General features: G+C 44.9%; 6 protein-coding genes, 2 long non-coding RNA genes and 1 other non-coding gene across 22 annotated transcripts; 4 read left to right on the top strand and 5 right to left on the bottom strand.

Annotated features, from left to right (window-relative positions):
• Positions 1–9,221: 9,221 nt before the first annotated feature.
• LOC141511359 (uncharacterized) lies at positions 9,222–11,843 on the bottom strand. Its single transcript, XR_012475311.1, has 3 exons — positions 11,734–11,843; positions 10,419–10,560; positions 9,222–9,392 (listed from the first exon to the last, which is right to left on the bottom strand). It is a non-coding gene; the product is annotated as an uncharacterized LOC141511359 (long non-coding RNA).
• A 154-nt stretch (positions 11,844–11,997) lies between these two features.
• On the top strand, positions 11,998–28,712 carry MLLT6 (MLLT6, PHD finger containing). Of its 8 annotated transcripts, none has more exons than XM_074224090.1 (20): positions 11,998–12,325; positions 13,822–13,901; positions 14,673–14,727; positions 15,041–15,150; positions 16,151–16,254; positions 16,647–16,740; positions 17,326–17,457; positions 18,272–18,370; positions 20,962–21,172; positions 21,720–22,325; positions 22,683–22,864; positions 22,973–23,081; positions 23,639–23,705; positions 24,008–24,156; positions 24,244–24,444; positions 24,546–24,634; positions 24,958–25,310; positions 25,750–25,840; positions 26,541–26,852; positions 27,265–28,712. In XM_074224090.1, exons 1-20 carry the CDS (start codon positions 12,217–12,219, stop codon positions 27,304–27,306), a joined length of 3,195 nt encoding a protein of 1,064 aa, XP_074080191.1. In that variant the 5' UTR covers positions 11,998–12,216; the 3' UTR covers positions 27,307–28,712. The 8 variants fall into 8 exon arrangements, with proteins under 8 accessions (XP_074080191.1, XP_074080190.1, XP_074080187.1 ...); XM_074224089.1 differs by having other exon boundaries at positions 18,272–18,439; XM_074224086.1 differs by having other exon boundaries at positions 18,272–18,439; positions 25,747–25,840.
• A 10,354-nt stretch (positions 28,713–39,066) lies between these two features.
• CISD3 (CDGSH iron sulfur domain 3) lies at positions 39,067–46,032 on the top strand. 2 transcript variants are annotated; one of them, XM_074224083.1, is made up of 4 exons: positions 39,067–39,153; positions 40,166–40,213; positions 45,049–45,162; positions 45,607–46,032. In XM_074224083.1, exons 1-4 carry the CDS (start codon positions 39,106–39,108, stop codon positions 45,784–45,786), a joined length of 390 nt encoding a protein of 129 aa, XP_074080184.1. In that variant the 5' UTR covers positions 39,067–39,105; the 3' UTR covers positions 45,787–46,032. The 2 variants fall into 2 exon arrangements, with proteins under 2 accessions (XP_074080184.1, XP_074080183.1); XM_074224082.1 differs by having other exon boundaries at positions 40,151–40,213.
• On the bottom strand, positions 44,985–66,293 carry PCGF2 (polycomb group ring finger 2). 4 transcript variants are annotated; one of them, XM_074224081.1, is made up of 10 exons: positions 66,190–66,293; positions 54,588–54,730; positions 53,558–53,654; positions 52,933–52,988; positions 52,776–52,826; positions 52,208–52,316; positions 51,915–51,969; positions 51,639–51,737; positions 49,677–49,757; positions 44,985–49,361 (listed from the first exon to the last, which is right to left on the bottom strand). In XM_074224081.1, the coding sequence occupies exons 2-10, from the start codon at positions 54,697–54,699 to the stop codon at positions 48,990–48,992; spliced, it is 1,032 nt and encodes a 343-aa protein (XP_074080182.1). In that variant the 5' UTR covers positions 54,700–54,730; positions 66,190–66,293; the 3' UTR covers positions 44,985–48,989. The 4 variants fall into 4 exon arrangements, with proteins under 4 accessions (XP_074080182.1, XP_074080181.1, XP_074080179.1 ...); XM_074224080.1 differs by lacking the exon at positions 66,190–66,293 and adding an exon at positions 62,601–62,780; XM_074224078.1 differs by lacking the exon at positions 66,190–66,293 and adding an exon at positions 60,598–61,417.
• A 43-nt stretch (positions 66,294–66,336) lies between these two features.
• On the bottom strand, positions 66,337–66,410 carry TRNAN-GUU (transfer RNA asparagine (anticodon GUU)). Its single transcript has one exon. It is a non-coding gene; the product is annotated as a tRNA-Asn (tRNA).
• A 13,355-nt stretch (positions 66,411–79,765) lies between these two features.
• On the top strand, positions 79,766–84,795 carry PSMB3 (proteasome 20S subunit beta 3). Its single transcript, XM_074224077.1, has 6 exons — positions 79,766–79,865; positions 80,102–80,286; positions 81,890–81,997; positions 83,255–83,432; positions 83,878–83,972; positions 84,673–84,795. Exons 1-6 carry the CDS (start codon positions 79,863–79,865, stop codon positions 84,719–84,721), a joined length of 618 nt encoding a protein of 205 aa, XP_074080178.1. The 5' UTR covers positions 79,766–79,862; the 3' UTR covers positions 84,722–84,795.
• A 382-nt stretch (positions 84,796–85,177) lies between these two features.
• Positions 85,178–112,203, bottom strand: PIP4K2B (phosphatidylinositol-5-phosphate 4-kinase type 2 beta). Of its 3 annotated transcripts, none has more exons than XM_074224073.1 (10): positions 111,949–112,202; positions 100,845–100,942; positions 99,233–99,329; positions 94,376–94,528; positions 93,663–93,809; positions 92,919–92,957; positions 92,352–92,465; positions 90,982–91,240; positions 90,118–90,221; positions 85,178–89,183 (listed from the first exon to the last, which is right to left on the bottom strand). In XM_074224073.1, the coding sequence occupies exons 1-10, from the start codon at positions 112,105–112,107 to the stop codon at positions 89,103–89,105; spliced, it is 1,251 nt and encodes a 416-aa protein (XP_074080174.1). In that variant the 5' UTR covers positions 112,108–112,202; the 3' UTR covers positions 85,178–89,102. The 3 variants fall into 3 exon arrangements, with proteins under 3 accessions (XP_074080174.1, XP_074080176.1, XP_074080175.1); XM_074224075.1 differs by lacking the exon at positions 111,949–112,202 and adding an exon at positions 111,478–111,704; XM_074224074.1 differs by lacking the exon at positions 92,919–92,957 and having other exon boundaries at positions 111,949–112,203.
• On the top strand, positions 111,781–115,105 carry LOC141513857 (uncharacterized). Its single transcript, XR_012475895.1, has 2 exons — positions 111,781–113,454; positions 113,580–115,105. It is a non-coding gene; the product is annotated as an uncharacterized LOC141513857 (long non-coding RNA).
• On the bottom strand, positions 113,493–139,104 carry CWC25 (CWC25 spliceosome associated protein homolog). The gene is made up of 10 exons (XM_074224076.1): positions 138,956–139,104; positions 132,878–133,050; positions 125,297–125,533; positions 124,346–124,415; positions 121,211–121,338; positions 120,255–120,315; positions 119,620–119,801; positions 119,095–119,193; positions 115,456–115,617; positions 113,493–114,764 (listed from the first exon to the last, which is right to left on the bottom strand). The coding sequence occupies exons 1-10, from the start codon at positions 138,971–138,973 to the stop codon at positions 114,650–114,652; spliced, it is 1,245 nt and encodes a 414-aa protein (XP_074080177.1). The 5' UTR covers positions 138,974–139,104; the 3' UTR covers positions 113,493–114,649.
• Between the last annotated feature and the right edge of the window lie 1,690 nt (positions 139,105–140,794).

Here is a 140,794-nt window from a genome sequence, read left to right as displayed (position 1 = left end):
AGTGTCAAGAAGGAAAAAGAAAACTTTCTTAAAATTTCAAATGGAGGGGCGGCTAGGTGGCGTAGTGGATGGAGTACCAGCCCTGGAATCAGGAGTACCTGGGTTCAAATCTGGTCTCAGACACTTAATAATTATGTAGCTATGTGGCCTTGGGCAAGCCACTTAACCCCATTTGCCTTGCAAAAACCTTAAAAAAAAAAAAAAAAGAAAGAAAAGAAAATTCAAATGGAATCATGGATTTTCCCTCCTTAGAGTGCTTTAAACAGAAGGTAGTTGCCCACTTGTCAGACATGTTTTCATGGGAGAATCCTTTCCTGTATCACTTGGAATGGGTGGCCTCAAAAACTTCTCTTTTATCCTGTGATTAAGTGACCATGAATAATAATGTCAGGGAATTTTAGATCTAGGAGGTAACTTATATATCATCGAATCCAAGTCAATCATCTTATGGAGAAAGAAAGAGAGAGAATATTAATGGTTTAGAGCTGAAAGGCCTTCCAAAGGTTTTCTAGTCCCACCCTTTCATTCTACTTATGGAGAAGCTGAGACCCAGAGAAAATAAGTAAATTGCCCAAATTTGAAGTTCAGAGTTCTCTGACCCCAGGGAAAGGGTCCTTTCTACCATGCTATCTTAGGGACAGAGAAGTAACCTAACCACAGGGCTAAATCCAGATATCATGACTCCTAATTCATTACTCTTTCCATTAACCTTATACTGCCTCAAACCCTCTCAGGAAGTCCTTCCAATCAGAGGGCAAAAACAACCATTAAGCTGTAAAGGATTTTATTCTGCTCTCACCCATCAAGTGTAATGAAAAGAATAATAATGACAAAAATTTCTATAGATGACTAGGTGTTGAAAAGGAGAGAGTTAAAACTAGAGTCAGGAAGACCAGAATTAATCTGACTATGGGTATTTAATTAACTGTGTAAACTTGCACAATTCATTTTGCCTCCTTTTTTCCCCAACTATAAAATAAGGATCCTAGCATTGCTCTCCAGGATTATTGTGAGGATCAAATAATTGATAATATTTGTAAAGCACAGTGCCTGGCCCATCATAGGAGATATGTAAATGCTATTATTGTCATATAGCATTCTGCATAGGTTACCTCATTGGGTCCTCATGAGTCTAAGATTTTCATTTTATGGATGAGGAAATTGGGGTTGAAAGGTTCAGCAAATTTCCCAGGGCCCCATCACTGGTATATATCTGAGGCATAATTTGAACTCAGATCTTTCTGGATTTCAAGTCCAGCACTCTATCTACTTCACCACTCATCTACCTCAAAGAAAAGGAGATCCATTCTCCTGGCTCATCCCCTTTGCACAAAAATTGTTATTGTTTTGCTATTCATGACTCTTCATGACCCTTTTAGGCTTTTGCTGGCAGAGACTAGAGTGCTTTGCTATTTGCTTCTGCAGCTCATTTTACAAATGAGGAGACTAAGGCAGAGTTAAGTGACTTGTCCAAGAGTCTTCCAGACTCCAGTCCCGGCACTCTATCCACTGAACCACCTAATTGTTTGCACAGAAAGAGCAGTTTGCTTAGAAATCCAGAAATATGTGAAAAGGAAAAATAAGATGGGAAAGGTAGGGCATACATAGCCAGGTCTGGAAGGGCCTTAAATCCTCCACTAAAGAGATGTCATTTTATCCTTTGACAATGTTCAGTGATCAACAACTTCAAGTTACTATGGGACTATAGGATATTGAAGGGGATGTAAAGAGTAAGATAAGGACCTTAGGGAGCTCCTAGTTAAGGAAACAAAAAAGGCAATAGGTTCCAGTAAGTTGGATGACCCACCATCTGCACATCTGGATCCTGCTCCTTTCTCAGCTCAGCCTGCCAGAATCCTAGCTCAAGGCCTCTATTATTCTGTCAAGTCTTCCCTAATGCTTTGAGGTATCAGTGCCTCCTTCTCCTCAAATTACATTACAGGTACCTGTCTCCATCCACCTCTTCAATAGAAGTTCCTTGAAGGCAGGTATTTTAATGTTTTTGCATGGGATGGTGATGGGAAGCTCAGTGATGCTTGGATTCAGGAACAACAGACTTGGAGTCAGGAAGACCTCCTAAACTCAATTCCAACCTCTGCTACTTACTGTGTCCTTCCGGGCAAGTCTCTTAACTCTGTTTGCCTCAGTTTTCTCATCTCTCAGATGAGCTGGAGGAGAAAATGGCAAACCACTCCAGTATCTTTACCAAGAAACCTCAAATGGAGTCTGGAAGAATCAGACATAACTGAACATCAACTAGTGGATTCAGTGTTACCTTGACTTGGAAGTGAAGGAAGTCCTGGTTTTCCCTCTCAAATCCTGGAAGTGTGGCCCTCACCTAGAGTTTAAATTTATAGTGCCCTCAAGCAACTCTCCAAAGCTATAAATTGCAAAACAATACTGACTGGGGTGGGGGGGTGTTCCTACATCAGAGACAAAATTATTTATAACCTGTGACCCTACAGCTAGACAGAACTTCAAGGAGGTCTCTTATGGTAGTTCCTTCTGTAACAGCAGCCCTTTGATTGGGCAATGGCAGGACACAAATCAAATAGAACATTATTTTGCCTTATTGTCGTTAGTCCTTCATTCTTGAAGATGACCAATAGCTTTGTCATAAGAAACTATTGGGGGGCGGCTAGGTGGCGCAGTGGATAGAGCACCGGCCCTGGAGTCAGGAGTACCTGAGTTCAAATACAGCCTCAGACACTTAATAATTACCTAGCTGTGTGGCCTTGGGCAAGCCACTTAACCCCATTTGCCTTGCAAAATCCTAAAAAAAAAAAAAGAAACTATTGGAAGAACACAGAGAAGGATGGGAAGACTAAGTAAACTAATGGTGCAAAGTGAATTAAGAACTAGATATGAAATAGGGTGGCCCAGTAGATAGATCTTCCCAAATTCAAATCAGAACTCAGATACTTCAAAGCTATGTGAGCTTGGGCAAGTCACTTCATCCTGCTTGCCTCAGTTTCCTCATCTGTCAAATGAGCTGGAAAAGGAAATCTTCACCAGTATCTTTACTAGAAGAATCCAAAATGGGATCATTAAGAGTTGGGCACAACTGAAAAAATTCAACTACAACAAGGTTTACAACATACACAAAGGTCAGAGTGTAAATAATTATCACTTATTTTTATAGTATATTAATGTTACAACTATCAGATAGTCAACAAACATTTAGTAAGTGTATACTATATGAAAAGGAGTCCCTTCCCTCAAAGAGTTCACCATCTAATGGAGGAGACAAGCAAACAAATATGTACAAAGTAGCTATATTCAGTGAAAATAGGAAGACACTAGAATTTAAAAGGGGTGGGAAAGGTTTGGTATCTTAGTTAGGACTTAGTTAGGACCTCTCTAAGGGAGAGAGTTCCAGGCAGAAGGGACAGTCAGAGAAAATGCCCAGAAGGAGATGGGGTATGCTTGTTTGAGGAACAGCCAGGAGGCCAATGTCACTGGATCAGAAAATATGTGTCCAGGTATAAGAAGACTAGAGAGGTGGGGCCCAGGGGAATAGGTTTGGAAGTCCTTTGAACAATAGTGGATTTTGTGTTTGATCATGAAAGTGATAGAGAAAACCACTGGAATTTTTTGATTGGGAGACAGAAATGACATAGTCAGAACTGTGTTTTTAGAAAATCACTTGGGGGTCTGAATGGAGCATTGAATGCAGTAGGGAGAGACTTGAGGCAGGTGGACCAACCATCAGACTATGACAATTGTCTAGGCATGAGATGATCAGGGCCTGTGCTAGGGTGATGACCCATGTCAGAGGAGAGAAGGAGGTGTACATTCAAGGGAGCTTGGAGAGATGACAACTCTAGCCAACAGGGGTCAGGGTGAGAAATAGTGAGGAATTTCAGATGATACCTAGGTTGTCAGCCTGAGGGTTTAGGAGGATGGTTCTGCTCATAATAGTAATAGGGATGTAATAGTAATTAGAGAAAACATAAGTTCAGTTTTGAGTATATTGAGTTTAATGGGTTCCCTAGACATCCAGTTTGAGATGCCTAAAAAACAACAGGAAATTTGCACCTCACAAGAAGCCTGGAAGTTAGATGCTGTCATATTATCCCTATTTTATAGATGAAGAAACTAAGGCAAACAGGTATTAAGGGGCTTGCCTAAGCTTACACAGTCAGTAAAGGTCTGAGGTCAAATTTGAACTCAAATTTTCCTAATTCCAGGCCCAGAGTTTTAGCTCATTTAGTTCCATTTAGCTTTAAAAAAATGAGATCTAAGTATTATGTAATTATAACAACCAAACTTATTCTTGAAGAGACAAAAAAATGCATTTTTCTTCTTTGAAGATGTAGAGGACTATGGTTTATGGGAACAAGTTGCTATCGATTAGGCTTTCTTTCCTCTCAAGAAAAACATATGAGGGATAGTTATCTGTGTAATGGCAGAATGGGGGTGTATTTGGAAGTAAATATGATAAAAATATAAAAGATATTAATGATCTTTCCAAGGAATCACTGTTCAGCTTTTTCTCTCCATATATACATACATACACACACACACACACACACACACACACACTTATAATCAATCAATAAACATTTAACAAGCACCTACTATGCGCTACAAAATAAAGACATTATAATGAGTTAATTTATAAATCCACTGGGTTCCCTATATAATTTGATGTTTAAAGTTCGATAGATTGAAATGAATATCAGAAGAAGGGACAGAAGGTCACTGTGGCCTCAGATAGTTAAAGGCAGCCTTCTTCAAGTACATAAACTTCAACAACCCCTTAAAAGATTGGTTGAAAAAAAAAAAGGATTGGTTGAATTTAGTTAAAGAAAAATAAGAGTAGAAGGGATTCTGGGGTGGATAAATTGAAGGAGTGGAGAGGCATTTGCAGGGAAGAGGGGAGAAGGGAAGGAATGGATCAATTTAGGCTAAGTAAAACATTCCTAGGGGAGCAGTGAGAGAGATAAAGCCAAGAAAATAAAACTTGAAGCAGCCTGAAGGCCTTGAATGCCAGGCTATGCTTGGACAACAGTGAAATTAAAGGGAAGAAAGCAGTTGTGACAAGTTACAAGTCTAGAATAAATTTTCAGATCTTCTGCTTTCTCTGGCCCCAAACCTCCCCAGAAGAAAGGAACAGTCCAATTCAAAGGTCTTAGATCTAGAAGGGATTTCAGAGATCATCTAGCTCAGTGGTGTCAAACTTAAATAGAAATCATATGGAAAGATCCCTGCAGATACATATTGACCTGGAAAATGTCGCATTATTGTTATTGGTGTTCTATCACATTTTTTTTTTTATTTTGCTAAATGTTTCCAAATTAAGCTTTAATCTGGTGTGGCTGAGTGTTGAGCTTGGATGTATTTTACAGATGAGAAAAATGATTTTCATAAGATTATAGATTTCAAACTTAGAGGGACAGTGCCAAAAATTTAGGTGGTTTTGTAAATGGTTACTGAATATTCTAAGAAAAAGGTGGGGGGAGCCTTTAAGATCAGGAAATGGAGGCACAAAGAGTCCTGGGTTACAGAGCTAAAAAGAGTCTGAGGAAATCTTTCTGGTTTTCAGTCCAATATGACCCACCAAGCCTCCAAGTGGCTTGGCAGAGGTTACAAAGTTAATGTGTCAGAAACTCCTTTTGAATTCAGGTTATGAAATGAATACAATTTTTAAAACATAAAGCCCTTTTTATTCTTTCTTAAAATCTTTGTTATAATGGATAGGCTCTCTGGGGAGGGTGGAAGGGAAGGGAAGGGAAAGGAACCAGACCTACAATTTCATTGATATAAGCAATTTCTAGAAGAGAAAACTCTTCCTACTAACACAGAATAGCACCATCTCTGCAATTCAGCATCAGAGAGTTGTCTGGACAAATAAAAGATTAAATGACTCCAATGAGGCTTTTTTTTAAAGATTTTACAATTTTCCCCCTAATCTTACTCCCTCCCTCACCCCACCCCCACAGAAGGCAAACTGCCAGTCTTTGCATTGTTTTCATGGTATACATTGATCCAAATTGAATATGATGAGAGAGAAATCATGTCCTTAAGGAAGAAACATATAGTATAAGAGATAGCAAGATCAAACAATAAGATATCAGTCCAATGAGGCTTCTTAATAAAGAAAGCATTTGAGCCTACCTTGGGGACAAGGGCCTGCCCTATTTCTGCAACTCCACACTGATTTTTACAAGTCTGTAAGATGGAGGGCTCTATTCAGAAATGAATGTACACTAAAAATAAAAGACATCAATAAAAGTAAGTTTTTTTTTCTTAAAAAATATGTTCAGCCTGAAAAATACATAGCACTTATCCTCCAGGTCATGAAGTGTTCTGCATTTTAAAGCCTCTCATTCCCCTGATTTTTTCTTAATTCTACCCCCCATCCTTCATCTTAGTTTTTATCCACGGAGATTGAATGATATTTAGAATTCATTAGAAATAAGTTTAGACCAGGCCAATCTTTCCCTCCAACTATATGTACAATCCCAACACTTAACAGAAGGGCAGATCACACTAGAATACTAATAAGGATAAGGTAAATAAGATTCTCGAATTGGGGAAGAAGGTTGGAGGTCTTGTCAAGCTCACACCTCTATAAGTTTCTGATAGAGAGCTCAGATACTTTTTTTTCCATTAAAGTCTAGAATGTCCTGTTAAGTCCTTTCCAACCCAAGATTTATCTTGTTTCTAACTCAAGTCCGGGTCATTTTGTCTCCTTAAGGTCTGGACCAAATACTGTACGGGTCCTTTACTACTCAAAATTCGAGCTCCCATTCTGGCTCTGACACCCAGTCCCGTTCAACTTCGTTGTTCAGGTTAAGGTGCATTCTCTCCTAAAGTTTCTTTTTTTTGGGGGGGGGGGGGAATTGAGTTTTCACCAAAGACTAAAATTGGATCCCTATTTAGAGAAACGCTATTGATCTGTTTGGTGAAGTGAATGGATGCCTTCGTTTATGACTAACGCGGGCGCTTCTTGTGAATTTGACTAGGAAATCCCCGGCTGGCCGGCCCTGGTATCCTGGGCCTTACTTCCCCAGAGCCGGGCATCCACCCTCTACTTTTTCCCGGGTTCAACCCAAAATAAGACGGGGAGGAGAGGGTTGAGGGCGTGCGGGGTGGGGGGGCGTCCGGAGCCGGGGAGCGCCCCCCGGGGGGCGGAGCCTTCGCTTCCCGACGCGCCCCGGGCTGTGAAGGAGCCGCGGCTGAGCGCGGCTCGGCGTGGGCTAGGTCCCTGGCCGGGGCCGGGCCGGCCGGGCTCCGGAGGAAACGGGGCGGGGAGGCGGCGTCGCCGAGGGCGGGCCCACGGCTCCCCGGGACGCGCGGGGCCGGGCGGCGGAGACCAGCCCGAAACGGCCGCCTCCCCCGCTCCCTTCCTGGCCCCGGCGCCTGCGGCTTCGCGGAAGCTCTCGGGAGGAGCCGCCTGGCCCCCCGGGGCCGCCCCCGCCCCCGCCCCGGGGCCGAGCCCGGGGTGGAAGCGGGAGCCCCGCGGCCCGGGCGGGCGGGCCCAGCAGCGCAGAGAATGTGGAGTTTCCGCCTGGGCTTGGCGGCGGCGGCGGCGGCTCCTGCCCCACAATCCCCTTCTGGCTCCGGGGACGGGAGTAGAGAGGGGAGGAGGGGGAGAGCGGAGGGCGGGCTGAGCCGAGGAAATAATTTTTTGTTTGTCTGATCTGCCCCAGCCTCTTTGGAGCCGGGCCGCGAGAGACCAGAGGCGGAGGCAGGGCCGGCAAATGAGGGCTGGGACGGACGCGGGAGCCAGGGGCAAGGGGGAGAAGCAGCCTGCGGCCCGGCTAGGACCGCACACTTTGGGGGACGTCCGCGGGAGTGCCCACGACTAACCACGGCGGGTTAAATGGGGAACTGTCGGCCGCCCCGAAACCTTCCCTGCCCCCAAGTTCAACATCACCCAGATTCACCTAATGCTGGGTGTGAATCAAGGCAGGGGACCCCCCCCCCCCGCCCCATACTCCCGCGACGGCCTCAAAGCACTGTGACTCCCCCTTGTAACTGAAAAAAGGCGGACTCTATCCTTTTCCAGTTTGGAATTCGAGCTACTCTTCCCACCTTCTTCCGTCTACTCAGCTTCTGCCGAACCAGGGAGGAGAGGGTCTCAACCCTCTCAGGAAGAGATTGGCTTCACCCCCTTCTGCACTCCCTCATTTCGATGTAGAGTGTACCCCTCTTAAGACCCAGAACAAAATACCACCTCCTCTGAAAAGTGATTCGTAACCTGTTCTGAACCTTTCATTGTAGTGTGCGTGTGCGTGTTAAGTTAGAAAGTCCTTCAAGATCGTGAGAGATAAAAATCTCCATTTATAGATATGAAAACTCAAAAGTGTTAAGATGTCTGTCTATAGGGGCGGCTAGGTGGCACAGTGGATAGAGCACCGGCCCTGGACTCAGGAGGACCTGAGTTCAAATTTGGCCTTAGACACTTACTAATTACCTAGCTGTGTGGCCTTGGGCAAGCCACTTAACTCCATTGCCTTGCAAAAAAATAAAAAAGATGTTTGTCTAAGGCCACACAGCTAGCATGAGGAGGGAAAATTTTGTAAATGATCAAAAGTATTTTCTCTCCTCACCTCCCCTTATTAAAAAAAATATCTTCACAATTTGCATAACCAAGCTAACTAAACAAATTCCCACATTATATCCCCACCCCCAAATCCATCATCCCTGAAGAAAGGGAGTGAATTTGAACCTGGGGTCTCTCGACGCCCCAGTTCATCTCAACTGTTTTGTGCCTTCTTTCTCTTACACATTGGTCCTACTCTGGTGGTTATTTGTGTCCTGTCCTCTCTGCCCTACTTGAGAGATGGATGATTGCGGCTGGTTCCCGGTCCCTTCGGGGTCTAACGGCACTTTGCACATAGTGGGCCCTAAATAGACGTCTAGCTGTGGAATAGGACCCCCTGATTGGGTAGAGAGAAAATAAAAGTGTTTATAGAAGATAAGCTCCCCCCTTCAACCAACAAACAGCACAGACGCAAAAGCATCACACACATCTCGGTTAATCACAAGCACTCTTTAATGCACCCACTATGGACTGCCTTGGGGAACGAGCAGAATGGACGAATAGAAATTCCTCCCAGCACTTCTTAGTTCACACCACCCCCCAGTCCCATCCTTGGTTCACACCCTCCCCTGCCCCCCCCCCCCCAGTCCCATCCTTGGTTCACACCCTCCCCTGCCCCCCCAGTCCCATCCTTGGTTCACACCCTCCCCTGCCCCCCAGTCCCATCCTTGGTTCAGTCCCGGCAGCGCTGGACTCGGGATCCGGCTGGCCCTCAGGAGCCGCATGACCTCGGGCCAGGCAGCGTCACCTGCCTCAGTTTCTTCATCTGTAAAAGTGGGACCACAATGACACCCGCTATTAGCGCTGTTCCTTTGTGTGCCTGAGCCCTCCCGGGGATCTGAAGGAAGAGAAGAAAGTTTGGGGCGCCGGCTCCGGAGCCCCTCACGCCCCGCTGCCAGGGCCCTGCCGCGGCCTGCGCCCCCTGGCCTCCCCCAGAGAGGACTCTGGGACCGGGAGGGAGACGGGGCCACGTGCCAGTGCAGGGGGGCGCGGGGGGTGCCAGGCCTCGGGGGCGGAGGCTCCCGGAATCCTCCCCCCTCGGATGGATTAGAGAAAGTAAATCCCCCAACTCCGGATTCCAGGTCAAGGACAAGTTCTCTTCCCCCCCCCCCACCCGCGGCGGAACCAATGAGAGGCGGAGGGGGGGCGGGGAGAAGGGAACGAGGGAGGCGACGCCCCCTCTCTCAGTCTGTCGCCCCCCCCCCCCAAGGCAGCGATCCGGAGCGGAGGGGGAGAGCGCGATGGGGTGGGGGTGGGGGGTTTCTCAGCCCCTTGATGTTCCGGTCGAACAGGTGCAGGAGAAAAGGGGGCGGGAGGTGGCGGAAATGTCCGCCTGGGGAGGGGGGAAGAAAAGGCGGAGGGAGAGTCTCCACTCTTGCCCATCAAGCCCCTCTCCCCGTCTGTCCTCCGCCCCCATCTTCCCCTCCTCCTTCCCCCCCGTCCCAGCTCCCCACGCCAGCCCCTCCCCCGCAGGAAGCGCGCCCGGCAACAGGGTCTTTGAAGTATTGCCAGGCAGCCCCCAGTGCCGGGCTCCTCCCCTCCCCCACTCGCTCACTCCGACTGGGTGACCTCTGACCCTGCAGTTATTTAGTCGTCCCTTTGGGAGGGGGTGCTGATCACAATTACATGCATACCCCATATACCATACCCACCCTGCACACACCCCCGGGCTTTGGGGGGTAGACATCTTCGTTTCCCCTTTCAGGCTCAATCATCAGCCCACCAGGGCTATTTATATGTCTATATAAAATCTGAGAGTTTCTCTGGGTCTATATGTGTCTGAGAATCTGAGAGTGCAAGTGTCTTCCCTGAGCCCTTAGTCCTGTAGACAACTATCTCAGGATCAGACTATGAGTGAGTCTACCTGTGAGTGTGCTTTTGTGTCCGAGAAGGGTGCACGTGCCTCCTGCCTGCCTGTGTCTAGGAGCGGGTCCGTCCGACTTTGCATCTGCGCCTCACCTTTCACGAGCCCGTCTGTGGCTGGATCTGGGTCCATGGATGTCCACCTGTTTGCGTTGTCCCCATGTTTCTGTCTCGAACACACTTCCAGCTTGGCCTGGATCTGTGTCTGAGTGTGCCCATTTGTTTGTGACTGTCTGTGTCTGTGTCTGTGCTGATATCCATGTTTGTGATTATATTTCCATCGATGCAAACATCCATTCTGGAATTGTGTCTGTGATCGGACCTAGGAGTCCGAGCCTCTGAGTAGGTACTGCCTTTCCCCTATTGATTCCCTACAATTTGAGATCTACACATTTTTATCTCCCTGTTGTATTAGAGATCTCTATATGAAAATTTAAAAATAAGAGATATTACACATCTGTGTTATATATTAGAGAAAAAAATCTTGTTTGCACACAGATATTTTCATGTTATCCTCAGACTTTAGTCTGTGAGCTCACCGAGGGCAGGAAGTGCCTTTCATATTTGTTTAATTTTGCACACAGTAGGTGCTTTACAAATCTTTACTATGTATGATTATTGTAGCAGGCGCTCAATAAATGCTTATGGACGGGATGTGGTACTAAGAGTGAGTCTCATGTCTGCGATTCTACTCACATGCCTGTGTGACTGAGTCCAGAAGAGGTGTGATGTGTGTGTGTGTGTGTGTGGTGTGTGTCTCTGTGTATGTGACTGGTGTGTGTGTATGTGTGGTGTGTCTCCGTGTGTGTGCTGTGTGTGTCTATGTATGTTTGTGTGTGCCTGAGTGTGGTGTGTGTGTCTGTGTGGAGCATGTGTCTCTGTGTGTGTGTTGTGTATGTGTGTGGTGTGTGTGTGTGTGTGGTGTGTGCGCGCCTGCGCGCGCGCGCCGGGGAGGCGGGGGGCAGGGAAGGGTCCGCAGCCTCCTTGCCCCCCGAGAGGGGTCCCGCGGGGCCCGGCCCCTGGGCCCCCCCCCAGGGGTCCACCCCGGGTCGCCCCGGGAGGCTGGGAGAGGTCGGCGCGCACACGGGCCGCGCGGCCGGGGCCGAGGGGGCCCCGGGCCAGCCGGGCCGAGGAGCCCCCGAAGCGGCGGCGGGGCCGGGCCGGGCCGGGCCGGGCCGGGCGGGCCGGGCAGGCCGGGCAGTGAGGCGGCGCGGGGCCAGGGGCCGGGCCGCGAATTTAAAAAAAGAAAAAAAAAAAAGGAAGACAGAAACCCTCCCGACCAAGCGAGGCTTTGTTCTCTGAACCTAAGACTTTACCAGCTCCGCGGCCATGACTGCTGAGACGGGGCGGGGAGGGGGAGCCGGGGGGGCGGGGTGAGGGGGGGCCGTGTGCGCCCGGGGGGGGGGGCGGCGGCGGCGGCGGGAGGGAGGGAGCTGTGCCACTCTCAGCCACCCCGGCCTGGCCGGGCCGCCGCTGCTAGGGGCCTTGTTCGGCGCGGGGCGGGGGGGCCCGGGGGGCGCGGGGCACAGCCAGCTTCTCGTTGGGGTGGGGGGCGCCCGCCGGGGCATGAGGGCGCGAGCGCGGCGGCGGGGGCGGCCAGAGGGCGAGAGAGCGGAAGAAAAAGAAGAAGAAGAAGAAGAAGAGAAAGAAAAGAAGAGGAGGAGGAGGCGGAGGGGGAGGAGGAGGAGGAGGAGGGGGAGAGGAGCCGAGGAGCCCCCCCTCCCTCCCTCCCTCCCTCCCTGACCCCCTCGGCGGACCCCCAGCGCCCCCGCCCCACCCCCCCGGGAGCTCATGGAAGTATGAAGGAGATGGTAGGAGGTTGTTGCGTGTGTTCGGACGAGCGGGGCTGGGCGGAGAATCCGTTAGTCTACTGCGATGGACACGCGTGTAGCGTCGCTGTCCATCAAGGTAAGAGGGGGAGGGGGAGGGCGAGACCCCCCCCCCCGAGGAGGGGGCCGAGGGAGGGGGCGGGGGTCTGCGCCCCCACCGCCGGGCCGGCGGAGACCGGCGTCCACTCCTGGGACCGCCCCGAGTCCGGGGGGACCTGCCCCGATCCCACGCACACACACACCTGAAGGGGAGGGGGGGAGGGGGAACCCCCCCACCCTCACCCCCGTCTCCGGAGGAGGAGGGGGCGGCCAGGCTTTGTTTTCTCGCCTATTGTTCCGATCATATTGTTTCCCCCCCCACCCCCCCAAGTTGAATGAGTTTAGGGGGAGTCCAGGGAAGAGGGGGATTGATGTGTACTTCACCCCGCCCCCACCCCGCCTGCCCCTTCCCGAGTTTGGGGTTACCAGAATAAAACTCTTCTTTTTCCACGCCTCCTCCTCAACCCCATTTGGTGGATTTGGTTCTTGCTCCGTGGTGAGAAGGGAGGTCAGAGAGAGTCAACCCTCCCCCCCCCCAAGCTTCCGGATTAGAGAAGGAGGGGGGCCTGAGGGAGTTCAGAGAAGGGACTCAGGGCTCTAGAGGTTGAGGGGAGGCCCAGACTTCCAGGGGTCTTGAGAAGAGGGGAGACTCGGGAGATGTTTGTAAGGGAAAGGTGTAGGACGCTGGGTAGCGGGTTTGGGAGTTTCCGAAGCAGCACATGACTAGGTGGTTCACCCCCGGAGGAATTGAGGGGCGGGGGAGGCAGAAGACACCTGGATCGGGCATCCTCTTCAGCCTAATTCTGGGTGCCCCCCCCTTTACTCCGGTTCATCGTGTTGCCCAGGAGCCCAGTTGCTGTGGGTGATGGCAGCTCCTCCCCAGAGTTAGTTTTCTGGCACCTGCCCTTGTAGGTGACTTCTGACCTGTGTTGACCCCATAGCCAGAATGAAGGAGATAGAGGATCCCTTTTTTCTGCTTTTACTATTTATTTCCCTTCTCCAAAAATAACATACACACAGCAAACCTCAACAAGACTGGTTCGTAGAGTGTAAATAAATATTCCTTTTTTTGATGTAGTTTCTGATGACGGGGAAGAGGGAAGGCTAGGAGGAAATTGTGTGTGTGAGGGAGGTCATCTAAAGGTCTAAGGCAAGGACCCAGACTTCCCACCTCCCAGGGCCTTACTACTGATTTTAGGAAATGGGGTTGTCTAATGTGTGGTTGTGTGATCGTCATGTTATGATGTTGTGTGGTCATGTAGTTGTGTGGTTGTATGTTAACCCCCTCGAAGAATTTCCCAAGGAATTGGTGGAGAAAAAGATATGGGAGCCAAGGAGGTTGGTTTATCCCTATGAAGTTGCACCCTCTCTACTCCCTAGGTATCCCCATCCCACTCACAATTCCTATGGGAGTTATTGAGAAAATTGCTTCAAGCCAGCTCTCAAGAGCCCCCTCCCCTTCCCCCCCATTCTGGGGCCCTTGTCCTTAAGGGGACTCTGGGCACTGACTTGACCCTTCCTACCCCACCCCCCAAGCTTGCTATGGCATCGTCCAGGTGCCCACCGGACCCTGGTTCTGCCGGAAATGTGAGTCACAGGAGCGAGCCGCCAGGGTGGTGAGTATGCTCCCCTCACATCTGCTCCCCTGGACCCTCCACCAATTTCCCTGGCAACAAGGCTGAGGCTGAGGCTGGAGAGTCTTAAGTTTAGGTCAAGCCTGGGTTCCTGAGTGCCCATTCCCCAACCCTATTACTTAGACACCCCAATCCTGAGTGTTTGGTTTCCCCCATCAAAACCTAGAAATTTGACAATGAACCCTCCCATCCTTTTCACAGACCCCCATTTCTGATGCTGACTGTCCTGTTCCTCACACAGAACCCTCCCATCCTTTACTTGGATCCCCATCTCTGACACTTGACTCCTCTATCTCTGACACTGAACCTTCAGGTCCTTTATACACATCCCCATCTCTGACATTGACTCCCCCATCTCTGACACTCAACCCTCAGGTCCTTTACACAGGCCCCCATCTCTGACACTGACTCCCCCATTCCTGAGGACCTACATCCCCACCACTCAGTCCCCAACACTGACCCCTGACTGAGTTCCCCACACCCAACATCCACGACACTGACCATGCCTCCTCATAGCAATAGCAGACACTGAGCCATCACTTCACTTGACCCTCCCTCTCTCACGTGAGTCTCCCCTCCCTCCTACTTCTGACAGCACTTAGTCCCTCTCCCCCCACAGCTGGGGGCCTTTTAACCTCACTTTGAGTGGAGCCAGGGAGGGCTCAGCAGACTTCCTCCCAGGCCCTCCCTTCTCCCTAGCCAGATTTTAAATGCCCTCTCTGATCCCTCATGTATATCCTATATTTTTTATAGAGGTGTGAGCTGTGCCCACACAAAGATGGGGCCTTGAAGAGGACGGACAATGGAGGTAAGCCAGGGTGCCCCTCCTACTGCAGCCAGAGGATTAACCCTTCCAAGCAGATCTATGCTTTGGGTGCTCCCCTGAATGGGTCAGACTTCCTGATACTCAACTTGGCCTGGAGGTTTCTAACCTGGGAAGAAGGGTTGGGGAGGGACTGGCAATTTTTGGTGATACCATGAATTAAGTGATGTTAAAGAGGTATAAAATGAATGCAGTTGGGAGTGGAGAAGCCAGGATGGAGAAGAAGGGTCCTGCTTGAGACCGAGTGAATGCCTATCGGTCAGGGCTGGTCCTTGAAGCTGGTCTCTTTGCCTCACAGGCTGGGCCCATGTGGTGTGTGCCCTCTACATCCCCGAGGTACAGTTTGCCAATGTGCTCACCATGGAACCCATTGTCCTACAATATGTCCCCCATGACCGATTCAACAAGGTCAGTCCTTTTTCTAAGCCTTTCAACTCCCTCTTCACTTACCCTTCTCCATGTCTATCCCTCTGTCTTCCCTTCATCCAGTCCTCTGTCAGATCTCTCCACCTCCCACCATTCAGCCATCAATCTCTGTGTCCATCTCACTGTCCACTCTTAACATCTTTCTTCCCATCTCATTCAATTCAGTTCAATCAGCATGTTCTTTTGCTGTGCTTCCCCAGAGCAAGGATGGGCATTGCTGGAAGATCCGCAGCACCCTTCCTCTCTGCCTCCTCTCATTCTTCTCCGCTACATAGCTGTTTGTCTCTAAGACCCAAGCTAGAGAAAATGGGTTCTGGTGGAATTGTGGGGCATATTTTGATAGGTCAAATAGCACAGGAATCCAAATCAGAAGAAGTAGGGTTAGAATCCTGGTTCTGACTTGTACTGACTGACTGACCTTGGGAAAGTCATTTAAAAACCAGTTTTCTCATCTGTATAACATAGATAATAATCCTTGAGCTGCCTATTTGACAGTCTAGTTGTAGAAATAAAGCTTTATAGACCTTAAGTCTTCCTTAGGAAAGACTGGGGTTATACCTCAGGAATCCTCAATATTGTAGGACCAAAGAGAGATTGAAGAATTAGGGACTAGGAGCCCTGGTAAGAAAAAAGGAAAAGGGCAATGGACTGGAAAGGGACAGGAGGCTTAGATGGAGCTCAGTATCCAAAAAGAAGGAAGTGGGATGGGTGAGAGGGAAGACTGCAGAAGAGCATTAGGAGGAAAGAAGATAACTAATAATAGCCCAAATGATTTTTTTTTTGTGATACCTCATTTGATCCCCACAACAATCCTGTGAAGCAGGTGACTATTTTTGTCCTCATTTTACAAGTGAGGAAACTGAGTCTCAGAAAGATTAAGTGATTTACCCAGTGTCACATAATAAGCATCTGAGATTCGATTCAAAAGCAGGCCTTCAAGACCCCATCCCCTGAGACACCATAATTCTGTTGCTTCCTCTAGACTTGTTACATCTGTGAGGAGCAGGGCCGGGAGAGCAAAGCTGCCTCAGGAGCCTGCATGACCTGTAACCGACACGGCTGTCGGCAAGCCTTCCATGTCACCTGGTGAGCCCTTCCCCTTACCTTATGGTGCCCCTGCCCTCAGTTGCCCTCCCAGAGCTACGTGATGACCCAAAAATTCAGGGGGTGGGACTTTAGCCTGTTTGCACATCTATAAAATGAGGTGGTTGCCCAAAATCTGTGGTCTTTTCATCCTAAAATAAATTCTTAAGTTTTTCATAAAAGTTCATAAAAGGCATAGCTGGTTTGTTTGTTCCAGGTTCGATATATATTTATAACATAATCAGAATCCAGACATCCCAGGAATGGTACAGAAGGCAGAAAAATTAGAAGAGGGTGTGGAGGATGATCTGGCTGGGTGGGAAAGAAAGTTGTTGACGGTCTGAAACCGGAGCCCTCCATCCTAACTTTGCCTGGGGTTGGGTTGGGGGGCTTAGTGCCCAGATGGCTGGTCTGCTATGTGAGGAAGAGGTCTTAGAAGTGGACAACGTCAAATACTGTGGCTACTGCAAATACCACTTCAGCAAGATGGTGAGTTGGGATGATCTTCTCCCTTCTCTGCCCATCCCTCTCAGCTCCAACCCAGCATTCCCAAGAGGATATTAGCTGTAGACTTTTTCCAATAGCCAAGCCATTGATTGAAATTCAGTCTAGTGGCGAGAGCACTGGATTAAAGTCAGCGGACCCTGGTTCAAATCTCTCCTTCTTGTACTCATAGGACCTTGGACAAGCTCCCTAACCACTCTGAGCCTCACTTTCCTTCCCCATAAAATGAAAAAGCTAGACTAGATGGTCTCTAATGTCTTTCCAGTTCTAAATTCTGTGATCCGACCCAAAGGAAGATTTCTTGACTTAACTGGGAAGGGTGAGAGACCAGGGAATTTTTTTTTTTATGTGGGAGAGAGGTTAGAGGCTAGTTAGAAAGAATGGTAGAGTTGGGAAGAGAAAATATCCTTAGACACCATAAAGATCTTTTGACATGTAGGGAAGGAATACCCCAAGCAGAGACAGGGTATAGATGACTTGACCTTAATGATCCCTTCCATGGGCTGGTGAGAAGAGGGTTTGACTAGAATCCCTTAAATAGTCAACATATTCCCCTCCCCCCTCTGCCAGAAGCCATCGAGGCACGCCAGTGGGGGATCAGGGGGAGGCAACAGTGGCTTCATCGCTGGCCGGAGAAGCCAATCAGCCTCACCATGCTCTCAGGAAAAGCATGGCTCCCACCATGAAAGAGGCCCAAAGAAGGTATGTGACTGGCATGCGTACCAGGTGGGAGCATCACACCCCGGGGAAGAAAAGGAGGATGTGGCATAGTGCCACTGGGGAAGAAGCAAGGGGCAATGACCACCCACTCCTCCCCTCCACAATGGCTGGGGTGGCAGGGTTGGGAGACAGACTGTCTGTCAGAATCCTGGCTCCACTGTGTGACCTTGGGCAAATCACTTAAACTGAAGCAAGATCTTCCTGGACCTCAGTATTCTCATCCTCAGAAGGAAGAGTTTAGAGGAGGGGGTTCTGACAGCTCTGATTCCTGGGCTCCCATTCCTGGGGAGGGTCCTGTTCCCTGCCCTTGTGCCTGGCTCTGTCCTTGTCCCTGGGTCATTCTTCACTCCACCCCTGCCCCCATTCCCCCTCCATGCATGGTTTCTAGGCGAGGATGGTTGAAGGGGCCCTCATGTTGGTGGGTCTTCCCAGTCCTCATTTGGTGCTGCCCTGCCTCTCTCCCGTGCCCCAGTGGGTATGTCCTTGCTGGATTGTATGTCGAGCTGGGTCGCTGGCATGATAATGGAGCCAGCTATTTTTAGTAGGCGGCAGAGAGAAGGGGGAGGGGCTGGGAATCACTGAGGAACCTGTCTGTGCCTCCCCATCCCCGAGAAATCCCAACCCTGCCCCCAGTCTAGTTTCAGGAGGGAAAACATTGGAGGGGAAAAGCCTGTCTCTCCAGGGCTCCTCCCTCAGACTGCCTCTCCCAGAGAAGGTCAACACATTAGCCTGGTACCTGGCTCTGGGCCTCCTAAGTCTTCCTCTACCTCAACTTGCCCCACGTTTGTCTCTGCAGAGTCGTAAGGACAAGGATCGACTCAAACAGAAGCACAAGAAGAGGCCTGAGTCTCCCCCCAGAATCCTCACTCCCCCTGTGCCCCCCATCACTGACAAGGTACCAGCTGCTGATATCCTTCCACACCCTGGGGAAGGGGAAAGAGAGCAAAGGATGGAAGTGAGGAAGGTGAGGGGGACAGGGAAAACCATGGGACCCAGGTACCCACCCCAACCCCACTGGCCCTCTCAAGTTAGACTCCCAAAAGGGCACAAGACCACAGGGGTAGTCATGAAAAGAGCCCCTGTTAGAAGGCAGGCATCCTGGGCTGGTGACCCTGACTGGTCATTAACTAGGTCTTGGGGCATTCTGCTTTACCTCTCTGGGACTCAGTTTCTCTGTCTGTAAAATGAAAGGATTGAATAAGATGACCCCTGACAGTCCCTCATTTTGTGAGCACTTGCCATGGCTGCCAGCTGATCATGTGTCTGTGCCTCTGTCTGAGAGAAGATAGAAGGGGGCACCAGAAATGTCTTATTTTCTCCCCACCTTGTGGACCTCAGAGTTATCAACATCAGTTGTGGAGCCACATCACCCGAAATGATCTGAGTGCTAACTCTCTCATTTTACAGATGTGGAAACTGAGGCCCCAAAGTCAGAATCAGGCATGGAAGAGTGTTAGAAACTGTTAGAAACTGTTACCTTCTTTTCTTTCCTAGAGGAAAATAGCCTGTGAAGTAATTATAAGGCCTTCCTCCTGATGGGATAAAGCCAAATTTTTGAAATCAGCCCCCCCACCAATCCCATTCCCTTGAGTGACTGTTCACTTGCCTCCAGGCAAGGGAAAGGATCTCAAGATGAGTGATTTTGACCACTCATCCTGCCCTCCCCCTCCCATAAATAACCTCCCTCTTGCCCCTAGCCTTGGCCCTCTTCCTAACCCATGCAACACCTTAGTTAGCCCCTCTTCCCAGTGCTTGCCCCCTCCAGCTATGCATGGGTGGGACCCTGGCAGGTCAGACCCGCCACATCCAGAGATGGAACATCTGGCAAACAGAACTGGCTCCTCTCTTCTCTCTGGGGAATTTCTAATCCTAAAGAGAGGGGCACTCAGAGCCTTGCCCATCCCCAACCCCCACTCCAGCCCACCCCATTCCATCTCCAGGAAGAAACCAACCAAGGGGCCCAGGGGTCTGAGAGGCCCCTTCTTCATCTCTGCCCCTCCCTGACAGGAGGCTGGCAGCGCCCAGGGCAGTTTGGCACAGGGATCGGGTATCAGGTTGCCCCAGTGATGTTGCCATAGTGACTGCCCAAGTTGCCCAGGCATAGTAGCCGTCTCCCTCTCCCCCTTCTTTGCTTGGGGGGGTGGGGTGGGGAGGGAAACTTGGCCAGAGACTTCCTCTCCCTCCCTCCTGAGGCTGAGCCCACTTGGCCCAGAGAAGCCCAGGGGGATTCTAGATTGGGAGTCTGACATCCCTGCCTCTGTGAAGAGGCCTTAGCTCAGGAGAGGAGAGGAGGCGGGGCTGGGCAGAGCCAGGGACGTCCCTGGCTGCCTGGTTGGCAGACGTGAGCATGCACAGAGGTATCGGTGTGAGCTTGCATGAGGGCAAACATCTTTATGCCCACACACATGTGATGTGTCTGCTTGCCTTTCTGTACATTCGTTTGTGCTTCTCTGGAAGCATATGTCTGTAGATGCCTATATTCCAAATGGCCAGCTGTCCCGCTGTCCCCTCAACCCTCCCTCCCCCAGAACTCCTTCCCTTCTCTCAGATTAGAGCCACATCTGGCTCGCCTCCGAATTCCAGCTGTTGGATAGCATAAAGAGAGAAGATTGTGCCTCTGTCTGGGGAGAGAGAGAGAGTAGGGGGGTGTCTTCTTTTTCCCACCATTATTCTTCTCCCCCATTTTCATATTTGGGTGGCTGGCAACTTGCCAGCTTCTGCATTCTCTGGTTTCCAGTACCCCGTAACTCAGCTGGCCCTCCCCGCATCTGGAACTTGTAAGGTTCCATCCCATTCTGACATCCTCTGCTCTTCTGAACCTCAGGAGCGATATCCCCATCATCAGGCTGCTTCTGCACTGGACGCCATCTTAGTCTCAGTCCATTTTGTTCCATTGATTTCAAGAGCCAGTGGCACCTTACAAGATCCCTTCTCGGGGCCCTCGTTCCCTAACTCTCCAGGCATCTCCCCAGAGCCTTGGAGGAGAGGCCAGAGGAGGGGAGGGGAGGCAAAGCTTGATGTGGCCATTCTTGTGGCTGGGTCAGATTGTTAGGGGGAAAGGTTGGAATCATGCCAAGGGGGGTCAGCACGACAGGACAGTCTGGGGAATTTGATCTGTGCCTCTACTGGGATGGGGTAGGAGAGTTGGACTCAGAGTCAGGAAGACCTGCCTTCAAATTCTGCCACAGACCCTTAGTAACTGACTAACCCTGGCCATGTCATGTAAATTCTCTGGGCCTCAGTTTCCTCATTCCTAGAATGAGGGGCTTAGACTTGGCTCTGGGTCCCCTCCAGCTCTGTATCTATGATCCTGTGATTCTGAGGACATGCCCAGGACCCTGAGGAGCTTTCCTCTCAGACTTTGGGGCAATGAAGAAATTCCCTTACTACTTCTCATCTGTGGATGGGGGCGGGGAGGGGAACGGGACAAGATCCACTGGGATGTACCTCATTCTCAGCCCCACCTCTCTCTTCTTCCTTCCTCAGGGCTCTTCTTCCTCTTCTTCTTCCTCTCATCATGAGAGCAGTGCCCGGGAACCCCCTGAAGGTAGCAGGGATGCCAAAGGAAAAAAGTCTTCCAGCCACAGCCTCAGCCACAAGGGCAAGAAGTTGAGCAGTGGGAAAAGTGTGGCCAGCTTCACCTCTGCCTCCTCCTCTTCCTCTTCCTCTTCTTCTGGAGGACCCTTCCAGCCCACTGGTAAGTGTGGGAGCTGAGGGGGATCCTAAGGGACTGGAGCCCAGGCTGGTATTCAGCCCAGAACTGCCTTTTAAAAGAAAAAGCATATGAGTGTTCTGGTGGCCAAAGAGCCAGGAAGACCCGAGTTCAAGTCCTACTTCTGCAATCTTGGGCAAATCTCTTAACCTCTTGATACTCTAGAGTAGACAGCCAAGCACAGAAAAGTGCTACCCTGAACTAATGGAGTTCTGCCCTCTGGGAGTGTCCTTTAGAGTGAAATCACAGGTTCCCTCCCAATCCCAGTCTTATTGATTTATATGGCATTTTCATTGTGATATTGAAGAAAGAAAAACAGAGACTACCCCTTCCTGCCCTCTCTCTCCCTTCGAGTTCTCCAGCTCCTTTGTACTTCCAAATGAGTGACCATCACCCTAGTCCTCCCTGCTCCCCCCAGGCTATACCTCCGTGTGGCCTCCCAAGGCCACCTTCCACACCCCCATACCCCTCCCTACACACATAGGTATCTTGTATCCTAGCCCTGTTGTAAACCTCCTCTATTTGTCTACAGTCTCCTCCCTCCAAAGCTCCCCAGATTTCTCATCCTTCCCCAAACTGGAGCAGCCCGAGGAGGAGAAATATCCCAAGACAACGCCCCCTGGGCCGACAGCCCCCGTCTCACCCCCTGCCTCCGAGCCCCCCAAGTCGGATGTCTTTGAGCAGAAGGTGGTGTTTTCTGGCTTCGGCTCCATCATGCGCTTCTCTACATCTGCTGGAGGCGCAGCTCGGGCCCGAGTGCCATCTCCAGGAGAGTACAAGGCCCCCCATATCCCTGGGGGAGGTACTGGGACTGGCAGCCACAAGAGGATGCCCTCACTGAGTGCTGCCTCTGAGGAAGTGGTTGAAGGACTGAAGGAGAAGAAACACAAAGGAAGCAAGAAGAATCGACATGGGCCGGGGAGACCCAAGGGGAGTAGGAACAAGGAGGGTGTGGGAGGGCCCTTGGCACCATCTCTCCCTGGGGCTCAGCTGGCTGGCTTCACTGCCACAGCAGCCTCACCCTTCTCAGGGGGATCACTGGTCAGTTCCGGCGTGAACAGTGCCTCTGCTTCCCGGGCCTTTGGACACCAAGCAGCCCTGCCCAGCCTTAGCCTTGAGTCCCCACTGCTTGGGGCAGGTAAGAGTCTTCTGCTGTCTCCCCTGGGGGGAGATGGAGGGCAATAGCATGCAGTGAGAGTGGGGAGGAGTCTGTCTGTCTGTGCCATGACCTAGTGACAGATAGTGAAATGACCCTGTCAGGAGGACTTGGGAGGTAGAAGGGGCAGAGCAGGTCAGAGTCTGCCCCATCCTTGTTTCCATCTCTGCCTTCTAGGGACAGCATTCCTGGAAGGGGATTTGTGAGGGTGGCCAGGCAGGGTGACTAGATTTCCATTAAAGAGATGTGTCCAAGTGAGAGGAGACACTTTGAGCCTAGGGTGCGGTGGGGTTGCTTGGAGCCAATACTTCAGCCGCGTCTGACCCCCCTTCCCCATAGGGATCTACACCAGTAACAAGGACCCCATCTCGCACGGTGGTGGGGTCCTTCGGGCCGTGTGCAGCACGCCCCTCTCCTCCAGCCTCCTGGGCCCCACCGGCACCTCATCTCTGCCCCAGCTCAGCCGCTCCCCCTTCGCCAGCACCCTCCCGGCCTCCTCCGCCTCCATCTCCACCACCCAGGTAGGACAGGTTGGCGTGCTCCTGGGCGGGCCATGCCTCCTGGGGAACCAGCCTCTGCCCCTTCCCTCTCCTTCCAGGGCCGGGAAACCGCTGTTTTTCTCCCCGCAGGTGTTTTCTCTGGCGGGCTCCACCTTCAGCCTTCCTTCTTCCCACATCTTCGGCACCCCCATGGGCTCCGTCAACCCGCTCCTCGCCCAGGCAGAGACCGGCCGGACAGGTATGTGTGGAGGGTGCCTGGCCCCGCCCCCGCCCCCAAGCGCTGGTGGCCCCCAGGAGGAAGCTGAGGCTTAGAGACAGGAGGACTAGATCAGGATTCGCACCTCGGCCCTTCTGGCCTCCAGCAGGCCTGGCCGACGGGGTCCGTCACCGAGCTCTGCCCGCGTGGCCCCTCCTGTGAGGAGGCGCGGCCCCGGCCCCGGCCCCGGCCCCGGCCCCGGCCCCGGCCCCCGCACCGCCTTCTGTCTCTGAACAAATGGTCTCCGGCTTTCCCCGCTGCAGCTCCGCCTCTGGCCCCCTAGGGGGAGCTCCGACCCGGAGGGGCTGCCCTCTGATTGGAGGGGAGGCACCACCTGTCCCCCCCGGAGGCGGAGCTTTCCCACCTGGGTCCATCCCAAGGCCCCGAGTCCACTTCCTGCTGGAAACTAGTCTGGGAGGCTTCGTGCCGCCTAGTTAGGAAGGGGCCCTGGGGGGCCGAGAGGGGCCGGCCGGTGCGGGAGCGGCGCAGGGCCGGGGGGGCGCCGGGCACCTTGCCTACCGCCCTCTCTCCTTCCCAAGAGCCCAGCCTGGAGGACTGCAGCTTCGGCTGCCGGGGACCCTCTCCCCAGGAGAGCCTGTCATCCATGTGAGTCTGGGGCGGGGCTTGTGCGGGGCGGGGCCTGGGCGGTGGGGGGCGGGCTTTGCGGGGGGCGGGGCTGGGCGGCGGGGTGGGGGCCTGGGGGCGGGGGCGGGGCCTGGCGGGGCGGGGCCTGTGAGGCGAGGGCGGGGCCTGTGAGGCGAGGGCGGGGCCCGGGCTGGCGGGGCCTAGGTGGTGGGGGCCGGGCTTTTGCAGGGGCGGGGCCTGTTCGGGGGCGGGGCCTGTGAGGCGGGGGCGGGGCCCGGGCTGGCGGGGCGGGGCCGGGGCCAGCTCCCTGTGTCTGCCCGCAGGTCCCCCATCAGCAGCCTCCCCACGCTCTTCGACCAGACGGCCGCCCCGACCCCCTGTGCCAGCGGCCAGCCGGACCCCGCAGCCCAGGGCACGGCCAACATGGAGCAGCTGCTGGAGAAGCAGGGCAACGGCGAAGCCGGCGTCAACAGTGAGGGGCCTGACCCGGGGGGGCGGGGGGCTCCGTGGGGGCCCCGGCCCCGCCCACCCTGACCCCCTTTTCTCTTCCCGGCTCCAGTCGTGGAGATGCTGAAAGCCCTGCACTCGCTGCAGAAGGAGAACCAGAGGCTCCAGGAGCAGATCATGAGCCTGACAGCCAAGAAGGAACGGCTCCAGATCCTCAACGTGCAGCTGGCAGTGCCCTTCCCCGTGGTGCCCGCTGGGGTGCCCTCTGCCAATGGGCCCATCCCCCAGGGGCCCTACTGCCTGCCGCCCAACGGTGAGTGGGGAGGACCGGCCCCCGGGGGGAGATTGAGGGGTTGGGGCCGGCGGGCCATGTGCCCTCCTGGTGCCAACGTCCCTCGTCACTGATCTCCCCAGCCGGCAGCAGCGACTCCTTAAGCACCAGCAAAAGCCCCCCCGGCAAGAACAGCTTTGGCCTGGAAAATTCCCTCTCCATGTCTTCGGAGGTATGAGCCGGGATTGCCTGGGCCAGGAGGGGATTCGTGGGGCAGATCCCCTGGCATGGGGAGGGCATCAGGTAGCTCTCTTATTTCTGATGCCTGATACCCTTTCAGGGGCCCCTGGAAGGTTCCCACGTTCTACTTGGCCTCCATCACTGTGGAGAGCCACCAGTTCCCCCTCCCTTCCCCAATCCTCTGGGGAGACAGATGACTTCGTGGAGCCCATGGTAGTGGGGTCTTCCTTGAGGCTGTTGCTTGGGAGGGAAACAGGTGGCAGGAAGGAAGAGCAGCATGGGCTCAGGTTCTGACTTTCATCTCTTCTCTTCCAGGACCCTCACTCGGGTTGTCCAAGCCGAAGCAGCTCCTCATTGTCCTTCCACAGCACACCTCCACCTCTGCCCCTCCTGCAGCAGAGTCCAGCCGCCTTGCCCCTGGCCCTGCCTGGCCCCCCAGCCCCTCAGCAACCACAGACGCAAAATGGGCTGGGTCGGGGGGCTGGAGCAGTGGGTTTAGGGTCCGTGTCCATGGCCGATGGGCTTCTCGGAGGCCTGGCAGGGGGAGGGACGCTGCCCCTCAATGGACTTTTGGGCGGGCTTAATGGGGCAGTGGCCCCCCCAACACCCACCGGCCTAAACCAGGGCAGCGGGACCCCAACAATGCAGCTGCCAGGGGGCCTCAGCAGGTGAGAGGATGGGGAGTGTAACCCAGTTTTAGACAGCTAATTGAGGGAAAGAGAGAACATGTCCAAACCATATTGGTACCCCCTTCATACTGCCCCCCCCCCCAGAGAAGTGCCCTCTACAGAGCTATCTGATTCATGGGTCCACCTTTAGAGACTATGTTGCTCTCCTCCTCTTCCAGCCCAGGCTATTGTGTCTGCCCACTCTGAGACACCCCTTCTGCTGGTTCCTCTGACCCTGGGGGACCTCTCTCCTGACATAACTTGCATGGTTCCCCCTTTCCTCTAACTTATTCCAAGGACTGACCAGGGGCCTGCCGTCCCTCCCCATCAGTGACTTCCCCATTTTCTGGTCCTGAGGGAACCCCTCACTTCCTTGGGCAGGGAGGGAGTGTGCCCTGATCTCTTTCTCTCCCCCTGCCCCCCCACCACTGACCAGCAGCTTGACGGAACAGCAGAGACACTTCCTCCAGCAGCAGGAGCAGCAGCTTCAGCAGCTCCAGCAGCTTCTGACCTCGCCCCAGCTGACCCCGGTAACTCAAGCCCAGTCACCCCCAACCCCTAAGAATTCCCAGGAAGATTCCTAGGGAATCCACCAATACCTCAGGGACTCCCTTTCCCTCCCTCTCCCCTCCCACCGGAGGCATTACCTGGCAGTGCCCCCAGTGGGCAGAGCTGACACCTTGGGGCCTCCTGGGTGATCAATTTTCTTCTCCAGCCTCAGTCTCTTCCACTGTAAAATAAGAGATTTCCCCCATGACCTTTCAGGACTCTTACTGCTCTGAATGGATGGTTCTGTGACCTTTCAGGTCCTCCCTCCCACCCCCTGAGTTCTAGATGCTTGTCCTGCAATTACTGGGTGTGAGAATGTGGAAGGGAAGGAAGAGGGAAGAGACTCCTGTAGAAAGGGAAACAGGGATTGTTAGGAGATCTTAGGGAACTCTGGGACTGCAGAAAGAGGAGAGAGAAGAAGAACCAAGAGCATCTTAAACTTGAAAATGGTCCATTTATTAACTCTAAATGACTTCATTGTGTGAATAAGAAGTGGACAGAGAGTTTAGATACTCTCATGGAATATACATTAAGCCTAGTGGAGAGAAAGAGAGAGAGAGAGAGAGAGAGAGAGAGAGAGAGAGAGAGAGAGAGAGAGAGAGAGAGAGCGAGCTTCGGGGAAGGGAAGGAAAGCTCTAGAACCAGCCCAACCCCACCTACCCTGTATCTCCCCACCTCCAGGACCACCAGACCGTCGTGTACCAGATGATCCAGCAGATTCAGCAGAAGCGGGAGCTGCAGCGTCTGCAGATGTCTGGAAGCTCTCAGCTCCCCATGGCCAGCCTGCTGGCAGGCGGCACTGCCCCTCTGCTGCCCTCAGGCACCCCTGGTCTCCTGCCCTCAGCAGCTGCCCCACCCCTGCTGCCCGCGGGCTCCCTGGGCACTGGCACCACCCTCATGGCGGCAGCGGCAGGCGGGCCCCCTGTCCTCACCGCCCAGACCAACCCCTTCCTCAGCCTCCCCGGGGCGGACAACAGCGGGCAGAAAGGAGGGGTGGGTACCATGCCCTCTGGGGTCCCCTCTCATCCTTTTCCCCCTGGCACTCTGGAGGGTCGAGTTGTAGCCACAGCAGAAGGAAGCAGGAAGAAAAAACCAGCAGGGTAGAGAGGTGCCAGCCCAGTGGTCACCAGTCTAGGCCTGGCCCAGGTGGGCTCTGAGGTTGGAGCTTCTCCTCCCTCTCTTCACAGCTCACATTTGGGGTCACAGTCTTCCTTGCTCCTGCTCCAGAGGAGATATTGGGTGGTTCTCTGTGGAGTCACAGATCAGCCCGGCTTTCTCTGACTAGAGGCTGGGTGGTTAAAGGGTATCCACGGGACTGTGGCAGGAAAGGGGACCAGGGTGCAAGAGGAGGTGAATGTCACCTCCTGCTAATGCCCCAGTCTTGTCTCCTCTCCTCTCCTTCCAGAGCGGTGACAAAGGATCCTCATGCAACCAGGAAAAAGGCTAAACCAACCCCTCCCCCTTCCTGCCCCAGGGGGGGCTTCAGGGGAAGCCTGGCCCCAGAGGGGGCCCAGCTGTGAGCAGGCGCCTGTGCTCAGACACTGGAAAGCCCTGGCATAAAGGAGGTGGAAATGGGTCTCACCCATCCCATGCTGAGATCCTGCCACCAGCCTGGCCAAAGGACTAAGCAGGGTTTTTATCAGGGGGGAGGGGAGCCCAGAGAGAGATGGGGCAGAGAGATGAGTCTGTCGCTCCTTCCTCAGACAGGAGGTTCAGCTCCAACTTATCCGTATCCTTTGCAATTTTAATATTTTGAGGCCAGCCCCTTCTTTTCCCTTCTCCCCATCATCCCTCTCCATCCCTCCACATCCCACTTGCCCCTTGGCTGGGATCTAGGAGAGGATAGTCAACTCTGACCCCTGTCGAGGGATATGCCCTCCCTACCCCTGGGCTGGCAAGGGGAAAGGAGTGACAGAGTGGTTGCCCGGCGAGAGGATCAAGGTGGGCAGGTGGGGATAATGACTGTGCTGCTTCCAGCAAACACGATAGGATGGCACTTGAGTGGTGTTAGCAGTAGTGGTGTTGGGGGGGGGGTTGGATGCTGCTTCCTCCCCTCCGCCTGCCTGCCCTGTCTGACCTCCGGCCTGAAGGAGGCTGCAGCTCTGTTAGTGGCAGGGAATCCACGGCCCCACTGTTCCTAGGCACCAGGGGGAAGGGAGGTCCATCTTAATAACGGCAAACGTAACCCAGCTAACTCCCTTCCACTCAGCCACACCTACTGGGGGGTTTCTCTGGGGGGATGGATGGGAGGGGCTGTGTGTGTGTGTCCTGGCCCCATCTATCCATCCCACCCACCCCACACTTCTTTGCACTATTAGAACCTATCAGTGGGGGGTGTGCTGTGACAGTGCTGGAGGGCTGGTTCTGTGAGTGAGTATCTGTGTCTGTACGTGTGTTTGGGTGTGTACATCACTGGACCCTGGGTAGGTGGGCAAGAGGAGAGTGGGCACTGGCCCAGACAGGGAGGGAAATGTGACAACACGGTTAAGGAGACCTTGACCCCTAGGCTCCATCACCCTCTAGCCAGCCTTGGCACTTGGGGGCAAGGGAGATGTTAATAATCAAAAAACACTCCGATTTGGAAAGTGACAAGAGGCTAGAGGCTTCAAATCAGGGTAACTGCTGTCTTTCTGTGAGCACCTCACCCCTACCCCAGGACCTCAGCCCTCCCTCTCTTTCTGAAAACCCTTTCCCCTACGATGCTCAGGCTCAGAGCATCTCCCCCTGCTCCAGCCCTCCCCCTTCTCTCTCTCACTCACTCTCTCTCTCTCTCTCTCTCTCTCTCTCTCTCTCTCTCTCTCTCTCTCTCTCTCTCTCACACACACACACACACACACAAACACACACATACTATTAGCACATATGCACATATTAGCGCATACACACATACACGCACATACCTGAGGTGGTGGGAGGCTAGGATCAGCTACAATCCGCTCATTCTGTCTAGCTCATCTTAGCCTCTTTGCCCTTTCCTTAGGCCTAGGGAAGCCCCCCCCAGGAATCAGGGCTGGGGGGATGCCTCCTTCCTTCACTATACTAACAAACCTGCCCTCCCCTTAGAAGGAAGCTAATACAAACCTTCTGCCCCTCTACCTACCAGCTGTTCCTCTTGGGTGGGTGTCCAGGAGGCTCTCCCCCTGACCTTCCCAGAAAGCCAAGGACAGGATGAGTTTGGGGGTGTTTTGTGGGGGAGATGGAAATTGAATGTTTTAGTTGCACTGGGGTATGGGGAGGGTGGATCATGGGGGTAACATCGCAAAGGGGAGAGAGTCTGGGAGAGAGCCTTTCACACCCATCTAGATTACGTGTGCTTTGTCGTCTCTTTTTTGCATGTGTGGTTTCTGTGTTTCTGTTTTGGGGTTGTTTTTTTGTTTTGCTTTGTTTTTTAAATAAAGAAGAGGAGATGTATATATTTTTGGCAACGACAGAAGACGTAGCGCAGATATATTTTTGCCCACGCTGCTCAATCCGTTCTTTTCCGATAATGAAAATAATATTAATCCTGTTGATAAGACACAGGGAGCCTGAGGAGGGAGGGGGGGAACATCCCCCCAGGCAGTCTCTGAGGTTCACCAAGAGCTCAGGGGGCAATGTCAGAAATAATCACTTTTTATTAATGCTCTAAAGCAGTTAGGAAGAAATGATTAAAAAAAATTATCCTCTTGTCCTTAATCTAGCTAAACTTTTAAACACTTTCACCCTTTCCATTCCACCCCTTAAAAATAGCATCCAGAAGATCTCCTGAATGTATACTGAATGTCACCTTGGAAGGGTTCCCTGGCCCTAGCTGGTACATTCCAGTTGAAATTAAGGTATTTAGGACAATAAGGGAAGTAAATGTATTTCTGAGCTGGGGTAGTAAAGGAGATTGAGTGAAGGGATCAAACTAAGGACTAGGGATGAGGCTTCCCTTCTCAAGAACAGGGCTAGTCTTACTTGACCATTCAGTCATTGGAGACCCCCTGAGAATTCTTGAGTGTGCTTAAAGGGAATGAGAATGAACTGAAGGCCTGACCCTGAGTCACTAGAATCTAGCACTGGAGAACAAGGTTAGATTTGAGGAAGAGACTCCCTAGCATAAACTTGGCTTGATTCTAAGCATGGGGAAGGAGACCGGGGAAGGGTCGGAGCTGGAAGGAGCTGGGGAAACCTGACATGGAGAGAGGAGGAAGGATGAGACCCCACTTCTAAGGATCCCAGCTGTAATCTGCTCTCCTCTCCCTCCCAGGCTTTCAGAGCAAGTAGATTTATTGAGAACAAACTTAGACTGGGTTGGGTGGGTGGGTGGGAGAGAGACATAGGCTGGGGGGTGGGGGGGTGAGAGATTTGTTTAAAGGTAGATATCTCTGTGTCTAGGGGAGGGAAAGGATGTGGTTAGTGGGGAGGAAGCTGAGTTCGGAGATTCGTGAGAGTGGAAAGGATATGTGTTATCCCTCCCAGCATTTCATCTGAGCTGGGGATGGGGGAAGGGGGTAGGGAGGGAGGGAGGACGGACAAAGTGGACTTTGGGGTCAGACTGTGTCCAGAAAAGGAGGGCAGGCAGGGAAGGGTATGGTGTGTGTCTAGAAAACTGGTCTGGGGTCCTGGGTGTGTCTGTCTTGGTTTGTGAGCATCTATGTGTGTGTATATGTAAGTACTGTGAGGGTGAGTGGGAGTGGATGTCTGTGTGTGTGTGTGTTCTGTGGGGGTGGCCATGGGTGGCTGTGCCTGTGAGAGTTTATATGTACCTGTGTCTCTGGGCTGGGGGCTGGGGGGAGGAGGGGGGGTCATACGTAGCACTTACTCTTGCTTTTTTGATCAGAGCCGTCTCCAGTCTGTCACATAAAGAATTATCCTTTAAAACTTTCCCTTCTTCACTCTGCTCCCACCCCTCCCCAGTATCATTTTATTCCATGTGTTTCTTTTAGGAAGGGAAGTGATATTTTCCCTTTGGCTTCCTAATATACAACTCCCCTCTCCACGCACACACATCCATACATTCACACACATACACACACATACTAGTACCATGTCCTCACTTTGAGGTAATGAGGGAGCCCCAAAGACTTCTAGGTCTCCCCACTCAAAGGAGGCTGGAAAGAGTTCTGGGAAGAACCCCCAGGGCTTGTCCAGAAGCAAGGGCACAGGGAAGGAAGGGGACTTTGAAAGATGGGATGGTCTTCTTCATCCTGAGCACCTTTTTTCCCAACCCTGAAAACTCCAGTAATTGGGCATCTGTCACCTCACACTTCCTTCCCTTACTCTTTCCAGCCTAGCTGTCCAGAATCTTTTTTTCAGGGCAAGAGGGGGACCATAGAGCAAATGAAGGAAGGTGCTTCCCCAGTGCCCCAAGACTAAGAGTTAGAAGGGAGTGGGAGGTGACTCCTAAAAGTGATAACTTCTTTGGGAAATGAAGGTGGAGGTGAAAGGGGATCAGGGTAAGGTACACTTGGGAACCTCCCTTCCCTGATAAAGCTTTCTTCCACCTTTGCTCCTTCTTCGTTTATTGAAAGGACTGAATGGGAAGTGGGTGGGGTGGGATGGCTAACCACTAGCCTTCTGTCTCGTTCTGTTCCCCTCACTGCCCCAAGAAACCTGGGAGGGGCCCCAAAAGAGACCTACGTCACCTTTTCTCAGGCTGGTGACTAAGTCCATCTCAATCCCATCCTGATCTTTTTCCACCCCTTCCCCCAGATATTCAGGGGAATAGGGGTGAAGGGGACGGTAGTTTGCAAAATCCATTGGTGTTTTTTTTGCCCATTTCTGAATCCCCTTTCTTCCCCTAACCCAAGAGATAGTGCTTCCCATCACCCCCTTCCTCACCCCATGGTGTGTATAACTCAGATCTTGTATCTTTGTATAACTGATGTTATTTGTACAAAGGGCAGTTCGTAAACAGCACTTGTTCTTTTAATAAAAGAATGTTTTACAAAAAAAGTGTCCACAACTGACAACATCTTGTCAAATGATAATGATGTGTAATAGAAAGGACAATGACCTGGGAACATGTAGAACTTAGGTTTGAATCTACGTTTTTGACACTAACTGGGTGGTCTTGAGCAAGAAATTTCATGGTGTAGAAGGAGTGCCGGTTTTGGAGTCTCAGGAATGGGGTTCACATCCTGGCCCTGCTGTTTAAATGAGACATTGGAGTACATGATCTCTATAAGTTTCAACGATTCTGAAATGGAGCAGAGAGCCCCCAAGGTCCCTTCCAGCTCTAAAGCTGATCTGATGATTTCTCCTGGCCTCTTATTTCTTCATCTGCAATTTGAGTACAAAGGTTGGTGTCAATGTCATGAAATTGCCCAAGGCTATACATGTTTACATGTTAAATTAATTGTATTGTTAAGGGAGTGTAAGATAAAATGGACCCACAATCCTTCCCCCAAGCATTTGGGAAAGGAAAGGACAGTTGACTCTGGTCACCAGAGAGCCCTATCCAGTTGTCCAGATAGCGGAAAGGGTGCTGAGTAGGTGGAGGGGTGGGGTTCATGCACTGCAGTAGGAGCCCACCATAGCAGGATCTCAATTGGTGTACCCCCACCAAGTTCCTGGGCCAGACCTACCCACCTGACTATTTTTCACCCAATTCAACAAATGTTTATTATTTGGTATCTAGGGTGGGCAAGGTGTTTGCCAGGTTCTGGAATAGAGGCAGGATGGTATCTATATTGTCTGTGGCATCAGGGTTTGCCATCTTGGCTCTAGCATTTTTTAGCTATGTGGCCACAGGTGAGTTCTCTGAATTTCTGTTTCTTCATCTTTAAAAAGAGAACAATACTTGTACTTCAATGGATTATTGAATAAGGGAAAGGACAAACTTGAAACTCTTTAAATCTAAGTTGTTACATATAGGATCATGCAGGCACCTGTTTTCTGTTTTGTTTTTGGAGAGGATTTCTTTTTCTTTGGAACCCTACTGTTTAGAGTACAGTGCCTCAAATATGGGAAATGCTAAATAAATGCTTGGCTTGATTTAGAGCTAGAATAAATGGTTGAAAATTGCATTAAGCACTATGTAGGTTCAATTCCAGCTCAATGTTTATTTATTAAGCACCTAAGACGTCAGAAATTATTAAGCCCTAAGAATAAAAAAATAAAATAAAAAATAAAAAAGCCAAAGACAGTCCCTGACCTCAGAGAGCTTATAATCTATTGGGGGAAGAAGGGGGAGAGAGAACATGCAAGCATGCAAAGCAAGTTATGTGGTCCATGGAGTCAGGAAATGAACAATAACAAAATATTAAATAGGAATTTAACAGAGGGAAGGCACTGGAACTGAAAGATTAAGAGAAGATTTCCTATACAAAGTAGGATTTTAAAAGGAATGTTTAGAGGTCAGTACTGAATTGAATAGAGCCCTCCACGATAAAAGAGAGGTGAGGAAGAAGGGAATGTTTGGCAGAAAAGATGATATATTTTGGACATGTTGAGTTTGAGATGCAAAGGGGACATCTAGTCCAAAGCAAAAGTAGAGGTCAGAAGAGAGGTTAGGGTCAGACATATAGATCCAAGAATCAGTTGCTCTAGGGAGCAGATAAGATCCTCAAGATAGCACAGAGGGAGAAAAGAAGATGGAAATTTGGGAGAGCACTCATGACTAGTGGGATTTTGCTGGATGAAGCAAAGGAGACCAAGAAAAAGTCAGGTAGAATCAAGATAGTAATGTCACAAAACCCTAGAGATAATAAATTATCCAGGAAAAGAGGGTGATCCACAGTTCAGAATGTTGTATAGAGGTCTAAAAGGATAGAAGGAAAGAGAAAGAAACTAGGGCAGCTAGGTGGTTCAGTGTATAATTTATTTATTTGACTTTTTTTAGTCACTCATCTTCCTAAATTCAAATCCAGCCTCAGACACTTACTAGCTGGGTGACCCTAGAAAAGTTGCTTCACTCCCTTTTACCTCAGTTCCCTCATCTGTAAAATGAACTGGAGAAGGAAACAGCAAATTACTCCAGTATCTTTGTCAAGAAAACTCAACAAGACTGAGCAACAACAAAAGTATGAAGTAGATTATCACTTTTGAGGGTAGGGCAGGAGGTCCCAAGTGTATTCTAGATATGGGTCTACTAGAAGCAAAGACTGGAGATGGAGGAAGAGTGGATGACTCCTCAGCTTGGTTTTAAAGCCAGGTTGTTGCAACATGATCAGAACTTATTTTTATCAAAATAACTTTAACTTCCCTCACAAACCACCTTCTACATCAAATCTTTCCTCTTTCTGCCTTCCAGCCCTTAATTGCTGGGACTCTCCCTCTCTTAATTGCTGGGACTCTCCCTCCCTAACTACCTAACTTTTAATTTATATTTACTCTGTACCTATTTACATAGTATACTTTGTCTTCCCTGTTAGAATGTAAGCACCTTGAGGGCAGGTAGTAATTTTTTTCATAGACCTAATAGGCAATAGCTCAAATTACTGACAAGAAGAGGGTGACATGGGCCATGTGAGTTTCTCCCTTGTTAAACAAGATAATTGAACTAGAGATTCTCTGCAGCTCCTTCTAGCCCTGACTTTGAGATTATATGATACATCATTTTCATAGACTCAAAAGTTTCTCTAGGACATTTCCCATGGTCTTTCACTTCTTTTAATATCTCCCACCCAGGAGTAGATGTGTCCCAGTAAAGTTAATTCCTATAAAAATGCTCTTTTCCTTTTTGTTCATGTAAAAATATTAGTAAAGTTCTCAGCCCTAAACACATATAATTTTCTTTTTGTAAGGCAAACAAGGTTAAGTGGCTTGCCCAAGGCCACACACACAGCTAGGTAATTATGAAGTGTCTGAGGTCGGATTTGAACCCAGGTACTCCTGATTCCAGAGCTGGTGCTTTACCCACTGCGCCACCTAGCCACCCCTAAACACATATAATTTTATAGAAGGAGTTAAGTACCACATTGGATAAATTGTGGGACCTAAAGTTAGAAAAACTGGAGTTGAAATCCTATCTGATCCTGGCAAGTTAAGTTCTGTTACCTCAATTTCCTCAATTGTAAAATAAGGTTAATAATAGCACTTCCCTGGTTGTTGTGAAGATCAGATGATCTTCACACAGTGGGAGCTTAATGTGGAAACACTTCTTTCTTTCCTCCTTCCTTTTCCCAAGGACATATAGCTGATTAAAGGAATCAAAATCTATTCACCAGTAGTTCTTGCTGTTTCTGAGAAATTGGGGGACATGAAGAAGGTTATTGGATAAATCAAAGACTGTCTTGACAAGAAAGGATGTAAAGCAGGGTTGGCTAGGTGGTGCAGTAGATAGAGCACCTGGAGTCAGGAGTACCTGAGTTCAAATCCAACCTCAGACACTTAATAATTACCTAGCTGTGTGGCCTTGGGCAAGCCACTTAACCCCATTACCTTGCCAAAAAAAAAAAAAAGGATGTAAAGTAGAAGAAATAACACTAAATTAAACTAGAGTTTAATCTCACCTTTGCTACTTAATACTTTTGTGATATTGGTCAAGTCATTTCCCCTAACTGGACCTCATTTTCCTCCTCAGTAAATCTGAAGTTGGATTATATAATTTCTAAACTCTCTTCCAGCTCTGGATCCTCTTATCATATGGGATGATGGTCTTATGGAATCTTTTGTTGCCCACTGAGTCTATAATGCTGTAACCCCTACTGAGCAGTTCAGTTTCTATTTGCAATGATTTTCTGGTTTTGTAAGTTATCTCCTTTCCAGGATTTCCTTTTTCTAAAGGCAGTCATTTCTTTGCTCTCAAATCATAACAATTTCTCCCATGCTTGATGTTCGGTTTCATTTGGGACTCTCAGAACTTTTCTTCTTTTTCTTTCAGGCCAGAAAAAGATGAGAATTTAGGACTTATTTATCGATTGATGCCTCTATACTTAATCAAAGTTTACTGGTTGTCAACTTGGCTTGGGAGAAGAATTGAGAATGAGTATCTCTTTCCCCTCTGTGCAAAGATGGGGAACTACAGGTATGGAGTATTGCATTTACTGTCAGACATAACTGACATATCCTGTGGTTTGGTCAAGCTAGTAATAAGCATTTATTATGCACCTGCTACATACTATATGCTGAGCTAAACCCTAGAGATACAAAGATGGGTAAAAGCAATCGCTATTCCCAAATTGCTCAGTCTAATGAACTTTGTGGGAATGACTTTCTGGGAAGGGGAGGAAGGTGCAACAAATTGAACATGATATAAAAACAAAATACAGTAAGATTTAAAAAAAATAGAATAGTTGATCATTAGATGTCTCCTGGACACTCAAACATCTGTGACTGGGGATGCAGCAGCAAATTCACATGCCCTGCCACACTCATATTTGACCCTTCCTTAGGGCTGGCCTCTCATGTAATATAAGGGGTCTGGTCAGCAACAACTGGATGCCCTACTAGGCAAAGAAGACCAATACTCAGATGAGAGGAAAGAACTCTGGACTTGAAAATCAGGGAGACCTGGGTTTGTTGAAATTCTGCCTCTATTACCTGGAGCCTTCACCTGCTCATCAGTAACAGCATGAATCTGATGACAGACAACCTGAGATCATATTTCTACCTACCTAGTAGGTATTTAATAAATGTTTATTGATTGGTCAAGTCATTGTCCCTATATGGGGCCTTGATTTCCTTATCTGTAAAGTGGAAGGGGTGGGGCACTGGAGGACCTCTAAAGGGCTTTTCAACTTTAATTTTCTCACTAAAATGCTTCTTCCTTCCTCCATTTAAGTCTCTCTGTCTCTGTCTCTGTCTCTGTCTCTCCTCTCTCTCTCTCTCTCTCTCTCTCTCTCTCTCTCTCTCTCTCTCTCTCAACACTTTTCTTTCTCAATATATCTTTCCCATTAACCTTTATAACAACAACAAAAAAAAAAACCTAGTCACACTAAGCCACAGATCGACTAGGTCTAACATTGGATGGATTGCTGTGGGGAAAGTGTTTAATAAAACTTAAGAATGTTTTATATAGAGGGCAGCAGGACCACTACCACCACCACCACCACCACCACCACCACTACCACCACTTTGGATAGAGCCTTTGACCTGGAGTTAGGAGGACTCAACTTCCTGATTTCAAATCTGATCTCAGACACTAACTCACTGTGTAACCCTGGGCAAGTCACTTAACCGTATTTGCTTCCATTTCCTCATCTGTAAAATGAGCTGGAGAAGGAAATGGCTTTATTATCTTTGCCAGGAAGACTCCAAATGGAGTCTTGAAGAGTGGGGAAACAACTGAATATTATTATTATTTACAGTTGGCCCTTGTTTAGCAAGTATATATTCTGTGCCTTCCAACAGCCCTTTTGCCCTTGTTTACAAAATAGCCTAAGTTTTTTCTACCCTATATAGGAGGCAGAAAATCAAATTTGGAAAGCATTGATTAAATGCAGATTTAGAGTACTTCAGGTTAGAGTACTTCGGGATAGAGTGATAAAATACCTTGAATAGCTTCTTAGTGACTTTCAGGTCAGAACCTTTTACTGGCAGTACCTTACTTTTCTGCCCTGAGGAGGTCTTAGCCTTCTCCAAATCAGAGAATTAGTAACAGGAGAGTAGGCAAATTCAAAGGCCTTAGGCTATGTGGAAATAACCTCAGCTCTAGATCCGAGCCTTGGGTCTGGTGTCAAGAATCTGGGTCCTAAAGCTGGCTTTCACCTTTTACTTACTTGTGTGGCCTCAGAGAAATCACTTGAACTGTTTGGTTCTTGCTTTCCTCACCTGTAAGAGGACCTTCTAACAAGATCTTTCCCACCTCTGAGACCAAAGACGGTAAGAGGCAAGAGGTAAGGCTGGATTGGGAGGTTGGAACCACAATGTAGGTGGCCTTAAATTTAAGTCAGGATTTTAAGCTTTAATGTAAAGGCAATGGGAAACCACTGAAGGATTTTTGAATGAATGAAATATTGATCAAGTGCTTATGATGTGCAAAACACTGGGGAGCTCACATTCTAATGGAGGCAACCCATATGGAAGGTTTCAGCTGCAATCCAAATGGAAAAATCCCATCATCCTTAGAGTGCAGTGGTAGGGATAATGCCGTGGCTTTTAAGTCTTTTCCTCTGATAAAATCAGATCAGTTTCTGATGTTGGATTATTTGATAGTGCCAAAGGCTTCCTTAGGTGGCAAAGTATCTTCGAATATAGTAATATCAATAACCTGGTAAGGGGAGATATGTGTTTCATACATATGTCTACAAATATGTGCATCTGAGTAGCTTATGAGTGTTCACGTGAGTATTGTAGGCAACGAGGTGGCAGAGCAGCTAAAGCTCTGGGCCCAGTCAGGAAGACCCGAGTTCGGGTTTGGTCTCAACACTTACTAGCTGTGTGACCTTGGGCAAGTCACTTCACCCTGTTTCCCTCAGTTCCTCATCTAAGGGACAGAAACAGCCAACCACTCCAGTAGCTTTGCCAAGAAAACTCCACCCGTGGTCAAAGAGAGTCCATTGAAAAGTGATTGAACAACTCTGTGTCTTCTCTGTCTCTTCTTTGATCCTCACAACCGCCTGGGAGGTAGGTACTGCCATTAACTTCATTTTACAGATGAGGAAACTGAGGCAGGCGGGTGAGGGGAGGGTCACCGAGTTAGTTGTCTGGGGCAGGATTGGAACTGCCCGAGCCCCGCTCTGGTCACTACTAGTAGACTGAGTGACCTGGCCTTAGGGCACCTGGCCCACCCCCCGGACCCCCCAAAGGCCGGGGAAGCTCTCCAGGAACTAAAGGGTGAGGAGGATGTTCAATTCTTTTATTCATGCATTTGGTTTAGATTTTTCAAGGCAACGAGGCCCAGCGACTCGCCCAAGGCCACCCGGCCGGCGTGAGGCCGGCCTGACTGCGGCTGCCCGGCCTGGGGGGCCTGGGGGGCCTGGGGGGCCTGGGGGGCCTGGGGGGCCTGGGGGCCTGGGGGGCCTGGGGGGCCTGGGGGCCTGGGGGCCTGGGGGCCTGGGGGCCTGGGGGGCCTGGGGGCCTGGGGGCCTGGGGGCCTGGGGGGCCTGGGGGGCCTGGGGGGCCTGGGGGGCCTGGGGGCCTGGGGGGCCTGGGGGCCTGGGGAGCCCAGGGCCGTCCCAGCTTGGCCCTGGGTGGCCGCGGCGGCGCCCGGCGGCGGGATCCCGGGGGCCCGGGGGCCCGGGGGCCCGGGGGCCCGGGGGCCCGGGGGCCCGGGGGCTCGGGGGCAGCCTCGCCCTCCCAGATTTAGGGCGGGGCGGAAGCCGCCCGGGAAAACGGCGGTGCGGGGCCGGCTGGGGCAGGCGGGGGCAGGCCGGGCGGGGCGGGGCGTCGGGCAGCCATGGCGGGCGCGCTGGCGCGGCTCCGCGGCCTGGGCAGCGGGACCCGGGTGAGAGGCGCCGGCCCCGCAGCCCGCGGGCCCCCGAGCCCCGAGGGCCCCCGCACCCCGCCGGCCCCGCAGCCCGCGGGCCCCCGCACCCCGAGGGCCCCCGCACCCCGCCGGCCCCGCACCCCGCCGGCCCCCGAGCCCCGCCGGCCCCGCACCCCGAGGGCCCCCGAGCCCCGAGGGCCCCCGCACCCCGCCGGCCCCGCACCCCGCCGGCCCCCGAGCCCCGCCGGCCCCGCACCCCGAGGGCCCCCGAGCCCCGCCGGCCCCGCACCCCGCCGGCCCCGCACCCCGAGGGCCCCCGCGCCCCGCCGGCCCCCGCAGCCCTTCTCCTTCTCCCCGGGCCCTGGCCTCCGCCGGAGCCCCCCAGGCTCTGCTCCCCCCGGCTCTGCCACCCCCCCAGGCTCTGCCCCCCCGCAACGCCCCGCCCCTCCCCTTTGCCCCAGTGCCCTCCTCTGTAAAAGGGAGCTGCCCGGGGGCCTCAGAGGGCCCTTCACCTCCTTCGCCTCCCTGAAACCCCCGACCCTTCATCTTCCCCCGGAATCGGGGGCCCCTGCTCTGGGCCTCCCTGACCTCACCTGCAAAGTGTCCTGGCCTTGGGGTCCTGGCCCTCCCCCGCCCTCCCTGGCCATTCTCTGCCCCTTCATTCCCCGTCTCTAGGCTCTGAGGTCACACTGGAACTCAGTCCGGACTCCAGCCCCCCCATCCACTCCACCACCCAGCTTCCCGGGGTCTTCTCCAGCATTCTCAGACTTCGCTTCTCCTTATCTCGTCCTTTTATTTACCCTCTTCTTGTCTTTCCTCTTACCTCAACTTCTTTCTTTTCCCTTTTCCTCTTCCTCCCTTTTCTCAGTCCTGGATCATTAAAATGGATTAAAATATGTAAGATAAAGAAAGATTCCCTTTCTACTTCCTTAAAGCCTCAGAATCAACTTTTTTTTTCAGAATCAACTTTTTAAATCTTATTTCCCCCCCCCTTTTTTCTTTTCCACTGTTCCGGTCCCCCTCCCTCCAGAATTTAGAGCTGAGGTGGAACCAGACCAGACTGTTCTCCTCTTGGCTGGTAAGTAAGCACTCTCGTCCCCTTTTATTTCTCCATTGGGGACCCAGAGAAATGATGTGATTTTGGCGAAGGGCATATAGCATTTGACAAAGGCACTACCAACCCATTTCTTCATTTCCCATCAGAAAGAGGACAGATTCAACTCAGTTTTTAAGATCCCTTCTAGAGTTAGCACTTGAAATTCTATGCCCAGTCTGCTTTGATCTATCTCCCAAGGCATTCCTCAAGACAGACAGAGAGAGAGAGAGAGAGAGAGAGAGAGAGAGAGAGAGAGAAATGATAGGTGGATAGATAGATAAACAAACTTAGAAAAATGGGTGAGGGGTTGCTAGTAGTGCAGTGGACAAAGCACCAGCCTTGGAGTCAGGAGTAACTGGGTTCAAATCCAGTCTCAAACACTTAATAATTACCTAGCTGTGTGGCCTTTGGCAAGCCACTTAACCCCATTGCCTTGCAAAAAAAAACAAAACAAAACCTAAAAAAAAAAAGAAAGAAAGAAAAATGGGTGGATAAGTTAGAGAAATTCTATTCCCAACCTGCTTTGATCTAGCCTCCTAAGATGTTCCTCAAGACCCAAAGATACATAGGTAGATAGAGACTTAGGAAGCTATGTTAGAGAAATTTAATAGTAGCATGCTTTGATCTACCCCCCCTATGTTCCTCAAGACTCAAAAATAGAGAGATAGGTAGATTATAAATTAGATCACTCTCTCTACATATGGTTATACATATAATGTATATGATTAAACAAACATATATATCCATATATAGATATACATATATACACATATCTCATATATCTGAGAATAGCTACAGTATTGTACAGATCATCATATAATATTGTTGATACTGTGTATAATGTTTTCCTGGTTCTGCTCACTTCACTTTGCATAAATTCATATGTCTTCCCAGGTTTTTCTTTTTCTTTTGTTTTGTTTAATGAAATTTTATTTTATTTTTCCAACATTCATCCATTTCCAAGTTGATGAATTCCACATTCCCCCTAGCCCCACCATAGCAGCAAACAATCTGGTAAAAGTTGAACATGTACAATTTTGTTTAACATTTCCATGTTAGTCATGTTGTGAAAGAGGAATTAGAACTAAGGGAAAAGAAAAAAAAACATGAGAAAGAAAGAAAATACATAAAAGAAGGTGAACATAGTATTGCTTTACTCTGCATTCAGACTCCATAGTTTTTTCCTCTGGATGTAGGTGGCATTGTCCCATAGCAGGTCTCTCAGGATTATCCTAGCTCTCTGAACTGCTATGAGAAACTGAATCCATCATAGCTGATCATCTCACAATATTGTTGTTAATGTGGACAATGTTCTCTTGGTTCTGTTCCCTTCATTCAGCATCAGTTCATGCAAGTCTTTCCATGCTTTTCTAAAGTCTGCCTACTTATGATTTCTTATAAAACAAGAGTACTTCATAACATTCATACACCCAAAGTTACATTCCCCAAGTGATGGGCATTCCCCCAATTTCCTATTTTTTAGTCACTACAAAAAGAGGTGCTATAAATATTTTTGAACATGTGTAACCTTTCCTATTTTTTATGATCTCTTTGGGAGAAAGACCTAATATTGGTATTACTGGATCAGAAGGTTTGTACAGTTTTGTTGCCCTTTTCCCCAGGTTTTTCTGAAACCATTCTGCTTGTCATTTCTTACAGCATAATAGTATTCCATCACAATCACAAACCACACTTGTTCAACTATTCCCCGATTGATAGGCATCTCCTCAGCGATATTCAGGGAAAGTAGAGAATGTATATTGGCAGGAAGAAACTGAACCCCTAGGGAAAGTTGGCAAAGAAAGGATCTCAAACCTCTCCTAGGTTTTGAGAATGAGTCACTAGATCAGGTGATGAAATTAGAACCAGTTGCCCAGAACCAAAAAACAGGAAATCTGGTGACCTTGGGGATTTTTGAATCTCAGCATCTCCATCTGCATTGTGGTGTCACAGAGAGAATTATTGCTCTATGTCCTGAGATTCATCACTGATCTTTTCTGGACCCCATTGGCCCATTTTATATCATTGTAGGGGAAGGATCTCTGCCTCCCAAGGATATTGGATCAGACACATATACAGGGGAAAGATGACAGGATTATGGAATTTGTCCTTATAATAGGAACTAGGATCTTCAATTTAGAATCAGAAAAACCTGGGATGAAGTTTCTATCTCAAATACAGTTTCCTCATCTGTAAAATGTGTGTGTGTTTGTGTGTGTGTGTGTGTGTATACGTACGTACCTAGGTTATTAGATATATTATATATGCATATATATATAGAAAGCATATCATAACACTCTGAATCAAAGGTACTTCTCTTTTTTGTAGGTGTCTTGGATCCCTTTGGCAGAATGGTGAAGCCTAGGGACTCCTCAGAATAATGCTTTTAAATGTATTAAATACATAAGCATACAAAGGAAGCTAATTATATTAAAGAAGCTATCAAACTATTTAGAAAACAAGTTCATTATGCCCCAAAGTCTATAAAATTGTGCCATACCCTTTGATCAAAGAGAGCAAAACAAAAAAGAAAAGAAAGGACCCATATACACAAAAATTTTTATAGCAACTCTTTTTGTGGTGTCATAGAATTAGAAATGGCGGGAATACCTATCAATTGGGGAATAGCTAAACAAATGGTGATTTATGAATGTGCTGGAGTACTAGTTCTGTAAAAAATCATGAACAGACTTCAGAAAAACCTGGAAAGATTTTCATGAACTGATGTTTAGTGAAGTGAGCAGAAACAGAATATTGTACCCATTAAAAGCATCATTGTGTGATAATCAACTACAATAGACTTAGCTCTCCTTAGCTGTAGAATCAAAGAAAAATTTTTAAAAGACTTGTGAAAATGCTATTCACACCCAAAGAACTATGAAGTCTGAATATAGACCAAAGCATGTCATTTTCATGCTTTAAAATTTGTTTTATGTTTTTTCCCCCTCTTGTGGGTTTTCCCCTTTTGTTCTGATTTTTCTTTCACAACATGACTAATGTGGAAATGTTTAACATAGTTGTACATGATTAGTATGTTATCTATATCTATACTTGATATCAAAGAAGGGAAAGGAAAGGGAGAAAAATTTAGAACTCAAAATCTTACAAAAAGTAAATGTTGAAAACTATTTTTACATTTAATTGGAAAAATATGTAAAGAAACAAAGGAAAAAGGAAGAAGAAAATTTGGAAATCAAAATTTAAAAATATTTAAAAATTGTTTTTACATGTATTTAGAAAAATAAATGAAAGAATAGAAAGAATAGAAAAATATAAATTTAAAAATTAAAACAAGTTCATGAACCCTCTGCAAATTATACAATAACCACCATCATAAATGAACAATTTATTTTTTCAAGCAGTTACCATTCTTTTTTTTTTAGGTTGTTTTTTTGTTTTTGTTTTTGTTTTGCAAAGCAAATGGGGTTAAGTGGCTTCCCTAAGGCCATACAGCTAGGTAATTATTAAGTGTTTGAGATTGGATTTGAACCCAGGTACTCCTGACTCCAGGGCCGGTGCTTTATCCACTGCGCCACCTAGCGGCCCCTATTTTTTTTAAGAAAGATTTTATTTCTTTTGAGTTTTACAGTTTTTCCCTCATTCTTGTTTCCCTCCCCCCCACCCCACCAGAAGGCATTCTATTAAGTCTTTACATTGTTTCCATGGTATACATTGGTCTCAGTTGAATGTGATGAGAGAGAAATCATATCCTTAAGGAAGAAAAATAAAATATGAGATAGTAAAATTACAAATAATATAATGTTTTGGTTTTTTTTTTCTGATTTGAAGGTAATAGTCTTTGGTTTTTATTCAAAGTCCACAATTCTTTCTCTGGATACAGATGGCACTCTTCTTTGCAGACAGCTCAAAATTGTCCCTGTTTGTTGCACTGATGGAATGAGCAAGTCTATCAAGGTTGAACATCACCCCCATGTTGCTGTTAGGGTGTACAGTGTTTTTCTGGTTCTGCTCATCTCGCTCAGCATCAGTTCATGCAAATTCTTCCAGGCTTCCCTGAATTCCCATCCCTCCTGGTTTCTAAAAGAACAATAGTGTTCCATCACATACATATACAATTCCCCAATTGAAGGACATTCACTTAATTTCCAATTCTTTGCCACCACAAACAGGGCTGCTATGAATATTTTTGTACAAGTGATATTTTTACCCTTTTTCATAATCTCTTCAAGGTATAGACCCAGTAGTGGTATTGCTGAATCAAAGGATATGCACATTCTTGTTGCCCTTTGGACATAATTCAAAATTTCTCTCCAGAAAGGTTGGATGAGTTCACAGCTCCACCAACAAAGTATTAGTATCCCAGATTCCCTGCATCCCTTCCAACATTGCTCATTGTCCTTTCTGGTCATATTGGCCAGTCTGAGAGGTATGAGGTGGTATCTCAGAGATGCTTTAATTTGCATTTCTCTAATAAGTAATGATTTGGAGCAATTTTTCATGTGATTGTGCATTGCTTTGATTTCCTCAATTGTAAATTGCCTTTGCATGTCCTTTGACCATTTGTCAATTGGGGAATAGCTAAACAAACAATTTAGAAAGACTTAAGAACTCTAGATAGATGCAATGACTAACCCTAATTGAAAAGGATCAATGTTGAAACATGCTACCTACCTTAGAATGAGAAACACATCTTTGGACATGGCCGATATGGGAATTTGTTTTACTTCATTATGCATATTTATTATAAGACTTTTGTTCCCCATAAGTTTAAAAAATTCAATAAATTGAAAGAATAGAAAAAAAAATCCTACTTTGTATAAAGATTATTAAGCTTATCCCTTCTTCTTTACTCCTAGGAAAAATGGTTTCCAAGAAAGAAGCCTCTTATTGCTCAGAAAAAACCCATCAAAGTATCCCTGAAGGCAGGAAAAACATATAAGTGGTGTATATGTGGCCGAAGTAAGAACCAGGTAGGACTCTGGAATAGTGAGTACCTATCCCCCAGGCAAGGTTATCTCTAGCTGCCCTTTCTTCCATGGGGGCTCTTAAAAGACTCTTCCATCCTCCCTATTCCAGGAAAACCTGGGGTGGGGCAGGGAGAGGAAGGTAGGTATGGCTTGTAAATCACACCACACTTAATTGGGACCTTAACCTTCCTAATCTTCCTCCTTTCTATTAATTCACTTAACTCTCTACCTTTGAAAACATGATTCAGGATTTCCAAGAAGCTAACCCCAAGCAACTTCCCCAGATTTGACTTGTCCTGCTCCTGTATTGTCCCCCTCATCTGACTAGGGGCTCCTGAAGGCAGGTTTCCATCCTGCCCTGGGTCTCCCTCCCCAGCCCTGCTCAGCATAGGGATCAGAAAGACATGGGCTTGAGTAATTGTGTCAATGGCCTTCTTTCCTCCTTAGCCCTACTGTGATGGCTCCCACCTCTTCCAAGGAACAGGCCTGTTCCCCCTCAGGTTCAAAGTTAAAGAAGACTGTTCAGCAGTTCTCTGCACCTGCAAAGCAACCCTAAACCCTCCATACTGTGATGGCACTCATAAGAGTGAACGAATACAGAAGGCTCAAGAGGGTTCTCCACTCTGATGGGCATGCCCCTGACAGCCATCCCACCAGGCCATCTTCCCATGACCCTTCAGTTCCTCCACACCTGGGTCCAGAGCCTACCTGTGTCTCCTCTGTGGGAGGCTTTTGATGTCATTCCCTGGCTTTGTTCACTTGCCCAGTTAGTCAAGAGTGTAAAAGGCTCCTTGGTTCCCTCCCTGCCAGTCTAGAACCCAGGAGATCATGTACTCATCCCCATCTGTCACCATTAAATATATCTAATAATGAGTTTTTGTTTTGATTTTTTTTTTAATTTTCCTTTTCATTAATGTGAGTAGGAGGGAAGATCCAGTTCTAGGATTGGTGGCCTGGCACATTGTCCTCTCCCCTAAGTTAGTTGTCATCACTCACCCATCTCCCTCATTTTGACACTTGAGGAAACTGAGACTTTCACTAAAATGTGTTTTCCTGGGGGGCCCTTTTTTTGTATCACCAACAATTATCACAGGAACCAGCTTGTTGACTAAGGCTCAGGCTTCTCTTTACCACCCTCCCTGGCAAATCTGGTTCAGTTTCAAGGGGAGTAGGGGTAGGGGTATGCTAGTTCCAATATCATTTTTCGAAACCCATCCACATCCATCTCCCCCTGCCTCTTCCCTTCTCCCCTTGGCTTGCAAGTTACATGTACACTCCTTATGAAAAGAGAATTTTTTCTTTATTCAAATTATATTACTAACATCTCATATATCACCTGCCACATAGCAGGCATTTAATAATTGCTTATTGATTAAGCTGCAAAAACGCATTTGGTTGATCAAATGGGCTAACACATGTAAAATGCTTTGCAAATTTAAAGTACTATAAAAATAATAGCAGTGATATACTAATAATTTTAATAACAGCTTTGTAATGGCTTCAAGGTTCTTCAGCCCTGTCCCCTTTTCTTGCCTGTCAAAGATTCCTTCCCCCAACATCCTATGGCTTAGGAAACATCTTTATAGAAAGGAAAAATGCCGATTCTATAACTAAAATCCTAAATTCTGTACCTAGGGAATTCATAAAATTCTAAACAGTAGACATTCAGTGGGACCGTGGTGTGGTCAAATGGACAGACAGAAGCTTAGAGTGACAATGAATTTAACTTTTTTAAAAGAATTGCAAAGTGTCCCAGAAGTCTTTGAGCACTGAGACTTTGGGGGACATTCTCTATTAGCTGTATGACTTCAGTCATTTGATCACTCTAGGCTTCAGTATCCTCCTCTAAAATGGGAGTGGCAATACCCGTAGTGCCTGCCTCAAAGGGCAATTATGGGGCTAGGTGATAATAATCAGCCTAGAGTACTAGGGAGTCAGGAAGATCTAGCTTCCCAGCCTTCTTAGCTGGATGATCCATTGGTCTCTCTGGCTTTCAGTTACCTCACCTGTGAAAATGTGAGACCAGATGAACTTTGAGGACCCTTCCAGGTCTCTATCTATGAGCACAGAATGCCTCAGTGCTTCCAAAAGGGAATGGGAATACTGGTCCTGATTTATTTCTTGACTTCTGGGGGGAGTGGTGTTAGACCAAGGTCATGAAGTAGGCTGAGGATTAAAGGACCCTTCTTAACAAGGGCCTACCCATCATTAAGTCATTCCCCCCTGACCTTCCTCAAAAAAAAACCAGGCACAAACCCAAGGAGAATCTGCAGCATTTATTACAAAGCTGATTAGTCGTACAAACGCCAAGGCAAGGGGCAGGGAGAGAGGGAACACACACAGATCACAGGACCCGCAACAAGGACAGGATGCACACAGACAAAGCCATTTGGTTGATTGTACCCCTACAGAAGAGTCAGAGATTGGTCCCCTGCCTCCTTAGCCCATCCCACCTTCTCACTATTTACACTATAGAAGTGACAGGGCCAAGCTGGACTTGCTTGAAGAGCCCAACTCAGTCCTTTATCTAAGTAGTTCAGCCTTCTAGATGGGGCTGCCCCCACCCCACCCCAAACCAGGGAGTCTGTTCAGTCTACAGGCAGTAGTCCTCGGGAAAGAGGGACCCTGGTAAGCCTACCTTCATCTTGTGCTTTGAGATCCCCCTTTACATATGTCCTGAACTTGGGCTCCCTGGGTGGGGAAGGGGGTGGGGGGCTGCTGACCCTCCCAGGGACTTTTCCCAAGTCTGGGATCAGTGTGCTTGTATGACGTTCAAATGCCCTCACCCCAGAGTCCCAAACGTGGACTTCACTTGCAGCCTCAGTTTAACCCCTGGCAAAAGGGGAATGGGAGTGGGGGTGGGGGCAGGAAAAGGGTCCACATTGGGAAAGTTTCCAATGGGTTCAGGAGCTTCAAATGCCTCCTTTCCCCCTACCCCCACAAGTTCTCTCCTTCGGCAAGATTAATGCCAAAAAGGGCCCGAACAAAAGGAAAAAGAATCTAATCTATCCACAGAAGCTACAAGGCTAGGGGGGAAGAGGGGAAGGGGAAAGGTTGGGGCCTATTGCCGCCCACCCCTCCAGGATCTCCCCCTCAGAACCGAAGGACAAACTGCATTTGCAAAAGGCACTGTCTGAGAAATGCTCCCTACACTACGCATGGGGGTGGCTGGGAGCAGTGAAGGACAGATGAGCGGAGACACTTGGGCTCTCCTCCCCACCTTCCTCCCCACCCCCTCCTCCCCATCTCCAGACCCAGGGCAGCTTCTGCTTCCCAGAGGTGCTGACCTTGCAGACCTGGGGCTACCTATAGTTTTGGGGTCTAGGAGGAGGGGGACCCCAATGCAACAAAGGAAATGGGATCCTTGCCTCTACCTGCTGTTCCTCGAGAAGAGGGGAGAGCAGGAAGAGACTGTGGACCCAACCCCAAAGACTCTACTTCCCTTCCCCTTCTCACTGAAATGTTTAATCAAAAAGGGGAAGGAGTCAAAGTAAGTCATGCAGTTCCCTTAAAAATGAATGAAGAAAACCCAAACACGCATAATCCACACCCATACCTGCACATCCATACTAGTAAGGTCTCTGTTTCCTGCAGCTTTTAAATTAATCTGGCTAGTCCATAGAAAATAAGTATGTATATTTGGTTTTCCTATGTACATATATATATATATAGAGATAGATTTATTTATAAAACCCAAACCAACCCCCTCTCTACCCCCTCAGGGTGGGATAGAGGGAGCTTGGGTCAAAGGGGAAGAGGGGAAGTCAAGAAAAAAGGGGGAGGGGTATAGAAGTCAGGCTGCACAAATAGGAGAGAGGAAAGCCTGGTCCTCAGGTTAAGGGGGGCACTGGGGTACCATTGACAGTCATCTTGCGCCCCCTGCTGGTAGATGGTGGTGTCTGCAGGCAGTTCGAGGTGCCGCCATTGGCCGTGGTGCCCACTGGTGCAGATGTGGGGTTGGGGGAAGCTGGGTGGGTAGTGGTAGGCCCATGGGAGCTGGGGGAGCCATGGGAGGGAGTTGCAGGGCTGGGCAGGGAGGAAGAGGTGGCGGGCAGGGTGGCAGGGCTGGGGGCCTTGTCGCTGACCGACTCGCACTCAGATGCCCCGCTAGTGTTGGTGCCTTCTGAAGGAGCGGGTACAGAGGGCAGCGGGAGTCGCTTACAGGCTGGTTGGACTCGGTACTTGAGGGGGAGAGGGCCATTCTGCAGGGGGGAAGGGAGAGAAGCAAGGAAGAAAAGGGAGGGTCAGGGACAAAAGGCCCTCCTGCCCAACATACCTCACCCCAAAAACATCAACATCAAGAAAAAAACAGAAGGATGAGGACAGAGAGAAAAAAGGAAACCAGCAAAAAAAAAAATCAAAGATAGAAACAGACATCGAGACATCAAGATAATTAAAAGAAAAAAAGGAATGAGGGTAAAAGAAAGAATTTAGCTCTGGGTGGATGAATCTCCCCAGCTTTGCCTGCCTCCACCCCCAAGTCCCCCCACTCCTTTCCAGCTCTCCCTGATGCTCACCCGTCTCCAAGGGTAAATGTAGGCAATGTCCATGAGTGTATAGTATTCCTTCAGAGGTTCATCCTCATACAACACCTCCACCTGGGGAAACAATATCCATCCCAGGAGAAGAGGGAGGGATGAAAAACAAAAACAAGAGGAGAAGATATCACGACCTGCCCAAGGAGACGGAGCTTTTCTCTTTGAGATTCTTCCTAAGCTTCCCAATCAGAAGCACCTCAGAATTTTCATCACTGAGCTTGAAGGGACCTCAGTGGTCATCTAGTCAAAACTATATCTATATAAGAATCCTCTCTACATTTCTAACAAATGGTCCTCTTGCCCCCTGATGGAGCACTCATTCTGTTTTAAGAATTTCTAATTGTTAGTAAGGCACAAGTGTTTTTTTTTGTATGAAAAGGCATTTAAATTTTTGTTAAATAAAAAATTTCCCCAATTACATGTTAAAATAATTTTTAACTTTTTTTAAGTTTTGAGTTCTGAATTCTATTCTTCATTTCTTCCCTAAAATGTTAAAGTAATGCAATGCAGGTGACACAGCACATGTGATTTTTAATATTTCTTAAATGGAACCAAAATTTGGCCTCTTTCTCATCATTCCTAATTGTGCTGTCTAGGGGCACAAAAAGAACAAATATAATCCCTCTTCCACAAGGACAGTCCTTTAAATACTTGGAAACAGCTATAAATGACCTCACCTCCCTAGGCATCCATATCTTCTCTAGATTAAATAACATTACTATTTGTCAATGTTGATTCTCTTCATGAGAATGTGAGCTCAAGTACAAAGCTCAGCTTACTTTTTTCTCTCTGTGTCACTCAGTACTTAGCATGTAGTTAAGTACTTAATCTTTCATTCATTCACCATTGAAGTACCATTGTCTAAATAGCCCTTGGCTTGTCATTTCCTTCCCAGACTGTAAAGCCCAGAACAAGGCAGAGGGACATTTATTTTTCTTGCTTTGGACATTAGTTCTACAAGTGATTAAAAATCATCATCATCATCATCATCATCATCATCATCATTATTATCATTATTTTGGCTTTTGCAAGGCAATGTAGTTCAGTGACTTGCCCAAGGTCACTCATTGTCTGAGGCCACATTTGAACTCAGGTTCACCTGACTCCAGTGCTCTATCTACTGCACCATCTAGCTGCCCCAGTACATAATGATTATTTAATGATTCTATTTAATTAAATTAAAATCAGAATGGCCTAAAAAAGAATTCATGGGTTCATACTGAATTTGCAGTTCATTGAAGAACCCCACAGGCCTTTGTCATTTTAAGTCTATCCAAACAGGTTTCTCTGATCCCATACTGTACAATTGAGTTTTTAACTCTACTGTAGGCCTTTGTGGTTATTCTTATTGAATTTTATCTTTTTTTTCAGTTTAAACAATTCCCTTTTAAAAACATTTGCATTTGTTTTCTCCCCTAAATTAAAAAAACTCTCATAATATGCTTATTCAAGCAAAAAGTAAATTTCCATATTAAATTTCATCTTATTAGATCTGATCATTTTATTCCATCAATATCTTTTCAGGTCCTGATTCATCACCAATTGTATTAGTGATAACAAAAGAAAAAAGCTAAAGACCGAGTCTTATGGCATTCCCTGCAGGCTATAATCTACTAATTGTACCATCATCTAGCTCATATGTCTCTACCATGTTACAAGGATATTGTGAGAGGCCTTGTCAGATATCTTGCTGAAATTAAAATTGATTTTACTGATTTCAAGTCCAGGTCAGAGTCAGGAAACACCAAGAAGATCCCACACTGAGTAAGCCCATCATGCTTTCCCTTTGGTCAGCCACCCCTTATAATGCTCCAGGAATGAGCTTAGGCCAAGGTTATCAAACTCAGTGACATTAGGAAGAACAGAGGGACCAGGAAAAGCCAACACACATGGACCTGCACAGACCCAGCATCACCAGGGGCTCCTGTGGCCCTGACTCACTTTATACTTGCTGGGCACATCCATCTTGTTACGGAGGAACTTGGCAAGATGCATGACCGTCATGGCTGCTGGGCATCGAAGGAACCGTACCCCTGTCTTCTGGGGGAAAGGGAGGGTATAGAGGGGTTCAAGGCAGGAGGAGGGAAGGAACAACACTGCAGTCTACTCCATTGACTGCCCACCACCTACCTGAATCCCTCTTCTCCCCCCCCATGGCTTTTTCCCCACTCCCACCCCTGCCCACTCCCACAATTCCCTTCTGCCTCTATCACTCACTTTCTCCTTGTCCCCGTCCCCATTCTCCAGGGCGCCCTTCTTCTCTTCCCTGTCCCTGTTGGGGGAAGGAATGAAGCCAGGAAATCCCAGGAGAGGGAGGGGGGTTCCCCTCCAGGGAGAGACTAATTATCAGAAACATTCCCACCCTGAGCAGAAAGCCCCACTGATGTGGGGGGACAATGAAGAAACTCCATATAAGGAGCGGGGGGAAGCCCCCATGGCCCAAGCAGGCCTCCTGATCTAGTCCAACTTCCAGGTCCCCCAGACCAGAGCAGGGGCTTCAAGGGACTTGCCTGACACCCTCGTAAAATTCAATGGAGAGGCTGACGATTTCATCATCGCTCAGGGCCCCCTTCTCCTGTTCTAGGACCTCACCTCGATCTTCATTGGAGCCATTGGGGACTATGGGGGAAAGAACTGGAGTCAGAGGCAGGATAGTTGGGGAGGCAGGATCCTCAGCCTTAGGGTGGGGTAGGAAGGGGGCCCACACTTGCCACTCCTCCCCACTTTCCCAAACTCATTTGAATTCACCAAATATGCAAGCACCAACTCTGCCAGACACAGGGTTAGGCACTGGGGAGATGGAGACAAAAATAAGAACAGTCCCTGCCCTCAAAGAGCTTACATTCTGATGGAGCACCCAGGGCTCTGGACTTGCATACTCAACAGGTTTCCTTTCTTGGCAGGCATACTCACTCAGCCCAGTGTGGGGAAGGACCAAACCCAAGTCATGCCGTGGTGGGGACAGGGTCTTGGTGGGGAATTAGGGAGAGAGAGAGAGTCTGACACATACACACGTGTGCTTCGGCTTCCCCACCCTTCCCCAACCTAATCAGCCCAGGACCGAGGGGAAACATTCACCTTCAGTGAGAGGGTAGGCCGCATAGAAGTCTCGCCTACGTTTCATCTCATCTAGAAGAGAAAAGAAGTTTGCCGTGAACAAGGTTGCAGGGCCCCAAGGATGTAAAAAAGGGGAGACTGGGAATTGAGGGAGAAGGGAAACAAGGACAGCCTGTACCTTTAAAAAGTCCAGGAACTAGTTTATATACGATGTCTTGAAGGGTTTTGTCTGACCTGGAAAAGATGCCACAAATGGATTCAAGGACCTCACCATGGAGAGCATACCAAGAGAAGTAGAGGCCTTCCCCATCTCCTAGGGGTCCCTAGAACCCTTCTTTGATCCACTCATCTTCTGTGATCATCAGACACATGTATTTTGTGTCTTGAATTAACAATTTCAACCTCAAGAATTCATTCCTCCTTAATTCCCCTAGTGATTTCTTTTTTATTTTTAGGGTTTGTTTGTTTTTTTGCAAGGCAATGGGGTTAAGTGGCTTGCCCAAGGCCACAAAGCTAGGTAATTAAGTGTCTGAGGCCAGATTTGAACTCAGGTACTCCTGACTCCAGGGCCAGTACTCTATTCACTGTGCCATACAGGCGCTCCCACCCCTAGTGATTTCTTAAACTCTTTCCTGACTCCCCCCTCCCCCCCAATTCGGGATCCCCCTAGGCAGGGAAGGAAAGAAACCAGGTGAGGGTTGAAGGAGGGTGGGCAGAGCAAACAAAAACCAGAAGAAAGAAGCCTGGGCAGGAAGCTGGAAGGGAAGGGGATATCAGCCCCCTCTCCTGTCTCTGGGACTCACCTGATGCTCAGCAGTGGACGTGTTTTATGAACCTGTACGTCACACATGGGACAATACTTGTTGGTTTCCAGGTATCGGACAATGCAGGTTTTGCAGACTGGGAAAAGAAAGGAGTGGGGAGATTAGGAAAACCCTGCACAGAAATGGCTTCAATACAGGACTGACCCAACAGCCAACCTTTTTTTGCTGTTGTTTTTGCAAGGTAACGGGGTTAAGTGGCTTGCCCAAGGCCACACAGCTAGGTAATGATTAAATGTCTGAGGCCAAATTTGAACTCAGGTCCTCCTGACTCCAGGGCCGGTGCTCTATCACTGTATCACCTAGCTGCCCCTGACAACATTTCTTCTATGCCCACTGGATTAACTTTATCTTCTCACATAAGGGATAGAATGGGGCTGGGGGAAAAGGGTCTTAGCCAAGATATTCTTCTTCCCTCCTAAGGTCAAATGGATCTAAAATGTGGTCCAAGACCCCAGAGGGAGTAACTAGACAAGGCCATCCACTTCAGAAAGCCTTCCTTAATTACCCCCTTTCCTTAATCACCTTCCTTCAACCATGTTGTTGAATGTTATTTTAGAGACTTTGTTCCCATCTGTAGTTTGCACCCTATTCCTTAGTATCTCTGCTTCTATCTTGGCAGTCTGGGGCTCTGACGCATCACATGAAAAATTCTCTCAGGCCAAATTCAGTCTTTCCCATTATCCTAAAAGCACCTTAGAGGCCATCCAGTCCAAACTTCAATTTACAGATGAGGAAACTGAGGCACAAAGAGGGGAAGAGACTTGCCCAGGAGGTAACTAGCAGACCTGTGTTCCTCTGAATCTACTAAGCCTCTGGCTTCTTTCCACCATACCACATCATATCTCAATTAAAGCTAGATCTCCCCAAGGGGTGGGTCTTTCCCATCAGGCTGAAGGCAGAAACTAAATCTCTTCATTAGCCCAGGACCTCCCCATTACCTACTCCCTGGGAAAGATGGCCTTCCATCAAAAGAAAGGATGCACCACCCTCAGCCCCTTCCCTCACTTACAAGAATGCAGACATTCCACAATAGTGGTGGCATCAATGAAGTATCCCCCACAGAGGGCACACATGAGATGGGGGTTCAGTTCCGTAATCTTAATCCGAGTTGTCCGATGCATGATGCTAGAGTAAAGGAGAGGAAACACCGTCCTGGAAAGAAGACAGGAACAACTTGAACAATGAGCCAGAAGTTCAAAGTCAGGAAGATGGAATCCTAGCCCTTCCTACTTTCCTCTCCCCACTGTTATCTGCAGAGCCCACCCTAGGTACTGGATATCTGGATGTCCCAGGAAGAGGACGGAAATAGGCAGGCTTAAGGTCCACTTGTGCTGAGGACCAAAGATGGACAGATTTGGATTAGATGACAGAAAGAGCTCTCCGCTTGCAGGGGGGATTGAAGGTGGACTAAGAGATCAGGAAGGTCTTTTCAACTCTTTCCTGAAGTTCAGCATTCAGAACAATCTGTTTCTCTCTGTTTAAACAAGTACAGTTTCTTCTGACCGATGTGACTAGGGTTCAGTCTGGTATTCATCAACAGAAGAACATACATGCATATATGCATTGGGTATGCACATGTATACATATATAGGCAGCTAAGTGGTACAATGGCTAGAGCACTGGGCTTGGAGATAGGAAGACTCATCTTCCTGAGCTCAAATCCAGACCCAGACACTGTGTGACCCTGGACAAGACACTTAACTCTGTTTGCTTCAGTTTCCTCATCTGTAAAATGGGCCAGAGAAGAAAACGGCAAACCACTCCAGTATCTTTCCCAAGAAACCCCAAATGGGTCATAACTGATACAACCAAATAACAACAACTATATGACTGTGTATATATGTATATACATTATATATGTATAAATATATTTATATATATATTTATAAACATACATTTATCTGGAAGGAAACTTGGAGATAATAGATCTCAAGTTTAAAGAAACTTCAGAGGCCACCTAATTCAACTCTCCTTTTACAGATAAGGAAACTGAGGTCTAGAAAAGTGAATGATTTATAGAATCAAAATGAAAACCCAAATGAACTGATGTCAAATCTAGTGTGCCTTTCATTATGCCACAAAGATATGTCACATAATATCAGATTCACTAAACTGAGTTTAGCAATTACTCCACAACTTGAGGTTCTCCACATTGTTCAGCGCCTCCCCTCCCAACTTGCATCTTTGCACCAAACCTCTTTCTCCAGACAACACCTTTCTCAAAGGCCCTGTCCCTTTTCCTTTTTTTCCCAGTCCTTCTAGATTTCCTTTCTCTAAGTTTTTTCCCAATTCCTTTTATCCTGTCTCTGATCTTCTGCCCTGATGGCCACAATTTATTCATTTGTACCTATCTTCCTATCTGTATCCTGAATAAATAGCCTCCCTCCCTTCCTGAGTGCCCCCCCCATTCCTAAAGTCAAACATAGGACACTGAAGGTAAAAGGGGGAAATGACACCAAGACAGGCAGCAGATGGACAAAAACTACAACCACCATAACCACCTGTGTGCTCCAAGTTTCCCACTATATGGATAAGTGAGGGTTTCAAACCAATTTGTGTCACTATCCTCCTAGATGTCTCCAGACAAATACCCCAGCACCAATTGGTGACCCCTCTACCCAGGACTGGTAGGGGCAGCAACAGTAAACAGGAAACATCCCTGGGTTCTAATCTTGTCTGTTCAACTAGAGGCACATAGAAATAGAATCAATATAGGCTACTTAATAAGTAATCGATAAATGGAATTAAGATAACAGAGCTGAATTCAAAGATACCCTAAGGTCCTTTCCAAGTCTAAGGTTTTAGAATTCTCTAAGAATTTCTGAGAAAAGATCGTCTGTCCCAAAGGTGAGCTCAGTCTAGGAATTATTGGTGGGAAGGATGTCAAAGTCCCAAACTCAATTTCTTGTTTTCTTTTCTCTTTAGAAATCATATCCCAATTTTGAGAAAGTCACCCAATCTCTCTACCCCAGGAAAACTCCAGTGTGTAAAGTCAGAGTAGACTGTGTGTATCTCTTCAAGTTCTCATCACCTCTACATCCCTTCTTCCCTGCTCTATCCCAAATCAAGTAAGATTTCTAAAACTATAGCATTTGTGGTTTTTTAAGAGCAAGACATATGCAGCCAGGATCTGGAGTTTCTATAAAGACTCTAGAGATGAGGTAGGCTAGAACCCAAAGAACTCAAAAAGAGACCAGGAGAGGAAAAGTGCAGACAAAGAGGACTAGAGACAAAGAGACAGAGAGATGAAAACGCAGAAGATAAGAGAAACACTGAGCCATGAGCTGAGAGATATGCCCAACAGACACAATCTCAATCTCATTATCTCTCTCTCTCAGACAGACAGACACACACACACACATACACAAACACAAACACAGTACACAGGTAAAGACAGTCCATTCACTGAGACAGACATATACAAGTATGAAGAGATGCTCAGATGGACAGAGATAAACATGGTACTATTAATTCAGAGGGGAAAATATGCACAGAGATGGGATAGGTTAAAGAAACAGGACACAAGATTTTCCCAGGTCCCAGGCACAGATGTCAGTCTTTCCTTCTTCCCTAGGCCACAGGAAACTGTTATAGATTAAAAGCCAGGAGGGAGGGGCAGCTAGGTGGTGCAGTGGATAAAGCACCAGCCCTGGAGTCACGAGTACCTGGGTTCAAATCCAGTTTCAGACAATTAATAATTACCTAGCTGTGTGGCCTTGGACAAGCCACTTTTAACCCCATTTTGCCTTGCAAAAAAACCTAAAAAAAAAAAAAAAAGCCAGAAGGGACCTTAAAGCGATTTCAGTTGTTTGATGATTCCTACAGTAACTCCATTCCTGGCAAGATAGCTACATATTAATTTCTAAGATCACAAGATTAAAGATTTAGAGCTAGAAGGAACACTTCAGAGAATCCTTCTCATCAAACTATTTCTTAACTTTTGTTGTTGCTGTTGTTATGAACCCCTTTGGCAATCTGTTAAATCCTATGGACCCCTTTCCAGAATGATGTTTTTCTTAAAATTCATAATTGAAGGAAATGCTCAGTTTAAAGCTACCAAAAATATAAAGATATCATTTCCTTCCCATTCCAGTTTGTAAATTTGAAATCTATAGAACAGATAGCCCCACACTAGATCTGTAGACTCCAGGCTAAGAACCCCTATTCTAGTCTAACCCTTTAGTTTTATAAATGAAGAAACTGAGGCCCTTTGAGATGAAGAGATCTACCCTGTGTGGGGGCAGAACTGAAATCTGAAACTGGGTCCCCTGACTTCAAATATATTACCTTTTACATGGCCCCATGCTGTCTCATTCCAGCCTTCAGAGAGAGAAAACAAACTCTCCGTGTCTACCTATATGTCTGTGCTGATCCTTGCCCCTATGTCAGGGGAGAAGGGGGCAGGGTGTTACATAAAGAAGCTGAGGCCTGGCATCCCTATGGAGTAGGAGCGGCTGTCATTATCTTACTCATGTTCCAACTTCTACAGGTTTCCCCTTCCCTTACCCAGACTCCTCACACCAACGCAGCCACCTCATTCACACACTTAGTATGTTTCCAAAACAACAGATTCTTGCTTTAAATGTATAAATCAAGGTAGTTTCAGTTAAGGCAGACACAGTCACATCCAGACTAGAGGATTCATGGGCTCAGAAGTAACTGGGAGACTCGGTGGTGTCAACCAGACCTCTCCTCCAAAGCAAGAGATCCCTATTTTCCCCCTGGAAGCTTTGCATGAATACAATTGCTATGGTCTATTCTCCTCCTCAGACCTTAGAAGATCCCATCACATTCCCAGTCCCTTCCATTTAGAAGGGCCTCAGACTTACCTATGGGGAAGAGGCATTAAGGGATGCTAATTGGTTCCCTTACCTGATTTCCATGGTTACCTGCAGAGCCCTGCAGGCAGGATGCCAAGAGGTACAGTAAACAGGAGCCTTTATAAGTATTAGGGCCTTGTGGCTCTGCCTTCTCCCCACTTCTGGGCCTCAGGGCCCCTTTACATCTGAGACCTAATCTCTTCCCTGATGCTGCTAGGATGGGACTATGGGGAAGGAGAGAGAGTAGGGGCCAGAATGGAAGAGAAGAGAGAGGGGTACCACAGCTAAAACTGCCAAAGAGAAGAAACTGAAGTAATGACATGGAGAGAGAGCAGAAAACGAAAGGCAAGGATTCACAGGAAGCCTTCTAAGTAAAACCTAAAAATGGGATGTTAATGGAGAACTGTTATTCTTTTGAATTCCTCTTCTCCCAGAGGAAAAGGGGCTTGCTCTGTCCCTTTCCCCAAACAGATCATCTTCTCCAAGGACCTGGGCTTCCAAATAGTTCTCCCCCCACCACCAGGTGACTTGAAAATTCACAAGACTAGAAAGCTCTCCAGCTCCTCAAGTCTCTTTTTTAGATCTTTCCTAAGAGACTTTGGGCATCAACATCCTCAGAATGATCATTCAGGTGTTTGAGGATAGTTACATTCTCCCTCCCTTTCACTACTACTTCTTTTCTCCAATGAAAATAATCCCAATTTCCTGACCCAGAGATAATATAGGTCTCAGAAGAGATCATCAAGGTCATATAAATTGTCGAACAAGGTAATGACTGGAAGGGACCTAAAAGGTGCACAGACTGCCCCAAGGGCTGCATGGATACTTCTTGGGGTAGCTATGATCTCTATTGGGAAAACAAAACAAAACAATTACATCTTTATTTTCACTAACTTTTTCTTTGTAATCCTATCTATTTTTTTTTTTTAGGTTTTTTTTTGGCAAGGCAAATGGGGTTAAGTGGCTTGCCCAAAGCCACACACCTAGGTAATCATTAAGTGTCTGAGACTGGATCTGAATCCTACTCCTGACTCCAAGGCCAGCACTTCATCCACTACGCCACCCAGCCGCCCCCAATCCTATCTATTTTGATACACTGAAAAAAGTAACTCTGAAAAAGGATCCCTGGGCTTTAACAAGCTGTCAAAGAGCAAGTTTCAGAATCCATGATCTCCTCCACCTCACAAAGGAAGAGGCCAGGACCAAGAACAGGGATTGAATTAGATCGTGCAATTTAATAGCAGGAGCACAGGAAGCACAGCCAGGTGTTCTGGCTCCAAAAAGGCTCTCAAACAGCCGGCAGTCCCCTCTCCTCCCACCCCAATCTCTTATTTCCTGGGTACATAGAATGGGAGATGGACAGCACTACCTACAAGTAAGGGGATGAGAGAGATAATAACCTTTCTGACATTCCTGTGGATGAAATCCCTTAAGTCCATTAAGGTACCAAGACAGTTAGTTACATAGGAGAGTTTATACACTGCTTTAACGTTTGCAAAACACCTTCTTTGCATGTAGTTATCTCATCTGATCCTCACCTATGAAGTAGGTACTTTTTTTTTTACAGAAGAGGAAACTGAGGCTGAAAGAGATTAAGGACTTGCCCAAGATTATATACAGCTACAACGTGTCTATTATAAAGTACACCAAACCTAGTTGCCTTTTAAAAAAACTTATGATGTCTAGGGCTAAGGAAGAAAGGATCAAGTTCAAGCCCCAGTTTCTTCTCTCCTCTCTCCCCAAGTACCCATGTTAGAAATATAGAAGAATGAACCAGAGAAAGTCATTCTCAAGGTCATGTGCCAAAGAAGAGGGCATAATCAACACCTGACTAAAACCCCAACATCTGCATCATGACATGCCTCTTTTGCCAAGCTAAGATAGTTCTTTACTTATCTGTCCTAAAATGGGGTTACTTAAGCATTCTATTTCCTATTCTGTTAATCTGGGCAAATTATATGATTTGTGAATGTTCATGCATTTCATTTAGATTATCACTTTTATTGGCAAATAGTTGTCTGTCTAGTCTGCCAAGAAGTCTGTCTTTGAGAGATGATCTGGTCTTGATCAGTTCCCCTGGGATACTGGGCTGCTTCTCCAGGTAGTATGGAAAAGAAATCCCTTCCCTCAAATTACCTGGCCATCACTACCTGTTGTAAAGGAGGAAGAAGTCTCTTGGCTCTCCCCTAATTCCCTTACCCCTCTCCACCCCTTGGCTGCTGGGCAGACGGTCCTTGACTGTTGTCCTGGCTCCCAGTCCTTTCAATTTTCAGTGCTAGCTGTCTGTTGGCTGTGGTGTCAGCAGACATCCAGGGAACCCCCTAGAAAGGTGCCAAACCCAAGAGACACAACAGAGGGTGGCACCAGACAAAGACCCAACACAGAGACAAGAATCAGACCATAGCCAAACCCACACAAAAACACATAGCCAGACACACTCGATCACATTCCCTCTCTTTTTCTCTTGCATGCACATGGAGACTGGTCAGATATACACTTGGCCAGACACACAAGGAACCAGACACACCCGGCCAGGGACAGACTGAGCCAGAAACAGTAAGACCTGCCAGATGAATTCAGTGCTCATGCACACACTCCCTCCTCAGTGAGGGTCTATACTCACAGACTGACATAATACACTGTGACCAGAAATGTGCACACCGACCTTGTGTACACTTCTCCCCCAAATCCAAGACAAGTTTCAACACAAATCTCTTTCCTCAACAAACATGACCCCATGCCCATTCCCCAGGAAACAGACCCCTAGGAAGGAGGGAGCGCCTGTCCAGAAGCCCCTCTCTGTCTGATCACACCAACAGAGTGACCCTTCTATGCTCAGTTTCCTCCTGTTTTCATAAGGATAGCTCAGTTATCCCAGATCTGTCCCCACCTTACATACTTAGCCCCCTCAGCCCAAGGAAGGGAGCTTCACTCTTCTTTCTAGTACAGGCACACATGCCAACACACCTAGCTCTCCCTGATGCACAAATGAGCCCTACCTCACTCTCTTCTTCAGTCTTTCCCTCCTTCCTCCCCATCCCCCCAAACTGGCCTTAAGCCCACCCCCACAAGTCCGAAGGGCCCCAGAGAGGGAAAGTTCCACCAATGTCAGTTTTTGTTCCCTCCTGAAATAATAACAATTTGGAATGGGGCCGTGGGGAACCCGGGAAAGAGTGAGGCCCAGGAGGGCCTTCTGAGACCCCTGGGAGGTGGGGGCAGCACAGGACACATATCTACACTGCCTGTAAGAGACGGCCAGAGACACGGAGTCTGAGGAGAAGACAAAGAGAGTGAGAGAGAGGCAGGAGGAAGGCAGAGCCCCAACACTTGGTGTAATCTTTCCGGCTCCCTTCCACACCACCCTACTCTCCTACGCCCCCTGCCCCCCAACCACAGGGGTCCCAAGCTCAAGGGGCAGGTGGGTCGGGGGCATTTTTGGATAAGGCGTAAGGGGGGAGGTGGGGGAGTGTAGAGGGAGCTGGACCCCTACTGGGGGGGGGAGATTGGGGCGTAGTGGGGGCCGGGAGGAGGCACCAGCTCTGGAGTGGGGGAGGGGACAGGCCTCCAGACCCCTCCCCTGTGCCTCAATATCGCGATAAGTGGCCCTGGTGTGGGGCCTCCGTTTTGGGGTGATCCTCCCCACCTCCCTGGAGTGAAACTTTCTGCGGAGCCCGCGGAGGGGGGCGGGCACCGGCCCCTTCTGTTCGGGGGGCGCCCTGTGGGTGCAGGAGCGCATTGGCACCCCCACCCTCGCCCCCGGCCCCATCATAACGGGACTCCCCCACTGTCCCCGCGGCCCGCGGGGGGCGGCCTGTGCGCCCCTCCCCCAGGGACGGAGCTCCGGGGCGCTGGGAGCCGGGGGGCTGGGAGCCCGGGCGCTGGGAGGCCGGGGGGCTGGGAGCCGGGGGGCTGGGAGCCGGGGGGCTGGGAGCCGGGGGGCTGGGAGCCGGAGCCTGGGCCAGTGCAAAGGTCCGGAGCCCGCAGCCCCCGCCCCCGGCCCCCGGCCCCGGGCCCCTCCCTCCGCTCGTCTCGGGGGCGCTGCGGGCTCCGGTGGAGGTGGTCGAGGAGGAGGGGGGAGGCGGCGAGGCGCTGGGGGGATCCGCTTCGGCCATCTTGGAAGCGGAGGAGAGGAAACAGAAGAGCGGAGGAAGAAAGGCGGCCGGGCGGCGGGCCGGGGCGGGCCCGGGCCGCCGCGCGCTTACCTGGGCCGGGGCCGGGGGGTCGCGGGCGGGGGGCGGGGAGGCCCCACCGAGGCTCCCGCTCGGGCGGCGGGAGGGAGAAGCCTGGCGCGAGGCAGGAGTTGGAGAGCGCGGGGCGGCGGGCGGGCGCGAGGGAGGGAGGGGGCGGCGGGGGGCGGCGGGCGGGGGGCGGCGGGGCACCAAAATGGCTTTTTTTCCTTCAGACGGAGGTGGCCCCGCCCCCTGCCGGCCCACGTGACCCCGTTCCTTCAGGGTGTTTGTGGAGAGGGAAGAGGGGGGCTCGGGGAGGCCCCGCACATGCCGCCCCGCGAGGACACGCCCCCTCCCTCCCCTCCCCCGCTCGGGGCTCTTCTCCCCCACAGCCCCGTACCCCGGAACGTCGGTCCGCCCCCACCCCGCCTCCCCGGGAGGGGCCGCCCGAGGCCGGGGGTCGGGGCCCCAAGCCCCCGAGGGGGGGCCTCGATGCGCTCTCGCTGAGGCCGGGGGCGCCCCCCTGGCCCTGGCCGCCCGGCCTCGGCGCGCCCCATCCTGGCTCTAAGGGGCTTGGCCCCACCGGGGCCGGGTCCTCCCCGGCGGCCGCTGCGCGTGCAGACCGGGGCCGGGGGCCGGGGCCGGGGGCCGGGGCCGGGGGCCGGGGCCGGGGGCCGGGGCCGGGGGCCGGGGGCCGGGGGCCGGGGGCCGGGGCCGGGGGCCGCTGCTCGTGCAGACCGGGGCCGGGGCCGGGGGCCGCTGCGCGTGCAGACCGGGGCCGGGGCCGGGGCCGGGGCCGGGGGCCGCTGCGCGTGCAGACCGGGGCCGGGGCCGGGGCCGGGGCCGGGGCCGCGTTGGCTCGGCGCCAGCCCGCCTGATCCCGCCGGCCCGGGGCAGGGGAGGGCAGGGGACCGCGTGCCAGGCCCCGCGGAGAGGGAGGCGCCGGCCGGGTGCGAGGCCGGGAGCCTGTGTCTGAGTGTGCGTGAGTGTGTGCGTGGCCTGTGGTGAGTGTGAGTGTACCGTGTGTGTGTGCCGGCACGCTCAAAGGAAGACCAGGGAAGAAAACAGGAAAGGGGACAATGAAGGAAAGGCCCAGGAAGGCATGGGAATAAATGGAAACCAAAACCATGACCAATAGCCGGGGCAAGCCAGGGCGCAGGTCTCCCACCCAGCCTGCCCTCTGCAGACCTCCTTTCTCTCTCCCCATCTCCACTTTCTAGTTCATCTCTCCAACAGGGTCAGGAGGGTCTTGTGGTAAGGGGTGTCGACCTAGCATGACAGAAAATACCTCAGGGGGCCAAGGAGATGATGCTTCAGGCCGAGCCCCTTTCCCCAAGGTTCAGGACATCCTTTCCTGGGGGAAGAGGGACTCACTGGAAGACGGTGGTGAAGGGATGAACAAGGCTCAAAGAAGTCTTCCCTAGAGTCAGCCTAGAACCCTGGCTTGCTGCAGCAGCAAATCGTTACTTTGTGATGGTGACGGAAGTGGCTTTTCACTTTTCTAGAGGTATTGGAGGGATGGAGAGAACAGGCTCCTCTCAGGACTCGATTATCTGATTAGAAGTGCAATAGGCACGTGGATGGATGCTTGGGTTATGAATTTTAAAGAAAGTCACTGATGATAAGCCTGGCTCCCTGCCTTCCTTGGTCGGCCCCTGACCAGTGGAGAAGCTTAATTCTCACCGATGATTTACTCTGGGTGCAGTTTCCATGCTAGCTAAATTGAATCTGTGACTCTGTGAACCTTCCCCATCCACATGGCTTGGTGTGGCCGATGGAAAAAAAAGAGATGAAAAGGATGGACAGGAGAAAGAAAAAAGTAGGACATAGAAATGAAATTTAACTCATCTAGAAATTTGCCTCAGTACGTGGCTTGGCTCTCACCTTTGCACCTTGTATACTTGTCCTACTCCTCCTTTAAGGCAGAACCTGGGTTGGATCTCTGCTTCTCCCGTAGGAAGCATTTAATTTGCATTGAATTGAATTGGAAGAGGAGGAATAGAAAGAGAAGAAAGAGTTGGAGAAAAAAACGAAGGGGCAGGAAGAAGACAAAAGAGAGGATATGCAAATCAGAGCAAGAGAAATGAAAAAAAGAATTTCAAGGGAAAGAATGAAGGAGTAGGAAGGAAAAACTACATTGAAGAGGAAGAGGAGGAAGGGGAGAAGGAAAAAGAAAAGGAGCAAGAGAGGGAGAAGAAAGGATAGAAGATCCACATTTTTGAGGGATCTGAAGACTTGAGAATGCTAGAAGAATCTAAGCGATTTATTTCCCTTCCCTAAGAACCATCTCCATGGTACAATAGAAAGGTTGTGAGAATTAAGGGCCTGTATAGAGGCCCAGAGGGGTAGAGGGTCTCAAGGGTCAGCACATTCTTGAGTTTTGTGAGCCAAGCCGTCCTCCCCTCAACTCTCCCTTCCCCCTCACTACTCCAATTTGGATAAATTCAAAAGTCTCCCTGGGTGAATTCAAATAGCTATCAGAGATTCCCTTTCTTCTGTTCTTTCTATATTCCTTCTCTAAACAAAATTTCAATCAAATTATCAATAATTCAAGGCCGATTGTCACTGTACATAGGAGCTGGTTGTGTTTGTAGAGAGTACATGATATTTGACTCAGCAAACTGCCAGCTAATCTGGGAGGACAGCCTGGAGGAAATAGAAAGGTGAGCTGAGAAGCTAAATGGATAGACCCCTTAAGGCCAGGGTCCTCGAGTTGCAACTCATTCTAAACCCACTTCACAAACCTCCCTTGGAGCATTCAGGGTAGTCTTCCATGCTGAATGGAAGGCAAATTTTTGCTGAACTTTGTTATTTATCCTCTCTAGGTCTGTTTTCTCCTCTGCAAAATTAGGGGGCTGGACTGGATGACCTCTGAGGTCCCTTCCCATCTTAAATCTATGCTCCTATGAAATCTGAAGTTTATTTCATCCTCTCCCTACTAAAATAGAGGTTTTCCTCCTGCCAAGACTCCTTTCCCTCAATTCCCCACTCGGCAACATCCTTTTCTCCCTGCAACTCTACTTCCTTCCATTGACTTTGAACTGATTTTAATACTTTACAATCTCATTCTGTTCTGGCTCCAAGATTTTATTCCGACATTGGAGTCAGTCTGTCTGTCTTTGAGCATAAGCTTTCAATGGCCTAGGGCTGGGTCACTGCAGTTCCTTTTGCTCAGACAGACCCCAGCACATTACTTAGAATAAATAGGAGCTTCATAACTTTTTTCTGGTGATGTTAATGATGCTGGAAAGGAAGCTCTCTCCGCCACTTTCCGTTTCTTGTCTTCCTCTCCGTTTTTCATGGCTATCTATCTCAGCCCCTTCTGTTTCCCTAAATGTTGTTTGTGCCCTTCTCTTTGTTTCCTTTATGTTGCCTGTTTTCTCTCTTCAGTGTCTCCTCGGCGAGTCCCTCACCTCTCTCTCTCTCTCTGCCCCCCCCACTTCCCACACAAAGAGAACCCCCGTGACCGGGGCCCCGCAGGATGCCCCACGCGGACTGCTAGGGGCCGTGGAAGACGATTCAAGCTTCTGGGCAAATATCTCCCCAATTCTCCAAAAAGACAAGCGATACCTTTGGCCCCTCCCCGAACGCCGCAGCCCCCTCCGCCGGGGGCGCCACTCACCCAGCTCCTGACGCCGGTAGTGGGGGGGGCGCCTCCTCCGCACCTCGGGTCGCACGTCACGCGGCGTGGTTAGTATTTCACACGCGAGTCCGGGAACGCGGGTTGCAGATCTCCACAGGCTGCTTCTCCCGGCGGCAAAAAGCCTCGCGTCCCTGGGTGGGCTCGAACCACCAACCTTTCGGTTAACAGCCGAACGCGCTAACCGATTGCGCCACAGAGACGGCGCTGGAGAAGAGCGCCCGGCGTCCTGAGTCAATGGAAGGGAGCCCACTGGCGGCGAGCGAGCGGAGACAGCAGGCCGCGAGGGAACACATGTGGGCGGGGAGCTGAGGCCCGGCCCGGGAGGCAGCCCGCAAAGCGGGGACGCGTCCGGTGGAGGGACGGGGGCTCGGGAGCTGGGGCGGGGATGCACAGTGGGGATCATGCATTCCACCAGTGGCCGTGACGGGTTTCACGAAGGGGCGCAGGGGAAGAAGCAGTTTCCAAAGGGTACATCGTGTTCCCGCTAATGAAAAAAGGAAACGATGGCGGGGGAAAGCCTCAGGTTCTGAAAAAAAATCTAAAATTTCTATTTGACTTTGGAACACACTGAAGGTGTCGAGTTCTTTTTTTGGAGGGGGGGATATAGAGAGGAATAGTATTTCCCTTATTTTTCTTAACCCTTTAAAAATGGTAGTTGTTTTCTGTTACAAGCATTCAGTCTCTCTTCTCACCACCTCTGCCTTTCCATTGTTAAAACTAAAACTGCTAGCAAATAAACACAGTCAAGCAAAACGAATTTCCACACTGACCAAGTCCAAAACTAAACCTAAAAAACCTGTAGGGTGTATGCAAATTAGCATAGTTCAGCACTGATTCTTGGAATAGGGCTAGTCATTTCAAAAGTGGTTAGCAGACTCCTTTAATGAGACGTGGTAGCTAATAGTGAGAGATGAATGGATGGATGCATGCATGGAAGGATGGATGGATGATAGACGAATGATAGAAATACGGATAAATGATAGATACATGCATGAATGGATAGATGATAGACAAATGATGGATGGATGAATAGCTGACGGGTGCATAAATGGAGAAATGATAAAGGGATAGATAAATGATGGATAAGTGGTTAAAGAGATTGATACATGAATGGATAGGTAGACAAATGATAAATAGGTGAATGGATAGACAGATAAATGATAGAGAGATGAATAGATGATAGATAAATGATAGGTGCTTGGATGGATGGATCGATGGATGGATCGATGGATCAGTGGATGATAGAAAAATGACTGGATATATATGCATAGATAATGATGGATTAATGAATAGATAGATGCATGATCGATTCATAGGGATGGATAGATGATAAATGATGAGTAAATGGATGGATAGATAAGTGATAGATATACAAATGGATGGATAGATGATAGATAAAAGATGGATGGATGGGTGAATAAATGATGTAACTCAAGCAATCATTAAGCACTCACTATCATTATGTATCTAGATCTGAAGTCAGAAAAGCTGACTTTGAATTTTACTTGGTCACTTAAATGAATCATTTAATTTCTCTAGGACTTAGTTTTCCTCATCTGAATGATGACCAAGATCTATTTTCTAGCTTCAAATACTACTATTCTATATGAAATTAAACACATTCCAATTCTTACACTTGCTGGAAGAAATCAGCCCTGTTTTGTTTTTAAGGTTGAATGTGAGCTAGGGATTTTATTTTTTAATTACTAGCAGTTAACAATACTATCCAGGAACATCTTATTATAGGGTTAAGTTTAAATCTAACCTCTAACTGTCTGACTCTTTGACCCTAGACAGGTCACCAAACCTCTCAATTCACTAGGTAATTCTCTAAAACTAGAAGATACAGTAAAAGTGCCATCAGTTAGTATAAAAGAAAGTTTCATCTGGAACTGTCTAAATGAAATCACAGGAATATGTTTCAGAGTTTACAGAGGAATTTCTTCCCAGCTACACTGTGATCTGCTAATGAAAATATTGCTCTATTTTGTAGGTGGAAACTAAAGGTCAGAAAGATTTCAGGTTACAAGTAAATCTGGAACTTCAGATAATTTGACTTCAGATCCTAGTTTTTTGACATCTTTTTTTTTTGTAAGGAAAAGGGGGTTAAGTGGCTTGCCCAAGGCCACACAGCTAGGTAATTATTAAGTGTCTGAGACCCAGGTACTCCTGACTCCAGGGCTGGGGCTTTATCCACTATGCCACCTAGCCGCCCTGAGATCCTAGTTTTTTGGAAATCCCTAACTCCCTCAATAGCCAGTGCAGGTACAACTTCCAAGTCCCCTTACTTTGTATTTACTATTCTGTCTAAATGCTGTTTCTTCCCAAGAGGATGAAAGTTCCTTAAAGGCATGAAGTTTTCACCTTCAGCCATTTTTCCTAGATAAAGAATTTATTAATTGCTAACTATGCCTCAGGTAGGTGCCTGAGGCTGGATTTGAACACAGGTCCTCCTGTACTTTTTGCACCATCTAGTTGGCCCCCATCCAAAAAAAAAAATATCTAAGCTCAGACACTTACAAGTAGTGTGACTTTGGGAAGTCACTTAACTCTGATTGCCTGATTGCCTTACATTTAGGGCCATCTCCAGTCTCCTGATTCATATCTGGCCCCTGGACCCAGTTGACTCTGGAGGAGAAAGTGAGGTTGGTGACTTTGCACAAGCCCCCCTTACTCAAATCTAATTCAGGTGCTTGTCATAGCATCACCTCCCTAATGTCCTGGGCTTCTTTGAAAAACAAAGGCCAAGGGGTAGCTAGGTAATATAATTGATAGAGCACTGGCCCTGGCAACAAGAGGACCAGAGTTCAAATCTGAACCCAGATTCCCTAGATGTGTGACCTTGGGCAAGTCACTTAACCCCATTACCTAAAATAAATTGAAAAATTTTTAAAAGCTTAAATAATGAGAAAATAAAGGCCAAATATCATCACTACGTGCCAAGTACTATGTGAAGCCATGAGGATAAAGGCAAGCAAAATAGTCTCTTTCCTCAAAGTAGCTTATATTCTTTTAAAATATTATTTATTGTCACAGTAGTGGGAGGGTTTCCTGAGTTACACCCTAGGGAGCACCAGGTACAACCTGGGGGAACAGCAAGGGACCTCTGCCAGAGAGAGCATGTGAAGCCCAGCCCTCAGGGCACACAGCTAGCAACGTGGTCTTGCAGCAGCCCAGATCCAGGAAACAGAAGCAGGCAGAGCCGGTAAGCAGGAGCTCCTAGGGCATGAGCCCATTGAACCTAGGGAGGGCAATGAAGAGAGACTGCAGAGCTCTGTCCCTGGAACAGGACTCTGGGGTTCTGAACACATTCAGATCCTGATCGAAGTCTAGGCCACCCCCCATAGAACAGCAGGCCCCCCCCCCAACCTCAGCCCCATGGCAGGAGGGGCACTTATGGTCATTCACAGACCAGGAGGGAGGACAGAGCCTCACACACTGAGGTCCTTGTGGGAGTGTCCCAAAACCTCAGGAAGCACCCCCAAAACAGGCTTAGGCTGGGAAAATGAGCAAGCACAGAAACAAGAGGAACACCATTGAGAAATATTTTGCCTGTGAGCCCAAGAAGGATCAAAACACTCAGTCTGAAGAAGAGGAAGCATAAGCTCCTGCATCTAAAGACTCCAAGAAAAACAGAAATTGGGCTCAGGCTATGACAGAGCTCAAAAAAGACTTTGAAAAGCAAATGAGGGAGATAGAAGAAAAACTGGGAAAAGTAATGAGATGCAGGAAAAACAAGAAAATGAAGTCAGCAGCTTAGTCAAGGAAATCCAAAAAAATGCTGAAGAAAATAGCATACTAAAAACCAGCTTAGGTCAAATGGATAAAACAGTTCAAAAAGTTATTGAGGAGAAGAATGCTTTAAAAAAGCATAATTGGCCAGATGGAAAAAGAGATAAGAAAGCTCTCTGAGGAAAACAAACCCTTCAGACAAAGAATAGAACACAGGGAGATTGATGAATTTATGAGAAATCAGGACTCAATACTTCAAAACCAAAAGAATGAAAAATTAGAAGAAAATGTGAAACATCTCATTTTAAAAACTGATATGGAAAACAGATTTAGGAAAGATAATTTAAAAATTATTGGAATACCTGAAAGTCATGATCAGGAAAAGAGCCTTGACATCATTTTCAAAGAATTACTACAGGAAAATTGCCCTGATATCCTAGAAGCAGAGGGCAAAATAGAAATGGAGAGAATCCACCAATCTCCCCAAGAAAGAGGAAATAAAAAATAACCAAAAACCAACCCCCAGGAATATTATAGCCAAGTTCTAGAATTCCCAAGTCAAAGAGAAAATATTACAAGCAGCCAGAAGGACACAATTCAAATACTGTCGAGCTGCAGTCAGGATCACACAGGACTCAGCAGCAACTACATTAAAAGCTCGTAGGGCTTGGAATATAATATACTGGAAGACAAAAGAGCTTAGAATGCAACCGAGAATCAACTACCCAGCAAAACTGAATGTCCTCTTCCAGGGAAAAAGATGGACTTTCAATGAACCAGGGGAATTTCAAATGTTCCTGTTGGAATGGCCAGAAGCTGAGCAGAAGGTTTGATCTTCAAATACAGGAGTCAGGTGAAGCATAGAGATTAGAGAAGGGGAAAATATGAGGGACTTGATGATGATGAACTGCATGTATTCCTGTATAGAAAGATGACACTGATAATACTCATATGAACCTTCTCAACAAAGCAGGTAGAAGGAGCTTTTATAGATGAAGCACAGGAGAAAACTGAATCTGAAGATATATTGTGGTGTAAAAATGGAGTCAATAGATAAAAGGGAAATGTAATGGGAGAAAGAAAAATGAGAGGAGGAATAGGCTAAAATATTTCATATAATAAGATTTTTCTTTATTACAATGAACTATTGCAATGATATGGAAGGGGGAAGGCAAGGGGTAATGAGGGAATCTTCACTCTCATCAGAGGTGGCTAAGAGAGGAAACAGCATATATACTCAATGGGGTATAGACATGTGGAGTAAGAAGAAGAGAAAGGGGACAAGGTGAAGGGGTGGGGATGTGAATGATGGAGGAGAGGATGAACTATGTGGGGAGAGTGGTCAGATATAACACATTTTCTTTTTTACTTCTTACAAGGGGCTGGGATTGGATGGCCTGTCTGGGACCATTAGGACCAGGTAGATGCTGGGCCTAAGGGGTAGTATGGGGGCTCAGGGCCTCTTGGCCCCAGGACCAGGGATCTGTTTGCTGGCCACTCAGCTACCCTACAGCAGAGTCAGTGAAAGGAGAGAGAAAATATAATACATGGTAGTGGAGAAATACGAAAGGAGGGAGTTGCGATCAGCAATGGCAACGGTGGAAAAATATGGAAGTAACTTTTGTGATGGACTTATCATAAAGAATGTGATCCACCCGCGACAGAGTTGGTGGTTTTGGAACACAGACTGAAGCACATTTTTTATTATTATTATTTTTTGGGGGGTGCAGGGTAAATGGGGCTGGGTGACCTGCCTGGGGCCACATAGCAGGGTGACCATTGTGTGTCTGAGGCCAGATTTGGACCCAGGTGCTCTGGGCTCAAGGGCCAGTGCTCTGTCTGCCACCCAACTGCCCCTACTATTATTACTATTTTATTTTATTTTGGGTCTTTTTTTTCTTCTTTTGGTTTTTGTAGGGCACTGGGGTTGGGGTGGCTTGCATGTCACACAGCTGTGTGATTGTCGGGTGTACGGGGCTGGATGTGGGCTTGGGTGCTCCTGGCTCCAGGGCCAGTGCTCCGTCCACTGCGCCACCTGGCCATACCTACAATTATTACTATTATTTTTTAATTTTAATTTTAATTTTTTTCTCTCCCCTTTATTTTATTGCTCAAGCAAGTCTATATATTTTGGGAGATGGGGTATTTTATTTACTCTTAAACAAGAATATTTTATTAATGTATAAAAACATTATTTGTACAAAATGAGAATAAATATTAAATTAAAAAAAATAAAGAAATCTCTTTACCCAAAGTGAAAAAAAAAAGAATATTATTTATTGGGCGGCTAGGTGGCACAGTGTATAGAGCATCCACCCTGGAGTCAGGAGTACCTAAGTTCAAATCTGGCCTCCATCACTTAATAATTACCTAGCTGTGTGGCCTTGGGAAAGCCATACTTAAACCCATTGCCTTGCAAAAAAAAAAAAAAAGACAAAAACTAAAAACTATTTATCAGGAAAAAAATCTACATTATTTTACATGCATTTCTATTCATCCTACCATCTCTCCTCCCTTCTATTGAACAACAACAAATTATCGTAAATATTCATAGTAAACCAAAATAAATGCCCACATTGATTATGCCCCCCAAATATGTCTCTGCATTTTTAATCCATCATTTCTCTTGCTGAAAGTCAGAGTTCTGTTACATCTTTAGTCTTTTGCACTCATAGTTTATCATAGTAGGGACTAAAGTTCTAAAATCTTTTAAATCTGCTTTTCTCTTCTAAGTGGCTATCATCATATAAACTGCTCAACTGTTCTGCTCCCTTTTCTCTATATCAGTTCATAGAGGTCCTCCCAGGTTCTGAAGTTGTTCATTTAATCATTCCTTACATAAAATGGGATAATAATAATGGGATATGATTGTACTCATATGTTACTTTTTATATTCATATACCATAATTTGTTTATCCTTACCAAGAGGACAGTCCCTTACTTTCCAACTTAGAGCTAATAAGAAGCAGCTTTGTACATATGGGTCCTTTTCTTATTTCCTAGATCAGAATTCTAATGGAAAAGACAATACATAAAGGCAAACTAGTAAGAACATGATGCCTGCATGGTATGGTGTGTTATAGGTAGCAGTAATATGGAAGCCTGATCTTGGCAAAATAAGACTGATAGGAGAATAATTGGGGGGGGTGCTCAGAATAGGACTGGGAAGAGGAAAGTCTAGGTTATCTGGGAGACAGAAATGGAGGTGATGAAATAGGGGAAGCATATACAGAGAATACACTAGCTTTAAGCATAATATTCATCAATTAATCACATCTTTACCACTTTATAAAAGGGATTATAAAGTCCCTTTGGGCTTCTAACTTGTTCTTTAGGAAAAGCATTTAACAGAACCAATGATGGTTGGTTGGTTCTTGCCCTTCGTAAGAAGACCAAACTGATATCACTATGTTTTGAGACAAATTACAGTGTGTCCAACTGTGGCTGATCAGACTAATACTAGCTTGGAATGCTCTACCAAAGGTTGGGCACAAATAGTACATGTGAACACCTGGGGTGGGTACTCTAAACTTATGGATGTCATGTTTCCTTTGAGCTTCAATTCTGCCTTCCTTATAGAGTACAGCACCCTCACTGAGGAGGGCATGGCATGCTGGATAGTCCTGTGCCAGTGTCTCTAATGCTGTACAATCAATTCTTTTTATTTATTTATTATTTATTTATTATTACTATTATTACAGTAATTTTGTTATAAGTAAGCATAACGCCCCCCAAGAAGATGAGAAAGCTCAAGAATAGTGAGAGAGAATAAAAAATGTACTACAGTCTGTGTTCAGATTCCAATGGCTCTGTATCTGGGGTGAGTTGCTTTCTTTATCATAAGTCCACCAGAGAAGTTGCTCCAGTATTTTTCTCACAGTTACTATTGCTAGTTGTACCTCCACTCTATTCCTCCCCACTCTCATTTTCTCTATTCTCTCTCTCTCCTTTCATCCTGACCCTGTCCAAAAGTGTGTTGTATCTGAGTACCTTCTCCCTTGATTTTCCCTCTTTTCTATCACCTATTCCCCCCTTCCCTCCCCCCTCCCCCCTTATCCCATCCCTTTCTTCTCATTTTTCTCTAGGGTAAGATAGATTTCCTCACCCCATTAAGTGTGCATGTTATTTCCTCTCTGAGTCATTTCTGATGAGAATGAAGGCTCACTCAGTCCCCCTTGCTTCCCCCTTTCCACTCCATTGAAAAAGCTTTTTTTTGACTCTTATGTGAAATTTCTTAGCTTCTTCTTCCTTTTCCTTCCTCCCAGTACTTTCCTTTATCACCCATTGACTCCATCTTTTTACTATATTATATCATTATATTCCACTCTATCCTGTGTCCTGTCTATATATATGCTCCTTCTAACAGCTTATTTTTAGAGTTTTTTTTTTTTTTGCAAGGCAAATGGGGTTAAAGTGGCTTGCCCAAGGCCACACAGCTAGGTAATTATTAAGTGTCTGAGACCAGATTTGAACCCAGGTACTCCTGACTTCAGGGCCAGTGCTTTATCCACTGTGTCACCTAGCCGCCCCAAAACAGCTTTTATAAATGAGAAAGTTCATGAGTTATCAATAGTTTCTTCCCATGTAGGAATACAAACAGTTCAATATTATTACATTCCTCATAGTTAGTCCTTCTCTTCCACTCCCTCTATGGTTCACCAGAGTCATATACTTGGAGATCAAACTTTCTGTTCAGCTCTGATTGTTTCAGTAGGAAAGTTTGAAAGTCCCCTGTTTCATTGAAAGTCCAGCTTTCCCCCTGAAAGAGAATGTTCAGTTTTGCTGGATAGTCGATTCTCAATTGTAAACCAAGATCTTTTGCCTTCTGGAATATCATATTCTAATCCCTACAAGTCCTTAATGTAGATGCTGCCAGATCCTGTGTAATCCTGACTATGGAGCCTGGGTAGTTGAATTGTTTGTTTCTGGCAGCTTTTAGAATTTTCTCTTTGATTTGGGAGTTTGGGGATTTGGCTATAATATTCCTGGAAGTTTTTCTTTTGGGATCTCTTTCAGGAGGTGATTAGTGAATTTCCTCAATTTCTATTTTACCCTCTACTTCTCAGATCTCAGGGAAATTTTGCTGTATTTCTTGAAAAATGAAGTCTAAACTCTTTTCCTGATTGTGGCTTTCAGATAGCCCAATAATTTTAAAATTATTTCTTCTGGATATGTTTTCAAGGTCAGTTGTTTTTCCAATGAGATATTTCACATTTTCTTCTAATTTTTGGCTTTTTTGGAAGAGTTTTATTTTTTTCCTGATTTCTTGCAAAGTCATCAGCTTCCTTTAGCTCCATTCTGCATTTGAAGGAATTATTTTCTTCAGAGGACTTTTTTATCTCCTTTTCCAACTGGTCAGTTCTGCATTTTAAGACATTCTTCTCCTCATTTGCCTTTTGATTTGCTTTTTCCAATAGACCTAAATTGTTGGGGGGGGGTTAGAATTTTGCAAGGCAAATGGGGTTAAGTAGCTTGCCCAAAGCCACACAGCTAGGTAATTATTAAGTGTCTGAGGCCAGATTTGAACTCAGGTACCTCTGACTCCAGGGACAGTGCTCTATCCACTGCACCACCTAGTCACCCCTCCTAAAGTCTTTTTTTGAGCTCATCCATAGTCTGAGTCCATTTCCTATTTCTTCTGGAGGTTTTGGATATAGAAGCTTTGATTTTGTCATCATCTGAGTATGTGTTTTGATCTTCCATGGGACTAAAGTAATTCTCTATGGTCAGATTCTTCTTTTTTCTGTTGTTTACTCATTTCCTCAGACAAAGACCAATTTACAGCACTTCCAAGGCTTTGTTTTTTTTGGAGGGGACACCCCACTGGGACCTTTATTCCTCCAAGGTCTTGTGCTCTCTTGCCTGTGCTTTGAGTGCTTTGATATGTAGATGACCACCTCACTTCCCTCTGCCCTGGAGCTGTAAGGAAGGGTCCTGCTTGGCTATCTTTATGGAAGTCCAAACTGTAACCTGGATCTGAGTGTAGGCAAACAGCAGAGTCCTACCCTGAGGGAGAGCAGAGAAATTTCTGCAGTCTTCCCTGACCCCCTAAGCATCTGTGGGCTGTGCCCTGGGGGTGCAGGTTGCTTTCTCCAGATTCTTTTTTTTTTAGGGTTTTTTTTTGCAAGGCAAATGGGGTTAAGTGACTTGCCCAAGGCCACACAGCTAGGTAATTATTAAGTGCATAAGATTGGATTTGAACCCAGATACTCCTGACTCCAAGGCCGGTGCTTTATCCACTATGCCACCTAGCTGCCCCTTTCTCCAGATTCTTGCTGCAGGTTCTGCTGCTGGTGCTCCCTAACTCCACACTTATTCTGGTGTAGCAGAATTCTCTTACCACCCCTTCAAACTGTTCCAGGATGTGCTGTAACTGGGGCTTTTTCCAACTCCCAGTCCTGGTGAAACACACCTTTCCTGCAGAATTTCTAAGTTATCTTAGACTGGGAAAATGTATCGTGCAGTCTTTCTGTGGGTTCTGCCCCTCTAAATTTTGTCTAGAGTCGTAATTTGTTGGCTTTTGGAGTTTTGGGGGGAAGGAGTTCCTGAGAAATGCTGCCTTCATGCTGTCATCTTGGCTCCACCCCTGTACAATCAATTCTAATGTTCTTCAATGAAACCTTCAAGTTTTCTCAATATCACTTCTTCTGATTCCCTTGTGAGCACTTGCCCTGTGTTAGTTTTCCATAAAATAGTTTTTTTTGGCAAGTGTACATCTGGCATTCTAACATGTCCAGCCCATCATGTCTGCACTCTCCGTGGTAAGGTTGGAATGCTAGGTACTTTAGCTCAAGAAAGGACTTCAGTGTCTTTTATCTCTTTTTTTTTTTTGCCAGGTGATCTTCAGAATCTTTCTAAGACAATTTAAATGGAAGTGGTTCATTTTCCTGACTTGGTGCTGGTGGACTGTCCAATTTTCACAGGCATATAGCAATGAGGTAAGCACAACGGCTCTGTAAACCTTCAATTTGATAGCCAGTCTAATATCTCTTTTCTCCATACTTTCTTTCAGAGCCTCCCAAATATTGAGCTAGTTCTGACAATGCAAGTGTCAACCTCATTGTCAATGTGTACTTCCTTGGAAAAGATACTGCCAAGGTAAATGAACTCCTCCACAGTATTCAAAACTTCTCCATTTGCTGTAATCCATGGATCCACATATGAATGGTGTGGTGGCACCTAGGTTTTGGCCGACGGAGCAACTGGGTTTTCTTAGTGTTAATTGTAGACCAAAATTAGCACAGGCAGCAGAGAATCAATCCCAAATTTGTTGTATCTCAGCTTCAGAGGCTACATTGAGTGCCTAATTATCTGTAAACAGAAGATCATGCAGCAACACTCTATCCACTTTGGTCTTCACTTTTAGTGTTTTCATCTTCATTGAAGGCATTTGATAACATGGCTGAAAACATCATGCTAAAAAGTATGGGAGTGAGGACATATCAGAACCAATGATAATTGATAGATGGACATATGGCATACATCCCTATTTGCTCATAAAATGGTTGGTGGGTTCTTGCCCTTATTGAAGATCAAAATAACATTACTATGTTAGAGACGAACTATAGTGTATTGGACTGTGGTTTATTAGACCAGATTTGAGCTTGGTATGCTCTATTACAGGTCAGGCACAAATAGTTCATGTGAACGCCTGTGATAGTTACATTATACTTAAATATCTCACATTTCCTTTCATTTGCTTCTATTCTAATCTATCTCGGAGAGCACAGCACCCTCTAAGATGAGGGCAAGCTATGCTGGGTAGTCCTGTGCCAGGTCTCCCATGTCACACAATCAAATCCAGAGTTCTTAGGAGATTTTCAGGGTATCCTTGAAAACAAACTTTAGGGGAAACATAAGGCAGAATACTTGCCAAAAGTAGTTTGCCACTATGATGGTGAAAACAACATAGATTTCAGATCAAAGCGGCATTCTCTGTGGATGGTGAGATCTAGAAATAATATATTTTTAAAAATTAATGCTACAGATATATTTTTGGTCACCATGAAGTCTTTTTTTTGTCAGAGACCTCCCTAGGATATATGAAATATATATTATAATAATTACATTCATATAATTATTATATTTATATAATTACATATAATTTTTTATAATAAATACTATATATAAATTTGTATAATTATATATAATTTATATATTATATAATAATATAATCTTGTAATAGTCAACTGGTATTGTTGTACAACAGTACTCCCTCCAAGCATAACTAAAAATGCTTTGCATAAAGGGCAAGAGAAATGGGTGGGTGGTGGTTGCCTCTGTTTTCCTACTTTTGGCAAGTATTCCGTCTTATGTTTCTCCTAAAGTTTATTTTCTTAGCAATACAGGAAAATCTACCCAGTGGAGAGCTGGGAACAACGTAAAATCAATGAAGAGACCCCAAAGAAAAACAATATTAAGAGAGCCTCAAGTACTTGTTTAAAATAAATAAAAGATGAGATGGTCACCTGACAAAAAGCAGGAATGACCAGGGAATAGTTAAGAGTGCTCTACTGTACTTTCCCAGTGTTAAGAACATAGGATCATTTATCACCTAGAACCTCTTCATTTTACAACTGAAAATAATGGAGTTCAGGGAGGTTTTGATTTACTTGGCCCAGGACAAGGGGAGAAAGGTCTCTAACTTATCAGAGGAATTCCTTTTGGTGAATTTTTGGGAGATAAGAGCAAGCATCTCCCAGAATAGATAGATTGGTGATGTGATTTGCATCATCGGAAGGAATTCCCAAACTGATGAGATCCTGGATTCAATATTTTATACAGTGCCTAGTGTGTGGGAGTAGGACTAGGAACTGCTTGAGATTTCATTAATCAGGTATTTTCTGAATGAGGAAACTTCCTCTAGCCATATACATATCTCTACAATCTGTGGTCTCAAGTTTCCCATAGTAGATATATAATAAATGCTAGTTGAATTCCAACGGAATTATTGGCAATTTGCAGCTGGTGGTGAGGGCACAGATGATAGACTGGTGGTGGGGAGGACTAGAAGGTTGAGGGGAGGGGGGTTAGAATACATGCTGTGACAACTAATGATGAGCCAGCATCTAGGGGTCACCTTAAGGTGACAAAGCTCCTTTGTGTCATTTTATCCCCACAATCCACAAGTAGCTGCAATCATCATCCCAGATGAATAACCCGAGGCTGAGTGATTCCTCCAGGTCCACCCGGCTGGAAGCTTCTGGGGATGGATTTGAATCAGGTCTCCAGCACTCTAACTAACGGAAGCATCACCTAGTAAACACAAGGTTGTTTTTTTCCCCTAAACATTGTAGGCCTGTCCAAAGCATCGTCATGGCACCCCTTCTGGGAAAGGAGGAAGGCCGCGCGGCCGGGGTTTTCTTCAAGCAGGGCTGGGTGGAGGGACGGCCCCAAAGGCCTCCGCGCGGTGCGGCTCACCGGCCTGGAACATCACTGGTTAGGGTTTGGAAAGCTGTCATGGTGGGGCCCGCAGTGTCTTGGGGGCGGCGGCTCGCGGACTAGAGGGTCCCACAGAGCGGCCAGGCTTGAAGACACCGCTTCAGAACCTAAGGAGGCCTCCCGACTCGGCGCATGCGCACCGGCCAAGCGAGCAAGCCGCGGAGTCCTCCGCGATCCCAGCATGCCTCCAAGCGTGTAAACGATTGCTTCCGGACCGTGACTTTTCACTTTCGATTCACCCCCGCTCCCCCATCCGCGCCCACTTCTGATAGGTCCACCTCCGACTCACTCCGACCCGCGTGACTGGGCCCTAGACGAGGAGACCAATCAACGATCTGAATGGGACGGGCCATTGGGGGGGGTCAGCGAGAGGAAAGGGCGGGACCGGCAGCGAGCGCGCCTGCGCGTTGTGAGGGCCGGAGGCGGAGGAGTCGGGGATTCGCGACGGAACCCTCGGGGACCTCTCCAACGCCGGCACCATGGTGAGTGTGTGGCCGCGGCTTGGACCGGGACTCAGGAGGGCTGAGAAGGAAGAGAGCTCGGGGAAGACGGAGAGGGGAGAGGCCCGAGGGAGGGGAGCGGGCCCAGGGGAGGTCCCGGGGGCTGGGGAGGGGGTAGCAGCCCGAGGGAGGGCCTTCCTGGCCGGAGCGGGCCGGCCCGAGGGGCTGCGGCTGCGCCCGCCGCTCAGGCCCACCTCTCTCGCCCCCGTCCCCCTCAGTCTATCATGTCCTATAACGGAGGGGCCGTCATGGCCATGAAGGGGAAGAACTGTGTGGCCATTGCGGCGGACAGGCGCTTTGGCATCCAGGCCCAGATGGTAACCACCGACTTCCAGAAGATCTTCCCCATGGGGGACCGCCTATATATCGGCCTGGCGGGACTCGCCACCGACGTACAGACCGTGTAAGTAGGAGCTCTCCGCCCTCCGAGCCGAGGGGCCCCTGATAGATTTTGAAGGATTCCATGAATTTGGGGGCGGGGATGACATTTCTTTGCACTCTTCTCTAACTAGAACTTTTTAGAAACACTCCTGAGAGATAGTCCTTAGGCTTCATCAGACTGCCGTGACCCGACACAAAAGACCTTCTGGTCTCTTGGACGCCTCTCCCTGGAAGGGGCTTTGTTCGCCCTACTGCCCTCACTGGACCCGGATTTTGTACCGTTATGTTTATTAAGACGCCACCCCCATTTCAGATTGGGGGAGAGGAGGGAAGGATACAAATATAGATAAGGCATCTTGAATTCAGGAGTCAAGCTTGAAGTATCAGGGAAGGGGAAGACGGGATACACTTCTTTAAAAGAACGCTGACGGTATTGGGCCACAACTGATAAGCATCGAGATAGTTGTGTAGGAGTGAAAATCAAAAAGAGATCTGTTCTGAGCAGGATTGATTGGGGTAGGCTTGAAAACATAGAATTAATAGAATCTTAGAGCTGGGAGAGCCTATAGGAAGAAGCTTGTCCAATCCTTTCATATTGCATATAAGGGAGGCCCAGGGTAGGTAAATAACTTATCCTGAATCAAACATCTAAATAGAAATGTTTGAATAAGAACCCTGGTCTTCTGGCTTCTTGTCCATTGCATTTTCTATCATTATCTCACCATCTTCCAACCAAAAATTAGGGAAGTCCTAGGGAATTAATTATTTGAGACTTGAGTAAATGTGAGTTATTTGAACTTGTCTGCATCTTTCTGACTCCAAGACCATTCCGTATACTTTAACCCTACTACAACAAAATTTGACATGAACCTTTGATGGATTGATTGAAAGGAAGGAGAAGGGGGAACTCTGAATTAAGCTGTGGAGATAGTAAATTAAATTATAGGAGGGAGTAACAGGGAAGTAAATCTTAAAATGTGGGTTTGAAGTTAGAACATGAAAGGATTAATATCCTTTCTCCTTTAGGCAGTGGGTAGCCGTCAAAAATTTCTGAGTAATGAGATAATATATTTTATAATAATCTGGTGGTACCAGGCATAATGAATTGGAGAGACTTCAGAATAAATGTGAATTCAGATACAAGCTTAGAATATGGGAATGGGACAAAGGATTGGATCATTCAAGTCATTGTATAGGAAGAACTGACAGTACTTGGTGACTGACTGGATGTGGGTGAATAGGTAGAAGGAGTTAAAGAGCACTTACAATCTTCTCCTTTTCCTAACTCTGTTAAGGTCCAAACAAAAAATAAAATAAAATGGAAAAAAGTCAAAAAAGTTACAGAGCAATGGAGTAGTCTTACCCCTCACTTCATCTTTCTATTGGTACAGTTAAGACAGCAAGTAGAGCTATTAAAAGAAATATTTATAAAGCTACATATTCTCAAGTTCTGATTGGCAAAAACAGATATGCGGTTGAAACAGGTGGAGTTATTCGGTGAAGACTTCTTGAAAGGCAAGTTTAGTCTTGGTTGGTAATATTGACTTGGTTTCTTGCCTCCTGTATGGCAACAGGAAGGTGACAAGCCAGTATTGACATGGTTGACTCTTGGTTTCTTTCCTTAGAGCTCAGCGCCTTAAATTTCGACTGAATTTGTATGAATTGAAGGAGGGTCGACAGATCAAGCCTTATACACTCATGAGCATGGTAGCCAACCTCCTCTATGAGAAACGGTGAGCAAGTCCTGGGGTTAAAGGTCTGGGAGGGCTTTCAAAAACTGGCCTCCAGGATTAACTGCTTGGGAGTAAAGCAGGAGCTCTGGAACACAGTGCTGATGCTAAAAGATGGTATTTGTGTGTTTGTGTGTGTGTGTGTGCGCGCGCACGCGCACTATTGGTGGAAGAGTTCAACTTTGGGGAAACCTTGTTTCCAAAGAGACTTTTTTTGAGGGAAGCAATATGGTAGTGTATAGTTCGGCATTGGAAGTCAGAAAAGATCTAGATTAGAATCTGTCCTCTGACATTTACTAGCTGGGTGAGCAGTCAAAATCATTTAACCTCCCTATGCCTCAACTGTAAAGTCATAATACCTTTGGGGATCAAATTTAATTCTATAATGGTTTACAAACGCTTTCTTTGTTAAGAGGTTATGAGGTGACCCACCCTTGATCATACAGCATAAATGTCAGAGATGGAGTCTGAGCCCAAATCTAACGTTCTTCATTACCATCTATTTCCTAATTCATAGTTACTGCCCTGCGAAATAAGCCACCACTCCCTTCCCTTTTCCCCAGTCCAACTCATACAAAACTCAAATGTAACCTACCATGGCAGTGTGTGAGTGAGGGGTAAGAACCTATATAAGCTTTTAAGCTATAGCTAGACTTCCATTTGTATGGATACTACCTCTACTGATATAAATGGCAACTTATCTATACCTTCCCCTGAAGTAGTGAATGTATGACACTTTGAAAACCTGAAAGCATAGAACTTAACTCTTGTTGTATTAAGTCTTATCCCTGTTAGGCCCAGAGAGGAAGTTAGACTTCAAAATGCTATAAGTTTGCAGCCAATTCTCTAGGATCAGGGAGAGAAAACTCTCTTGATGTGGTGATGAGTAGAGAAGGACCTTTAGGATGGAGTGGACTTAGAAGAGTGTAAGAATAGTGACAGAATGGAGAGGGGAACCATTTGGATGGGAGGGAACAGAGTCAAGGGAATTCTAAAAAGAAAAGAAAATACCTGAGGCAGCTATAAAAGGGAAGATTGAGAAAAGTACAGGAAAAAGGAAGGGGTAAGAGTTCCTCAGTCTCACCTGATGCCGAAAAGGGAATGAAAAACTTAAGAATCAAATCAATGCAAGGAAACAAGCTGATGGCATACTGATTGGTGGGGTGTTTCCTGCCCTGACTTCAACCTGGGAGAAGTGTGGGAGTGGGGAGGTACTTACTGAATTCTTCTGACCACCCCTTTCTACCCTACCACTGCCAGGTTTGGCCCCTACTACACTGAGCCAGTCATTGCTGGCTTGCACCCTAAGACCTTTGAGCCCTTTATTTGTTCCTTGGACCTCATCGGCTGCCCCATGGTGACTGATGATTTTGTGGTCAGTGGCACCTGCTCGGAGCAGATGTATGGGATGTGTGAATCCCTCTGGGAACCTGATATGGTGAGTGGAGCTGAGGGTGTTGGGAGATCCCAAACCCTGGGGGCAGCTGCCTGGGCATTCTACACCCTTGTCAACAAATAGTGAGTTTGCATGAAAAATTCTAAATGTTGAACTTACAGCCAGAGAATCTTCTGGCTAGAGTTGGAGCCAGAGTTTGCTTATAAATGCTCACTTCTTTGATTTTCACTTCTCTGGCTCTAGAATCATCCCCTAGACCTGATATTGAATTGTAGGACTACCACTTTTTAAAGACCTATTTCAAAGGCTTAGTTTTCTTGTTCATTTACACCACAGACTGGAAATTAGAAAGGGGCTGGGATGAGACCCTGGGCTAAGTCTGAAGAGCTTAGTTGAGAAGTGCTGTTAGTGAATAAGGGGGTTCCATCAGGGGCTGGATCAGGTCTTAGGTTCCAGAGTTGATAGGCTTTTTTTTTTTTTTTGGTAGGAACCTGAGCACCTCTTTGAAACCATCTCTCAAGCCATGTTGAATGCTGTTGATCGGGATGCTGTTTCAGGAATGGGGGTGATTGTCCATATCATGTGAGTATAGACTAGTGTAAATCCCTATTGTACTAGGTGGACCCTGGGAGAGGAAATCAATTTTTTTGGTAGTCATTCATATTCTTCTTAGAGCTAAATGCCTAGAAGATAGTTTCAAACAGACCATTTGTCTTTAACAGTAGACCAGATATCATAAAAGAGTGTAGAGATAATTTATTTTCCTTCTGTGCTGCAGATTTTTGGGAGGAGGGGTAGCAAGTTTCTGCTCTTTTCTCCTTTCCCCAGTATGATTTTCAACACTGTAAACTAAATGTAAATATAGTTTAGCAAAATTAAAAGGCATGTGAACTTCTTTCCATTTTAGGGGAACTCCAGGTTATCCATTAGTACTCCTTTGTTACAGCAGTTGTATTTAATTTGGGTGGTGGGAATCTTTTTTTGCCCCAGTTACCTTGCATTTTTTTCTCTATCTTCCCCCTCCCATGAAAAAAGAACTAAAAATTAGTAACAAATAGACATAGTGAAGGAAAACAAATCCTCATATGGTTACATACCAAAATTGGGTGTAAGGCCAACTATTAGTGCAACTGTATTATAGGATATGAGCACTGAATAAGAAGCCAATGAATAAGTGTTACATTTATTTTAGACTTCTATTATAGAAGTATCTGAGTTGGTATGGTAACGTGGATATGACGTTAAACCTTCAATTACAATCTTCTCTTGATCCCCCCTTTAGTGAGAAAGACAAGATCACCACCCGGACACTGAAGGCACGGATGGACTAACCTCTCACCCATCTTCCTCTCCCAGACTCATTCATCTTTTTCTTAAAAAAATAAAAGTAATAGGATACCTTTTCTTTCTTGCTTTCTGAACAACTTCCATAGATGTTTCAGGGATTTACTCTACTCCTTTCATTCTTTTTCTGACCTGTTGAAAATCTTGGGTACTATTATTTGACCCATGTACAACTGGTAGGATTGAGGAATTTTTGGGGGTGGTATTTATCCAGATCTTGTTGAAGACTGGGGGGTGGGGGGGTGGGGAGAAGTAATAGGAGACAATGATGAGGCACTCACTGCACTGCCCTTTTAGGCAAGTCTTAATAAAATAAATGCCATACCTTCCCAAATTGAGACACTTTGGTGAGTGCTAAAGTTGGCTTTTAAACTGGTAGTTGGTGAAATGCTACTTTAAACTTTACCCTGAGGTGGGCAAAAAACCATAGTGAAGAAAAGATGTACACAAAATTTGGAGTTTTATTTTTTTCCTCAGTCAGAGATTCATTTTGTAACATGCATGCATTTCAAAACAGTAATAGGGTCTCAAACTTCTCCGAGCAAACAGACAAGCACAGAGGACTGAAAATTCCTATTTAAAAAATGGAAACAGGTCATCTATATGTCATGATTGGTGGGTTTCCCTTTCCCCAAAAGAGTTGAACCTAAAACTTTATTCACATTTTGTTTCAATTGCAATGATCCAATTGTGCTAGAGTATGATGCCAGTTAAGGATCAATCTGGGATTTATTCCTTTGGAGGCATCGCTTTTAATCTCTTTTACAAAAGTAACTATGAGCTGGGGGAGGGTGGGGAAGTCCTTTCTTAAATTGGCTCCCCCTTAAGATTTGCTTCCCCCAAGCTTCCTGGGAGATAGAGACATGACATCAAAAGATGGTAAGAAAAGAAAAGGGAAAAAAACCAAAGTTACTGGTGTGATCTTGCAAGAGTTGCCATATTTCAGAAACAGGGAACTGGTCTTTTTGAAATGCACCATCCATTGGCCTTCAAAGTATTTGTTGCAATGCAATTTTTTCCCTTTGCTCTCTGCGCTTAAAAGATTGAACCTCTCCAAGTTCTTTTAGTTCATGTGAGAAGAGTTTACAATTTTGTTCTCCTTGATATATACTTATGAAGAGGGCTGCTTTACAAAAGAATGAGTCAAACAATACTCTTTGCTCCATTCTAAATTTTCAATAGTAGATTTTTCTCCTTCCTAGGGTAAGGACCAAGAGGAATACCCTCTTCCACTTGGCATAAATGTGTGTCAGGGGCACAGCTGGGGAGGCCTTCCTCAAATATAACAGGAGAGTAGTTTAGTGAGGTTAGCCTCTTTACCTAGGTATACTACTAACTTTGACACCATAGATTAGTGGGACAAGAGAAAGGCTATATAGGTTGCCAAGCTTTTTCACAGAATAACCTGAAGGATCTAGGCATGCTCCAGCCTGGTTTGGGGGGTTAATAACTCGCTGGAATATCTTCTAATCCACTGAACAAAGGGGTGGGGAAAAAAAAGGGGGGTGTGTGTTAAGTATAGTAGTGGGACATGAATACATAAAAATATTTTAGTGGTCATTGAGTTTAAAGAGGCCTGGGCCTTCAGGTAGTGGTCTTTATTGTGGAGGTATAAGAGTAATTCTTCACTGTGACAAGGTGCCTACTGGATTCTCATTTGCAGCCTTTCAAATAGATCTGACGAGGATACATATTCTCCTAAAGGAGAAAAGAGGAGATAGACCCCCTAAATTCCATTTCACCCTGCCTTTCCTGTTTAAGCCTTTAATCTCGGACTCCAGAACTGCTCTAAAATGCATTGACTGTAACAGCTTCTCATTTCTTCTTAGAGCTATCTTCTGTGCAAAATCATAACACAAAAATGGGATGGGGATAGGGGAGGGTTAGACTACCCATCCATAGGATGTGGGGGAGACAGCCTTTGAATATCACCAGTTCCCTTTTTTCTACATTTTTTAAACCATTAAAAAAATGAGAAAACGAATAAACAAAATGAAGAGCTTTCAAATATTCTAATTTTAAAGGGCCAAACCTAAGGTTTTGGAAAACAACAGAAAATAGGGTGAATAAAGGCTTATAACCCTTTAAAAAAAAACAACTCAAATGCTGGTAACTCTTACCTTTCGGCTGGGAGACAACCAAAAATACTGACTAGAAAAGAAATGAGCATTTGAAACAGAATGCTACTCTCAAAAAATGTAAACAATATACCAAAAGCAAAATTAAAAACCATAATGTTAAACAAGTTGGATACCTGGATAGTATATCTTTAAATATAAAATCACATCAGCACTTTCTATTACACATTATGGCAACATGATCAACAGATAATGAGCAATGAGAATGGTGGAAGCACGTTAGGACATAATCTTCCAAACTTCAGACAAAAGGTCTAGAATCAGATCCAATTTTGCATTCTTGATTTGGGGATAGGATCAAGTCAAAAGAATATTCCTACATAATTCCTAAGTCTGACTGGCATTCACCAGGTCATTTGGTTCCAAGTTTTGCCTCATGTCACCTTGGAAGTTTTAATGCAAATAGCTGATCCAAACTGCCCTCTACCATCCCTTCGAGTTTCATCCAAGAAGCAATGGACAAAGATGAATCTAATCTGTCCATCTCTAACCATTCCTATGATGAATCCAGACCAAAAGGGTAGATGACAAAAGCTTCCCATTCCTGCCTCAGAAGTTGAGCCCCTATGGTATTGCAAACCATACTGTCTTTCATAATATGATTTACAAGCCTCACCATTACATGCCCTGGCTGCCCCTACATAAAGAGAAGATGTAAGAATGTCACTCATTCCCCTCCACCCTCCCAACCTCCCAAATCAGTATCCTTACTTGGCTGGATCTGTTGTGGCTGAGCTTACTCTCTCTGAAAAGGTTTGTGAAACTCCCTGACCTCATGGAGACCTAAGTCAGGCTCATTTCTGAAATAAAAGTAAATTATTAGGGCCCCTGAGGTAGAAGAGAGCCCCCCAAAAAAAGCCTGTTACTTCTAAATGTGAATACCAAAGGATGATAAACTCGCTGTATATGAGGAAAAAATAAGGTCATCTCAGATGGTGCTGGATCTTGGTCACATATTACTAAACATTAATCTTAACTTCCTGGAAATGTTTCCTCAAATGACTCCTGGGTCATTGGGAGGAGGGTAAAGATAGAAAAGGGGCACTCCCTTCTCATTAGCCTCAAGGGCTTCTGAAAGCTGCACCAGGGTTGAAGAATAAGATATTTACATGACAGCACTTGCACTTGGAAAGATCTCATGGGAGAAGACACTCTGGAAGGAACACTTTAACTTTCCCCAGGCTAAGAACATGGACACACACATGTCCAGAATAAAATAAGGCTTGCTGGGATGGGGGTGGGGGGAGCACGCAGAGATTTTCTCGAAAGGGAAGAAGTATACAAGATTCTGCGTGATTTTCACACTTCAATTCCTTGGGGTTTTTAGAAGGGAAAAATAACTGAATACATGATGATAACATCCACAGGCACACTTTCTACTTCTGGGATCCACTGGGAGGCAGGCTTTGAGAAGGAGACATCTGCCATAATTCCATGGGTATGTGCAGTTTCTTTTAAAACAAATGGCTCCAAAAGTCACCACCAACCACCACTCGGTGGTTGGGCTCCACCAAACTCTGACATCTTTGGCCATCAGTCACCCATGGCCTGTGTTGAGCCATGTGGGGGGCAGGGGGCGCTAGGGGAAGGGAACAAGTGTAGATGGAAGAACAATTTCATTTTTAATTTCTATGCATGGTAGGCAGTGGGGAGAGCTGCACTCGATACCCTATTAAAAAAAATAATCCATCTACCCAAACCCCCTAAGAAGTTTGGAAGTTACTGGCATTCTCCTTTCTGATGTCATAGTGCTTGGCTCTAAAAGGCCCCCATGCAGGGAGGGCTACTGGGGCTTTTCTATTAAAAGGAAGTTGGAGTAGGGGAGAACAGGATGACTTGCACACAACATTATAAATAGCAATGTTGAAGCAATGCGATTTAAAAAACAAAACCCAAATAAACACAACAGAGCCCTGCCCAGCCTCTGGGTGTCTCAGTATTAAAGAGAGAGCCACTTTTCCACCAGGGTCAAGTGGTGGGAATCAAGGGTGCACAGAAGATGAAGATTCCCATAAAGTTATCACCACACACACACACACACACACACACACACACACACACACCTCTCTCTTACACACGCTGCTACAGTGTCTTGTACAGTGTTGCAGGCTCTTAGTCTCTCCTTTGAAGTTCACCCCTCTTCCCACACCTCAACTTTCCACCTATTTTTCCTTCTTTCCTTCCCAGATCCCACCCCAGCACTCTGGTTCTGGCTGCAGGCAGAAGATGACTATGTCAGGATATTGGACATGAATTCATTGAAGCGCTTCGAGTACTGCTCAGGATTCACTGTTGAAATTTCTGCCCCAGCCTGCAATGCATAAAGGACATGTTAAAGAATGGTAAGTCACACCCTGCTGAATTAGGAAGGGCCTTAGGTATCAACATGTGGTCTGCATACAACTTGGATGCACAGATATTCGAAAGCAATTTTTTAGTGTTAACTTATTTTCTATGCTGGACCTGGTTTTCGTGTGTGTGTGTGTGTGTATGTGTTTTTCCTATTCTTCTCAATGAAGGTCTCATTTAAGCTCAGATTCCCTTCTCCTCAGGTCTGTAAGAGAGCCTGGGAAGTAAGAATCTGAGGAGGTGATGGTGAAGGTCCCAGATCTTTCTAATGTTTTATTTTGCAGAACAATGAATTTAAATCTAGAGGAAAAGAGGCCTTTGGGGAGCAGCATAAACACAAAAACAAAGTTATTACAAGCTGCCAAGTGAGATACACAACATCTAAAGGGACCCAGTGGGAAAAGAAGCAGGTGGGATCATTCCCCAAGGGCAAAAGAAACAAGACTGAGGCAAGCCCACCTGCCTAGAGGGTTGGAGAGCAAACAGAAACAACAGCTTTTCCAGGAGCCCGGTAGGGAGGGAGCTGCAGGACTCAGACCACCCACCTCTCAGTGCCAGGTCTGGAGAAGATGACTATTAGTTGATCAAATTAAGGACATTTTTCCTACCAAAGAGAAAACTTAGGAGAGAAATGACAGCTGTCTTCACACACTGAGGGACTGCCAGCTATAATCTGCTTGTCTGAAGGGCAGCAATGGATGGAAGGTACAGAGAGGCAGACTTAGGTTTGAAGTGAGGAAAAACTTATTAACCATTTGAGAGACTGAGAAAGAAACTGGCTGCTTTGGTAGGGAGGTGGCAGAGGGGATTCTCTTTCAGACACAAGGGGCCTCTTAAGACCCCTGCCTCAAGATCTCCCCCTGGTTGGTGCCTGAATTGGAACAGGGCAGACTCACCCCATGTTTCACTGTTTTGGCAGCATGTGCAGCTTTTTTCTTGGCGTCATAGGGTGTGAGGATGTCAATGATAGCCATAAAATACACCTCTTTCTTGGGGGCATCTGGTAGGAAAATGGAGAGCAGGAAACAGCAGTGTCAGACACAAGACATTTACCTAGACATCAAAACTAAGAGGTACTAGAATCCTCCCTCGACATCTTCTTAAAGTGCCTTCTCAATGACTGTTTTACTGTATCCTCACAAGCTGTGATGTGAGGTAGAAAGGTCAGGCAAGCTGGTCCAGTCCACTCCTGGAGTGTTTTCAAGTCTTTGCTTTTGAGTAACTCAGAAGCCCTTTCAAACCACCTAGCCACAAGTCAGGAGGCACCTGAAATGTTATCCTCCTGGAACCCTAGCTCTCCACCTTCCAGAACAATATCACAATGCTGTAACAAAGGCTGATAAAAGTGATTCTATTTTTAAGCACCTTCCCTTCTCCCACCCTGAGGAGATTCCACAAAGCTGAGAAAGGAACCCCTAGAAAAAGCAAGTTACTAGATGGAGTGTAGGCTAACACAGGGAGTTTGAAGGGAATGAAACAATTCTCGTAACCAGTGGCCATCATCAGTTTTCATGGAGATGGCAGAAGCCAAACCTAAAGTTAAGTGCTGAAAGAAAACTTTAAGGTAACCCAGCCCAAAATGACTTGTTTAAGATCACCAGGGAAGAAGGCTGCAGAATTCAGGTCTGGTGAGGATTCCCAAACCAGGGCTCCGGCTGCTGGACTTGTAGCTGCCATGAGCAACAGCTCTCACAGGTGATAAGGTTCTCTGGTCACAGGACTAGAGAAAGTATGGGTGGAAAGAGCGTGCTCCCACTTACTTTCATGGCTCTTCATGGCATAAACATCCACAGATGGGTCAAATTCCCCAGGGCCAAAGAATCGGGGGAAGTTGAGGAGGTTACCAGGACTGTCAGGGGGTGTCCCGTAGGAGCAGAGCAGGTTGCCGCCCACCCCATCATTCTCACATTCCTCATCCTCTGCCCGATCCTCCACCTCCATCTCCTCCTGCTCTGCCCGGTCCACATCATGGATGCCCACCAGAAGGCTATAATCCATGATTTTAAGCTGGGCCAGGAACTAAGGGAGTAAAGAGAAGGAAGGGATTATATGGAAAGTTCCAATTGGTTCTGTAAAAGGAAAAGGGTGGACAAGATGGAAAGTTAAATGGGGAAGGAGGCCAGGAGAGGGGAGGAATGCATCAAAAGTGAGAGAAAGTTTTACCCTATGAGGGGAAAGTCACAGACTTATACCAACAATTCCCATCCCTTCCCTCAATTCTTAGCTCCCCTAAGTGTAGACCAAGAGCCCTAGGAAACAGAAATATACTCTGTGATCAGTTTGTCATCAAGCATTTTACTAATGTGTCCAGAACTCAGGGCTCCAGTTAATTGGCAAAAGCTACAAAGGATCCTTCCCTTCCCTCTAGGCTGTTATCCAGAGGTGACACACTGATTACAAACAAGGACAAAGAAGGCATCTGGGCCCATGAAGATCTATTTCAACTACTGGACAACAAGCTACAGTCAGGTTTATATCTCTGTATATGAAGGTTAGTATACCATTCTGCATCCATACTTTAGCTTTAATAATAAATGACATCTATAAAATATTTTGAGATTTTAAAAAATGCATTATGCATCTCATTTGGGTTCTACAACAACACTGTGAGGAAGAGATTTCCTTGTTTCCATTTTACATATGGGGAAAGTGAGGTTCCCATTTATCAAGTGACTTGACTGAACACACTAGTAATTAATTTATATAGGGAAAAACAAGAGCTGCCACTAGGTGGTGCCATAGCATAAAGACCTGAGTTCAAGTTTCGCCTTTGACATATTCTAGTCAGTGCAAATCATGAAGTAGGGAAAATAACCCAGTGACTGGCTCTCAGGATTGTTGTGTGGATCAAAGCAGAGCCTGTACACAACAGATGCTTGTTCTTAAAAAACAGAAAAGAGAAGACAGCATGGTCCTTCTCTAGAAGTTTGTAATTTCTTTGTGGAGGTAAAAGCAGACACAAAATCTCTTACTCAGTATTAAAATGTAAACATAACATCTATACTGTGGCAGTGGGACAGGGATGACAAGAACATAGGCTAATGGAGTTAATCAGGGAGTGGAGGGAGGGCTAACCCTGAAGGGTGATACTTCCTGAATCACCTCCCACCCTCTCCATGTGCATCTTTACCTCCACATCCCGTTTTAATTTTTCCAAGAAATTCTTTTTACTCTCCTCTCCTACATGCAACTTCTGTCCTTCATTGAGGAAATCGTTGTCTTTGAAGGTGGGCAAATCCTTAGCCTGTGGGAGGGAGAGGGCAGTGTCAGGCAACAGGGCAGCCTTGGGGAGGGGCATGGGGGCTAAGAATGTTGGAGACACAGATGCTCAGTCTATGTGGTCACCAGCCCCTGGCAGCTTCTCCAGGGCCATGAAGAATCTAGGGAGGGTCTGGAGATGACCCATAAGAAAAAAGGTGGAGACAAGGGCCTGGAAAGACAGCAGGAAAGTGTTAGATTTCTTATACAGAAGAATTTCCTGCTAAGATTGAGGAGTATTGTGGGGATCTTGTTCTTTAAAAATAACAGATCTCTCCTCTCCCCCAAAACCACCTGGGCTAGGCTAGACTCAAGTCTAGAACTAAGGGATAAACAGTATGGTCCCTGAAGTACAATGTCAACAGAAAGAATGTTTAATTCATTTCCACTGAACACACTCTAGACCTTTGGGCTGTGGCTACCAAGTGCCCTAGCCTACCTTTTCTTTGTCACTTGCTTCTCTGGAGACAGTGGAGCCCTGAAAAGGAATATAAAAGAGGAGCCAGATGAGTCTCAAATGATGGGTGGGAAAGAAGAGGCGAAGAAACTATATATCTCATGGGATGCTGGCAAAGAGAAGTCCTCTGAAGAAACAAGACTAGCCTGGCCTCTGGGGATTAGAGGGAAGGCTGGGAGGAATGAGAAACAAAGAACGGGCAGAGTTTGTCAGAACTGTGGGATTAATGCCAACTTTAGAAGTCTAATGTGTGGTTGGCAAGTTAAATTTCATAGAGGGGGGAACAGAAAGAAAAAAAAAAGTTCTACAACCACAAATTATACCCAGACTCTGGCCACTGGCTTAAAATCATGTGCTTTCAGCCCCAAAGCAAGACCAGGTGACCATGCGGATAACTCATGCCAGCCTGTCTTGCACTCTCATGCCTCACTGTACATATCCTACTGCGAATGGTTCAAGGTTATCCTCCTTGAATGTAAGGGTTAAAAACCGCTCTGGGGGTGAAAAGCAGGCTGCAACTAACCTCCTATCAATTCTATGCTAAGCCCCAGGAAGGGAAGATAGCTTGGGACACATCTGGATCCGCTCCCCCGCAGCCACCTTCTAGGCAGATCATTTTACATACTTGGAGACTAACAATATTCCTACGGTACTTAAAGTTTTCCAAACATTATCTCCCTGGATTTCACTGGATGTGGGAGCCCCTGGGCCCCCCATGCTCTGTACCTTGAGATCGTACTTCCGGTGTACAGTCAGGCGGTGACTGAACACATTCCTCGTGACCACCATGTAGGTCTCCACACCATCCACAGTCAGGCGGTACATGCCCAGGAATTGGGGCAAAAGGGTGTTTCCATGACATTCCACTATGAACTAGAATGGGAGGGGATGAGAATAGGAAGAAAAAAAGGGAAGAGCCACAGCTGGACAGACCCAGGACACATCCCATTAGCAACTATGGGGGTTTCACCCTCAAGAAGTTGGATGCAGCCCTCCCCTCAGCCTGACAAAGGAGTGCCTAAAGCCCCACCCCACCCTTGAGAGCAGGGCTGCTCCTTCCGCTCCATGGCTTCTCTGGCCCTGATGAGGCTATTGGAGGCAAAAGCCCCAGGGATCCTGAGTACAAAAGGACAGTTAATGTGTTGTTAGCCAGGTCCTCAGATGGGAACCTGTCAGTTGGTCAATTTAAAAGGAAGAACCTCCTTAGAAAGGGACAGAGCAGGTGCCAAAGTGGCAGTGATGGAGGCTGAGAGAGCTGTGTAGACAGGGATGTCAGGAATGCCTTCCCTTTTTTTAGAGCAGGGGTCAGGAGACGGGCAGGGGCTTGGCTATTAGAAGGTTCCACCTGTTCACTGGTAAGATGCCTCTTCCTGCCATGGTCTTTCTCAACTATTCCCCCTTTTATTTCCCTCACAGCTCAAACTGAGGCTTCACCATACCTGGTGATATTTCTTTAGGATGTTGTGCATTTCTGCCACATCCTCACTTGACACAGCCTTGATGACGAAGCGACGATCATAGGTGGTCAGGAAACGTGTTCCACATCTGCCCTGACTGTCACTGTTGATGGGGGCACTGCGTGTCACTGAGTTCTGTTGGACCAAGACAAAAGTTAGGCTGGCCTTGGGACCCCAACTGCTACTGTGTGTCTCTTTTTAATAGGTTCAACTCCACCCCCTGCCCCCTGCAGACAAGGATGAGGTCCCAAGAACTCCAAACTATCCCTGTCCACTTATTTCCTGTGTACAGCCCCAAAAACATTTTGAGTAGTATAATCAGTGCTGCCTGTAAGTGTCCCCTTTTTCTCCCTCCTCCCTCCTCCATCCTGGAGCTGGTATGGAGAGGGAGTTATGGAAAAAAGGCTTTCCCTCAAAATCTAGTTCCAATGAGCTTCCCTGCAATCTAAAGTCAAAGTTCTGGCCTGAAATGGGGAAAGTCAGGCTTCTAATCTGATCCTGACATACTACATAATCATCTAGAAATTACTTTACATCTATTTCCCTCAGTTTCCCTATCTATACTGAAGAAGATTAATCTCATTCCAAATTATCTCATTCTCCCCTTCTATCTCCCATGAAAACAAAACTTTAAATTGGGTGTTGCTTTTTCAATTCAATTCAAAATATATGATATTCATACTCAGCAAAGCTTGTCTGGAAAAAGTATCTAACTATACTGAAGAACAAAATAACATACTATCCCATGAAAGAAGTACAAAATGAAATTTGAGGTAAAGAAGAAAAGGTTTTCCTAAAGGTAAAAATGGGAGAAAGGCTTACTGTATAAGGTAACATTTGAGTTGGACTTTAAAGAGTGAAGAAAGAGAGAGCCAATATTCCAGAGCATACCAAGCCCCAAAGGTGGAAAGACCATGGGCCTGGTTTGCCTGGAGAAGCCTAAATGTCAGTTCATGAACCATAAGGAGCCAAGTGAAGAGAATATCAGCAGAGGTTTTGAGAGTTAGAACAAAGCCATGCATAAAGCATATATTTGTGTAGTAATGTGAAGGATGGACTGGAAGAGAGAAAAAGAAGTATGTTAGGAAGAATGCTATTGCAATAGGTAGCAATGGATCTAAAGGAAGAGGTGGACACTAAAGATACAAAATCATAGAACTTTTGAGCTGGAAGGATGCCCAGAAGCTATCTAGTTCAACTTATACCTAAAAGGAATCCCTTTCTACACCTATAATACTCCTGATTAGTAGATCTCCAATGTCTGCTGGGAAGTATTCTGTAAAGGGGGATCTGGCGCCTCCTGAAGTGGCACAGACTACCTTTGGGCAGCTCTTACTGGAAGGAAGTTTCTCCTGACCCAAGCCTAAACTGGCCTCTTGGCAATTTCCACTCATTGTTCCTTGTTCTGCCTTCTGAGAACAAACAAAAGAAGTTTCATTCTCATCCACATGACATTCCTTCAAATAGTCAAAGACAACTATCATGTTTTCTCTTGCATCTTGTTTTCTTTAGGCTAAATTTTTCTAGTTCTTTTAATTTAATCTCATATATCACAGACTTATTGGACATGGTTCTTCACTATTGTGGACACTGGGTAGCAAATCAACGTCTGTCTTAAGTTGGGGTGGCCAGAGATGAACATCAGACTCTAGATGAGGTCTGATTTTATTCCTGAAGGCCCTGTCCTTCTTAATGTAGGTTAAGACGATACTAGCATATCACAATGTTGACTAATCTAAGCTCGCTGCTCACTACAGTCCCTCCAATTCTTTCTCAGACAAATTGATGCCTCACTATAGAGGAAGAATCAATGGGATTTGATAAAAAACTAGATTGGCAGGTAAGGAAAAAAGGAGAAGCAATCATAACACTATATGTTCTAGAAGAGGTGAACAGTAATGCCACTAAAAAGTTTAGGGGAAAGATAAGCTTGATTTGGGACATCTTGAATTTGAAGCACATGGTGAAACATCCAAATGTAGGCACAAATAGAAATGGGTCTGAACTACCGAAGAGCAACTGAGGTTAAAGATGTTTATTTGGGTTATTTGCACACAAATAGTACCTAAAACTGTGGGGTGAATGAGCTTGCCATGGTAGATGGGAGAGTTGAAGAAAATCCTTGAAAGGCACCAAGAAACAAGTGAAACATGCTATTTGCCTGTGAGCCTCTCTGGGCTCTCTCTGCAGCTATCAGCTAGTTTTCCCTTCTCACTGGACATCACTGGACCTTGCTCCATTCTCTTGTTTTGCATTTATAGGGTGTCAGAATAGAGGGAGTGGGGAGAGTGGGAAAGGGAGCCTGACTAGTTCTCTCTGTTCCTTTTTAATACTCCCATCTCATTTAGGAGACAGAGGCCAGTGGCAGCCATGGAAGAGAGTCTGGTTCAAAGAAAATAATTTGTCTACAAATGGAAACAGTCAATGCTGAAAGAGCACACTAATAAACTGATGGTGGAAATATGAATTGATCTAAACATTCTGGAAAGCAAATTGGGATTATAATAATTAAAAAGTGACTAAAATATCAAAACTTTTCGATCTAGAGAGCCCACTAGAGTGGGTGCTCATTAACTGGTGAGTAACTAAACAAACTGTGGTTAATGAATGAAATGCAATAATTTTGTACCATAAGATAAATGAGCAGAGAAGCATGGAATATCTTCTATGAACTGATGCAGTCTAAAGGAGAACCAGGAAGATAATGCACAAAATGGAAATGGAGTTGTATTCATGGAAATGGGGAAAAAAACAATAAAAGAAATTTAAATGTTATATTACTACTATGATGACCAAACTTAATCCTGGAGAAGAGTTAAGAAAAATATACTACCCTCCTTTCACTGAAAAAGTGAGAGGCTATGAGTAAGAAGACATGAATAAACTGTTAAATAAGATCAGTGTGCTGATTGATTTAACTATTTTTTTTCCTTTTTTTAAAAATCTTTGTTAGAAAAGAAACTAAATGGGGGTGGCTAGGTGGCATGGTGGATAAAGCACCATCCTTGGAGTCAGGAGTACCTGGATTCAAATCCGGTCTTAGACACTTAATAATTACCTAGCTGTGTGGCCTTGGGCAAGCCACTTAGCCCCATTGCCTTGAAAAATCTAAAAATAAAAAAAAAAAATAAAAAAGAACGGAAATTCAGGGGCAGCTAGATGGCACAGAAGAAAGAGCACCAGCCCTGGAGTCAGGCGGACCCGAGTTCAAATCAGGCCTCAGACACCTAGACACCTATTACTTACTTAGCTGTGTGACCTTTGGCAAGTCGCTTAAACCCACTGCCTTGCCAAAAAAAAACAAAAAAAACCCCTAAATAAAGGAAATTCAGTAGATTCATGTTTATTGCTCCCATTCCTGATCTACCTGGAAAGACCAATGTGGCAGGAAGTTTAAGTAAAGCAGAAACAGAAATATTCTTTTCCAAAGGCTTCAAATTAACTAAGAGATGAAAAAGAAATATTCTTTTCCGAAGGCTTCAAATTAACTAAGAGATGAAAACTATAGCCCCTGTTCTGAATAATCTTGATTTAGATCATCCTCCCTATGTTCCACTCAATCCTCAGCACAGCCATCTACCCAACAAGGCAGCAATATGTAGCATGAAGAGAGACAAGGCATGAGAAGGAAGATGTAGTAAAGGGGTGATGATGGCTAGGCAACTGGCTGTCACGCCAGTGTCTAAAGATGATCAAAAACTCCTCAAGCTTTTTTCCTAAAATTAGGACTGGACTTTGGGCTCCACTTGAATCCAGGACTAGAGTAACCTTCCTGTAGCACATGGATACAATGAGATTTTAATTATTCAGGTGCTTGCTTTTTTCCTCCTCAGTCCTTTACAATCTCTGCTTTACTGCCATACACCTACTTGTGTAGTGTCTCCACCCAGGGGACAGGGATTGGAAGATGGGGGCAGAGAAAAGTCAAGGGGATGAGAGAAGAGGAGAACACCAGTTTATTTTGCTCCTTGAGACCAGTTCCAGTGAAAGCTCTCCTTGGAGGAGAGGGGAGACCACTACTACAACTAAGAAGATTTGAGCAGCCTATAGGAAATTTAATACACTACACTGTCCTAGTTCTTATAGAGAATTAAGAATCTATTGTATCTCCTAATATTTTGTGGATGAGGTGGAAAATTCTACTCTTTTCCCAATTCTCATCTGATGGAGAGCCTGCTAGGTATAGGAGAAAGGTCCAGAAAACTGATGAAGAAGAGGTGGAAGAAAAAGAATAGCCACGAGGCATGAGTCATACATTCTTTAAAGTCCCTGATAATGGGATCAGTGTCCCCTAATTTATCATAGGGGTCTGATTCCCTCAACCCACAGATGATATCAAGTGAAGGGGGCAGTTAATCTACCCTACCTGCCCCCCTCCCCCAATCACAAGGGACTTATTAATTACCTGACACTCATACCTGAGAAGGAGTTACACTAACCTGGAAGTCTTCCTTTCCTAATCTGTCTTATCTGCTTTTAGAAGCCTCTTATCTCTTGCTGGGAACAACTCTCTCTTAAGTCAAACTACAAAGGAGTAGGGGTCTTCAGCCTAGACTGGGAATGTCAGACCAAAATGAAGTGGCTTTTATAGTCCCCCTCTTCCATCCCATTGCTCAACCTCCCAACAGCCCTACTGACTCAGGTTTCCTGGGCCCAAGGAGAAGTGCCAAGGCCCTGTTCTCACTAAGACTATGTCTGTGGTGCCTTTAGCATCAGCACTAGCACCTGAATTTCCCTGGGGGATTACTGCTTCAAGCTTCCTGCCCCCTAAGGTCTGTACCACCACCCTGCTACCCCCACCAATTCTACCCTCAGACCTTAAAAAAAGACACCTCTCACCTGGTAATCCTGATCATCAATTCCAAATCTCTCCCGAAGATTTCGGAACACCATGGGGCAGTACTCTTTAAATTTAAAACGGCTGGGTAGGTTCTCCCTAGAAAAAAATAGACATGTCTTCCTGAATTTCAAAACCTTTCTGTTGCTGGGTTTCAATGGAACCCTACAAACCAATCCACCCTCCACTATATGCTAAAAGGCCCCTGAAAACTGACATCATGTCAAGTGTCTTCAAACTTGATCTTTGATTCTTTCAAGGTCCCAATTGGAGGTGCTCAAAATTGCTGCTTGAGAGGGATAGGATGGCCTAAGTACTTTACCTTCCTCTCGCTTGCACAAAGAAAGAAGATGACTTTGATACTGAGACTTTAAGTCAGGAGCCTCCTACCAGGAGACTGAAACCTTTCCTAGAAGGTCTCCTAGCTTACTGCTGCCTCCATGCCTCCTCCCCTCTGTGGTTGGAGGAGTTCCCAGCAGGGCAGGAAATACAACTATCCTTCCTACTGTGGGACTTAATGATCAGAAATCTTCTTGAGAATTTTGTTGGCAGTACCCTGTCAACTCCTTCCACTAAAGGTGAGGGACCCCCTACTTTTGTTCAAGAACAATAGGAATACCTTTCAGGGTCAGTGGATGCTGAAACTGTGATGGGTCTAAAGTCTTTGGATCCTTTTGGATCCCACCCAAACCCTAGGAATACCAAAGTCTCCTTCCCCACTCCTAATCAGAGGCTGACAATGAACACAATTGCTCAGATTTTGCTGCCTCTCCTTAGCTAAGTGGCAATTTAGTTGGTGGCAGCTGTGATATGGAGAGATGGCTTCTAGAACAAAGTGTTCTTATTACTCCCTGTGGCACAGAGACATCAAGGGAGGTTCACAAACCAAACTCAAGTCTCTGTGAATGGAAGGGTTAAGACAGTAAGGCTGCTGAAGCATGGAGGCTGTGGGATGCTAGAAAACTGAATCAGAACTCAAAAGCACAAAGGTAAAAGAATGGGCAGTAGGTAGATGCTCCATGGCAAAAGCAAAAGGCAAAGATCTCCAAAGAGCACAGAGGAGTCCTCTAGATTCAGCAGAATAGCTCCTGGGGTCCTCCATTCTGTCATCAGAGAGAAAGTCTAATTACTTGAACTTCGTTCCCAAGATGCCACGAAGGCCAAAACCAAGAAAAATAACTCTGGACATAGCCCATGGGCTCTGCACCAGGCTTATTGTTCTCTTTCTCCTCAAAGGGGAGAGGAGATTTGTATCTATAGGGAGCTTGACTGCATTCCAAACTAGAAACAGACAGCTTCCTGTCTCTTCCCAAGATCAAGACAGCTTGGCAGCCCCACTCCAGATACTTTAATTCCCACTATAACCCAAGCTGGCCCCAAGTGAGTCCTCACTGACCAGCTGAAGGCCTACTGGAATCCTCAGGACACTGCTGACAAAGCAAGGTAGATCAAGAGACAGGGAAAAAGGGAAGAGCCAGCTATTAGTCTGTTGTTTTTATCTCCCACCCCTAATAGATGCTGGCTCTGTCAATGGCAAGAGATCTGGCTTCCAAAGTTCTCCTATTAAAAGGAAGGCTTGCCCTCCAAACAAGAGACCTGACCCCAGGAACTTACTTATTGAAGAGATGATTATCCACCTTGATTTTACTGTAGGCTTTGAAATCATCTGGCATTAACATGACAGGGACTGGTACATTGCTGAGCTCGTTGATCTGCAGGAGAAAACAGTGAGGCTCATGACTTGTGAAGAGGTCTACCACCAAGAGGACTCTAACCTGAGATAACAAGAGTCCAATGCCACACATGATCATAATTCCCCATCCTCCCCCTCAAACCTGATTTACCAATTAAGCATGAGAGCAAATACTACCATTCCTTCTGTATTTGACTGTGCTACTCTCTCAACTAGTAATTATCTCCTTTTTGGTACTTACCACCCTCAATCTCATAGATAATCAATTTATGCACATCATCTCTCTTTCTAAAGGGAAGCAATATGTTCTAGTTCTGGAGCTGCACTGTCACTCTGGAAGACTGCTGGTGAAATGAGCCTCCTCTGAGAGGCGGAAAACTATAGGTACAGAATCAGGCAAGCATTGTCAGATATAGTTAGTGGGTTGATTTGTTCTGTTTAACTGTTCCTCTTTGTTACAAAGATTGAGGAAGTGTTATTGGAAAGTGGCAATGATGTTTAAGGGGGGAAAAAGTACCAATAAAACAATAAAAAATGAAAAAAAGCATTAGTAGTGAAGTCAGAAGACCTGGGTTTGATTCTTAGTTGTTCACTGTGTGATCCTGGACAAATAATTTCACCCCCCAGGTATAAAATGAGGATAAATACCATTTGAGTAACATGCCTGCCAGAGTTAAACGAGATGATAATTTATGAAAAATTTTGTTTTTGTTTTTCAGCTGAGTGGCACAAAGGGTAGCACAACCACCCCAGAGTCAGGAGGACGTGAGTTCAAATCCGACCTCAGACACTTAATAATTGCATAGCTGTGTGACCTTGGGGCAAGTCACTCTTAACCCCATTGTCTTAAATAAATTTAAAAAAAGAAAAGAAAATCTCTCTGTAACTATTAAGTGCCAATCCAATGCAACATTGTTGTTACTACATTGCAAACTCTTTGAAGGCCCAACTTCAATCATTCCTCATCCTTCACAGCACCTAACAATAAAACCTTTGGGCAGATTAAGGGCTCAATATTTGTTGATAGATTCCCAATCCTACCCAGGTAATATGGGTATGTCACCTCACCTCTCTGGGACTCAGTCTCTTCATCCTTAAAATGTGTGGAAGCCCTATGAGTCTATTTCAATTGTGCTCATCTATTAAAATTTCAAGACTTGAAATTATTGTAGATCTCCTTAGATCTCCACCTGGTATCTGCTGCTTTGTGTGGCTTCAGTTGCAGGGGGGGAAAAAAAGCCCCTCCTAGGTTAAATTCATCACCTCTAATCTTATTACCAAGCTGCTATCTCAAGACTTGACTGACACCACCTTCCTCAGCCTTCTTTCCTCTCAGAGCACCAAATTCCTCCTAAAGCCTTTCTTAGACTCTGGATTCAGCTCACTCTATTTTGCATACATTGCCCTGCTGGTCTCAATGCCCTGGCTCCTCTGGTTTTCTTCCCCCCATTTTCCTGCTGGTGTTGTCCCCTCACATTAGAATGTAAGCTCCTTGAGGGCAGGGGCTGTCGGGAAGTAACAGTGATATCCAAGAGAGAAAAAAGAGCACCAATAAAATATTTTAAAAAGGAAAAGGCATTAATACTGAAGTCAGAAGTTTGATTTTTAGTTATTCCACATATGATAGTAGGTAAGTAATTTCACCCCCTCAGCTATAAAATGAAGTTACCATCTGAGCTACACACCTGCCAGGGCTGCTCGGTGGAAGGGATTTTTTTTTATTCATTGTATTCCTAGGGTTAGCATGGTGTCTGACATGGCACTTAATAAATGTTGACTGGATTGGACTGGACTTGAAGTTGAGGGACCTGGGAAGACTCTGTTATCACATTAGCCAAGTGGTTTAATCATTCTAGGTCTCATTTTCCTTATATGAAAAGAGGGGGAATTGTAAAGGATTATAGGATAATAAATCTCAGAATAACTCTTTAAAATTTTAAATAGATTTTTATTGATGTCTTTTATTTTTATATAATCTACATTTCTTTCTAGATCCCTTGCTCAAGAGCCAGCCCTCATAACAAAGAATTTTGTTTTTAAAGAGAAAGAAAATTCAGTAAAACTAATTAACATATCAAAAAAATAATCTCATATGCAATGTTACAACACGTGGACTTCTACCTCTGCAAAGGTGTCTTCTCAACCCTTGTTTGGGACCAAGTTCGTTCTTTATAAATTTGAAACACCTGAATAGCTCTTTTCTATTAATGGAAAAACAATTAGAAATATGAGACAGAGAAATATGGAAAGGTGTATCATGTTTGGCATGATCCTTTACAAATTGGATAAGAAAGTAGTGTATTCAACTCCATCATAAGGTCAGGCTGGAGAAAAGAACAAAAATCTGGATAAAGGGATACCTCCCATAGAGAAAGTTCTATCAATTTACCATACTCAGGTATTCTTACTTAAATCATCCCATTCCTTTCATCCTCCCCTTGCCATCAATGAACCAAGGAATGAACCAAGACACAGAAGACTAGAATGTTAAACAGGGTGGGATTCCCACTGGTGCAGAGGAGAAAGGGCTGGGTCAATGCACTTGTCTCATCTCCAAGAATCCTCTTCCCACTGTAAAACAGACTAGGTAGCCATAGATGTTTGCCTGCCTCACTTCTCCTGAGTATAAGCCCAGACGCCACTAATGCATTCTGGATTTACCACTGTAACAGAGTCATGACTAATGGATCTAGGGTCAGAGTACTGTATCTGCCAGGTGATTTTTATAGAAATCATTCTGCTATCTGTGTGGCCCCTTGTTGCAACAACAACAACAAAAAAACCCCAAAAACCCAAACCCAACCTAGAGTCATTAAGATTCTTCTAGGAATCTTAGAAATGGCATTTAATTTGCCACTCTTTTTATGTTTCGAATCCTTTTCTTTGGAAAAGTCCCAGGAAGTTCATGTGACTCAGCTTGGGAGGAATCCTGCATTCCCAGAAATGAGAAAGGCCCAGACTTCATTTTATAAGTGTGGAAACTGAGACAAAGGACCCAGCAAAGAACTGGCAATCAGCTATGTGCCATATCAACTCCCAGAAGCAAGGACTAGGTACTCCACACCTATACCACCAGCTAAAACCTTAGTGCTTGCCCCAGTAAGAAATGAAATGAGGGGGACAGCTAGGTGGCGCAGTGGATAAAGCACTGGCCCTGGAGTCAGGAGTACCTGGGTTCAAATCCGAACTCAAGACACTTAATAATTACCTAGCTGTGTGGCCTTGGGCAAGCCACTTAACCCTATTTGCCTTGCAAAAAAAAAAAACCCAACTTAAAAAGAAATGAAATGAGAAGATATCTTAACATTCAGAGAGCTTGGAAGTCCTCTTTGCTGCTACCTTTTGGTGAACTTGCCTGCTAAGCCTGAATTCTGGCTAAAACCATTCCAATTTTCCTTATTTCTATACCAAAAGAAATAGCATATAATCAATTTTATTTCCTTTTCCATTTCTCCCATAAAACCTGACTCTCAGAAATGCTGAGGGCAAGAAGTGTATCTAAAGAGGTCCTAGATTCTAATACAACTTGTCTCTTTTCAAGCGATCTCCCCATCTTGGGGAGAGCATTTAAATACCTAAAGAGTAAAGGCTTGTGGACTTTATTATGGGACCAAAGTGATATCACCTTCTCATTTGCCTGACTTAGCAAAACCATGTTCAGGAATACCAATTTTATCCATATAACTGTATCTCTCCTAAGAGTTGAGGTGGGTAATAAGGGCCACAGTAAGGGTAATTATGTGCAAGAAAAGAAACAACTCCCCTCTTGATTATTATATACCATCAAATGGTGTTTTGGCATGGACAATTGAAACAGATAATTCATACATCTAGTTTCGGGTCACAGAAGGAAACTATCTCTATCATTAAAGACCTTTTCTCCTCTCCTCAAGGCTTCCACTCTACTCTCACTTCCCAATCTCTCAGCAGAGGATCAGATGCTCTGAGAAAAAAGTCCATTTTCTCTGAACTCCCCTTCCCCCAATCTAACTCTTCTCTTTGACATTATCCCTTTGTTCTCTTTCCTCCTTTATTCTAATCTTGGAGGAAATGGTGGCCTTTCACTTTGTTAAACTCAAACCTGCTACTCCTACTCTTGATCCCATCCTCTCATTTACTCCTTGGAAGAATGTCCTATCAGTCACTCTTTCTTTCTAGTCTTTGCTCTCTATTACTGGCTCCCTGCTACCTAGAAACACACACAGGTCACTGTCATCCCTAAAATCCCTCATTTGACACAACTATCACCTTAAGCCATTGTCCTCTACTCCTTTTAAAAGAAAAAAATTGTCTAGACTCCTTTGCCTTCATTTCCAACTCACTTCTCACTCTCTTCCCTTGTCACCCATAATCTGACTTCAAATCTCATCATTCAACTGAAATTTATTTCCAGCACACGGACTTCAGACCTCTAGTATGAACTTGTCCTTTTACAGATGAGAAAACTAAGGCTAAGGATGGTTGTTTGCCCAAAGTCACACAGGCAAACAACCATCCTTAGCCTTAGTTTTCTTGAAAACAGTATTTAAACTCGGATATTCCAGAACCAGTACTTTTCCCACTATGGATGCTGCTTCCCATTAATCTCTCCAAAGTTATCCAATGACCATTTCTGAGTCTTCAGTTTCTTTTCTTCTCTGCAACAACTGATGTTGATGACCAGTCTCTTCCTTAGACACTTCCTCACCTCAGGGTTTCCAGCTTCCCTTATCTACTATTCCTCAGTCTCTCTTGTTGGACACATCCTTCCAATCATCCATCTTCTACCACATATACCCATGGCTCTATCCTGCACCTTCTTTCTCTACACTTTCTCATTTCATGACTTGACTTGATCAGTTCCCATGGGTGTAGATATCTCATAGTTCTAGATAGTCAGTCTTTCTCCTCACTCTAGTTCTGTATTACCTGCTGGAATTTTCAAATTAGATGCCCCACAGGCACCTCAAACTCAACAAGTCCAAAAGAGGATTCATTATTTTTTCTTTCAAATCCATCACTATTTCTGTTGAAGATATCATCATCCTTCCGAGCACAAGTCTTCACACTCCCTCATTCATATCCAAATTAGTTGCCAAATCTTGTCATTTCTTCCCTTCACTTAGTAGTCTTCAAAAAATTTGATAACAATCAAATTTTTAGTGATTATTTTTATTCAAGGATGGGCTGAACTAGATCACCTCTGAAGTCCCCTCTTGCTTTTCTATGTTGTGATTTTGTATTATAAGACTATGTAAAGGCAGACCTCTTATAAGTCAGTCCCAAACAATGACATTTCCCAATAATGAAATTAGCACATTATAAATGAAAACCCATTGAAACATTACAGGACCTTGTTTTACGAATGTTTGCTTGACTATTTGAAATGTATATCAAATGATCTAATCAGGGAACCAATTGGGTCCTCTAACTTTGTTTCTCATAGTACTATTTTCACAGAACCAATTAAAAACATTAAATAAGATGGACTTTCATGTGATTAAATATAAAAACAAACATCCAGACTAAGTTCTGATTAGGAAGGAAAGATCAGTGTGGGTTAGAGTGGCCAGGGAAGAATCCATGGAAGAAAGAAGACATGAGCAGGATCCTAAAGATTGAGTGGGAATGAAAACACAGAGTCTGAGAGTAGACATTATGGCAGAACAAGAAGTGAAGATGAAAGGAGGGTGGAAATGAGCACACAGAGCTGAGCAAGCATTGAGTAAACTGACCTGGCAGAAGTAAAAGTCTCTTACCAAAAAACAAAGGATAAGGTTAGACAACCAAGATATTAAGCCTAGAATTTTATCAATATGACATCTGAGACTCAGAAGGGGAAAGTAATTTATCATGTTCCCATAACCCCAGAACATAGCCAGAAACAAGAACTAGGTTTCTGAACTACTGTGGTATACCATAATTCAGTACAAAGGAAAGGCGCTGGAGTCAGAGGACATGGGTTCAAATACTGTCTCTGATGCTTATTACTTATATGACTTTGTGCTTTCAATTCCATGAACCTCAGTTTCCTTATCTGTAAAATAAGAAAGGTGGACTAGATGGTCTCTAAATCAATGATTCTATATGTCTCTAGGTGGGGCCAGACTGTGATAAAGGTATTTAAAGATATTAAAAGTTCAACATCTTCTGATCAACATTCATTCTATAAGAAGTAGGGTATCACTGTAGGAAAGAACATGCTAAAGGTAGTATTTTAATCTTCTCCTTGCTAACCAAAACACTTCTGAGTCAACTTCCCTCTTTTTTTGAAATGTAATAAAAATACAAGTAGGACGAAAAAATCTATTATATTCCAAAATAAAATATTAGAACAGAGAGGACTTTATTCAATCACAAAACCTCATGAATCACCATACATAAAGGCATGGATGGGTAAAAATCTGTTCTAGTGGAAAGAATATTTACACTGGTGAAACTGAGGATTCCTTTGGAATATTGTTTTTGGCCTATCTGCACCACCAACAAGCTTAAATCAATATGAATATATCATGAAACAACCAAATATGAACCAAAGAGGAGACCTTGGTCACGAGATTCCATCCTTCCAAAAACTACTTCTCTGCCTCACAGCATCATTTTAGCTGTTCTTCAAATAGCTTCACTGGGTATCCAGGGGACAGAGTTCTAATGCTGACTCTGTAAAAGGATCACTATTTTTGATATGCAAAATACTGGACTTTACTGTGGATGAGAAAATTCAAGAAAAGAGCTTGGAGACTGAGAAGATAAAAATATTTGGAGAGACCTAAAACATGAAAACTAAAGAAGGACTTTTGCTAATCAGATGAGATCTCAGTTTATCTTTCCTTGGCTTTCTATTCCCTGATTTCTGCCCTTTTCTGGGAGATGTCAGGCACTGGAAGCTTCACAAAGGAATACAAATGGGTAAGATTATTTTTAAAAGGCATAAGAGTTGGAGAAGACAAATGGAATGGTTCTGAATCAAAACCAATAAAAAAAAAAGTAGAGACAAAAAAATGGGAAAAGGAATAATAAAGAGCTGCCTGAGATGGGGTCGGAAATGGCAGAATGGGGATAATAAAGCAGAGGTATCTTGCTTCAAAGAGCACTAATTAGGAAGAAGAGATGCTTAACTCTTAATTCTGGGGAGAAACTAATCAAAAATAAAATGCATAAAGCCATGAAAATGGTCACCTTGAGGCAGAGATCTGAACCCTTAAGTCATACAAATAGGCCTTGAAAGGTTTGAGATCCTTTCATTCTTCCAAAGATTTAAAAGATTTCTCAAGAAGCTGACCAGGCCACAAGTTTCCTTACCTTCCAATCTACTACTTTAGGGATTGTCCTATCCACCTTATATATGTCCCTTTAACTGCACATTTCCACAACAAGCACTGCTTTGTTCAACTACTCCCACCCTGTGGCTGCTATAGATTCCAACAATCAATATGTTTCACATTTTTCCTCTGGAAAGCCAATTGGCTTTCTGTGGTACCCATCCATGTTAAATTTACTACATTCCTATTAGGCATAATGCTGGGCCTATTTATCTCAAAATTTCTGTACTCTTTCTTCTTATCTCTTTTTGAGGAACAAATAACCAGGTATTTTAGGAGCCATGAAGTTATGTGGTAATATGACCCGAAGGTAAAGCCATAGCTATCCTTAATACCTATTACATTGTCTATTCCAGACACCATTATAATCCTGAGGCCACTTTCTGCTAGGGAGACATCATAGGTATAAATTAATGAGACATTTAATAATCAAAGAGGTCCTAGAATTGACCATTAAACTGCTTTAATTCAATTACCTCATTTTGAAGATTCGACAATTGAGAATGGAAGGGACCTCCTCTTCCCTTTATAACATGGCTGACAAGTGATCCCCCAGCTTTGATGAAGGACTTCTAAAAAGGAGTAACCTGTTTTCTTAGGCAATCCATTCTCACTCTGAGGTAGTTTTAGTTAAAACCCTTTCAAGAGGCCTAATCTGCCTCTTTGCCCTTACCACCCAATATTCCTAGTTCAGCTTTCTGGGTCTAAAGCAGACCAAGTCTGATAGTTATTCCACAAAATAATCTTTCACACACTTGAAGATAGCTAACAAGTCTCTCTACATCTTCTCATCTTCAAGGAAGGCATCCCTGGTTCCTTCAGGGGATTCTTGTGACCCCAAGGTCCTTTACCACCTCACTGGCCTTTTCTGGTTATTCTCCATCTTATCAATGTCCTTTCTATTATAATGACTCCCAGAACTAATCCTAATAACCCAGTTGTGATCTGTTCAGGGAAGACAGTAGTAAGACCAGGACCATCCCTAGTCCTGAACACCATGCTTATAAAAAAAATGCAGTTGAGTACAACATTCACTTTCTTGGCTGCTATATGCCATCATGGATTCCTATTGTACTTTATAAGCTCCTAAAAGTTCAAGACTTGCTAACTAGCTAGGCCTCCATCTCATACTTAACAAAACTGATTATTTTAACTTTTTTTTTGCCCCCTGCCATATGTCAACTTACTACATGTGGCCCTTTTTAAATTCTAACTCTGCCCTCTTCATTTGATTTCTCTCCCAGCTCTGTGAAATTTGCAAATTTGATTAACTTTTTTTTTTTATTAATGACTGATAAAAACAGAGATAGCATGCTAACAGCACTGGGTCACAGGAAAAAAAAAGCTCCTTGGAGATTTTTTACTAGAAACTTCCTTCCAAACTAAACTCTGAACTATTATTGACTCTCCTTTGGGTCCAGTTATTCACCTGGCTCAGAATTCACCTAAATGAACTGGTTTCTATCTCATTGCACTCCATCTTGTAGCCAACAATTACACAAGACATCTGATAAAATGTTTTGCTTAAATCTTTGTCACCCAGGAAGCTAAAGAAGCTTTAATAGAGGAAGGAGTCACTCTTTTCTTCTTAAATAATTTATCTTCTAAGGATGGACACATATAATCAGGTGAAATTTAGTTCCAAGTCTCCTCAAGATTCTATAGTATTCTGCCAATATCATCTGGGGAGAAGTATTCTCCCTATTTCACAGCTAGGAACACTGAAATCATGAGAGTTCCTATAATCTGAGATGCAATTACACAACAGGAAGATTCATCCAGCCTGGTGAAGGCATGGAGCCTGTGTGGTTCTCCAGAGATCTAAATTCTACCTAAAAACATGGGCCTTCATTCAAACTTCCAGAGCCAGAAGACAGGAATCTAAAGAAACTAACAAAGGAGATGGGAACCAATAAGACTTTCCTAATGACTATAAGAGTTAATGGAGTTAACTTGTCTGTCATTCTGATGCTTCCTTAGATCCTGTGTGTATTTACAAGCACAACTTTAAAACTTCCTGCCAATAAGTAAAAATAACTTACCAAGCTTCTTCAGCAATATCAAGACAATTTCCATTTGCCCTTGACCAAATGAGTGTATTCCAATTCCCTGATGTAAGACAATGAAATATGCCAAAATAAACATATCCACTAGACAATACTGGCTCTGACCTCACTGGAGACCCCTTACTCTTTCTTGTGACCCTGGAAAAGTAACTTTGCCTGAGACTTAGTTTTCTACCCCTTTCATAAAATAAGGAAGCATATTATATGATCTTTGACTTTCTAAGATTATTTCTAAGATCTTTCAATTTTCTACATAAAGATGCTGTTGATGACTAGACTCAGAGTTGTCAAAGAATATTATCAAAGGAAAATAAACCACAAATCCAGATGAAGATGAAGTCTACTTCAAGACCTGATCTGACCACTATCCCTGGTTGACCCTGAAAAGCAGGGTGATCAAAATTTCATAGCCACTCTTAGTTTGGAATTACATGCAAACAGGATATCTGGCCTAAAGAAGCTCCTAACAGTCTGGCAGTTTGAGCCTATAAACCTATATGGACATCCACTGTGAAACAAAAACTTTTCCCACCCTGCCTGTGTTAAAAACATGCATACTTTTTAACTGCATATTTTTTTTTCATCCTCAATAAGATCAAAACCCCTGGATCAGACTATATGTAGTCTATCAGTCAACCAGCCAGTCTTCTCCTTTGGAGAAAGGTGAAAAAATCCCACCGGGTTCTATATCCACTTTTGCACTTCTCAGTTAACATGGTGGTTTCCAACAATCAGACAAGTAATCAGGAAAATTGAAATTTAGAGAGGGGTCAAAAGGTAGTAAAGAGAAGGGTCAGCTCCCCTAATTCCCTGCTCTATCATCTGACAACAAGGATAGACTAGTGGGTGTTTAAATAAAATGAAAACAAGAAGAAAGAAAAGGGGCCTTGGATAATCAGTTTTTGAACTAAAGGGTCCCACAGATATCTAGGTTAGCTGACTTCAGCACCTTGCTGCCATCCCATTCCTAGGTAGAAGTCTTGGAAAGGGAAGTCACGGACAAAGGAAGCCAGGGGTGAGATATTTTGCATCGGTGTTTTTCTGACCATATCACTTCCCACCTAAGGCTGAATCCCTGGATTATGGTCTAAGTAAAAATTTAAAATAGACAGCATTTTGGCATGACAGCTGGTGAAAAGACACAAAAGGAGGGGTTCCTTCTGGTCCTCATCATCATCAGGTCTCACCTCTCTGAGAATCAGTTGTCATCCTTCCCTCTCTCTACTCTTTCCTACAGAACCACGGCAAGAAGAAAGGGGCGAAGAAAGATCCTATCGAGTGGAACGTGCGGACATACTTCTGTACCCAACACATCCCATTCTGCCGGGAGGAAAAGGGAGGCTTGAGGGAAATCGGCGTCTCCGCAGAGGTGCTTAAGGCAGGCCGGGGTGATGGGAAACTTTGTGAAGTCACAGCATCGGAGAGGGCAGGGTCAAGCCCACGCCCCGCTGCCCACGAGCCGCCCACGCCGCCCCACGCGCCGAGGCGCGGGCAGAGGCGGGCGCTGCGGCGGCGGCCCCGGCCGGGCCTCCCCGGGGCGCTCCGGCCTAGGGGCGGCCGCGCACGTCAGTCGCGGTGCATGTGGGGGTCGCGGCCTCCCGCGCAGGGCGGGGTGCATGCGGCGGCGCAGGGGCCGGGCCGTGGGGGCGGGTGCTCACCGTGTGGTTGGCGCCCCACATCAGCACGCTCAGGATCGGCTCGCTGGCTCGGAACAGCTTCACTTTCTGGCACACGAAATGCTTCTTCTTGGTCTTGGTCTTGCTGGCGCTGAGCGGCGCCACCGCCACCGCCGCGGCGCTGGTGCAGTTGGACGACATGCCCGGACGGCGGCGGCGGCGGCGGCGGCGGCAACGGCTCCCGAGCCCGCGGCCCGACGCTCCTCCGCCGGCCCGACTCCCAGCCCGGCCGCGGCGCCCTCACCGCCGCATGGTAGCGCCCGGCCCGTTACCTCCCCCCCGCCCCCGCCCCCGTGGTGCCGTCCGCGCCAGGCTCCGCCCCCCCTCCCGCCCCGGGCGCCGGGGCGTCCCGCTACCTACCCCGCCCCCGCCCCGCCGGCACCGCCCGGCCCGGGGAGGCGGCGGCCCTCCGCGCTGCCGCCTGACAGCGCCCGGCCCGGGGCGGCGGGGCCTCCGCGGGCCCGAGCGAGGAGGGGGGCGGAATGAGTGGGCGTCGCCGTCCGCCGCCGGGGGGCTCCCCCGCCCCGGCCCTCCGGAACCCCGCTTTGGCTCCTGCCCTCGGTTTGACGCGCCAAGATGGCGGCAATTGCCGCGGCTCGGGAAGGGGAGGCGGGGGCTGAGCTGCGAGGAAAGTGGGACGTACCATCCCCACCCCGAGGGAGGCAGGCAGTGGAGAGACTGGAAAACCGAGGGCCGTCTCCCCCCGCTATGTCCACGCATGGGTCGTCCCACCCCCTGGACGCAGGGCGTGCTCCGCCCGCGGGGCACGCCCCTTCCCCCAGGGCCAATGAAGAGAGGAGACCGGGAACTCTGGGTTTTATGAATGGGTCCGGCCTCCGCCCACCTGGGCCGCCTTTCATCTCCCGCTAAAACAGGCCGAGGAGGGACCTTCGGCGGAGGAAGTCCTCCCGCTCTCAGGCCGGCTGCCTCAACTGTGCCTCCCAAGGGAAGAATCTCCTCCCCGAACCTACACAACTGAGCGGTCAGATAAGATACAGGTGCTGCTGCACACCTCACAACCGAGAGAGCCGGCGGCTGAAGCGGCCTGTGCCGGGCCCCACCTCCCTTTAAACTTTACATCTGACAGGGAGATATATATATATATATAGTGCTCCAAGAGTCTTTTTGCAATTTTTCGAGCTATAAAAGCCACCCTGTTTTTGATTGAAATTGTGCTTGTGACTATATAACAGAGACTGAGAGAAGAGTAAAATTCTAGCCTTAAACCTAAGGCACTTAAAACAGATGAAATTAAAATTCCATAGCTTCTCTGTTAGAAGATGGTTGAAACAGCCAATATAGAAATAATCGGAATTAAATTCAGCATCAGGATAAAAAATGAAGGAATATTTCTGCTTTGGATGAAAAGTGACTTAGAAAAACAAGAAACCCTGATGGTCAAGGCTTGAATGCCCCCCCTTGCCACTTACCACCACTCTGGGCTCCATTTGTACAATGAGGGGGGATTAGACCAAATGGCATTTAAAGGTTCGATTCCAGCTCTAATTCCAGCTCTAATTCCTTTACTATCATTTGAAATACACTTGTCAAAAGGAGAGGGGGGGGAAAGGTGGGTATCTCATTCATTAAAGTTTCACTGTATTTTCTTCTAGCTGACACCAACTTTAAACATCAACAGTGTACCAATATCACAACAATGTACCAATATCATCATAAAAGGAACACAAGAAAATAGAATTTCTACTTTATTTTCTTTTAAAAGCCAGGAGGCATGTTGGCAGTTTGGTTGTACCTCTGGAACCATAAGCTTCACATCCAGAGACACAAAGTGATCCATCTGTAAATGGGTTAAGGCACTGTGGGAAGTGCTTAAACCATCCCAGTTACACAAAAGAGAATGCTGCCCTGTGTGACAGTATTATTTGGTATCCATAGTTCAATACAGTAATAATATATCAAAAATCACTTCTCAATGGGATGTTCAGACAAAAATAACTTTAAAAAGAACTTTAAAAAATTATACATTTGTACATATACACACTATGCTGCTGTAAAATTTTAAAGACCAAATAGTTTATGAGTTCATTTGGTGCTTTTTAGTATTGTTTCTCTACCTCTTTGGCTTTCCTCCCTGAATTCCATTTTTCCTTCTCTGGCTTTTCAAACCAAGCCGGCACTGGTCTGTCTCAAATTAACTTTCAAGACATATTGTAACACAAGCCAGGAACCTTGATTCTATCCTTTTTGCTACTCAGATAAAGAGGTCCACAAGTGATCTGATAGATTTTCATATAGATCTATATAAATGCAGTTCTATATATAAATACATATTTAGTCTGGTCTGAAAAGGAATGGATCTGATGGAAAAGGCAGGCTCAGAGTAAATTACAGAACTAAAGTCAGGACCATGAATAGCTCTACAAAATGGTAGGAATCTCTGGGAGCACTGAAACAAAGATGGGCACCTCCTAAGGAAACTGCAAAATCCAAACTCTGAAATACACAACAGAGGAGGCAGTCAAAGAACTGATATTGTACACAACAGGGTCCTCCTCCCTATTTTGTGAGATGTTAGCTGTCCTCAGGAATGATTGTATAGAATCATTTTGAGTCGTGGCCATCTGACATCCTTGGAAGTCAACTCAACTCTTATAAAGAGGATTCTTTAAGGAGCCAGCAGCTTCACTGGAAAACTCAGGATAATCAGCATAAAAACCATATTTCATCTCTTCATGAAGTTCTTTTCCAAAGCAGCTGAAGTTCTCTGCAGGGAGTAGATGTTGCGCTTGACCCTATCCTCTAAGGAGGAGGTGGATGTACTTTCTAACTTCAACTGGCTGTGGAGGAGTTGAGAGAAACAAGTCAAAAACATCCTTTCTAATTGACCAACTCTCTGGCTGGGTCATGATAAGAAGCAAGATTCTGGCTACCATAAATTAAACAGACTTTTAAAAGCCCACACATAACTTGCAGCACTCCATCTGGAACTACATACAAATGGGTGAAGCAGCAGATTTTTTTTTCAAGTACCCATAAGAGAAAATTTATCTGCAAAGACCCAATAGAAAAAGATTCTCAAACCAATGAAATCCCCAAATTTAAAAGGGCTAGAAAGTATTAATTTAGAAACATCCTCTTCTAACCACAATAAAATCAAATACATCCTGGTCTGGTCAGAGGTCTAGACCCTTTTTTTATTTTTATTTTTTTAGGTTTTTGCAAGGCAAATGGGGTTAAGTGGCTTGCCCAAGGCCACACAGCTAGGTAATTATTAAGTGTCTGAGACCGGATTTGAACCCAGGTACTCCTGACTCCAAGGCTGGTGCTTTATCCACTACGCCACCTAGCCACCCCAGTCTAGACCCTTATTAACAGTGGTCTGGAAGCTGAGTGCCAGAAGCTAAGGTTTTCCTTCTGGGTCAAGACACAAGGGTACCCTCCCATCCTCACTGAGCCACCCTGTCCCCCCAAAATTCAAGGAATATGTCAACAGTCTGGGGGGACAGAACTGGGGACAAGTCTACTCACTGGATGAATTTCCCATCCCGAGAGTCCAACTTCTCCAGCTTCCTTTCCCTTTCATCTTCCTTTTCATGCCTCTTGAGGGTGTTCAGCCTTTCTTCCTCCCGCCACTTGGCATTCTCCATCATTTCTTGCCGTTTTCGCTCCAATTCCTCTGCTGAAAGTTTTCTGTGAACAAAACCACCTGTCAGATCTACCTTTTCCCATCTGGGAACAATAGAGAAAGCCAGGTTCACCACACATTTAGCTTGTTTGAAATTCCTTTTTCATCTCTCATAAACTCCCTAATTTAATGATGATCTGAAAAAGCATAGCACTGTGGACCATTCTGAATCAAATTAAAGACTTATTTTTAGAGTCATTCAGGAAAAGTCAATCATCAGTAAGTCTTTGGAATGATTTAAGAAATGAGTATGGGGTGGCTAGGTGGCACAGTGGATAGGGCACTGGCCCTGGAGTCAGGAGTACCTGAGTTCAAATCTGACCTCAGACACTTAAAAATTACCTAGCTGTGTGGCCTTGGACAAGCCATTTAACCCCACTGCCTTGCAAAAACCTTAAAATAAAAAAGGAGTACAAGAACAAAAATGAAGGTACCAAATTCAATCATAATATAGTGGTTAGTATGGTGCTTTATATATTAAACACTCAAATATTTCTTTAATTAATGAACATCTCAAAATTTACCTTGTTTTTAGCCATAAAGAAAATTTGGAAATAGTTGGGTATCTGGAGACAAGATACTATTTAGGCCTAAACTAGAAATCAAGTGGCTTGAAAATTTCAACTTAGTTCCTGTCATTCTACATTCCAAATTACACACTATTCTTCCCAGTGTTCTAAAGAAGCAAAGAAAAAAATCTATCTCAGAGAGCTCAAACTCTGCTTAATGAAGTCTGGAGTTTCCATAGTCTAATTCTATAAGGAAAGGGTTTATACTCTGGACAATGGAAAAAAATACCAGACTTCAAATCAGTGGACCTTGATTCTAGTTTCAGGTCATCCACTTAACTGGTGTCACCTTAGGCAAATCACTTTTATCTATGCTCTAACTAGCATGCAAGGTTGCAATAGTTAAAATTTAAGTTTTGAATGGAAGCAATCTTAAGTTGTCTCCGGAAAAAATTGCACTCACAGAATCATTAGAGTTAAAAATACTAAAGTATCCACCTAATTTTCTAATGATGCCAAATAAATGCAGTGTCATTATATACACATCCCACACAATAGTGAAATAAAATCCAATAGACAAGTGTTCCTGAGTGTCTCATTTGAAGATTCACAAAGGGAAATGATATGAGCTCCAATTATATTTAGGTAGGCTTCCAAGAGTATTTCTTTTTTTTCCCCAAGAATATTTCTAACTCTCCACAGCTCCCAAGACTGTCTGAGTGATGCACACCCAAGGGGTAATGTTAGGAAAGATTGAATTTAAATGTTTTCCTCTCTAAACCCGCCTCTCTTCCAAACTTTGCTTTTTCTTTTGAGAATATATCATTCTTCTAGTCACCCAAGTTCAATACTTCAGTTATGCGTGATTCTTCATTTTCTTACACCTCCCAGATCCAATCAGTTACCAAGTCTTATCAATCTACACGATATCATTTCTTACTTCTGTTTATCTTTATCTGTCACCTTAATTCAGACACTTACCACCTCTGACTACTGAAACAGCCTCCTGATTGGACTTCCTGTTTCCATTGTCTCCCCACTCTTCCACCCACCTCATTTTCAATTCAGTCACTATCCATAAATTAAAATAATTTTTCTAAGCATCAATCTAAGCACGCCATCTCTCTGCTCAAGAAATTTCAATGGCTCTCCTAACAAATACAAATATATATATTTAGGATTAAAAGCCTCACAATTTATATCCAGTTTACCTTTTCAGAATCATTTCACACCCCATGCACTTTGTACCTCATCACTCAAATGAAACTACTCTTCAAAGTTACCTATGATTTCCTAATTGACAAACTTGATGGATTCATCTCAGTCCTTCCTCTTGACCTGTCTACAGCATGTGACCCTGTTGATCACTTACAAGATACACTGGATCTTAGTTTTTCATGATCCCTCTCTCTCCCTCTTCTCTCTGCCTACTTCTCAGTTTCCTCCAACTTATCTTCATTCATACTCACTCCCTCCCACACTCCAACTAAAATCTATCCTTAAATTATATACTGGGCCCTCTTCTCTCTTTTCACTCTTATATGGTAACTTCATCAGCTCCCATCTGCTATGCAGATGACTCTCAGAGCTATATCATTGTCATAGTGTCTCTCCTGAGCTGCAATCCTACATCATATATCTACTGAATATCCTAAACTAAATTTTCCACAAACATCTCAAACTCAACTTTTCTAGTATGGTACTCTTTCTAATTTTCCTGGTTTGGTGGACCATCAGCCTTTCTATCACAAAAAGTTCAGAATAGTTTCCCTACCACCACCCCCACACCCACACCCACATATTCACTCAGCTATCAAGCCTTTACAAAATCTCTCATTCAAAAACCTTAACCACTCTTGACTAGACCTCTGTAATAGCAAAATTGGTCTCCTGCCTTCAGCCTCACTAATTCATCTTCCACAAAATTGTCAAAGTGATACCCTGACCAGCCTCTCCACTGCTCAAACTCTTAGGGTTTCCTATTACTTCCAGTATCAAATTAAACTGCTCTGTTTGGTTCTCAATCTCAATCTGGCTCAGTTACCTCTTTAGCATTATCTACATTATCTCCTTAACATAATCTATGGACTGAGCATCCCTTAGAACCATGTCTCATCTCCCATCCTTCAACTTTTGTAGATACTGTTCCCCATTCCCATGCTATACCCCACCTTCCATTCTTTTCACACTTAGGTGAAATATCACCCCTTGAGGCCTTCCCTATCTGAATTCCATTAGTATTCCAATCATATGCAGGCACAATCTCCCTCCAAAAAAATTATCTTATACAGACCTTTATATACATTGATGTTTATATGTTGTATCCCCCCCCCAAAAAAAAAGATTGCAAATTTATTAAAGGCAGGGACTGTTTAATTTCTTTGTATCATAAGAGCTTGGCACATAATAGAAGTTTAATAAATGTTTGATCAACTAACTGAAGCTAAAATTGCCTATATGCTATTGATTATATAGAAACCCAGCTTAGGTTCCTTCAAAACTTAACCCAGAAACTAAATCCTATGGAAGCCTTCTCTGATCCTTCTAGTGATTAGTTTTTCCTCCATTCCCAAAATATCTTACATTTATTTTACTTTCTATGTGCATCTGTTGATTTCACTTCCCTCTTAGGGGAAGAAACTTTTTCTTTTGGTCTAAGGACCCACAGAGATCTTTTAGCCATCTCTCCTAATGACAATATATCAAGTGTTATCCACACACTCTTCTACGAAACAATATCTGGTTTATGTCTTTAATTTTATGGCATCAAATTTTAACTGATTTTTGGCTAGCATCTCAGGGCAAAAAATTTTTAAAGAAAAAAAGTTTGGCCATGGGCATCTCTACAGTGCATAAGTTTTTGGAAATAGTGGAAAGAAAAAAAAATCCACATGACTTGCCAGAAAAAAGGTTATTACATAGATAAAATCTTTCTAGCTTGAACTGAGCTACCCTACTAGGCATCCAACTTACCTGGTGTAACCTGGAGCATGTCTTCTTTGATACCCTTCCTTTTTGGGGGAAGGGCTTTTAGTTCGGCCTCTTTCTTTCCTGTTTATTTTGGAACTGTGCCTGTAATCAAGGAAAGAGTCTTTTTCAGAAAGAGGGCCTAACTCCATGTCTCTGAAACCCTTGAAAGAAGAACTAACAGTAAGACAACTTGGGGAAATTACTCAGGGAGAGAAGAAACAGGAAGAAGGAAGGATAGTCTCTTAAAGAGAAAGCCACAGGGAAATACACAAGAGATGATAAAAACAGTATAACCCAGCCCTCAAAATACACTGGAATATAATATGTACCTATAAATTTATGGTTCCTCTGATTTTTAAATCCAAAATTAAGAAAAAAGCTAAATGGAACAAAAACAATAAGAGACAGCCATATATGGAAGTATAGGGAAACAGTAAGATATATGGATACCACTAATTCAAATAAAGTGTTTTGTACAGTCACTCTAATACACTCACTAGTTATTTTCCCATTAACTGACATACTTACTGTCTACTATGTTTAGGGGACCGTGACCTCCTGTCCCGGGTCTCAGTATCCCATGTGCCCTTCCTGCTGGGATGTTTTGGAGGTGACCGGGAGGTACTCCGTGACCTGGAATGATTCTTAAACCTGTGTGATCCCCCAGCTTTAGTTGCCAGAGGTCTCCGATCATGGTCAGTGTCTTTAATCTATAAGAAAGATAAAGCAGAAGAGTTCGGTGAAAATGAAGGAATAACCATATCATCTTATCTTTACAAAATTATTTTTAAGGCAAATACTGCCATGCAAATATAGGAACAACATTAACTTAAAAAGCAACCTGAAAACCTCATCCTCCTAACTACTTGCCTTTACCTCAACTCTCTCATACCCCAGGCCTAGGGCAAGGGCTAGAGGGGAATGAGAAACAAAGAACCCCAAATCACAGCTTTGACAATTTAGCATGTAATTCATGTGACTGTCCTGTCTGCCAAGAGACAGAAGTGCATGATGGAGGAAGATAGTTGTTCCTCAGGGTTACTTGTCCCAAATGTTTAGGCATCTTATTATCTTTTGTAACTATCAGATGCTAAAAAATGCTTAGTGCCACTTGAAAAAAAGTAGCATGCTGGCACCACTATGGGGGGAACCCAGATACCCACCTGTAAGCCATAACCTGGAATTTTGGGCAAAACAGGAGGGCTTGCCATTTTCTTTTGAGACCTAGGAAGAAATTTAAAGGCAAAAAAAAGGAGATAAATAACTGTATAAGGGAGGAGAGTTAGAAAGCAGTTTAATCTCATGCGCTCAAACATACTTCCTGCCCCCTCCATGGCCTTCTCACCTCCCCGTTATTACTTGGGAGTATGTTTCCCTATTTGGGTTTTCTTGGCTGGGAAGATGCATCAGTGCAATCTTGTTTTTCCTGTGAAAAATCGTGGGCCTGGCTCGACAGCCCCAACCCCCACTGGAGCACTTTCTCCCAGTCTAATGCTGCTATTCTGGAGGCTGACAGTGAGTCAGAGGCAGAGGTGCCTGATGCTATTCTCATGGGGGAGAGAGACAGAGTGGGCAAGAATGGGTGGATAAATGAAGACAAAAGAACAGAAATAAGGTCAGAGAAGTAAAAGAGCTTTGAAAGCTACAGGTAGATTTTATCATATACTTCAAAAGAAGCGTCTGGACAAAGTCATGTAAATCCTCTTTTTTTGTACTAAATAAATGCAAATGCCCATGCTATTTGGTATATAAGTTCTGAATAAAAATATATAAATTTTCAAATAGGTAGATTAGTCTGACAATAACTAATTTTTTATGGTTGGGCAATGGGGTTAAGTGACTTGCCCAAAGTCACATAGCTAGGTAATTATTAAGTGTCTGAGGCTGGATTTGAACTCAGGTCCTCCTGATTCCAGGGCCATTGTTCTACCCATTGAGTCACCTAGCTGCCCTGATTAGTCTGTTTAAAAAACAACAACCTATCCGGTAAGAATCAGCAGCTGAAAGACCTTGAGTCAAACACTGAGATGGTTTTTTTCTAACAAAAGGCCAGGCCCAGGACTCCACCCAGTGACACATAGGCTAATGGGGCAGTTGCAATCAATGCCTCTGCACACACCTTCCACGGCTCCGCTCCTCCTCACTGGCAGAGTGCTCACTGCTAGAGCTCCGATGCTTGTGCTTCTTATGCTTTTTTTTCTTTTCCTTCTTCTTCTTCTTCTCCTTCTTTTCCAGGCTCATTTGCAACTAGAGAATTCACAAAACACAATGTTGATTTCACCCCAGCTTTTATTCCTGACTCCAATTCCATGGACTCTCTGCAGTACCTGCCAGGCACAGGCAATCTGCCTTCCAGAAGAACTAGTACCAAACCCTTAACAGAATCAATACACCATTTATAAAGCCTCCACTTTGAGTGGGGCATGAGCTAGGTTCCTAGGATACAAGGATGAAAAGTGCTCTTGCCCTCAAGAAATTTCCATTCTACTAATCACATAACTTTTTTTTTAAGGTTTTTTTGCAAGGCAATAGGGTTAAGTGGCTTGCCCAAGGCCACACAGCTAGGTAATTATTAAGTGTCTGAGGCCGGATTTGAACTCAGGTATGTACTCCTGACTCCAGGCCCAATACTCTATCCACTGTGCCACCTAGCCGCCCTAAATCACATAACTTTTGTGCTTGTCAGCAGTATAAAATATTATCCAAGCTCCATGACTTCTAGGAGTTTCCAAGAACACACTAATTCCACTAAGGAGTTATTACTATTCATTACAGTGTGTTTTCACCAGCAAAGAAGATAGCAAACCTTCAACTACCAAACACTTTTTTGAATGATATTAGAGCAAAAAAATTCATCATTCTGTGGCCAACCTGGTGACAAAGCTACACTAGCCTTCAGAAAAAAGACTGTTCAAAGTTCATCCTCAAACATTTTCCAATCTAGTAGGGTCCGCCCAGAGGTAGTACACTTCTTTTAATGTGTCTCCATACCACAATGAGGCATCAGAACAGTACTTTCACACAGCACATCTTTCTCTTTAAGTCAACAGTAGCAATCTCTATTTCAAAAGATGAAGAAATTTGAGGCAGCTAAATGATATAGTACATAGTGCATCAGCCCTGGAGCCAGGAGGACCTGAGTTCAAATCCAGTCTCACATTTACTAACTATATGGAGCTATGGAAGTCACTTTTTAACCCCAATTGCCTCCAAAAAAATAACAAAACAAAAACATAAGATGAGGAAACAGAGGCTGCTGGAGATTGGAATTTACCCAGAGTCAAAGTGATAGAACCAGATTTTCAATGCTCTATTAATGCTGCCTCACAAGTATAAGATGGGGAGACAAGGATAAACATTGTTGTTCTGAAAAAACTGGGGGGGGGGGAAGAGGTGGGGCTGTTGTTTGTGAACTGCTGGTTCAATATGAGTCAGCAAAGTAATGTAGAAGCCAAAAAGGCAATTCCTTCTTGGGTCACATTAAGAGGGGTGTTCCTGGGTGGCTAGGTGGTGTAGTGGATAAAGCACCGGCCCTGGAGTCAGGAGTACCTGGGTTCAAATCTAGTCTCAGACACTTAATAATTACCTAGCTGTGTGGCCTTGGGCAAGTCACTTAACCCCATTTGCCTTGCAAAAACCTAAAAAAATATAAAATAATAAAAGAGAGGTGCTCCATTTGTCCTGTTTCTAAGGACAGCACAAGGAACAATGGGTGGAAGTAGCAAAGAAGCCAAAACTCCCTAATAAGGAGAGCAGCACAATAGTGTAATAGACAACTAAGAGGTGGCAAGATACCCCTCCATGGAGGCCTTCTAGCAGAGGCTGGATCATTATTTGTCAGGTATGGGATAGTAGGGAAGTAAGAGGTTAGATTAACCACAACAATGCCTTCCAACTTTCCAATTATATCTGATTCCCACTGAGGCAAGGCAGTGGCTGAAATGAGTAAGAGTTGAGGGCTCTGTCAAAAAATTCAGCAATTAGATTTCAATCTGCTGAAAAAAACAGCATGATCAATTGTTAAACAGGAATAGGGAGTCAAGAATAGGGAAACTTAGAAGGGAGGCAGAAAAAAGAAAAGATGAGCTTAGTTGTGGACATAAGGGGTTTAAAGATGACTCCAGGACATGCAGTTTGAAGTGATCAATAGGCAACTGGGAATGTGGGGCATGGAGAAACTAGGGTTAGCTATGTGTATCTAAATGCCATCTACTTAAGAAATTTTAGTTAAACTCATGGAAGCTACCTCTTTTACCAAGGAAATTATGGCACACAATGCCTTTCCCCCACCCCCCCGAACCAAAAATTAGATAAAAGAATCATGCTTTTCTAAAAATGTACTCAGAACAAAATCTGACAAAATACAATGAACTTATTAAAGTCAAAGCATATACCCTGCCTTCTTTTTAACAAATGGCAAACAACTAAAATAAAAGACTACACTCAGTATCAGTACATATCATTCATGGGTTTTGCTTAACCATTTCAGAGACAGTCAGTACTCTACTGGCCTGGTTATGACTTTGTTGGGGTTTATATGCTTTGGTGAAAAAAGTTAATCTAGTTAAAAACATAGTCACCTGAAGATATACATTCTCAAAGGACACTGGTCAAAAAAAGAAAAAAAGAATAACATTGGTTTAGGTGGACTCTGAGGTTTCTGCCAGATCTAGATCATAAAATTTTCTTCTGACAGAATAGGTTCTTTTATGAAACAGTCTGTGACCCAGGCAAACTGGTCGTCTCATTATTTCTCATATATCACTCCACTTCTCCTGTCTTCTTGCCCAAAATGTACTCTCTCTTCACCTAAATCTCTTTCTTCCTTCAAGATGAAGCTTAAACACAAACTTTTCCTTTCCTGTTATTGCAAACTCTAATGTTCTCCCTTCCAAACTACCTTGTATAATTTTTTTGTGACTTATCCAGGATCACATAGCTAGTAAGTGTCTAAGGCTGTATTTGAACTTAGGTCCTCCTGACTCCACAGCCAGTGTTATCCAACAGCAACACTAGCTGCCCCCATTTTGTATTTATTGATATTCTCCTTATATTTATTCTGTCTTTACTCATAAATGTTCTAGTTATACTCCTGCCCCTACCATTAGAACACAAGCTACTATCAAGTAGATATTATTTCATTTATGTATTTGTATTCTCTAGAGGTTTGCACAATGACTAGCACAACCTAGTTAATAAATGTTTGTTGATTGGGAATTCTAGTTTTGGGGCTTTCATATTATGGAACACTTACCAATTCTTTGATTTTCTTCATTTTCACCGGATTATTCAAGACTTCTCTCTTTTTCTCTTCCTCCTTCTTTCTGAAAGCAAATTATAAACATGAAAAATCATTTATTTTTCCTTTTTCAAAGGAGATTAAATGATTCTTTAGAGGGATTCTCTTATACACAAATCCATCCAAGTTCCATATAGTCTTATGGGAGTGCTAAAACCAGAGACCTTCCCAAATTTGCAGCTGTCATACCTTTAAAAGGCTCTAATTCTCCTCTTCTTTGTTGGCAATCAGCTTGTTTTTCTGACTCTTACAGAAGGAACTTAATACTTAAAATTCTTAGAAATTGGTCAGGTAAGAGACCCTTAATGTTAAATTGGTAGGTTATACTTTTATTTGACTAAAATAAGTGGGGAAACATTTAAGAATAAGGCAAAGTCCCCCTTAAAGAAACCAAGTCTATTACTATCAGTAGAAATGACTAAGAATGTCATTTTCTACATTCTTTAGCAGTAGAATGAAATATAGGGAATACCCAATAAATAGTTTATTCCTCCCTTGTCTACAGGCCAGAGGATCCTGACATTTAGAGGATAAAGAGTGGGTCAATTATTTTCTCAGTTCACATGGACAAACTATAACCTAATAAAGGTAACAACACTTTCTTTTTCTCTTACTCCAAGCCCCAGATCCTTCTGAGGTTGTCAGTTTTCCTATACGCTGTGCCTGAAGCAACATTTATAAAAGAGAGGATAAAATTAAGAAAACAAATCTGGGTCAGACTATGAAATTTGCCAGTCAACTCAAAAAATTTCCTTAACTGGGCTTTCCTAATACTTGCATGTCCAGGAAAAAGGAAAAAGAATCTAAGGGAAAACTAATACAAAGAAAGAGAGTCTACTGAATTCAGTTTAGCAAAGTTTCTTTAAGTCTCAATGAATTAAGCTTCCCTCCCACCCATGGTAATACCGAATGATGAAAAGTGGGTCCTCCCGGATTTTGCTGGCCATGTCAAGTAGAGAATTGGCACCCGAGGGAGCAAAGATAGAGCCTGGGAGAAGTCCTGTCTCAGATGAACAACCTGCTTCTTTGTCTTCCATCTTCTCAAAAACATATTTGTCAATGGGGCGTCCCATCAGATATTCATCACGGTTCACCATCCCACCAGGGCCCTGGTACATCCAGTCGAGTTTTTCTTCTTTTTTTCTGGTTCCAAGAAGAAAGAAAAATTCCACAATAATCAAAAAAAGTTATCAGAAATTCACCCTTTCAATAGGTCACCTTAATAGCTTAGGCAAATTCTATAAATGCTTCAGGTTAACCAAGTACTTTATATTCATTATCTCATTTGTTTATTCAGAATTATCTTATGGAATAGAAAGATAAATACTATATTTTTAAGATCTGAGATTACAGTTATTGCTTCTATCCTCCATATTGTTATTTGTCCTTCATTTATGAAAAGGATATAAGGGAGATGATACCATGACATCAACTGAATTGGATTTAAGTTATGCTCTGCAAAAGTCATCAGATTCATTTTCTCCTCAGGAGTCATGTGAGTCCAGTAGCCAGAAATAGATAAGATGAATGGAGATGCAGTGAGAGACTTTGACCTTTTAAAGTAAAGGTCTTTAACAGGTCTCAGTTTGACAGAAATGATGCCCATTCAGTGATTAAGACTAGTAAGAGGGGCGGCTAGGTGGCACAGTAGATGGAGCACTGGCCCTTGAGTCAGGAGTACCTGAGTTCAAATCCTGCCTCAGATACTTAATTACCTAGCTGTGTGGCCTTGGGCCACTTAACCCCCGTTTGCCTTGCAAAAAAAAAAACCTTAAAAGACTAGTAAGAAAGAAACCAGATTGAGAGTAAATTGTAATTATTTCTGTTTTGGTCAGAAACCTTGAGGGTCTTCCCCTCCCAGATGGATTTTTTTTTTTAAACTAGCTAAGTCATTCTTTGCCTCTTTTCATATGTAGCCTTAAACAATGAATGAGCATTACCTCAGTCAAAGTGAGAGCTGTTAAAGACCTTCCCTTAAAAAGATCCTGGTCTCAGGTATCTAGGGTTATCTCTAGTGGCTCCAGAGTGAAAGGCTATCACTCAATATAATGTCAGCCTCTTTGCAGCCTAGAGACAGGAAGATGAAGCTAGTGATATGGTGAAATAAGTAAATACTGGGTGCTGCATCAGGAAGACCCACATTCAAATCCTGCCTCAATCATTTTACTGGCTGTGTAATCCTAACTTCTTTGGGCTTCAGTTTCCTCAACTATAAAATGAGGGAGTTGGATTCATTGGCCTTTAAGATTCTTTTCAGTTCTTAATCTATGATCCTAAGAGATGATGTTATGATTTGATGTGGTAAAAAGGTGATGGCTTTCTTCAATGAGCTAGGTTAATTTTTGGAAGACAGACAACCTTGTCAAAAAGTCAATACTCAAAAACCTTTCCAATTTCATACCTGCCAAAATGATGCAGCCTTTGAAAATCTTTCATAATACAAGAGTAGGATTTTAGTGAAGACAAGACAGGCAATATAAGTATCATCTCCATTTTAAGTATAGGGAAATAAATACAAGAAAACCTTATAACTCTCAGCATAGTGCTTCTTCTAGTGTCAGAGATAAACTCATGTAGCAGCTATCAAGAGCAGAAGTCAATCAATAAGCTCCTCTGATTTTGTGCATACACATAAATATATACATACACCCAACAAGAGCACTATACAAAATGGTTGCAGCACAGACTTGAGATCCTTCAGGAATTCAAAGGAGAGAAAGAATTCAAGGAGTGCCAGGAGTCAAAGAAGGGAGGTCGGAGATGAGACTTAAGCCAAGTAGAATCTTTTGAAGAAAATCAAAGTGTGGAAACCCAATGGAGATGGGAACTGAAGGAAAGGAATAAAACAATGGTAAGGCCACTAACAAAAAAGCTAAACTAGAAGCAAATGCTGAAGGCAGATTCAAAAATTAATTTTAAACATTTAGGATTTGAAGTGACAGCAGAACAGCCAAGTGTATGTCTTTAAGGGAATATCCATCCTTAAGGAATGGTAGAAAGAAGACAGGACACCAGGAAAGGAAATGGAGGAATAATTAAAGAGTGTGGAGGAGACAGAGTAGTGTTTTTTTTGTGGTCTGCTGTAGAGAAAATAAATTTAGCAGACAAGTCAAGGGAAATAAGGACAGACTATTATAATCAGCTTAATCTGGTCTTAAAATAACTTCTTTCAGGTCCTTTAGGAAAACATGGTATCCTGTAAGGAAAATTTTCCTACCACTAAAAATAAAATTATAATTAAAACAAAAGAAGGTGATAGATAATAATGTTTACCACTCTGCTTATATTGAGAAATGAATTGCAATATAGGAGGGAACATGATGATGGAGTATCTTTAAATGAGTTTTCACTTTATTAAGTGTCCACATAAGTGCCCACATAAGACTCTATTGCATATCACATAAACAAAGATGATGGACAAGGACTCTACTTTCCTGAATCATTATTCAAACAAGACACAGTCAACACTAAGAATGGCATACAGACTTCATGGCTCTATGTTCAAAAGTCATTGAGTAAATAAAAGACCAGGACCCTTCTTTCCACTGCTGCATGTGGAGTAGGTAGGGAGAAAACCAGGGTTTTTTAAGTGATCTTACAAGATACTCAACTCCAGAAAGCCCATTTACATGGAAAACTCATCCATAAGTATTCCACTATTTCAGAACTGGTGATAATACAGATAGAAATGGATAGCTGAGTAGCTTAAAAATGTTTTCTTCTCCCCAAATGACAAATGGTCAAAGGATATGCAAAGGCAATTTAGAGATGAGGAAAAATCAAAGCTACCCATAGTCATATGAAAAATTGCTCTCAATCATTACTGATGAGAGAAATGCAAATTAAAGGAACTCTGAGGTACCACCTCACACCTATCAGATTAGCCAATATGACCAGAAAGGACAATAATCAATATTGGAAGGGATGTGGGAAATCTGGGACACTTATACATTGTTGATGGAGTTGTGAACTCATTCAACCTTTCTGTAGAGCATCTGGAATTATGCCCAAAGGGCAATAAAAATGTGCATACCCTTTGATCCAGCAATACCACTACTGGGTCTATCACTTGTATAAAAATATTCATAGCAGCCCTGTTTGTGGTGGCAAAGAATTGGAAATTAAATAAATGTCCTTCATTTGCGGAATGCCTTAACAAATTGTGGTATATGTATGTCATGGAACACTATTGTTCTGTTAGTAACTAGGAGGGGGGAGGCTAGGTGGCACAGTGGATAGAATGCCAACCCTGGAGTCAGGAGTACATTTCCAATCCGGCCTCAGACACTTAATAATTACCTAGCTGTGTGGCCTTGGGCAAGTCACTTAACCCCACTGACTTGCAAAAAAAACCCTAAAAAGAAAAAGAAACCTGGAGGGATGGGAATTCAGGGAAGCCTGGAAGGATTTGCATGAACTGGTGCTGATCCGAGATGAGCAGAACCAGGAAAAAATTATACACCCTAACAGCAACATGGGGGTGATAATCAACCTCGATGGACTTGCTCATTTCATCAGTACAACAATCAGGGACAATTTTGGGCTGTAATGGAGAGTGCCATCTATATCCAGAGAAAGAATTGTGGAGTTTAAACAAAGGCCAAAGACTATTACCTTTAATTTAGGAAAAAAACCAAACCTGTTATCTTACTACATAATTCTGTTATCTTTTATATTTTATTTTTCTTCCTTAAGGATATGATTTCTCCCTCATCACAATCAACTTAGATCAATGTATATCATGGAAACAATGTAAAGACTAACAGACTGCCTTCTGTGGGGGAAGGGGGGAAGGAAACAATTAGGGGGAAAATTGTAAAACTCAAAAATAAAATCTTTCTTAAAAAAATGTGCATACCCTTTGATCCAGCAATACCTCTATTTGGTCTATACCTTGAAGAGATCATGAAAAAGGGTAAAAACATCACTTGTACAAAAATATTCATAGCAGCCCTATTTGTGGTAGCAAAGAATTAGAAATTGAGTGAATGTCTTGGGGAATAGCTGAACAAACTGTGGTATAGGTATGTTATGGAACACTATTGTTCTGTTAGAAATCAAGAGGGATGGGATTTCAGAGAAGCCTGTAAAGATTTCCATGAACTGATGTTGAGCAAGATGAGCAGAACCAGAAGAACAATGTATACCCCAACAGCAAAATGGGGGTGATGATCAACCTTAATGGACTTGCTCATTCCATCAATAATCAGGGACAATTTTAGAGTACCTGTGACAGAGAAGACTACCTGGACTCAGAGAAAGAACTGTGGAGTTTAAACAAAGACCAAAGTCTATTACCTTTAATATTTTTTAAAAGTGTCTTACATACTACATAATTTTGCTATCTCTAATATTTTATCTTCTCCTCTAGGAGATGATTTCTCTCCCAACACATTCAATTTCAATCAATATATAGCACGGAAACAATGTAAACATTATTAGACAGCCTTCTGTGGGGGGATGGGGGAGGGAAGGGAGGGTGGGAGGAAAAATTGTAAAATTCAAAACCTCACAAAAAATGATAGGCAGAAACTACTATTGTATATAATTGTAAAACAAATAAAATATTAATAAATAAATAATTTTGAGAGTGAAAAAATAAAAATGTTTTCCTCTGCAAATTTTTAGTACATATTTTATGATAAAAAGGAATGTAAGACAAAATTAGTAGGGTTTTTAAGGGTTCAGAAAGTTAAGAATTATTTCAATGTGACTGATTTCTAGATTCAATAATCATATGTTGAGTCAAATAATGTTACACTATGATATAAATGATACACCTTGTGATGTAAACATGTCTATCGAAAACTTTTATTTGGAGGTTTTAATTTATTAGCAACTTATTTATATTTCAGTTTTTAGCTTTTCTCCCTTACCCATCATTTAGATTTATTATGTTCTCCTGTATTTCAGAAACATCAATTCCATGAATAGTAGATGTAGGCTTTGAGTCAGAATGACTCGAGTTCAAATCACACCTGATATTTATTATCTCTGTGTCAATGGACAAGTCATTTAAACCTTCATGAGATTCAGTTATCTGTAAAATGAAGGAGTGGTTAGGCTAGGTGGCCTGAGGTCTCTTCCAAGTATAGCTATAATCTCAAAATTTATCTTTCATAAAACTATGTCACTCTCCTGCTCAAAAAATTCCAGTGGTTCCCTATTGTCTTTATTTTTTTTCTCCCTATTGTCTTTAGAATTAAAATGTAGGGGGGCGGCTAGGTGATGCAGTGGATAGAGCACAGGCCCTGGAGTCAGGAGTACCTGAGTTCAAATCCAGCCTCAGACACTTAATAATTACCTAGCTGTGTGGCCTTGGACAAGCCACTTAACCCCATTTGCCTTGCAAAAACCTAAAAAAAAAAAAAAAAAAAAAAGAATTAAAATGTAACTTTTCAGCATATCATATAAAGTAATTCACAATCTCATTCTGATCTCTTTTTCCAAACTGATTTCAGATTATCCTTATATACACTATGGGGGTCCAACCAAACTGGCTTACTTGTTATACTTAGTACATTATACCCTAATTCCTGTTCTGATGACTTTACACAGGCTATTCCTCCTATCTAATGTTCTCTCCTTACCTCTACCTCTTGAAATTTCCATCTCCCTTCAAGTCTCTGCTCAAGTGCCTGTTCCAAAAAAGGTCTTTGCTGATGGCCCCTCCACCCCAATACTGAAATTATTTCTCTGGGTAGGTACATATTTTCCCCAACTAGAATTCCCTTGAGAGCTAAGACTATTTCACACTTGCTTTTGCATCTCCAGTGCCTAGCACAAAGTATTCGATAAATACTTACTGTATTAAATTAAAAATGTCATCTATTAATAAAAAAACAAAGAGCTTTCTGCATATAAGATGAGGGAAAGTATAATAAACCAGTTTGCAGATTTTCTCCCGTTAAAACTTTAAGTCAATATAGCATGGGGTCTTCTATGTTCTGTGACCTTATGATCTACTGAATTTTTGCCAAAAACCAAAATAACAAAAAACTCCAACCCTATAATGATTTTATAATAGTAGCTGATTACAGTTAGAGGCCATTCCATACATCCATTATCTACTCTAATGGAAGAGAATTAAGGGGACAGATGACCCTATACAAAAAATCTAGAAAGTCATTCGTGGTTTTTATTTTTAGAATACATTATGTGATTTTGTTTTTCTTATGTCATTTTCTCCTTCCAACATTTCAAGGCACTATATAATATTATCTTTATTTTACTCATTGGAAAAATATAGCCAAAGTTATAAACTCTTTGGTATTTTTAATGCATGTTGATGTATTAGAGTAAGAGAAATATTACTAGAATCCAGATTTCTCAATTCTAACTCATTCCCATTCCATATTATCACACTGGCCCCTTAATATGAACTTATATTCTATTGATGAAGCTATAAATTAGTTTAGTCATTCTGGAAAGCAATTGGGAAATATGCTCCCAAAGTTAATAAATTCTAAGTATTCTTTAACTAAAAAATACCATACTACAAAGTGATTAAAGAAAAAAGGAAAGTATTCATATATACAAAAACATTTATAGCAGCTTTTTGGTGTTATGATTTGGGGAATGGCCAAACAAGTTATAGTATATGAATGAAATCAAATAAGTGTTATACTGTTAAGAAATAATCAAAGTGGGGCAGCTAGGGGGCTCAGTGGATAGAGCACTGGAGTCAGAAGGACCCAAGTTCAAATACGGCCTCAGACACTTAAATAATTACCTAGCTGTTTGTGTGATCTTGGGCAAGTCACTTAACCCCATTGCCTTAAATAAACACTTAAAAAAAAATAATCAAAGGGACAATTTTAGAGAAAACTTAGAAGACTTTTCTGAAGAATCAGGGGAACAAACTACGCAATAACAACCTCATAAAGACAAATAACTTTAAAAGACTTCATCACTCTGATCACCAGAAGATCAATGATAATTATCCACTTCCTGATAGAGTGGTGATAGATTCAAGGTGCAAAATGAGATTTATATTTTTTGAACATGACCAGCTCAGGAATTTGTTGTTTAGGGGCAGTTAGGTGGTACCATGGATAGAGCACCGGCCCTGGAGTCAGGAGTACCTGAGTTCAAGTCTGGATTCAGACACTTAATAATTACCTATCTGTGTGGCCTTGGGCAAGGCACTTAACCCCATTGCCTTGCAAAAAACCTAAAAAAAAAAAAAAAAAAAAGTCCAGGAATGTGTTTGTTTGACTGTGTATTTGTTACAAGGGTTTATTTTCAATTGACAAGGGAAAGAATCTTTGTTCAATTTAAAAAAAAAAAGAACCAGGCTGTCTCTAACAGTAGGAATATATATGTAAATTCAATATTAGCACCTATTGTGTTCAATGTTAGATGAATCATGCAAGAAAGAAACCAATCTGGGATGAAAATAATATATAAATTGGGTAATCCATTATCAGGAATATCAAAAGACCTTCATTCCATAATTCTCACCAAATACTAAATTTCAATACTCACTTGACAGCTCCCACATCCTCTGCATAGCGCTGCATCTCCTCCCGAGCCCTCTCCTCCCTAAGCTCCCTCTGCAGTTCCTCAATCTTTTTTCGTTCTGCCTCATGTTTCTGCTCTGCCTTCCACACTTTCTCCACATTTCGGAGGGTCTGTGGGTGCCAGCTCTTCTTCAGATTCTATAGGGTGAAAAGAGGGAGAGAGTAAAGAGAACAATCAGACATTTTTCACTTCCATGTGGGGAATAATCCCGTATTTATATGTCTAGCCCCACTATCTCTTCTGAGCTCTAATCTCCACTCTCCTAACTCCTATTAGACATTTCAAATCGATGTCTTACAAGCACCTCAAATAAGCATGTTTAAAACAAAATTCATTATGCTTCCCCCCATACTCTCCCCCCTTCTGAATAGACTTCCATGTTTCTGTTAAGATCACCATTATCCTATAGGATTTAGACAGGAGAACAAGGAATAGTTTAGCTGTCAGATCTATAGAAAAGGGAAGAATTTCTGTCCAAATAAGATAGAAAACATTATAAAAATGCAAAATGGATAATTTTAATTACATTAAATAAAAGTCTTCCACAAATAAAACCAAGATTAAAAGGAATGCCATGGGGACAAATTGATGGCTCAGTGAATGGAGAACCAGTTCTGGTGTCAGGAGGATCTGAGTTCAAATTCGGCTTCATTTGTTTAAGATAACAGTGTGACCTTGGGCAAGTCACTTAACACCATTACTTGCAAAAACAAACAAAAAAAAGAAATGCAGAAAGATGAGAAACAATTTTTACCACGTTCCTTTGATAAGGGATTCATTTCTAAAATATATAGAGAACTTAAAAAATATGTCATTCCCCAATTGATAAATGGTCAAAGGATATGAAAAGGTTATCAGATGAAGAAATTAAAGCTATCTATAGTCATATGAAAAAATGCTCTAGGGGCGGCTAGGTGGCACAGTGGATAGAGCAACCGCCCTGGAGTCAGGAGTACCTGAGTTCAAATCCGATCTCAGACACTTAATAATTACCCAGCTGTGTGGCCTTGGGCAAGCCACTTAATCCCATTTGCCTTGCAAAAATCCTAAAAAAACAAAAAAAAAGCTCTATATCACAATTGATTAGAGAAATGTAAATTTAAAAACTTTGTGGTATCATTTCATACCTATCAGATTGGCCATTATGACAGAAAAGAAAAATGATAAATATTGGGGGGAATGTGGGAAAACTGGGATACCAATGCATTCATTGCTGGTAGAGCTATGAACTGATCCAACCACTGAGAGAGCAATTTGGACTTCTGTCCAAAGGGTAATAAATTGTTCATACCCTTTGTGATCCAGCAATACCACAACTAGATCTGTATTCCAAAAATCCTTAAAAAAAAGAGAAAAAGGACTCACATAAACAAAAATATTTATAGCAGCTCTTTTTGAAGTAGCAATGAATTGGAAATTGAGGGGATATTCATCAATTGGGGAATGGCTGAACAAATTATATAAATGTGATGAATACTATTGTTCTGTAAGAAATAATGAGCAGATAGATTTCAGTAAAAATTAGAAAAACTTATATGAACTGATGCTGAGTGAAGTGAGCAGAATCAGGAGAATATAGTACACATTAACAGAAACACTTATGATGATCAATTATGATAGATTTAGCCCTTTTTAGCAATCTAGTGATCAAAGACAATTCTTTTTTTAGTTTTTTTTTTGCAAGGAAAGGGGAGTTAATTGGCTTGCCCAAGGCCACACAGCTAGGTAATTATTAAGTGTCTGAGATCGGATTTGAACCCAGGTACTCCTGACTCCAGGGCCGGTGCTTTATCCACTGGGTCACCTAGCCGCCCCAATCAAAGACAATTCTAAAAGACTTATGAGGTAAAATACCATCCTCATCCAGAGAAGGAGCTGTGGAATGGAGTCAGAATGCAAATGAAAGCATACTATTTTCAATTTCTAAAAATTTGTTTTATGTTTTATTTCCCTTTTATTCTGATTCTTTTTTTCACTTATGATTAATATGGAAATATATTTACCATAGTTACACATGTATAACCTAATCAGATTACTCTCTGTCGCAAAAAGGGGGAAGGGGAGGCAGAAAAGTGTGGAACTTAAAATCTTACCCAAAAAATGAATGTTAAATCACATTTCCCTTCTCTCCATCCCTACATCCATCAACAACTTAGTTCAGGTCCTCATTACCACTGAACTGGATTATTTTAATGGGTTTTTTCCTCCAATTACATGTAAAGATAGTTTTCAATAAACATTTTCTTTAAGACTTTGAGTTCCACATTTTTCTATCTTCCTCTCTTCCCTATCTCTCTATGATAACTGTGTAATCTGATAGAGGTTATACATGTGCAATCATATTAAACATAGTTCCATATTAGTCATATTGTAATAGAATCAAAATAAAAGGGAAAAATTATGAGAAAGAAAAAACAAAAATTTTTAAAAAGTATAAATTGTATGCTTTCATCTGCATTCAATTCTATAGTTCTTTCTCTGGATGAAGATGGTATTTTCCATCACAAGTCTTTGATCCTTGTACTACTGAGAAGAACTAAGTCTATCATAGCTGATCATACAATAGTGTTGTTAATGTGTACAATATTCTGGTTCTGCTCACTTCATTCAGCATCATTCATATAAGTCTTTCCAGGTGTTTCTGAAATTTTCCTGCTCTTGATTAATGGTCTTCTAATTCATGTCAAGTCTAAGTGCTGTCTAAGTGATTTTTGCTTACAGCAGGACTAACCATGTTTCCACCCAACACTTTCTCAATAACTTCCGGTGGTTCCCTATTACCATCAGCAAACAAATAAAAAGACTTCACAACCTATCACTTTCCTGTCTTTCCAGTCTTCTCAAAGTTCCTCCTTCCACAAAGTCTACAATACAAGCAGCACACTCATTCCTTACATGTGACAATTCGTTCTCCTAACTCCTTAGACTGGATTCCCCTCCCTCCTCATCTCCATTTCCTGACATTCTTGCTTTCTTCAGGTATCAACACAAATTCCACTTTCTGCAGGAAATCTTTCTGGGGATTGAGCTTTCTCCTCTAAAAATCACTCTGTAGGTGATTTTTCATTCACATGATGTTTCTTCCCAAGGACCAGGATTATTTTTGTGGGGCTTTTTTTGCCTTTCTTTATATCAACTATTCTAAGTCAATACCCAGCACATAGTCAGCATTTAATAAATATGCTTGCTGGTATAGCCCTCTCACACTACCACATCTTCAAATAATAGAAGATGGGAAAAAAAAAGGTCTTTTTTCATGATAGCCTCAGAAAGCTAAAGACTGCCTCTCCAACTCATCTGGAGAGTTTTGGATATGGAGCACAAAGTTCAAGGAAAGGCAGTGTCCTTCTAGGCTATCAAAAATGTTTATGATTTAAGATAGAGAATTTTTTAAAAAAAAGTTTAAAAATCCTACTCAATTCAACTCCAATTTAATTCAACAAATACTTAAGTACAAACTACAGGCAACAGATGTCAGAGATATACAAAGAAAAACAAGACAGTCTTTTCCCATAGGAGCATATTTAAAGGCATTTATTACAAATAATTAAAATAAAAAGCAAATAGTGAATGTATAAAGATGTAAAGTTCTTGAGGTCCAAGAAAAGACCTTTGTGTAAATACCAAAACTAGCCTTTGCAAAGGAAAATCAAATTGGTCTTCAAGCCTTCCTTCCGGACTCTTAATAATAAGAAAAATACATATTTTATATACTGCTTAATGTTTCTGCAACACAACCTCCTAAGCCTCTTACAGGGGAGCCCAAGTGTATAAGCAAAGACCAAATGAGCAGACCAAAACTAAGCTCAGGGGATTGATACTAGTTCAGAACTAGCAGTATATACCCCTCTCCTGTGTCTCTTTTTGTACCCCAAGAGCTTAATATAATGACCAGCATATAATAAATGCTGATGACTATTATCTGCAAATACCAGTCACCCCTTAATACTCACACTTTCATTCTTTTCTCTCCCTTTCCACAAGTACCAGTCACCTCTTTTAATTTTTAAAAATGTTTTATTTATTTTTTCAACTACATGAAGCAATCTTTTTTTTGCAAGGTTTTCAGTTTCACATTTTTTTCTCCTTCCCTCCCTCCTTTTTCTCCCCCACCCCTGACAGAAAGCAATCTAATATAGGCTATACATGTTTAACCATTATAAACATAGATCCATATGGATCATATTGTGAAAGAAGAATCAAATTTAAATGGAAGAAAATATTAGAGAGAAAAGAAGAACATAATACAAAAGACAACTTTTAAAAACTGAAGATAGTAAGCTTTGGTCTGCATTTAACTCCATATTTTCTTCTCTGTATATAAATGGCTTTTTTCCATCACAAATCTTAGAGAATTGTCTTTGATATCTTGCTGCTGAAATGAATATGTCCATCACAGCTGATCATCACCCAATGTTGCTGTTAGTGTGTCCAATGTTCTTCTGGTTCTGCTCACTTCCTTCACTCAGTATTGGTTCATAAAAGTCTTTCCCATCCCTCACATTTTCTTATAGAACAATAATGTTTCATTACATTCATATACCAGAGTTTGTTTAGTCATTCCCCTTGATGGGCATCCCCTTAATTTCCAATTCTTTACCACTTTGAAATTAGCTGTTCTAAATATTTTTGTATATGAAGTGTTTACCTGTTTTGGTGATTTCTTTGGGATACAGACCTAGTGGTGGTACTGTTGGATCAAAGGGTATGCAGAATTTTATTGCCCTTTCAGTCACCTCTTAATACCCTGCTTTTCAAATCCAACTCAAATAATCGAGTCTTCAGTGTTCCCTAAACATAGTAACTTTCTTGTCAGTGAATCTCACAGAGCACTTTGTTCTGCAGCTTTCTAATAAACTTAACATATTCTCTCCCTCCCTACTAGTTTATAAACTCTATGAAGGCAAGAATCGTGATTTGGCTAAATTTTGTTTCTCTTTCCTTGGTATCTACCCAGCAACAGTAGTTTGACAAATATTTGCTGAATTGAAAGATGTATTCCAATTAGAAGGATCAAGCAAGCCTTCATAAATATAGCAGAAATTGGGGCAGCTAGGTGGGTACAGCGGATTGAGCCCTGGCCCTGCACTGGAAAACCTGAGTTCCAATGTGACCTCAGACTCTTGACACTTAACAGTAACTGTAGGATCCTGAGCAAGTCACTTAATCCTGATTGCCTTACCGAAAAAAAGCAGAATGTAAAGTGTCTCAAATGATGAGTAGGATTTAAACTCATCTCGGTGGGGATTTAAGAAACATTGTTGCAAAGATGTACAGTGGTCAATCAGTAAATAACATTTTGGGAGGATAATGAGAGAGTACCAAGGCCAAGAAAAAAAAACTGAGAAATGGAGGGGGAAGGGGGTATGTGTGATAAGATGAACGGTGAGAAGTCAGTTTTGGCTATAATGTAGTGTTGCAGAGTGGGAAATAAGATAAAAACCAGGGGTAGGAAATTGGGACTCCAGGCATCTAAGAAGTCTGGGCCTTATTTGGCCAGCAGGAGAGAATCTCTCAATGGGCTTCTGAAATGAGACTTGTGCCTAGAGAAGATGCAGCTGGAAGAGACGTAAAGGCAGGCTCAGAAAGGAGAGAAGCGGCTCAGAACGGCCAGAAGAGAAGGCGGTCACAGAGGGAGGCTATGGAAGCTCAGGCCTCCGCGGGGCTGGCCACTCCTCTTAATGCCGCCACTTCGGAGTGTCCTGTCTCCCCTCTCAGCCCCCCGTCGCTGAGAGCCAGCCCCGACTGTCGGCGGCCGTGCCCTGTCTGTCCGCAAGCCTTCTCCCCGAGGAGGCCGCGGCAGCCCTGGGGGTCCCCAGGAGCAGCTTGACACCAGGCGCCCTTTCTGCAGTTCTCTCCCCTCCTTCCCCCCATCCCTCTCCGCTCCTCGCGGCGGGGTTCAGACCTCGGTCCCTCGGGGCCAAGGTCACTGCTCGTCCCTCTCCCCCCACCCCGCATTCCTCCGTTGCCATAGTTACTAAATCCCCCTCCCCGCCGCGCGCGCTATTCCCCGCCCCTCTGCTTCGGGCTCCCTTCACTCACCAGATCTCCACCTCCCATGATGGCCTGTTCTTTTGGGGAAGGTTCAACGCGGCTGAGGGGGCCGTGGATAGAAGGACAACCCCAAACACCTTCCCGCCGCCGCCGCCGCCGTCGCCGCCGCCGTCTTTATTAGCCTGTCTGGAGCTCCACTTCCGGGCACGCGTCATCAGGCTGCGACGGCCGAGCGAGGCGAGAAGGGCGCGGAGGCGAGGCGCCGTGCTGCGTTGTCGGAGGGTCGTGGCGCATTTATTTTACGTCACACCCGCCCTTCCTTTTGTCACTGCTTGCTCTCGTGCAGGAGCTTCCATTGCTTTCTTTCTAGTCCCTTTGAGCTCCGGTATCAGAGCTAAGCGACGCTCTTCAATTCGTTATCATAGCATGGCATTACTGTGAACAGTGAATTATGTATATATATGTATGCATGTATGTTTATTTAAATGTATTTATTTTAAACATTTCTATAACAAGTAGTTAAAATTCACCAATTTCATAAAGCCACCTTTTGATCAAAGATATCAAAGTATTTCCTACTAATCAAGCCAATTGGTTTGATTCCTTTAATAGGCCCATCTTTTAATCTCATGAGTTGGCCCTTCCAGGTTATACCTTTAGCCCAGAAGACCTTTACACTTCCTTGATAGGAAAGCCTCCCTGCCTCCTTCTACTTTCCCCCCACCCCTCACCCAAGACTAAAACCCCTAGTAATATTTGTCCCTGATTAGGATAAACTCTGGAAAGGCTAACACATATTTATTCCAACAAGCCAAAACTGCAAGTGAGGACCCCACTGCATTATTGGAGTGTCTTTTCATTATACAATTAGAATCAGAAAGTACGATGATGTCCCCAAATGATGTCTACCCACGCCTCATAATGACAACATACATGCTTAGGGCTTTTTTCCTGAGATGATGGCACCTTATCTCTTCCCCCTTCCCATCCCCCTTAGATTAGAGATTCTAAATGAGAACAGGGACTGTTTTCCCCCTTTATATCCCTGGCCTTAGTCCAATGTCTGTCACCTAGTAAGTGTTTAACATATCAACTTCCTTGCTTCATAAAGGTCAAGCTGGTTAGCTTATTGTCTCATTGAATGAGGTCATCATTCATATTGGTTGTGGGTTTTTATGTCTGTTTTGTTTTTATCCTTAAAGGTCCTCTCTGTTCCTAAAAATTAAATACATCTTTAGAATAGGGTCTGGTTCTTCTGACCTCCAAGGGAAAGATTGATATGTGAAGTGAAAATTACATTCAGATATTGAACCATAGATGATTTTTAAAAAAAATTTTATTTAAGGCAATGGGTTTAAGTGATTTGCCCAAAGTCACACAGCTTGTCAATTATTATGTGTCTGCAGTCAGATTTGAACTCAGGTCTTCCTGATTCCTGAGCTGGGGGTTTATCCCTGTGCAACCTAGCTGCCCCCACCATAGGTGATTGAGAGGAGTCTCATATCTTCTGTAATAATAGGGAGAATGGGAAAAGAGGATGGCTTAGGAGGAAAAATAATGAATTCTGTCTTGGAAATGTTAAGTTTGTGATGACTACATGATATCCAGTTCAAGATGTCCAATAGATAGTAGGTAATATGACACTGAGGAGCAGGGGAAAGCACTTTGATATGAAATTGTGATGGACAGATGTCAGAATTTTCTGCACAGAAATGATAATCAGACATGCTGGAGTTGATATCATCAAGTGAGAAGAGGGCCCAGGACAGACCCTTGGAGGATAATCACAATTAGTGGCTATAACCTGGATGTAGCCAAGGAGTGAAGGGGACAAACCAGGAAAGAACAGTCACATGGAGAAGAGAGTATCCCAATCTCTTCTTTTAA

Source organism: Macrotis lagotis, chromosome 2 (assembly GCF_037893015.1).
Source record: "Macrotis lagotis isolate mMagLag1 chromosome 2, bilby.v1.9.chrom.fasta, whole genome shotgun sequence".
In the NCBI taxonomy this organism is placed as follows: domain Eukaryota; kingdom Metazoa; phylum Chordata; class Mammalia; order Peramelemorphia; family Peramelidae; genus Macrotis; species Macrotis lagotis.
This window is presented reverse-complemented; position numbering and strand designations above follow the sequence as displayed.

Bases quoted from the DNA above. Each gene is read 5' to 3' on its own strand.
- MLLT6 (XM_074224084.1), top strand. From the start codon at position 12,217: ATGAAGGAGATGGTAGGAGGTTGTTGCGTGTGTTCGGACGAGCGGGGC. The intron at 12,326-13,821 runs GTAAGAGGGGGA...CCACCCCCCAAG, and splicing joins TAGCGTCGCTGTCCATCAAG to CTTGCTATGGCATCGTCCAG. The intron at 16,255-16,646 runs GTGAGCCCTTCC...TGGGGGGCTTAG, and splicing joins CAAGCCTTCCATGTCACCTG to TGCCCAGATGGCTGGTCTGC.
- CISD3 (XM_074224082.1), top strand. From the start codon at position 39,106: ATGGCGGGCGCGCTGGCGCGGCTCCGCGGCCTGGGCAGCGGGACCCGG. The intron at 39,154-40,150 runs GTGAGAGGCGCC...CCACTGTTCCGG, and splicing joins GCCTGGGCAGCGGGACCCGG to TCCCCCTCCCTCCAGAATTT. The intron at 45,163-45,606 runs GTAGGACTCTGG...TTTCCTCCTTAG, and splicing joins GTGGCCGAAGTAAGAACCAG to CCCTACTGTGATGGCTCCCA.
- PCGF2 (XM_074224078.1), bottom strand. From the start codon at position 60,707: ATGTCTGCTGACACCACAGCCAACAGACAGCTAGCACTGAAAATTGAA. The intron at 53,655-54,587 runs GTAAGTGAGGGA...TTCTTTTCCCAG, and splicing joins TGTGGAATGTCTGCATTCTT to TCTGCAAAACCTGCATTGTC. The intron at 52,827-52,932 runs GTACAGGCTGTC...TTTCTCTTCTAG, and splicing joins AGTTCCTGGACTTTTTAAAG to ATGAGATGAAACGTAGGCGA.
- PSMB3 (XM_074224077.1), top strand. The intron at 83,433-83,877 runs GTGAGTGGAGCT...TTTTTTTGGTAG, and splicing joins CCCTCTGGGAACCTGATATG to GAACCTGAGCACCTCTTTGA. The intron at 83,973-84,672 runs GTGAGTATAGAC...TCCCCCCTTTAG, and splicing joins GGGGTGATTGTCCATATCAT to TGAGAAAGACAAGATCACCA.
- PIP4K2B (XM_074224073.1), bottom strand. From the start codon at position 112,107: ATGTCGTCCAACTGCACCAGCGCCGCGGCGGTGGCGGTGGCGCCGCTC. The intron at 99,330-100,844 runs GTAAGTTCCTGG...ATTTTTTTCTAG, and splicing joins GATAATCATCTCTTCAATAA to GGAGAACCTACCCAGCCGTT. The intron at 92,958-93,662 runs GTACAGAGCATG...ATTCCTTTTCAG, and splicing joins ACCGGAAGTACGATCTCAAG to GGCTCCACTGTCTCCAGAGA.
- CWC25 (XM_074224076.1), bottom strand. The intron at 119,802-120,254 runs GTGGGTATCTGG...TCTTTCTTATAG, and splicing joins TTCCAGGTTATGGCTTACAG to ATTAAAGACACTGACCATGA. The intron at 115,618-119,094 runs GTAAGTTGGATG...TTTTGTTCACAG, and splicing joins CATGCTCCAGGTTACACCAG to AAAACTTTCAGCAGAGGAAT.